Genomic DNA, 124,372 nt, shown 5'->3' with positions numbered 1-124,372 from the left:
AAAATGGCTAAATCCAATACCACCTACATTAGAAGATTGGTACGAAATTATCTTGGAAATATTTAAGATGGAAAAGTTGACTTACTCCCTGAGAACTCAAAAAGAAAAATTTTATCAAATCTGGAATAAATGGATTGAATATATAACCCCAATGCGAGCAGACTTTAGATGACTCTCCTAATGATTTATACTGCTCTTCTCATCAACACAGTAATATTGCTAACGTAAGCACCCCTAGTCTAAATGTTTGTTTTTTTTGTTTTCTTTTGGAAAATAGAGAATTAACACAAGTAAAGGGAAAGATCTGGGAAAGGGATAAAAAAATGAAAAGATTAAGTAAGTAAGTACATAGGGATTGGATAATTATGTCTGCGGGCAGGAGCAAGCATGAACAAATTAGGATATAAACACCTACAATGGTTGATATTTAGGCTTATATACAACATTTTGGACCAGTGGAAATGGTCCAGAAGGGTTATATGGAAACTATTATTACCATTTTTCTTAACAACTAATTCCATTACTTAGCCTAATAGGTTAGATTTACCACAGTACATAATTATCTATTTAAATGTTTATTTTCCTTTTATATCATCTCAATGTGTACTTAAGAATGTATAAATAATTGTAGTTTTATACATATAAAAAAATGGAAAAGGTTATATGTGTGAAAAAAGTACATGATATTTGTGAATTCCTTATCCAAATAAAAATAAAATTAAAAAAAAGAAAAGTGGTGCCCAACATTTTTAAATGTTTATTCTTGGAATTTAGATGTATCTGGAAAAACTGCTATTTACCAGCTGTACATGCCCCTCTGAAGCTGATTGTGAATATTCTTCTTGAATCACAAAATCCTTGCAGCTCCCAGAATTAGAAGACTTGGAAAAAGCTCTGAGAATGACACAAATAATTCTAATTTAAACAATACTCAATTTCTGAGGGCTTTGGAGCAGCAGAGATTTAGTGGAGACTTAGCAGTAAGTCTTGAATTATAAATTCTGTCACTCGATACCATTGTACGGGGTCTTTCTTTTGTTACATTTAAAATGGCGATTTTGTTATGTTAATCTGTGGAATGTGGCTTTGTTGTGTTTTAACGCTGCAGAGAGTTTGCGCTAACAGTTTGTTTTACTTTAACTGAGAAAACCAGATTCTATTAGCCAATGGATGGTTATGTATCGTTTTGTTTTCGGATGCCATGCTGTATGATATGACTGGGGACTGAATTTTGGCGGGGAGTCGGAGGAGAGATGAGGAGGACGGCGGACGTGCGGAGAGGCTCCGGTCGGTCACTCCGGGTGGTCCCGAGCCGTGGGTCGACGGAATTCAGGTGGTCGTCTGACGTCAAACTTGAGCTCCAACGGTAGCGCGCGAAGAACTTGGACTTTGATAAGTGTTGGCGCCTTTTTTTTCCCCATTACTTTCCTCTCTGTATCAAATGTATATTAATGCCCTAGAATTAGTAATACCTATAAAGTGTATGTGTTAAAATTTACTGGGTGTGCTGGCTGATGATTGATGTTTGTGATTGATTCGGGCGACGACTGACCCTGAGGGGAGTGTTGAAGCAGGTGCTGGGCGGGATTTCCCCTGGACATTCACGAGCCAATATAACGGAACGTTACAAGTGGGGGCTACCGTCCGGGATTTGGATTTTTTTCGGGAAAGTTGTACTTGTGGTTGCGGTAAGTGGTGTGAAGATGGAGCGAGATAAGATTGTAAGGTGGTGTGAAATGGAGGAGGTACCGGTGAATCATGCGTGTGTGGTAAGCGGGGTCGATTATCGCATTCCGGCAGAGGTACTGGTGCGAGGGTTGAGTTTGATTTAAGGTATCGGGCAGGTAGATCTTGTAGCTAGAAGGGGTGGGAAAGAACTGGAAGCCAGCTGGATGTTGGTGCGGACGAGTGCCGACGTCATGACTTTGGAATTACCAGCGACAGTCCATGTCCAGGGGGAGGCGGGCCGTGGGGTCTCCACACTCTCCCCGAGGACGCAAGTGAGGAGGTGCCGGAGGAGGAGGAGCTAGATGAGGCCCCCGGCCGGATGCCCGTAGCAAGAGGTACAGGTGTGGCAAGGAAGGAAAATGGGAAGGTACGCATGTGCGTGGACTATAGGACCCTGAACCGCCGCACTGTTCCCGACCAATATACGGTCCTGAGGGTGGAAGATGCATTGGCCTGTCTGAGTGGTGCACAGTGGTTCAGTGTATTGGATTTGCGGAGTGGGTATTACCAGATTCCGATGAGCGAGACTGATAAGGAGAAGACAGCCTTTATCTGCCCCCTGGGGTTTTTCCAGTTCCAACGAATGCCCCAAGGTATCTCGGGGGCCCCAGCCATCTTCCAGCAGCTCATGGAGCAGACAGTGGGGGACATGAACCTGCTGGAGGTATTGGTGTACCTGGACAACCTGATAGTGTTTGGATCTACGTTGGAGGAACATGAGGAGCGGCTGCTGAAGGTGCTGAGTCGGCTGAAAGAGGAAGGGTTAAAACTTTCCCTGGATAAATGCCAGTTCTGTAAGAAGTCGGTCAGCTATGTCGGGCACATAATCTCGCGAAATGGAGTGGCCACCGATCCGGGTAAGATAGCCGCAGTCACCACCTGGCCGAGACCTCAGAAGGTGAGTGCCTTACGCTCGTTTTTGGGGTTTTGCGGATATTACCGGCGATTCGTGAAAGGATATGCGAAAATGAGTCATCCATTGAACCAGCTGCTGTGTGGCTATCCACCTGTGGGGAGGAGGAGGAAGGGAGACCGAGGGTCGGAGGTAGGAGGATACTTGAACCCGGGGGAGCCTTTTGGATTGAGGTGGGATGCTCAATGTGAGGAGGCGTTCCAATCTCTAAAAAGGGCGCTGACGCAGGCCCCAGTGTTGGCTTTTGCTGATCCCCGGAAGCCGTATGTTCTACACACTGATGCCAGTCACGATGGTCTGGGGGCTGTTCTGTACCAGGAACAGGGAAACGGATTGAGGCCAGTGGCGTTTGTCAGTCGGAGCTTGTCGCCTTCTGAGAGAAACTATCCCACGCACAAGCTGGAGTTCTTGGCGTTGAAATGGGCGGTGGTGGACAAGTTGAGTGACTACCTATACGGGGCCCAGTTTGAGGTGAGAACTGATAACAACCCCCTCACTTATATCCTGACCTCGGCGAAGCTGGATGCTACTGGGCACCGGTGGTTAGCAGCCTTGTCTGCCTATGAGTTCAGCCTGAAGTACCGCCCGGGGAGTCGGAACATCGATGCAGATGCCCTGTCTCGTCGGGCGCACGACGAGTCGGGCACGGCCGAGGAGTGGAAGAGTGTCCCTGCCCAGGAAGTAAAGGCCATGTGTCAAGTTGGGAGCGACGGGGAAGTAGGAGCACAGATGGGAACGGATCGGGCAGTAGATCAACTGGGGGCTGACGATGACGCGCTACCCACCGTTTACTGTAATGTGACTGCTCTGAGGAACAGGCAGCTGCCGGAGTTGAGCCCCCAGGAAGTAAAGGCGGCTCAGCGTGATGACCCGAGCATTGGCACTATCTGGTACGTGGTTAGCCGGGGTGATATGGGGCAGGTGGAGAAGGCGAAACATGCCTCCGTTCCTCTACTACTGAAGGAGTGGCCCCGGTTGAAGCTGAAGAACCACGTCCTGTACCGAGTCACGTCGCCTCCGGACCACCCCCGGCGCTGGCAGCTGGTCATGCCTGAGAAGTATCGGAAGACTGTGCTTCAGGCTCTACATGATGATTCCGGGCACTTAGGGGTAGAGAAGACCTGTGGATTAGTCAAGGACCGGTTTTACTGGCCCCGGATGAGGGGGGAGGTGGAAGAACACTGTAAGACCTGTAGCCGTTGCGTCAGGAGGAAGACCTTGCCTGCGCAGGCGGCTCCGTTATCCCACTTGCAGGGTGCGGGACCCATGGACCTGGTGTGTATGGATTTCCTGTCTATTGAGCCGGACACCAGCAATACCGCGAATGTTTTGGTCCTCACGGATCACTACACTAGATATGCGCAGGTTTTTCCTACTAAGGATCGGAAAGCGACTACAGTGGCGAAGGTGTTATGGGAGAAGTACTTTGTTCATTATGGCCTCCCCCGGCGGATCCACGGTGATCGGGGATGGGACTTCGAGAGCAGGCTTATCCATGAATTGCTGGATATGCTTGGGGTTGAAAAGTCCAGAACCACCCCCTATCACCCGCAGGGTGATCCTCAACCCGAGAGGTTTAACCGGACCCTGCTGGACATGCTCGGCACCTTGAAGATTGGACGGAAGAGTAAGTGGAGTCAGCACATCGCCCATTTGGTTCATTGTTACAATTGTACTCGCAATGATGCTACGGGGTACTCGCCCTACTATCTGATGTTCGGACGGGAAGCGAGGTTGCCCATTGTTCTGTGTTTTGGGACCGAAGCGGGGGAAATACCTTCGAAGCCGTGTCTGAAGTACGTGTCCGATATGAGGAGAGAGTTGAAAAGGGCGTACGAGTTGGCTGAGGCGGCAGCCACCAAGCAGAACCAGTGGAATAAAAGGAGGTATGATCAGAAGGTAAAGTTCGTCCAGCTATTGCCGGGAGACCGAGTCCTTATCCGGAATTTAGGACTACAGGGTAAGCACAAGTTGGCGGACCGTTGGGCAGCCACCCCATATGTGGTGGAGAGTCAGATGCCGAATCTCCTGGTTTACCGGGTGAGACCTGAGGGCGGGCAGGGGCCTGTCAAGGTACTCCATCGGAACCACCTGTTGCCTCTGGGTCGAGAGGTGAAGATGGACCCAGAACCTGCATGGGAGTTTACTCCTATTACGAGGACTCTGCGAGGGCGCGGGAAGAGGCCGCTGCGAAGAAAACGGGGCCGGTCCCCACCTCGAGAAGGGATACGTCATCGGAAGATGATGATTCGGACGTTTGGTACCTGCTTCCGTTCGCTGATTCCCCGGTGCCAGGAGAAGAGACTCTTGGTCCTTCCATCACTGAGTCAGGGGAACCGAGGGAGGGTGTTGCAGAGCCGCCTGTATTACAGCCGGCATTGGGGGAGGAGAGGGTGGAGGCAGAGCCCGAGCCAGAGGGCTCACCGGGGCAGAGGGATCCCGGTGAAGGGGAAGGTCCGTCAGATAGGCTCGAGGGGTCAACTGGGGTGTCTGAACAGGGAGAGACAGCAGAGGAAGTACAGAGGCCTCAGAGGAGTAGGCATCCCCTCACTTATATAGCGCCGGGAGAGCAGGGTGTGATCTCTACTGCCCTGCAAAGTTATGTCACTGCGTTATGCACCTGGGTTGGGTTTTGTGTTTTACAAGGAGTACTAGTGAATTCTGTTAACGTCATGAGGGCATGACTTTTTGAGGTGGGGGGAGAGTGTACGGGGTCTTTCTTTTGTTACATTTAAAATGGCGATTTTGTTATGTTAATCTGTGGAATGCGGCTTTGTTGTGTTTTAACGCTGCAGAGAGTTTGCGCTAACAGTTTGTTTTACTTTAACTGAGAAAACCAGGTTCTATTAGCCAATGGGTGGTTATGTATCGTTTTGTTTTCGGATGCCATGCTGTATGATATGACTGGGGACTGAATTTTGGCGGGGAGTCGGAGGAGAGATGAGGAGGACGGCGGACGTGCGGAGAGGCTCCGGTCGATCACTTCCGGTGGTCCCGAGCCGTGGGTCGACGGAATTCGGGTGGTCGTCTGACATCAAACTTGAGCTCCAACGGTAGCGCGCGAAGAACTTGGATTTTGATAAGTGTTGGCGCCTTTTTTTTCCCATTACTTTCCTCTCTGTATCAAATGTATATTAATGCCCTAGAATTAGTAATATCTATAAAGTGTATGTGTTAAAATTTACTGGGTGTGCTGGCTGATGATTGATGTTTGTGATTGATTCGGGTGACGATCGACCCTGAGGGGAGTGTTGAAGCAGGTGCTGGGCGGGATTTCCCCTAGACATTCACGAGCCAATATAACGGAACGTTACACCATCAATGTAACAGAGATTGAGAAAGACCACAGGGCATGGATTTAAACTCTGTGGTGAAGTAACAGTTTAGATTACGCTGTTCTTTTAACCCAGAGAGTACAGAATCTCTGGAATGTTTATACTGCAGCTACGATGTTGCTGACTCTGTATTCCAGGGGCAGCTATGTATCCATATTAGGAGAGAGGTTGATTCACACAGAAGAAAGTTTATCTTCCAGGTTGGTTTCAATCATATGAAAGAGGCAGAGAGAAGAGTATGTATTCTTTCTTATTCTTTGGAAGGGTGGGAGAAGGAAGATTTAAGTTTGATGATCAAGCCATCATACAGTGTAGAAAGTCCAAGGACTCGTATTTAAGGAATAGCATGATGTTACAGCCTGTAGAGTGGCTGCTCAGTTTCAGCAGCTTGGTTCAAGCTTGCCCTCTTGCAAGACCTATGTGGAGTCTATGTGCTCTCACTGTGACTGTGACGTTAGGGTTAGCATTGGAGTTCTGGTTTCCTTCCTCATCATGTTTAAAGTTCAAAGTAAATTTATTATCGAAGTACATATACACTCACTGGCTACTTTATTAGGTACAGTTGTTTGATAATGCAACTATCTAATTAGCCAATCGTATGGCAGTGACTTACAACATAAAAGCATGCAGACATGGTCAAGAGGTTCAGTTGTTGTTCAGACCAAACATCAGAATGGGGAATAAATGTGACCTAAGTGCCTTTGATCATGGAATGCATGTTGGTGTCAGTTGGGGTGGTTTGAGTATCTGAGAACTGCTGATTTCCTGGGATTTTCATATACAACAGTCTCTAGAGTTTTCAGAGAATGCTGTGAAAAACAAGAAAAAATCCAGTGAGTGGCAGTTCTGTGGGCAAACATACCTTGTTAATGAGAGAGAACTGAAGAGAATGGCCGGACTGGTTCAAGCTGACAGGAAAGCGACAGTAACTCAAATAGCCAGGTATTACAACAGTGGTGTGCAAAAAGAGCATCAATCCTTGAAGTGGATAGGCTACAGCAGCAGAAGACCAGACTAGGTTCCACTCCTGTACTTATTAAAATGGCCACTGTGTGTATATCATCATATACTACCCTAAGATCCATTTTCTTGCAGACATTCACAGTAGGACAGAGAAATGCAATAGAATCAATGAAAAGCTGCACACAAAAAAATGATTTCAAACAACCAATGTGCAAAAGACAAACTGTGCAAATATTAAAAAAAATACCAAATAGATAACTAACAAATAATACTGAGAACATGAATTGTAGAGTCCATCAAAGTAGCTCCATAGATTGTGGAATCAGTTCGGTGTAGATGTGAATGAAATTATCTATGTTGGGTCAAGAGCTTGATGGTTGAAGGGTAATAACTGTTCCTGGACCTGGTGGTGTGGGGCCTAAGGCTCCTGTAGCTTCCTCTTGATGACAGCAGTGAGAAGAGAGCACAGCCTGGAAGGTGGGGGTCCCTGATGTTGCTTTCTTGTGGCAGAGCTCTGTGTGGATGTGCTCAATGGTGGGGAGGGCATTGCCTGTGATGGACGGGGCTGTATCCACTACCTCTTGTAGGCTTTTCCATTCATGGGTATTGGTGTTTCCATACCAGGCCGTGATGCAGCCAATCAGGATACTTTCTGCTGTGCACCTATAAACGTTTCTCAAAGTTTTAGATGATATGCCAAATCTGTGCAAACTTCAAGAAAGTAGTGGCACTGTTGTGCCTTCATTGTAATAGCACTTACACACCGGACCCAGGACAAATCCTCTGAAATGAGAACACCAAGAAGTTTAAAATTACTGGCCCTCTGCACCTCCGATCCTCTGAGGCTTTCCGTTGGCTCTCCCTTCTGAAGGATGCTGTCATGTCAGCCAAAGAAACTGAAATCACAGGATTGCCAGGGGCTGTGAGGCTTCATGAAGGCACCTCCATGTTCTGTTGTCAGTCAAAGCAAGCGTAAAGGGCATTACACTCACCTGGGAGTGAAACTTTGTTGTCACATGTGTCGCTTGGTTTTACTTTGTAAGGGTGGTACACATTAACTGGCCCCTGGTGTGGTAGAATCTGGACAGAGTTGTGGAAAAAACTGAGGAGAATAAAATGAGATTTGCCTAGCATTAAAGCATGGGTGTTTGATGATCACTGTGGACCTGGCAGGCCAAAGAATTGCCAATTCGATACATTAATTGTGAGGACTCTGACAGAGAACTGTGAAAGGATGGCATTACATCTCCAAGTGTGGATGGTAGCTGAGGGGAAGGACCTCAAAAGTTACATTTGAAACTACTAATTCTTGGTTAAATATCCAGACTCCGGATCACTAAGCGTGTGTGTCACAAACCTAAAGTGCAGAATCGGAAAAGGAAAGTAAGAAAGGCATCCTTTATCCCCACACGAAGTCACCATTAAGTGTACAAAGATGAGGGATCGTTCCTGTCTGACATCCTGCTCCAACACTAGTTTGCTTGCAAAGTCAAAGTCAAATCTGTATGCACAGGCGCAATGAAAAATTGAACTACAGCAGCATCACAGGTAACACGACGTCATATAAGCACCATTCACAAGAGAAACAAAATTCAAACATAAACGCAATTTTTACATGAAAGAACACAGTCAGAACAAAGGTTAATCAAGAAAATCAGCCCCAGGATCACCAGCCAACCAAGACTGTAAGTAAACTCTCCTGAATTGTACCACACTATTCTTCTCCACATTTTCTCTCCGCACTGTCCCCCATTTTCTGCTGCTGTACAACTCAACACAATGTCCGCACCCACTGGAGTCGTAGATGATCAACCATTTGCATTAATTTAATGGTTTTAACATTGTAAACTGTCCCAAAGTGTTACTTACTAAAATGCACCAGGCTTTCCCTTCTTACAGTGGTTCCAATATTAGGGGTTAGTCTGGATCAGCTTCTGGTCTGTGCTGATGGACATCTGCCAGGGAGATGCCATTGAGTCAGGGGGAATTAGGTTGCTTTCTCTTGCTGGAGTTGGTCACCTGCCCGCTGCTAATGTTATAGAAGGCTGAGGCGACCCAAGTTGCCGAATGTATTTGAAAAGGAATGCGACGGATTTCTGAACACAATGGGCATCAAGAGATATCTGGAAAGAGTGGGAATATGATATTGAGCGCAATCAGCCATCATCACTTTGAATTGCAGACACAGGAGACTACAGATACTGGATTCTGGATCAACAAATATATTGCTGGAGGTACTAAGCAGGTGGAGCAGTGGAGGAAAAGAAATTACCAATATTTCACGACTACTGCTCAAAATATTGACAATGTCTTTCACCCACAGAGTGCTGCACGACCCACTGCGTTCATCCAGTGGATTGCTCATTCCTTTGAATACAGAGCAGGTGCAAAAGGCTAATTGGCTCATTCTGCTCCTATTTTTCAATGTTTTTCTCTTTCTGTTTGTCACTTGAAAATCTGGCCGAGTGGTGCCATAACAACAATCACTTACTCGATGTCAGCAAGACCAAGGAGCTGATTATTGACTTCAGGAGGGGGAAACCAGAGGTCCATGAGCCAGTCCTCGTGAGAGGATCAGAAGTGGAGAGGATCAGCAACTGTAAATTCCTCAGTGTTATTATTTCAGAGGACCTGTCCTGGGCCCAGCACGAAAGTGCAATTATGAAGGATGTGCAGCAGCACCTCTACTTCCTTAGGAGTTTGCAGAGATTCAACTTGACATCAAAAACTTTAACAAACTTCTATAGATGTGTAGTGGAGAGTATTACAGCCTGGTATGGAAACACCAATGCTTTTTGAATGGAAAATCCTACAAAAAGTAATGGATACCGTCCAATCCATCAGGGGTAAAGCCCTCTCCACCATTGAGCACATCTGCACGAAACACTGTCGTAGGAAAGCAGCATTCCTCATCAGGAAACCCCTCCACCCAGGACACGCTCTCTTCTCACTGCTGCCATCAGGAAGAAGGTACAGGATCCTCAGAACTCACACCACCAGGTTCAGGAACACTTATTATCCATCAGCTATCAGGCGCTTGAACCAAAGGGGATATCCTCACTCAACTTCACTTGCCCAGTCATTGAAATGTTCCCACAACCAATGGACTCACTATCACTTCTTCTCATCTTCTCAATAATTATTGTTTATTTGTTCATTTATTATTATTAATTTTTTGTATTTGCACAGTTTGCTTTTTGCACACTGGTTGAATCCCCAAGTTGGTGTGGTCTTTCGTTGATTCTGTTATGGCTTTTATTCTATGGATTTATTGGGTATGGCTTCAAAACAATGAATCTCAGAGTTTTGTACGGTGACATATATGTACTTTGATAATAAATTGACTTTAAACTTAGAACTTTGAGCTTAGCACAACCCTGAATGTTGCTTGCCAATTCAAAACATGGGATTGAGGAGGAGGAATAGGACTTTCAGCAACTCTGGTCAGCTCAGTTGTCCATAGGATAATGGTTCATTCCTTAACCTCAGAGCTGCTTTCTTCCATGAACTGAACACGTTTGATCGTTTAATACTTGAAAGTCAATTTGATCTGCCTTGAATATACTCAGGAGCTCCACAAATACCCAAAGATTTCACTTTCTCCTTCATCTTGTCTCATTCCCTGAACCCATATGCCTCAGACAGGAGAAATATCCCTGTCCTAGCTGCCATGGTAGCATAGCTGTTGGCATAACACTATTGTAGCTGGGAGCATCGGAGTTCAGAGTTCAATCCCAGCATCCTCTGCAAGGAGTCTGTAAGTTCTCCCTGTGGAATGCATGGGTTCACTCCGGGTGTTCTGGGTTCCTCCCACATTCCAAAGATGTACAGGTTAGTAGGTAAATAGGTTATTGTAAATTGTCCCATGATTAGATTAGCGTTAAACCAGGGAGTTGTCGGGGTTGCTGGGTCAGAAGGGCCCGTTCCATTCTGTATCTCTAAAATAAAATAAATACATTATCTTTGTTAAACCCTATAAGGATCTTACACATTTCAACAAGATTACCTCCCATGTTTTCTAAACTCACAAGGGTATAGAATTAGGCCATTCAGCCCATTGAGTCTACTTCACTATTCCAGCATAGCTGATTTATTATTCCTCTCAACCCCATTCTCCTGCCTTCTCCCCATAACTCTTAATGCCCTTTCTAGTCAAGATCCTTTCAACCTCCACTTTGCATATACTACACCCAAATACTTGACCTCCACAGCCATCCATGGCAATGAATTCCAAAGATTCACCATCCTCTGGTCAAATGAATTCCCTTTCATCCCTGTTCTAAAAGCAGTTCTTTCTATTCTGAATCTGTGCCCTCTGGTCCTAGACATTCAGCTGCTCCCCCACAGGAAACATCCTCTCCATCTGCACTCTGTCCAGGCTTTTTAATATTTGGTAGGTTTCTATATGCTCTCCCCTAATTCTTATAAACTCCAACAAGTACAGGCTCAAAGCCACCAAACGCTCCTCAAACATTAACACTTTCTTTCCTGAGATCATTCTCATAAATCTCCTCTGAACCCTCTCCAATACTAACACTTTGCTTCTTAGCAAACAACAGGAATTCTGCAGATGCTGGAAATTCAAGCAACACACATAAAAGTTGCTGGTGAACGCAGCAGGCCAGGCAGCATCTCTAGGAAGAGGTACAGTCGACGTTTCAGGCCGGGGCCCAAAACTGCTCACAGTACTCCAAGTACAGTCTGACCAATGCCTTATGAAGCCTCAGCATTACTCTTGTTTTTATATTCTGCTGCTTTTGTAATGAACGTCAACATTGGATTTGCCTTCCTTAAATTTGCTGTACTCTGCAAACATATAAAGTATATATGAATCAGGAGTAGGAACCGTGATATTTTGAACCTGCTTTGTCATTCAACAATACAATTACTTATCCCCTACTTCAGCACAACTTTCCTGTACTACACCACCATTCAAAAATCCTTTGATCTCCATTCTCAGAGAACACAACTACTGAACATAAGCAGGGTTCGAGAACCTATGACATGTGTGCACAAGGTGGCATGGAAAAAATTTGTTGGTGCACATTATTCAGTGCCACCCTTCAATTCTTTAAAGAGATACACGATGTTCAAAGTTCAAAGTTCATTGATGTTTTACAACCAGAGAGCAATAAGAATAGTGAGATATCTTCACAGGAAACAGCTCACGTTGGCTTGGCACCAGCTAGATGGTTATCAGAATACATAATGTTGAATGATACATTTTAAAATCCTTGCAAACCTAGTAGTAGAGATTTGGAGTAGACTTACTGATGAAACTCAGGCTACTTGTTACAGCTCTAAAATCAACCAAATGCAAGCTGGATATAAAATATTTGTCATCATTGGTGCAGCAACAAAAGTCTCACAGATTAAAGTGTCTATTTTTCTTTCTTTGATATTTTTATAAAGCTCACAATTTCACACTCATGTTTCTTTTGTTATATATGAGGTACAATGACAATACTATTCAGAAATTATGTTATTTTCCAGTTGGCCTTTTTGAAAGATTAGTATCAATAATTTTTGAACTGGTTTTCTAAAATACTTTATTTATTTCAATCTGTGTCTGTTCTATACATATACAGAGCTAGCGTGCCTCAGATTTTTGCACAGTACTGTACATTGTCTTTTCAGTTTCCAAATACCACTTAATACTACTGAGCTAATACAAAGTTAAGTGGGCCAGGCAGCATCTCTAGGAAGAGGTGCAGTCGATGTTTCAGGCCGAGACTGCCTCGGCCTGAAACGTTGACTGCACCTCTTCCTACAGATGCTGCCTGGCCTGCTGCGTTCACCAGCAACTTTTATGTGTGTTGCTTGAATTTCCAGCATCTGCAGAATTCCTGTTGTTTACAAAGTTAAGTCCTGTTTCACAACCACCTTCATATTTTAACCAGTATACGGTACTGTACAGAAGTCTTAGGCATTCTTGTAATATATGTGTGTGCCTAAGACTTTTGCACTTTACTATACTTTTATTGGCAGTAAAACAATAAAACAGTAAATACATGTAAATAAGCTCAGGACTCATTCATTTTCCTTTAAAAATCCATAATTATTGTTACAAATTCAAAATTGCCATGGAACATGATATAACTTTGCAGAAGATTATGGTCAGTTCATCCCTGCCCTAGAGAATTTCAAAAATTCGCTCCTCACTAAGTCAAGAAATTTCTCCCTGTTTTGGTCCCAAGTGGCTGAATGTTTATTCTGAAACCGTGCCAAGTCCTAGACTCCTCAAACAGGCGAACTTCCTCCATGTTTCTCACTGTTGAGGCATTTGAGAACTTGTAAAGTCCAATGAGATTCCCTTGCTGGTGGTAGGGTCTTTGTGAGTACTGAGGAACCTTGGAATACAAAACTCATAGATCATTGAGTGTGGTAATCTGGTTAGGATGGTATCAGATATAGTTGCTTTCATTGATCAGGTCATCATATACAAAAGTAGGAAGGATATAAAACCTTAGACCTAAAGCTCTAATACTGATTGCTATGCTATGGAAAGGATGTGAAAGCATTTGGAGAGGGCGCTGAGGAGATTCACCAGGATGTTGCCTGGGATGGAGCACTTTTCTTATAAGGGGAGACTGAGGAATCTGTTCTCCCTGGAGGGAAGAAGAGAGAGAGAGCATGACTGAAGTATATAAAATTCTATGGGGTATACATAGAGTAAACTGCAGAACACCTTTCCCCATATCAGAGGTAGATAAAACTAGAAAATGTAGACTCAGGGCAGAGGGAAAGAGATTTAGTGGATAAATAAGAGACATCCTTATCACCCAGAGACTATTCTACTGTTTCAAACTTTACTTCTGTTTCTTCCTTGGGTTTCCATTAAGTTTCACAGGTTACAATAACAGCAGAATACTAAAACTGTGAAGGGCCGCTGTCCATCACAGTTCTCCTGTGCCTCTTATCATCATCAACTTTGTGGATCTGCCTCCTCAGTCCAGGAACTAACTTATTGCAACCAAGGACATCTGATTTTACATGAGCTGGAATTTGGGGAGTAGTTCAATTTCACTGAAATGCAGCCTGGACCTTAAAATGAGGCTGTTTAGTTGCTGTTAGAATGGGCACCTCACACATTCAGCACGCTACGCAGAAGTTAAAATCTACCTGAGTATTAACAATCTTTCAGTCATATATCTACTGAAAAGGATAGTCACTTAAATGACAAATATTAATTGGTAGCTGATAAGTCTGTGATATTAATAGTTAATAATAGTAGTGTTGAATAAGAGACAGTTACCAAGTATCACACATCAATGTTGCTGGTGAACACAGCAGGCCAGGCAGCACCTCTAGGAAGAGGTACAGTCGATGTTTTGGGCCGAGACTCTTCGTCAGGACTAACTGAAAGAAGAGATAGTAAGAGATTTGAAAGTGGGAGGGGGAGGGGGAGATCCAAAATGATAGGAGAAGACAGGAGGGGGAGGGATGGGGCCAAGATCTGGACACTTGGTTGGCAGGTGTTTCGCTGAACACCTATGCTCTGTCCGCCAGAGAAAGCAGGATCTCCCAGTGGCCACACATTCTAATTCCACATCCCATTCCCATTCTGATAGATCTGTCCACGGCCTCCTCTACTGTAAAGATGAAGCCACACTCAGGTTGGAGGAACAACACCTTATATTCAGTCCAGGTAGCCTCCAACCTGATGGCATGAACATTGACTTCTCAAACTTCCGTTAATGTCCCACCTCCCCCTCGTACCCCATCCGTTATTTATTTATATACACACATTCTTTTTTTCTCTCTCTCCTTTTTCTTCCTCTGTCCATCTCACTATACTCCTTGCCCATCCTCTGGGTTTTTTCCCCTCCTTCCCCTTTTCTTTCTCCCTGGGCATCCTGCCCCATGATCCTCTCATGTCCCTTTTGTCAATCACCTGTCCAGCTCTTGGCTGCATCCCTCCCCCTCCTGTCTTCTCCTATCATTTTGGATCTCCCTCTCCCCCTCCAACTTTCAAATCTCTTACTAGCTCTTCTTTCAGTTAGTCCTGACGAAAGGTCTCGGTCCGAAACATTGACTGTACCTCTTCCTAGAGATGCTGCCTGGCCTGCTGCATTCACCAGCAACTTTGTTGTGTGTTGCTTGAATTTCCAGCATCTGCAGAATTCCTCGTGTTTACAGTTACCAAGTATGTTTCATTTCTAAATATTTTCTGAATGAGGAAATGAAACCATCTGTGAGTGTCTTTCTGTGGTAATTTTCATCTTCCCGTCTCTCATTTGGCCAGTTGCTTACTTCTCAAGTTCAATGCAAAAGATAAGAGAAATTGGAAGTTCTCAATCTCCACTGCTCTGGAAGATCTCAATCTAAGTTTTGCATTAACTCGTTGCCCTCCTTTTCAACTATTCAAATCGTGAGTAAATGGCTTCACTAAAAAGCTGTCACTTTAATACAGATTTAAAATAAATTATTTAGAACAATTAGCTTTGATAATTGATCATCTTTTTCTCTGAAAAAATGCACTTTATAGGACTGGTGCTGGAGCTCAATGAGAGACAGTTCAGAGTGGGAATAGGAGAGAGAATTATAGTGATAGACAATTCATCTTCAGAGTCAACTTTGTGGAATGAATGGAGATTATTTCACTGAGCTGTCACCCAATCTGCGCTAGGTTTCTAGCATGGAGACCACAAAGCAATCTATCCTGTTCCATACCCATGAATGTAATGCTCTAAAATGAAATTTTGCTTCACCTGCAAGGAACATTTTGGGCTGCTGGATGATGGCAAACAGGATGTTAAAGGGCATGAGAAGGAAAGGGTTTGGTGGCTCTGGGCCTGGACATACCGGAGTTTAGAAAAATGATTGGGATCCCACTGAAACCTACCTAATATTTAAAGACCTGGAGTGGACATGGAAAAAATGTTTCCAGTAGTCAAGAGAGTCTAGGACCAGAGGGCACAGCCTCATAATAGAAAGGCATCCATTTAGAAGAGATGAGGGGAATTTCTTTAGCCAGCAGGTGGTGAACACATGGAATTCATTGCCACAGACGGCTGTGGAGGCCAAGTCGAGTATATTTAAAGCGCAGGGTGATAGCTATTTAATTAATAAAGGAGTCAAAGGTTATGAGGAGACAGGTAAATGGGGTTGAGAGGGTAAATAAATTGATATTGGAAGAAAAGGAAGAATGATGAAAATATCATGGAAGGACAGAGTAACAAATGGGGAAGTATTGCGACAAGCCAGAATAAGAAGAGAGCTGATATCATCAATCAGGAAATGGCAGCTGGAATTACTGGGACACGCACTGAGGAAAGAGAAGCTGGAACATCTTGCAGTGACAGGGAAAACTGATGGAAGAAAAAGTTGCAGTCAGCAGCGCGACACTCATGATGGGTTGGATGGGCAAAAATTTTTAAGAGCTTATTAGAACTCAGATTAAAGGCAGATGGAAGACCATGATCCCTATGTCATATGACATGGCACATAATGATGATGTTAATCAAATGGCAGAGGAGAATGGCCTAATTCTGCTCCTTTCTCTTATGGTATTGGAGGAAAAGGAAGAATGATCAAAGCATGAGAAAGTAAATGATACCTTCAGAATGCTGAGTAGGAAGGGAAAAATCAATCACATGGTGTCAACACATTGGATATTACTTTAAAATATTGTAGGAGCCACATGTTCTGTGTTGCACATTTATTCTGTTTATACGGTAACTAGTCACATTCCCGGGGATGTAGTAAAAGCAAAGGGAATAAGTTTCGTATTCATGTTTATTTTGCAGCATGGAACCGTGGAGATCATAACTTTGCTCTCCACTTCAAGACTGAATGTTTGCTAATTGCTAATAAAGGATCGAAAAAAGGAATTCTTCCCTTTGGAACAATCATTTCAATGGAGCTCAGGGTGCATCACGCAAGTATAACAACTCCATCTGACGTCGCAGCTGGCAGCAATTGTTTTGTTTTGATTTTGGTTAAGTTTTTTGCTGCTACTAATATGGTTCAGTGCTTATTTAAAATTTAGGACTACTGGATTAAACTAGAAATGAATATGTGTGTTGTAGCCCTGGGGACTTTCATAGTCAATCAAATTTGCAGGGAATGATATCTCATAGATAAAATGAACTAAGTAGCAAAAGATAGGGGAGAAAAAAAGAAACGGTGAAATGAGTTTCTGATAAGGAGGAGGATGGATATGACTTTATTATCTCTGTGACTTGACTCTACTCTCAGAGATAAATTCAGCAAAATTTCAAGCTCTATTTTATTAAAAATTCGTATCATTTATATTATACTCAGAATTTTCCTAGTAAGGTTGATTGAGAACTTAATTTAAGAAGCTACTGAGCACAGAGGTTGAGGTTCTGAAGGGTAGTGTTTTAAGTCCAGCATTATCCATACAAGTTCAGTGTTTTCTCACTAGTTCAGCTGTGCACCAGCCGCAACAAAAGAGCTAGTCTTGTGGGGCAGGACGCACTACGTTGACGTGAGAAGAAGTTGCTATTGTTATCTAAAATTCTCAACAGCTAAATGAGATATATCTTTAAAAAAAATCACAATTTTCAAGCTGGCATACAGTTCTTGGATGTCATATTTTATATATGCATTAATCTTATCTTACATACATTTTTGTACTGTACAGTGCTTTACTGTCCTTTTTATATTTCAAAGTTAACAATAACCAAACAAACATTTTTTTGGGAGTTCAAAATTAACACTGATACAGTACGTAAGAACATTGCATGGCTGTGTGTTACACTAAAAATTGTATTGAGTATTTTGGGACTATCAAACAGATGAACAGTAATGGAGTGTGTAAGATATTGGATGGGATGCTATAAATACATTGTAAATGCACAATCAGTACGTATCTGACCAAAAGTGGATTATATTATGTACAGAGTTACATACAGTAATATTGAAAATTAATTAACAGAATTAATCTTCTTAGGTTCTTCAACTTACAAAAAAATCAGAAGACTTCAATGAAGATGCAGTATTAAAGAGAGTCCTTGTTACAATATGAAGCATGCAGTCCAGCATACAGTTCGTTAAAGAAGGGGAAAAATCTCATCTGTTGAAGAGTGTGATGGCCTCCAGATACCTACATGATGTTGGTGTCATAAATATGTAGCAAGAACTGCATCGTACTATAATCTTTCTGTATCAGAGGTCCTCTTCAACTGAGATGAATTGATCTTTTTCTCAATATCGTCCTGCCCCATAACATCAAATCCTCTCAAGAACTTTGTCTAATTACTACGTGTTTCTATTAGATCCCTGAAAATGAAGAGGATCCATTCTTTGGAAAACTCGGTCTTTCCTTGTTTTGCTCAAAGGAAAGTTAAAGACAAGAGTCTGGGAGTAAACTACTAAGCAGGGAACCTGCTCATTAAATGAAAGTTATTTCATTATCTTTGATCATGTTGCAAAGTTTTTTCTATCCTTATGAAATCAGGCACTTGTTAAAAAGGCTGCTCGATTGGTAAAGACAGTGGAGAGTCTCTGCTGCTGTCTGTCACTCGGCAACAAAGTTTGATGCATGGAGGGAGTCTGACCATATGCTTCAGACATTCAGGATTTCAAATTCTTCCTCTGATTCGAACATTTTGTCAGCTGGCTCCACAAACTCTGGGAATGACAGAAAATACAAAAGCAAAAAAGTATTAATGCTACAAAGTGAACATGAGTTTTACTTCACAATATATAAAGAATGAAGAGAAAATCCTGAAATCTCAATTTTCAGGCTAATAATCAAAAACTATTTGATTCATAGTACCAGGCAATGCAAAATCATGGGATTATTCAACAGCAGTTAAAATGGTAAGGGACAGTAAACTAGAGCAAGGATGACAAAGGACCTCAGCCTGAAACATCGACTGTTTATTCCTGTCTATAGCCTGATCTGTCTAGTTCCTCCAGCATTTTGTGTGCGTTGCACTGGAGAAAGAATTAACCCAATGTAATTTATCAATACCTACTTTTTTAAGCAAGTAATTTTTTTGATACAACAAAATAAGAAACAATTTGCCATTATCTGTTGAAAGGACCACAAAAACCCAAGGAACGTCAAATGGTTCAAGGAATTTGAAGGATGAATCATGGGTAAAACAAGTTGTAAGAGAAAAGTCGAGAGAGAAGAGACATGGAGAAAGAAGCAAAATGTAAAGAAGATTCTGAAGGAGTACAGAATGTTGAGGACCATCTCTTCCAGTCCGTGGTGGAATAGAGTCATATAGTGTGAAACAGGCACCCTGACCCAACTGGACTGTGCCAAGCAAGATATAAGACTATTAAATGTAGGAGCAGAATTAGGCTATTTTCTCTTACAAATTGCTTTCAGTCCATTGGTCCATCAAATCTGCTCTGCCATTTGATCATAGCTGATTTATTTTCCTTCTCAACCCCATTCTTCTGCCTTTTTCTCCATAACCTTTAGATATCCATCTAAGCTAGCCCCACTTTCCCATGTCTGGTCTGTATCGGTCTAAACCTTTCCTATCCTTGCAGCTGTCGAAATGCCTTTTAAATCTCATTAATGTACTTGCCTCGACCACTTCCTCTGGTAGCTCATTCCATATACGGACCACTCTCTGTTTGAAAAAGTTGCCCCTCTGGTACCTATTAAATTTCACCTTAAAACTATTCCGTCTAGTTCTTGATTCTCAATCCCTGGAAAAAATACTGTATGTATTCACTTCATCTACACTCATGATTTTATACACTAGAAATAATAACAGATAGGAAGGAAAGAGAGCAGTGTGTTTTCTTTGAAAGAAATCCTGGGAAGAAGCCTGAGCTGATGTGGAATTAGTCCATTGTGAGAGGGGAGGTTGCTGTTGACAAGAGCAAATGACTGAACAGGAACTGGGTGAATGTCATACCGGGCAGAATGTAGGACAGGACATAGCTTTGGCACAGAATGTTGCTAGGGAGTGCAGTAGAAAATACATATTAGATATGATGTTTTTAAATGACAACTGGCTTATTAGATCATAAGACATAGAAGCAGAATTAGGCCACTCAGCCCATTAAGTTTACTCTGCCATTTGCTCATGAAGTGGGATAAATTAAATAATAAATGTCCTTGCAGAGGCCTCACCTGCACCTGTGGTCTGTACTTCAGGTTTGGTTGCAGGAATGAATGGGGGCCAATGAGCTGGATGCTTCTCGACCAGTTCAAACATCCGGAAACTTTGCGTCTTCAGAATTTCCTATCAATTTGACATTCACATCATTAGGCACAAACTACAGAAAGTCTTCATTTTATAATATAGACTAGGGAGATAATCCACAACTGCAGCTCAGCATGCAGATTTTGTCTCGGTTCTGAATCAGAACCAGGGAAAGCTGGTAACGGTAAAATCCTTCTCTTGTCTGTTCAGAGTTCAAGGGACGAGGAGTCCACGGTATACACACAATTTATTTGGCTGTGAGGCCAGTCTCAGAAAATGCCACTGTTGATGACACCAACAAGTATTATATGTGACTCTTTCCTAAGAATCCTTTCTTAAGTGCCAAACCTCCTTCTGTAAAAGACAACTTGTTTAGGTGGGAGCAAAGAACAAAATAAATACCTACAAGTGCATGTTATATTTGTGGAAGAAGAGCGATGGTTTTCAATGACCAAAAAGATTGTGCTGCCTTTAATGTCAGGTGTTACCACTATATTTTTCCAGACAGCAAGATGAGCTTAGAAAATGAGAAGGTGAAAAGAAACCGATCTCAAACTGAAAACGGACAGCAGGAGTTAAAGGTGGCTGCTCACCACTGCTTTCTACAGTCTTATAGAGATGGAAAATAAATACTAGCCTTGCTCTAAAAAGAGAATAAATAATTATTTAAAATATGTATAACTGAAAAACAATAATTTCATACCTTCTGTACAGAATTACACCAATTTTCAAAATCCCTTTCAGTGTTGCAAAAAAATCCCTGTAATAAGAAGCATATGTCAAGGAAAATAGTGACAGCATCATGTATACACATACATACATGTATACGCAATCATATACTGTACAAGGCATCATGGTCTAAACATCTAACTTATATATTTTAAATAGTGTACTTTGACAGCTGTAGATTTAAAATATGCAATTAAAAGTTAGCAAACTGAATTGCGTGGATGAAAGTGCAGCCTATCATGCTGACAGATACAAGAAGCTGACAGTTTAATCTTCATTTTCAGTATTATTGCCAATGTCCCCTCCTCATACATTTTACACCTAAAGCAGTTTTCCTTAAGCTCACTTGGTGTTGTTAACAAACTCATTCTCTACTGGAAGTGAGGAATTAAAAAGACGAGGAAACCCTAAGCTGATGCTCCTAGTATTTGCCTCAGGAGGTGTAAGGAGAGTCTTTATTTTGAAGAGTCAATTGAGTCAATTTGTTTTCCCTGCTTTCCCCAAACAGATGAAATCTGTGGCATCACATCACCATCCTAGTCCCCTCATAGCTCAGAACCCCTAACACATAATTTCCTTCGACCCCTAAGGTGATGGTATACTAAGCCTTAAAAGTGAGTCACACTGCTTCTGAAGAAGCCCTTGTACCTCTGATAGTCTGAAAATAATACAAAACTGCACATCTATATGCCTGATTACAGTGTAGTGACTCTCACCCTTTGTAGAGAGGGGATAAGGAGAGTCATGAAGTGAAGTTGAAAATTTTCTGAGAAGACGCCCCTGGAGATATAAATGAGAATGTTTACTGCACTCTGTGAAAGATACTGTAAGTAGTCAATTTTGCATTGCTTGGAAGAAGATGAAGCAACTACCCTGTCTTTGGATAGAACCTGTACCAATAATACACACACAAAATGCTGGAGGAGCTCAGCAGGTCAGGCAGCATCTATGGAAAAAAGTAAACAGTTGACATTTCAGGCCGAGATCCTTCATCAGTCCTGAAGAAAGTCTTGGCCCGAAACGTTGACTGTACTCTTTTCCATAGATGCTGCCTGGCCTGCTGAGTTCCTCCAGCATAGTGTGTGAGTTGCTTTGGATTTCCAGCATCAGCAGACTTTCTCCTGTTTGTACTGCACCAATAATAGCCATCATAAAACTGAAACTCCTTCCATTTGATTCTAGATTTAGATTCAGATTCATTTATCCCACATACATCAAAACATACAGTGCATTGCGTTGTTTACTTTAACAACCAACACAATCTAAAGACATACCGGGGGCAGCCCACAAGTTGCCACACATTCTGGCGCCAGTATAGCGTGCCCACAATGCTGAACAGAACAATACAAGCAGCAACAAAACAAAAGCAAAACAAGTCTTTTTCCTCCCACCCCCACCACACCCACCCACCCATTCACACAAACAGAGAGTCCCGGTACTTGTCAGATAGATAATGAGAAGTTAAGCAATCCTTCTGAATAGATCCTACAATTTCACTGGACAAAATGAAGCAATACATTAGTCTATATTTGGGGATATTGACCCTTGATTACCAAAAAATTTGCACTTATGCTGCTTATTTATTTTTATTTATCTATTGAGATACAGCATGGAATAGGCCCTTCCAGTCCTTCGAGTCACGCCATTCAGCAATTCCCCGGAATTAAGGCTCGTCTCATCATGGGATAACTTTAAATGACCGATTAACCTACCAACTGGTTCATCTTTGGACTGTGGGAGGAAACCCACACGGTCACGGCGAGAACATACAAACTCCTTACAGGCTGCAGCAGGAATTGAACCCAGGTCCCTGGTACTGTAAAGCGTTGTGCTAACCACTACACTACTGTGCTGCCCCTAGACATGGTTAATGGGGAGTGTCTGTTTGGGAAGCGATCACCCATTTTCCATAAATAGAATTTACTTTAATTGCTCTGTGCAATGCAAGGTTAAGCATGGAAGTGAGCTCCTGTGCACGGCACACATGGTACTGTGTAAAACTCTTAGACACAAAAGCTAGGGAGCCTAAGACTTTTGCACTGTAGTCTTATTTGTCACTGCGGAGCAGAGAGTGAGTTTGTAAAAATGGAGGGAGCAGAATATGTTAGAAGTGGTGAGGGAGGAGTATCACGGAAGTGGTGTGGGACAGGTGGCAGAGAAGGAGTGCCAGGGGTGGGGGCTGGCGCAGGTGCAGACACACCCAGCCCTGAGACACCAGGCAGGGTCATTTGATTCCAAACAGTTGGTTTATTGATCATTACAGGAGGTCTCGCTGGTGCTTCCCACTCCCTCGCCTCTCCTTTCCACTTTTCCCCACCATGATTCCCCTCTCCCTGCTCCCTTCCCACTCTCAGTCCACATTAGAGACCCATAACAGAATCAGGTTTGTTCTCAATCACAAACATCAAGTTTTTTTGCAGCAGCAGCAGTACAGCGTAATACATAAAAACTACTACAGTACAGTGCAAACGTCTTAGGCTTTTGCACAGTACTCTACACAGCTGCATAAATTACTCAGTCAGGTGGCATTGATGTATGACCTAGAGAAAAAAGTATTTTTATTCTGTGTTAGGTTATTTGGGGAATGTGCAGGGAAAGAAAGGAGGAAGCAAAATTTGGTGCATGATATTTTAATGCAAGATAAAATCAGTGGGTGACACTTCCAAGCAGATGGTGTGCCATGAATTTAGTAGGATGTAAAACAGTGGCAAACTCGATGTTAATTTATAAAATATCTCAATCTAATGAAAATGAGATACTAGATCAAATTTTACAAATGCCACAGAAACAAGAAACACAATGAGGATCTTGATAAAGTAATTTGGGATAAATCATTCCCACTGGTCAGCATGTTGATAACTGGGATACTTAAGATGATTGTAGGAGAAATATACTGAGATTAAAAATATTTTGACATGGAGGGTTGTTAGAATGCTTCATCCCATCTCAGGAATAATAAGGAAATAAATCATTTTTCTCCTGAGTTTATATGGAAATGGAAGAGAACTAGACTAAGCATCTAGTTGAGAGTGTCCAGTCATATGATACCAAATAACAGCCCTCTGTACCATAATATTCTATGATGCCCTGACCTAACACTGCAATGCAATTCCTGTAATTCGATATCAATTACCCGTGTAAGTCAAGATTCTGGTCAATCTGTTACAACAATCCGTGGCTGGTACAGTAGCCTAGTGGTTCGCGTGATACTATTAAAGTGACATGGCTTCAATTCTGCTGCTGTCTGACCACGTGGGCTTCCTCTGGGTGCCCCGGTTCCCTCCCACATTCCAAAGACATATGGGTTAGTAGGTCACACACATCAAATTTGCTGGTGAATGCAGCAGGCCAGGCAGCACCTCTAGGAAGAGGTACAGTCGACGTTTTGGGCCGAGACCCTTCGTCAGGTCTCGGCCTGAAACATTGACTGTACCTCTTCCCAGAGATGCTGCCTGGCCTGCTGCGTTCACCAGCAAATTTGATGTGTGTTGCTTGAATTTCCAGCATCTGCAGAATTCCTCGTGTTTGGGTTAGTAGGTCAATTGGTTACATGGTGTAATTGAGTGGCTTGTTGGGCTTGTTGATACCATGCTGTAGCTCTAAATAAGATAAATAAAAATTCAGACGTTTACAGGGAAAATAAAACTCTGTCCAGAAATGAAACCCCTTTTCAACCGTAGCTTGTGAATTTTTGCCTAACAATACTCTCTGAAACTTTGAGTGACACATTGTGAGAAATCTCTGTCTTCATGCATGGTGTATCTATGTAGGTTCTTCAGATAATTCTATGCTACTGGCAATCTTTAAGATGTACTATAAAAATTCTATGATTCTAGAATATAAGAAAAGATTGAATCGGTTAGAACTTTATTCCCTAGAACATAAGAAGATTGGGGGAGATTTGACAGAGGTATGAAAAATTATGAGGGGCCTATGCAAGCAGGCTGTTTCCACAGAGGTTGACCTGAGACTACAACTAGAGGTCATGGGTTAAGGGTGAAAGGTGAAATGTTTAAGGAGACCATGAGGGCAGCTTCTTCACTCAGAGGTTGGCGAGGGTGTGGAGCACGCTGCCAGTGGAGGTAGTTTTGATTTGACTGTTTAAGTTGCGAAGTTTGGATAGGTACATGGATGGAAGGGGTTTGGAGGGATATGGACTAGGTGCAAGTCAATGGCACAGGCAGCTTAAATAGTTCAGCATGGACTAGATGGGCTGAAGGGCCTGTTTCTACACTGAAGTTTTCTATGATTCTATGTCATTGACATTAATTTGCTATTTAATAATAGGTTATAATTTTGTCAGTAGATGGTGCTATTGTACTTTCTGAAATAAATTGTATTATTTATTCAAAGATCTGGAGCACTGTCCAGTACCTCACAAAGAATTGTTATTATTTGTCTCTTCCTCTTTAACACTGTGTTTCTGCTTTACTGTCAGAGCTACAAAAGATCTGAAGCTGGAGAATACAAGGAAAAGGAGACACAAGAGGCTGCAATTGCTGGGACAACAAACAAACTGCTGGAGGAAGTTAGTGGGTTCAGACAACATCAGTGGAGGAAAATGATCAGCTGACATTTCAGGTTGAGAAAGAAAGTAGGAGCAGGAGTAGGCCAACAGGCCTCTCAGGCCTGCCCTGCTATTCAATATGATAATGGACTATATATGCTTTCCTCTGCTCCTCTTCTGAGACAGTTCCCAAAAAAACCCCTCAATTTCTTGATCTTTCAAATATTTAAATATCTTCACCTTAGATCTAATCATCTTGCCTCCACCACTTTGGGGCAGAGAATCCCAGAGATTAACTACCTTTGTCAGAAGAAATTTTAATGCAGCTCAGATTTTCATTTTGTAGCATAAATGTTAAGAGTGGTTGAGCCAAAGGTCTTGCTTCATTTGACCCATCCAAGTACTTCTCATGTGACTGATAGAGAAACCCATGTTCCAACTCATTGAGGCCAACCATTTGCATTAAATGTGCAGCACACAAACTAAACAGCACACATGGTGAGTCTGGTCACCATAAGATATAGGAGCAGAACTCAGACATCCCACCTCTCCTAGAAGTTCCGGGAGTCTCCTGCATATTGATAGTGGCTCCCTGACGCCCGGAAATTATATACAATATCCCGGAAATAGACTTTTTTTGAGAGGAAGAGTGAGCATCCTGATTGGTCTCTCTTCATGCTAAGAGTGGTCCCAAGCACTGGGCTGCAAGGAAACAATATGATTTGGCGATATGAAACGATATGAGTCATTTGCACCTTTCCTCATTCCCTGTCACGCCCACTGTTGAATTTTAACGCACGCGAGGTCATCAGTGACCCAAGACGTGCAAAGGAGTGGGGCCATGACCCATTTATGAATGTCCCCAGTGAGTCTTCCATGTCAGCGCGGGAAGAAGATCAATTCCTCGAGCTTGCAAATGACAGTGGGCTGAAAAGTATGTTTGACATAACATCTCTGCCGGCATTCTGGATCAAAGTCAAGGCTGAATATACTGAGATAGCCACGAAAGCACTGAAAACGTTGCTTCCGTTTCCAACATCATATTGCTGTGAAGCGGAGTTTTCTGTAATGAATGCAACGAAAACTAAATTGCGGAATAGACTGGACATAAGGAACCCCCTTCGAGTATCGCTGTCTCCCATCACACCTCGATAGGACCGTGTTGTTTCAGGAAAACAAGCCCAGGGCTCCCACTGATTCAGCGATATTGGTGTGTTGCAATGATTTTATATGTTCATACAAGGAAAATATGCACTGTGTGTTTAATATCCAAACATTACTTAAAATGTTATGATGCTATTGACTTATAAGTGACTTATAATTCAGTGGTCCCCACCCTTTGGGCCGCAAGAATACAGCGGTAGCTGGAACGCACCCAGCACATCTTTAAGAAAAAAGCCGAAACAAATAAGCTAATTAATTAGGTGCCGCCCAGCACGTAAATATCAGTTCAGATCAGAGGCAATTGCCGATTGCGTCGTCTCTGATCTGGGCTGACATTTACGTGCCGGGCGGCACCTAATTAATTACCTTGTTTATTTCAGCTTTTTTCTTAAAGATGTGCTGGGTGCGCTCCGGCTACTGCTGCATGCTTCGCGGCCCGGAGGTTTGGGACCACTATTATAGACTTATCACTACATTCATGCAAGGAAAATACGCGCTGTGTGTTTAATATTAAATTCGTTAGATAAACCCCTTTAGAAACGAAATTGAGTGTATCAGCCACTTGCAAGTGACTTATAGTTGCCAAACTCCCTGTAGACTTGCTTAAAGTTGTAATAGAATAAACATGATAATATAATATAAGTACATATTTAATGTTACATTTGCTGCATATACCCAACTTGGTTTACAAATTAGACAAAATCACTAAACAAAGTATTACATACACCTTTGGAGGTCGATGGGGTGGGTGGATATGGGGTTGCGGGGGGTGGGGTGCTACCTCCCTGAAATGAGTTTTTGCAGGGTGGGATGTCTGAGAACTTGGCTCATTGAGTCTTCTCTGCCAATTCATCATGGCTGACCCAGTTTTCCTCTTAGCCCCAATCTCCTGCCTTCTCCCCATAACTCTTCATGCCCTGACCAATCAAGAATATATTAACCTTTGCCTTAAATATAGATAAAGCTGCCTGTGGCAAAGAACTCCACAGATTCATCACTCTCTGGCTAAAGAAATCTGTCCTCATCTCCATTCTAAAAGGACTCCCCTCTATTCTGAGGCTGTGTCCTCTAGTCTTGGACTCTCCCAACATAGGAAATATCCTCTCCACATCCACTCTCTCAAGGGCTTTCAGCATTCAATAGGTTTCAATGAGGTCACCCTCATTCTTCTGAATTCCAATGAATATAGGTTCATCAAATACTCTTCATATGACAAGCCATTCAATCCTGGAATCATTTTCATGAACCTCCTCATATATGGGATATTTCTGGTTGAAAGAGCAAAGGAAGGATTAGATTGCATCACTCACTAAAGCTACCGAAGGGTCAAGATTTGTAATTTTCATACGACGTGGCGCTCGGTGGCAATGATAGCTATAGTCATCCAGTCTCCCAACATCCTCTGTGTCTACTGCAGGCTGAGTTGTATGGGGGTCCAAATAGATTAATTCATCTCCTATACAGATGGCAAAACATATTTCAGTCATTGGTATTCAGTGTAGCACCATAATAAATAAAATTTATCGAATGTTCAATACAAATCCTCTAAATGAGGATTTCTTATGCATATGCACACATACTGATTATACTAACATCACAGTATTCATTATCATTGTAAAATGGTATATTAAAATCAGTACAATTTATTTGGTACAAATTTCAGACTGGCTATCTGACATGAGCCCAAAACAAACCAACTATATATGACAAGCTCAGGGTATCAGAAAATAGTCCTCAGGTTTATGTGGAATTATGTTGGGCCAGACAGAAGTATTAAAATTATAATACAAACAGAGTAAATAGAGAGAAACTCTTCTCTTCAGCAAAAATGCCAAGAAGCAGGGGACAGAGGATGAAGGTAATTGACAAAAAGAACCAAAATAGGATGCTTTTTTACAAAAAAACAGAGTGGTTAGGTCCGGAATGAGCTGCAAGGGCAGTAGTCGAGGAAGATTCAATTCTAGCAGTCAGTAGGGAACGGGACAAGTTTTTGAAAGGACAGAACTTGTAGGGTGGAGGGTGAATGTTCCCAGCTGGTCAGATCTAACATACAGCCATTATGGGCCATTATAGGTTAGCAGCTTCCTTCTATGAGGGAACCATTTCATGAACTCTTCATTACTTCTTCAAAATTACAGCACTGTTCAGTGTTATCCATTGGCATATTAAAGTCTGCAGAGGAGCATTTGATGGGCAATCCCTTTAATGAGAAGTTTATGAAGAGCCTTCACTATGGCTTTGTCATGACTCCAGCCTTACAGCCTGATTCTGAAAGCCATCATTGCTTCACCACCCGATCTGGAGCTAATGAGTGAGCAACAGGCCGTATACAAAGTGGCAGGTAGAAATAGCACCCACTGTACTGGGAGACTGGCTCTGGGGTTGTCCTGGTCCTGGCCCCTCTCTCCTTGACAACAAAGGGAAGGCTGAGGCAGATGTGGAGATCAAAGAGAAAACAATCAGTATTTTTAGTATTTCTACCATCCGTGCGTAAAATGTACTTCAGTGAACTAGCAGAATTTAGTGATTGCAATGCTAAAATGTATCATAAACAACAGTTTGGATGATGAAGTAAGTTTATAACTTACAAGGTAGGGTTTCAGAAGAAAGGATTGCTTGAATGTGCAAAAATACGTGGAAGGTTAAGATAGTCAAAATCAGAATCACCAAGCACTAAATCATCTTTCTGGGTAATGAAGCAGGTTTGTTAAATGACCTTTGAGTAACAGTTCCCCTTGGGTGCACGTGGTGCAGAAAAACATTGTTTCGTTCAGTTGGGTATATGTGCAGTCAGATGTCAATAAGCCTCAACTTGAACTTGAAAGTTGCAGTCATAATACGCCAGGGTTTCATAATCAGTTTGAGAGGGAGAAATCTGTGTAACAAATCATCCGTGTTTATGTTAAATAAAGGGAATTACAATGGAATGAGACAGATTATGCTTAAATGGACGGGGTTGAAAGATCAGTGGATAAGCTGTGGCAGACATTTAAGAAAGAAATTAAGGTACTCGGCAATAATACAAGTCAGTTAGAAGGAGATCTGCCTAATTGATTAGCCATTGTTTGTTCATCCATCTCCTCGTTCTATGGGAAGGACAAACCAACAGCAAGTAGAAAGGGAGAATCTAAAGTTGTGTGGGAAAACACATAAAGCAGTAACACATAGGGCCAGAAACATCATGAACAATCCCACACATCACTGTTTGTCCCACTTCCATGAGGGACGAGGCTACACTGCATCCATGCCAGGACCACCAGACCCAAAAACATGTACTTTCCCCAGGCAGTAAGGACGATCAACACCTCCACTCACTAACCCCACCACTACATCATTAGTTCCTGGAAGTCACCTTATGTACAGTCTATTGTCACCTTATGGACATACAATCAATGTATATAAGCTATTGTATATATCTTTATTGTGTTCTTTATCTTTTATGTTGCATTGGATCTGGAATAACAATAATGTTGTTCTCCTTTACATCTGTGTACAGAAAATGACATTAAACAATCTTGAATCTTAAAAAATAAACAGAAGTTCCAAAGAGTGGGATAATTTCAGAATCTAGCCTAAGAAAAATCAGCTGAAGAGAGAAAAAGTACTTTTGAGAGCAACCAAGAAGGAAATATAAAAACAGATCATAGAAGTTTCTTCAGGCATTTAAAAAGGAAGATAGAGGTCCAACTGAATATTGGTCTGCTGGAGAATTAATTTCAGGAAATAACTATTGGGAACAAGGAAATAGCAGAAGAGACAAAATGATATTTTACATCAGCCTTAATGGTAAAAGATACCATGATCATGTCATTAGTACTGAATAATGCTGGGCAAGAGCTAAGTATCATCATTATAACAAGAAAATTGGAATTCAACCAGGAGGCTGAAAGGCCAAAAGATTTCCTGGCCCAGGTGGCTTGCATCCTCAAATCCTGAAATAAGTGAGGTAGTGGATAACAAGTTATTGGAGTTTTATTGTCATTAGTTGGATAAAGAATGCAGAATTCTGCAGAATAAAAAGAGTTAGAAGTTCTTGTGCATGAAACTCAGAAAACTGGCATACAATTGCTAAATGAAAATGTTCCTTTTTATAAGGGGTTGGGGTATAAAAGCACAGAAATCTTACTGCAACTGTACAAGATCAGCAATTTCAGGAAAATGTTATTTCATTTTAGGTAACACACACAAAATGCTGGAGGAACTCAGCAAGTCAGGCAGCCTCTATTCAAGGAAATAAACAGTCAAAGTTTCAGACCAAGACCATTCACCAGGACTTCAGCATCGGGAGTGTGTTGCTCAAGAGTTTCAGGATCTGCAGAATCTCTATTGTTTCTTACCTCACTGTAGGTAGTCTAGATGAGGTTCACGAGGATGATAGCAGGCAGATGGTGCTGGTGATATATGCTGGTGTTCTGCAGACAGCTAACAAAACTGAAAACTATTCCACTAAGTATGCTTTTTCCGGACTACAATCACTGCATTCCGCAGACTGTAGTTTCCCTTTGGGAGTTGTTCTTTTGAAATGTCAGGACAATCTGACATTTTTGCAGTATCCTGAAGGGTACAGTGAACCGGGCTCTCCAGAATCCACCACTTCAATCCAACCCAAAGTTCGCTCCAGCAATGGCAGTGGCGGCTATTGCTGGAGTAAACTTCGGGTTGGATTGAAGTGGTGGATTGAAAAACAAACTGATGCTTAGCCAATTTAAGCACTGAGCCAGAGTTAAAAAATTAAGGCATTGGGGCTGAGGAGAAAGGACTCCTTGAGGTTTTACTCGCCTCAGTGCTGAACTGACTTTGCAGCTGTGGTCTGCACCCATCAGGCTCCTATGCTGCCTCAGTGGTGAGCTGACTCCATGGCTGTGGACTCTGTGGTTCACGTTCTGTGTATCACTGGTCGACTTTTCTCATTGTTTTCATGCATTGTTCTTTTTTTCACACATTGAATGTTTGACGGTCTTTGTTATGTGGGGTTTTTCATGCATTCTACCGTGTTTCTTTGTTTTGTGACTGCCTGCAAGCAGATGAATCTCAAGATCATACATGGTATACAGACCTTGACAATAAATATACTTTGAACTTTGGAAAGATGAAGCTGGGAAAGGATGTACCCTACACATTGGTGTTTGGAAGAATGAGAGACAACTCGATTGAAACTTTTAAAATTTTTAGGGAACTGAGCACAGTAAACACTGAGATGATAATTCCTTTTCAGGACTAATCCAGAAAGAAAGGGCATAGTCTGAGAATGAGGAAATATCCAATTAGGATGGTGATGAGGAAGAATTTTCTCTCTCAGGGTTCAGTCATTGGAAGAATGTTGTATCAGCCACGATCCTACTGTATGGTTCAAGGAGCTGAAAGTCTGCTCCTGTCCCTACTACTTACTGCTTGGTCTCAAGGTCCAAAGAGAAAACCAAACTTAGAATTTACTACAATAGGAAAAAAATAGCTCAGCACAGTAGCAAAGCAAATAGCATCGCGCTACAACAGCACCAGTGACCCGGGTTCAATTGCACAGCTGTCTGCTGGAAGTTTGTATGTTCTCCCTGTCACTGTATGTGTTTCCGAGGTGGGCCCTTCCTCGCGCATTCCAATTGGGTGTAATTGGGCAGCACAGGCTCACTGGGGCAGAAGGCCCTGTTACCTTGCTGAAACTCTAAATAAAAAAATAAATTATTGCTGTTAAAAGAGAGAATCAAGATGAAAAATAGCATTCATAATCAAATTCAACCAGATTAATATTAACAGGAAGTGTCTAATTAGAAACAAGTTGCATGATAGATCCTCAGCTGACAGGACCCAACTGTATGTGCCTGGTTTAGATTTTGTCAATTTTGTGAGTCTTTAGGTTTGGATCAGTTGAGGATTGGTGGGGCTTGGACTGTGTTTAAATTTATTAATGCGATAATTAAACTGTACTTCTGCTGTTCCCAGCCCACTTATTAGCTTGATGGGCTTTCTGATACCACTATACCAGCAGAGTCATGGGATTAAGCCTGCCACAATTTTAAAATAAATTCCAAGATCTCTGTTACTTTTTTGGTCATGAACTCTTAATTAGATATATTCGGTCAAGGAATATGCCAGTAACCACAGTTCCACCGAATGGAATAATTTAATTGTCAAGTTAAGTTACAGCAAGATTTAACTCCAGAGGTGGTTTGAACACTTGCTGATTAGAATACAAAGCAGCAGTTCAGCGTTTGAAGATGGCTAGCTGGCCCAATGAAGAAATAGCAAGGTTAACTGAGAACCAGAAATGATTTGCAAGGAAAACCTTAAAATTAATTTAACAGAATTTGTTAGTATAATTAACAATTTTGGACTAGGTTATAATCCAGATCAAAGAAGCATAGCAGTATGAGCTCCCTTTGATCTGTAATTTGTAAATGACCCAAAAAAAGATGAATAATGGAAGCCATGGAGCATGTGGAAGATAAGTACCAAATGAGGAAGTATAAAAATCTAGAAACACCCAAGACAATGAACTGAAGAAAAAAATGTAAAAACATATGGATTTTCAACACTTTTTTAGTAGTAGATGTGAAACATCATTAAAAACATAATACTGAGCAAGTAGGATAAGTGCATAGCAAAAGCAAACAAGCTCAAATTAAATCAATGTTAACTGATTAAAACATTAAAAACAATAAAAATGAAATCCTCACAAAACCTGCAGGGATGATTATATTAAAACAGAATTATTAAAAGGGTATTCAGATAAACAGGGAGTCAGTAACATCTGTGGCTGAACTGACTGGACTTCCCCATCAGTGCGGGTCCAACTCCAGCCACTCAAACACTGACAGTTTAGTACAATGCTGAGGGAAAGCTGTACCATTAGAAATGTCTTCTTTAGAATGAGATATTTATTTGAAGCCCATTCTCTTCTCTTAAGTGGGCATAAAGGATCCAGTGGCCCTTGCTGGACTTGAGGTCCATATTGCGTGTGTCCCAGATTCTGGTTACTCTATTTTTTTTAAATGCTGTTTTTGAATGGTTTGATGTAGACTGGGGCTCTTTGGTGAAGATGGCCTGCAGTAGGTAGCAGTGCAGCTCTGAACTGAGCTAAGCTGCATGCCACTGGATTCCTAGTTTGATGATTGACATTCTGCATGCTGTACACTCAGCTTTTGCCACTTGTGCAATTTGTTCCTTTTTCCCCCGGGTGTTTGGTGTTTTATGTTTTGTTGAACAGGTTCCACGGTGCTTTTTGTTTTGTGGTTGCCCGTGGGAGGACAAATCTCAAGAGTTGTATTCTGTATATGTACTCTGATAATAAATATACTTTGAATCTTTCCTCTGCTGATCCCTGGATAAGGACTGGCAACACGCTGGAGGAACTCAGCAGGTCGGGCAGAATCCATGGAAACGAACAGTCAACGTTTTGGGCCGGAACCCTTCCTCAGGACTGTACAGGGAAGGGGCAGAGGCCCTATAAAGAAGGTGAGGGAGGGTGGGAAGGAGAAGGCTGGTAGGTTCCAGGTGAAAAACCAGTAAGAGGAAAGATCAAAAGGGGTGGGGGAGGGGAAGCAGGGAGGGGATAGGCAGGAAAGGTGAAGAAGGAATAGGGGAAAACACAATGGGTAGTAGAAGGAGGCGGAACCATGAGGGAAGTGATAGGCAGCTGGGGGAGGGGGCAGAGTGAAATAGGGATAGGGAAGGGAGGGGGAGGGAATTACCGGAAGTTGGAGAACTCTATGTTCATACCAAGGGGCTAGAGACTACCTAGATGGTATATGAGGTGTTGCTCCTCCAACATGAGTTTAGCCTCACTATGGCAGTAGAGGAGGCTATGTATGGACATATCTGAATGGGAATGTAAAGCAGAGTTGAAGTGGGTGGCAACCGGGAGATCCTGTCTGTTGTGGCGGATGGAGTGGAGGTGCTCGATGAAGCGGTCCTCCAATCTGCGTTGGGTTTCACCGATGTAGAGGAGGCCGCACCGGATGCAATAGATGACCCCAACAGACTCACAAGTGAAGTGATGCCTCACCTGGAAGGACTGTTTAGGGCCCTGAATGGTGGCAACAGAGGAGGTGTAGGGACAGGTGTAGCACTTACGCCTACAGGGATCAGTTCTGGGTGGAGAGTTGCAGAGGGACCAATCCCTGCGGAAAGCGGAGAGGGGTGGAGAGGGAAAGATGTGCTTAGTGGTGGAGTCCTGTTGAAGGTGGCGGAAGTTGCGGAGGATAATGTGCTGGATCCGGGGGCTGGTGGGGTGGTAGGTGAGGACAAGGGGAACTCTAGCCCTGTTGTGGTGGCAGGAGGACAGGGTGAGTCAGAGTGAGTTGTTAGTGTTGCTTTGACCCCAGCATTTGCAAAGTATTTTGTGTTTTGGATAAGGAGTGGTGCGTGTTCCCTTGACTTCCCCTTCCTGAAATCCACAATCAATTCCTTGGCTTACTGACAGTGAGTGCAAGATTGTTCTTGTGACACCACTCAACCAGCTTATCTATCTCCTATATGCCTCCTTGTCACCATCTGATATTCTGTCAGCAATAGTTTTGTCATCAGCAAATTTATAGATGGCATTTGAGATGTACGTAGCCACACAGTCATGGGTGTAGAGGGCTAAGCACGCATCCTTGAGTTGCACCAGTGTTGATGTCAGTAAGGATGAGACATTATTTCCGAACCATATTGACAGCGGTCTCCTGCTGAGAATTGAGGATCTCCAGGATCGGGTTGCAGAAGGAGGTATAAAGGTCTAGTTTTTGGAGTTTATTGTTTAGAACTGAGGGTATGATTGTGTTGAATGCTTGGCTGCAATTAATAAGCAGCAGCCTGATGTAGCTATTGCTATTGTCTAGATGATCCAAGGCTGGCTGGAGAGCCAGTGAGATTGCATCCACTGTAGATCTATTTTAGTGATAGGGAAATTGCAGCAAGTCCAGAGCCTTGATTAGGCAGGAGTTTAAAGTTCAAAGTAAACTTATTACCAAACTTATACATGTCACCATATACAAACCTGAGATTCATTTTCTTGCGGACATAAATCCGTAACAGAATAATAACCATGATAGAATCAATGAAAGACCACAACAACTGGTTGGGTGTTCAACCAGTGTACAAAAGACCATGAAAGTGAGTCCGTAGATTGTGGGAACAGTTCAGTGATGAGGCATGTGAAGTTGAGCGAAATCATCCCCTCTCATTTATGAGTCTGATGGTTGAGGGGTAGTAACTGTTCCTGAACCTGATGGTGTGAGTCCTGAGGCTCCTGTACCTTCTTCCTGATGGCAGCGGTGAGAAGAGACCATCACCTGGATGGTGGGGTGGTGGGGTCCCTGATGATGGATGCTGCTTTCCTGGGTGTAGATGTGCTCAATGGTAGGGAGGGCTTTACCCATTTTACCCATGACGTACTGGGCTTTATCCACTTCTTGTAAGATTTTCCATTCAAGAGCATTGGTGTTTTCATACCAGGCTGTGATGCAGCCACTCCATATACTCCCTTCCCCACATCTCTCTCCTATTTGCTGAATCATCACTACCGTTGGTACAGCCTATGACAGTGGTTGTCATCAGCAAACTGGAATATGGTATTGGAGCAATGCTTAGCCACACAGTCAAAGTGTAAAGCAAAAAAAGCAAGGGACTAACCACACAGCCTCGTGATGCACCTGTGCCGATGGAGATCGTGGAGGAGATGTTGTTGCCAAGCCAAACCAACTGCGTTAATTCTGGTCATAACCAACCTCCCAAAGCACTTCATCACAGTAGATATGCGTGCAATTGGGTGATAGTTGTTGAGGCAGCTCACCCTGCTCTGATTGTCATAGTTTTGAAGCAGATGGGATCCTCCAACTGCAGCAGTGATAGATTGAAGATGTTCTTGAACACTCCCACCAATTGGCTGGCTTAACTCTTCTAGTGCTGTCTGACTCATTGTTTTAACCCTAACCTAATCACAGGACAACTTACAATGACTAATCAGTACGTCTTTAGACTGTGGGAGGAAACCGGAGCACTTGGAGGAAACGTATGCGCAAGCGAAGGAACATACAAACTTGCTTGCAGATGTCACTGGAATTAAACTCCAAGTTCAGATACCCCGAGCTATAAAAGTATCGTGATAACTGTTCAATTCTATTTTCAAAATCTGCCATACTTGAAGTTTCTTTTCCCCCAAATGGATCTGATTTACTGATAAGTAATTACATTATTTACATATTTGGCAGCATTCAACATTATTAAGTAGTGTATCCAACACCTCCAGCAGGCAACAGAGTGCAAGAATTCTGTTCACTATGAAAACTCCATGTACTTACCAAGAAATCCTATAAAATAATAAGCATTGTTTGGTTTTCCACCTAAAACTCCTAAAGACTGAGGCATCTTAAAACACTCCTGGAACGGAAACGAAATCAGATGTAAAATTAAACAAATTGATTACAAGAACAGAACACTCAGATTTTAGAAATACAAGAATAAACAAAAACAGTACAAAAAAAATCTGAGATAAAATGCTGCACGTATAAAAAAAGGTCTGTGAAACTACAGCAGGCCTTTTAAAAATAAAAGATTAATCTTTGTAGGTATACACTGCTCCGTAGAACAATACTGTTATTCCACTCAGTTGGTTAAGCAAAAGAATTACCAGGATGGCAGAAAATTCAGAAGCAAGAGTCTTGACTGAAGCATTAATGATGGGTTACAAAGTTCTGTATTTTGTATTGAGGAAGTCAGTAACAGCAACTGCTCCAAAACAGTAGATGGGCGATCAACCATATTACAACCCACCTGAGGCTCCAGCTAAGCTTCACCCCCTTTCTGTCGGTTACGGTCACGCCTTATTTTAAAAACTTCACATAGATGATCTTAGGACTAGCAAGCATTAAATTCAAGAGAATTCCTGACAAAGCCTTTTAGAAAGCATGATGGATTTAAACTTGCCTTTAACGCGTTGATGTAAACGGGATTGATGTGGTTTATTCCCATACGAAGAGGTATAATCAGTAAAAGTGGTTTCCAGTCCTTATGGTGCATAGACACAGCCTGGTTTTTGGGCACATCACCTCTGTACAGAGAGGTATCAGTTTGTAACCTGCAATTCTCAGACCAATGTTTGCACAGTTTTTCTGAAACAATTTTAAAGATAAAAAAAATTAAGAAATATGCAAATTTAAAGCAGTAATCATTGGAGAATATAAGGGAAAGGTATAAAATATACCACTTCTTCGAGCATCAGTGCCAAAACATTAATTTTCTTAAAAGTGGATGGATCACTGAACATTAATATGATACTTTAATAACTTTCTTTGTCATTTCATATTGAGAAGTTTTTAATGTTAGAATAGTCAAAGAAATTTAAGGAACAAGGAAGCAAGAAAGGGTCTAGGAGAAAGAAATGAAGTAGATTAATACGATTCACAGAGGAAATTAGAAAAAGTGTACAAGTAACATTGAATGATGGAGTGTCAACTACATTCCACTCTGATAAAGGGCCTTGCCATGCAGTTCCAGTATGCTTAAGACCGAAAACATGGGCCTTCCACATCTGGATGCAGGGGTCCAGGTAGATAAGGGACATAAAAGGTAATCACACTTGGTGGAATCCAAGTAACTGAAACTCCGCATTATTAGGACCAACTCAATGAGCTAAATTTTAATCAAGACATTAACCTGGTTATCCATTTAACAGTATTTTTCTTAATGCTTATTCATGGTATGTGGGTATAGTTGACAAAGCTAGTATTCCTTTGCCATCTTGCATTACTCTAAAAGTACAGTGAGCTACCTTTCAGAATTCGTGTGTTTAATATGTTCCCTTAGGACATTCCAATAGCAAATACATGTATATCACTAGCAAATGTGGGATTTCATATTCTCTGCTTTTTCAGGGCAAAACGCTGCTGCATTAGAAATATTTCATGTTGTTATCTGTAACAATGGGAAAGTGGTAATAACAAAGTTGCTTGGGGAATGGGGTCAGTGGGGTAGACTGCAGTTGGGTGATATTCTGAACATTGGTTTATAAAGAGAAACTTAAACAACTGGGATGTCAACAATGAATTGCCTCACAGCAATACTTGTCTGGTAGAAAAGATTCTATTTCTCATGAAGCTCATTTGAGTTTGGCATGAGATCAACAGAAACAGAAATTCTGGTATTTCCTACAAGAGAGTGTTTTATTTTTCCGTACAAAGCAAATGCTACCCATCAATTCCTGGAAATATTTGGTTAAAGATGCCATTTGGCACTTGTACCAGAAATGTGTAGAGACAGAGAAATAATTTCTCATCCAATATAATTGTTCAGTAACCCATTAATGGTACAACAAACCCACTGGCGGGGCAGATAATGGAGCTGATTTCCATATTAAGTACCAGAAGTCTAGCCACCTTATGCCAAATCTCACAGAACCTTGCAACTTTAAATAATGGACCGTGGCTTGTTAATGAAATAAGTGAACTATTAAGACTCACTGATATCTTCAATAACCACAGTATTGTCCAAGGAAATGTAAACTGCCAGTGCATTCCAGTCGTCAAATAACGTAAGCTTTCTGTGAAAAAAAGCAAATACTCATCTCATGCATTTCTATTTGGAGATAAGGGAAATGGATTCCTAGACATGATGACAGAAAAATAAATCAAATTAGGTAGAAGCCAATAATTGAAAAAATTGAAAACATTTTTTAGAATATTAATAATATACACATTATTAGGATTTCCATTCGACTGCAGTATTCTTTCTGGAATAACACATCCAGTAACTCACCTTAAAGAAACTATAAAGGGACTCCATTGAACTGGCAGGGAAGGGGAATTTTAAACACTTTTTAAACATTCTGCGGATGCTGGGAATCCAGAGCAAAACACACAAAATGCTGGAGGAATGCAGCAGGTCACACAGATTTACCAGTCCCGTTGATGGTTTATTCCCCTCCAGGAAAGGGTACTTGTCCTGACTATTATGATCCATTTATTGACATTCTGGTCTCTGAGTCAGAAGTCTGTGGGTTCCAATTAAAACACAAATTCTACACTGATTGTTGTACTGCATGATTAGTCTATTTTCAAGGTGTTTTTTATCAAATAAAAAATTAAACCTTCTCCCCTAAATGAATTCAAATGATTCAATGGCAGCGTGTAAATTCCCATGAAAGTCCTTATCCATAACTGCCCCTCAATAAACATAATTAAGAGAGAATATTCGGCCACCATCATATTGCTGCATGTGGGAGCTAGTTTTGTCTAAATTGGACACCATATTTCCTACATTGCCTCAGTAATTGTATTTCAAAAACAGTACGACATTGTCTAGAAATGCTCTGGGATATTCTGAGATTTCAAAAGTTACTCTATTTGCACTTCCATGATTGACCTCAGAGGAAATTGTAGCCACATGTTGTTTATTTAGAAATTATATTATCTCAATGTCAGGGGAGTGGCGTAAGCCCATGGCAACTGTATGATGGTTTAGGGAATGCAACTTTGCAACTGCATCTTGGGTTCATAGTCAACCCAACCCAGGTGGTTGCGAGGATTTTATGTGTAACCCTCTCACTGTATGTAAGCTTGGCTCGATAGCCAACTCGGCTAACAGCGACGGGACTCAGTGGTGAGAAGGTCACCTTTATAAACAATATACGTCTAGGGCCAGTACGATTAGGGGTTCAACCAGACAAGAGAGTTGGGATGTTCTGATTAACGGAACCTTAACTTGAGTGAATGCTGTGTAAATACTGCCCACACACATTTATCGGTCAGCAAGAAATAACAGATTGTACACCGCATAAAATTATAAAGAAAGCATATTTGCCAATTTCAGCTTTATCACACAGTTACTAAGAAAAAGAAACGGGGCCCATTACAGTTAAGCCAGTCCAATGTACACATACTGGAGTATTTGGAGGTGTATCTCTTACTCACGTGCTGGACCCATGGTATGCATGAAAACACCAGACATATTTTCAAACTCCCCTTGAAGACCATCTTGAGAAAACTGGCTCACTCTGTCAGGAATATTGTCCTTCGTCCTTAAGAGCAATTCATTTGCACAAAGCACTTCTTGCAACGGCATTCTGCAGCATCTTCATTCTGTCCTGCTCCACTGCTCCCGCCAAGAAGCCCCACACCAGAGAGTCCTTCAGGAAACTCTCTCCACTCCACTCTCTCTAGAACCTTCTCCAGATTCTACCATCCTGATTGGCTGACACAACATTACTAACCTGGTGGAATTCTTCGAGGAGATTACATGCAGGATAGATAAAGAGAATGCAGGATGTTGTATATTTGGATTTTCAGAACGCCTTTGTCAAGGTGCCACACACGAGGCTGCTTACCAAGTTAAGAGCCCATGGTATTACAGGAAAGATACTAGCATGGCTAGAGCATTGGTTGATTGGTAGGAGGCAGTGATTGGGAATAAAAGGATCCTTTTCTGGTTGGCTGCCAGTGACTAGTGCTCCACAGGGGTTGGAGCTGGGACCGCTTCTTTTTATGCCGTATATTAATGATTAAGATGATGGCTTTGTTGCCAAGTTTACAGATGATACAAAGATTGATGGAGGGGCAGGGTGTGTTGAGGAAACAGGAAGGCCACAGAACATAGCACATAGAATAGTACAGCACAGTACAGGCCCTTCAGCCCACTATGTTATGCCAACCCTTAAACTCTACCTCCCATATAACCCCACACCTTACGTTCCTCCATATATCTGTCTAGCAGTCTCTTAAATTTCACTAGTGTATCTTCCTCCACCACTGACTCAGGCAGTGCATTCCACGCACCAACCACTCTCTGAGTAAAAAACCTTCCTCTAATATTCCACTTGAACTTCCCACCCCTTACCTTAAAGCCATGTCCTCTTGTACTGAGCAGTGGTGCCCTGGACTTAGACAGATTAGGAGAATGGGCAAGAAAGTGGCAAAAGAAATAAAATGTTGGAAAATGCATGGTCACGCACTTTGGTAGAAGAAGTAATAAATGTGCAGACTGTTTTCTAAACAGGGAGAAGATCCAAATATCTGAGATGTAAGAGAACTTGGGAATCCTTGTGCAGAACACCCTACAGGTTAACTTGAAGGTTGAGTCAATGGCGAGGAAGGCAAATGCAATGTTAGCATTCATTTCAAGAGGTCTGAAATATAAGAGCAGGAATTTCATGCTGAGGCTTTATAAGGCACTAGTGAGACCTCACCTTGATTATTGTGAACCGTTTTGGCTCCTTATCTATGAAAAGATGTGCTGCATGTGCTGGGTGTGCTGGCATTGGAGAGGGTTCAGCGGAAGTTCAGAAGGATGATTCCAGGAATGAAAGGGTTATCATATGTGGAACATTTGATGGTTCTGGGCCTGTTCTCGCTGGAATTTAGAAGAATTTCAGTGAGTGGTAGAAGTGGTAGATTTGGATTCAATTGTAACATTTAAGAGAAGTTTGGATAAGCACCTGAATGGCAGAGGTTTGGGGGGCTATGGTCCAGGTGCAGGTAGAAAGGACTAAGCGAAAGACCAGACTAAAAGACCAGAGGTTGAAGGACCTGTTTCTGTACCATAGTACTCTATAACACTGTAGCTTTCACAGTAGCCAGCCAATGAATGGAAAACTGTTTCCAAGTATGTAACTTCTTGCCATTTCCAGTTCCTTCACTAAAAACATACCCTTCCCCACCTACAGTGTATACCCAAATGTCTCAATCACAAAAAGTAACACAGAAAAAATAGACATTAAAATAGAAATTAAAATCAAGAAGAATGTCTGGAACTTTTCATTCTTCACTTACTTGAGTACTTGAGCCACTGTGTTGGGTCCATACCATTCCCCTACAGATTTGCCCTCTCCCACTCCCATCTGAGCTGTTAAAAAGAGAAGATTGGAAGAGTTAGAATTCACTCAGGACAATCATAAGAGTGCATAACAATAACATTTTGCTAGAAAGCCAAGTCATTTGAATGAACAGCGACAATGCAACAAGGCTCAAATTAAAGCAGCTAGTTTATAACATTTTGGTAGCACCATACATTCTTTGGTTATCCAATCCAAAGAGAATTGTCTGGTCTCCCTGCTCTCCCTCTCTGCCCATCTCATTTCTGGTCTGAAAATTAGTATAAAATTAGCATCTAGTACTAATTTTCATTTAGTACCATTGGCTCTGTTAGGCTCAGTCCCTCACTCGGGTCAGCTGCTCTATTTTTCTAAAATCAAACAATTTGGCTTTACTTACTGAAACACAGAATTTAAAAATTAGCCAGTTAAGCATTGTTGCACAACTTGCAAAGATACATTTAAATATCTCATTTTCACATTGACCAGAGAGACATTTTTTCAAAATTTAAGCCTTAAATGACATTCAGACTCATCTTTCCACCATGGCTGGAGGAAGGGGATCTGGGTTAGCAAGTATATCATCATAAGCAGTATAGAGAGGGGGCAAGAGAGGAGGAAAAGGGGGGGAGGGAGAGCGGGGGGATGGAGAGAGAAGGCAGGGGAGGGAGAAGGCATTTAACATAAAAATTGTGTTTTCCTCTACCTGGCTACAATCAATGCTCTAAAATACTTAATTTTCTTATCTTATCTGCAAGATTTGTATTTTTAAATCAAAATAGATTCTGCTTCAGATACAAATTATAGGCAACTTTCAACATTCTAACAGACTTGAGAGTAAAAATCACTTGCTGAGCTATCACAAGTAAAACAAAACATCAACTCACCAATACCTGAAGTTAAGGATACAGACGGTAGATCATTGGTGCTGCTGTCTCTAGCTGTTCAGCGTGCAATATCTAACAAACCTGTAATGCCATTGCCACCATCTCCGTAACAGGTACAGCATGGGGAAATGGCACACTTTCTGAATTTGCAATATCTTAGAGTCCAAAGCCAAGGCACTATCTGCCTGAAATTTTCTACTTAGATGAGAATTAAGACATACTGTTACAACTATAGTTTATTTCTGCACCATTTTCTATATGTGTATGGCACAATGCTGCAAATGCACAGCCAATTGTTAGCAGTGGTTTTACTGGTGTTTAATCCATCACATCTTCCTTACCCATTTGATGAATCGAATAACAACTATCCTTTCTGTCCAGAAAACACTGCAGAATCCGGTAATAAGGCTCTGGCTGCCATTTGCCTTTCTCCCATCGCCAATCTGCATCAAAACATTTCAATTAACCAACTAATGAATGCATATTTATATGAAAGACAGTTTGAAATAACTTTAAAAGTATTAGTATCTTGCCACATATTAATGAAAATACTTGCTTGTTTCAGTCATTCTGTTTAAGCAAGATAAGTAAACAACATTGTTGAGAGGAATTACTTGACTGCAAGCATTGATGAAGCTTTATTAAAATCAGACGAGGCATTCACACACTCCTGAATTAACTGCTACGTTAACACATTACAAATCAATTTAATGAAACAACTTAATATTTTTACATAGAAGCAACCCAGGGAAAGCAGTAGTTTTCACAATATGTTGAGTAGAGATACTTATAACTCAGCCAGTGTAATAATATAGATATCAGTCATTACCATGATTTACTAAAGAAAGATGTGTTGTACAGCACAAGACTTAATGGTTTTCTAGTGGTATTTATATTAGTTACAGTTGGAATAAATACTTACCTTTAAAAGTGTTAATGGTGCAGTAATAGAATAGATGGATGGGGAAGAAATTGAGTAAAAGTTGATGGTCAAAATCAGCTGTTGGGGAATTAATATACACTCTGAAAGGTCAAACAATCATAGAGTTGTATAGCACAGAAAATCAGGACCCCAAGCAAGAGATAGGGACAAAAAGAGCAGTGGCTCTGGTGTGAAAGGAGAAGTCCTGAAGTTTAGAGTGTCATTGGTTAACTTTTACGTTGTTCAGGTTTTTGTTAGGAAGTCGCAGCTATACTCAGGAATTACATTTTAGTAATCACCATTTAATACAATAAGAAACAACCCTCCCAAGTGCAGCTGCACAAACAAACAGCACAGATTGTGAAGAGAACAGGCTACATAACAGAATGGTTTGATAAAACACAATCACAAGATATTCTCATATGCAACAGCCAAATGTACTGACAATAGGGCTGTGTTAATAGGTTTACATCAAATCTGACACCAACGTCTTCAGCTAAGGTATTTTGTATCATTGTGACTGAAAATAAGGAAGGTTTCAGACTGACTATTATGCCACATAGTATACAACTATGGTCACAGGCGTTTTTTGTTTTATTAATCAATAATTAAGATGTTTGTGTATCTAGAGTACCAACCCTCAATACTGTGATGAAGAAGGAATACTTTGAATACCTAGATTTTTTTATAGCTCAGAAACATTTATAACATCCATATGAATTACCTCCACAAACATGTTTGAATATTCAGAGTTGGTCTTATCAGCTGAAACATGCTCCCATTGTATGTTATGTAATTCTGTGGAACCATTTGCCACTTGACCAATCATTAAAGTCAACTCTGCACTACAAACTATTGAAATTGTACTTAATCACCGGCTGCTATCTTTGTACTTAAAGAATATATTAAAAAAACTTAGTGTACTTTCAGTTAGGAGAGACTCTATTACCAGGCCTCCATATATGTTTGCTTTTTGAAATAAAGAATTAAAATCAGAGTGAAGTTTATTATCACTGCCATATATCATGAAATTTGCTGTCTTGTGCCATCAGCACAATGAAATACAGTAAAAGTTACAATAGATTACAATAATATTAAAAAACATTTAGTGCAAAAAGGAAGCAAAATAGTGAGGAAATTTTCATAAGTTCACAGTCCATTCAAAAATCTGACAGCTGAGGGGGAAGAAGCTGTTTCTAAAATATTGAGTATGTGCCTTTGGACTCCTGTACCTCCTCCACGATGGTAGTAGCAAAGTGAAGAAGGTACATCCTGGATGGTGGGGGTATTTAATGATAGATGGCACCTTCTTCAGGCATTGCTTTTTAAAGATATGTTTGATGGTGGGGAGGCTAGTAACCATGGTGGAGTTAGTTCAGTTTACAACCTTCTGCAGCCTTTTCTGATCTTGTGCATTAGCCGGAAAGAGTAGTGAGGGAAAATAACTAGTAAATACTGTAGACAAAGGTTAACAGTAGAGACATGGAATACAACAGCAATGACACTCAGGTTTCAGGAATTTATCTAATTATATTATCACATGCACCTGTTGTTCAAAGAAAATTGGATTAAGCTGAGATATGGAATACCAAAGTTTCAGGAATTGATCTGATTATATTATAGTCTGCACCCATTGTTGTAATAGAAAACTGGATTAAATAGTGACATGGAAAACAACAGTGATGACACCCAAGTTTCATTAATGTATCTAATTATATTATCATGTGCACCTATTGTTAATAGAAAATTGGATTAAATAGAGATATGGAATATCACAGTGATGACACAAGTTTCAGGAATTTAACTGATTATGTTAATCATTGTTGTAATAGAAAATTGGATTTATTGCTAGACCTGTGGATAATCATTTTTTTTCTGTAATTGTCCTAGTCTGCTTCTTAATTAAGTCTTTCTGTAGTCACCATTCTGTAAATTACTGGTAATTTCACCAACTGAAAATGCAAAATCTGTACCAAATTGCTCAGGTAGATCAACTTTGACCAGCTTTTAATAAATCACCTATTATTTCAAACATCAACTCTATGAGAAATTTGCTAGATTTTTTGGTGACATACAAAATCTCCTCAAACTCCAAATGAAACATAGCCCCTAGTGTACTTTCTTCATAATTACATCAATATATTTGGGCCTAAGATAGATATTTAGAGACTAGGAACTTGAAACTGCTCAGCCTTTCCAGTACTGACCCCTTGAAGAGGACTGGTACGTGTTCCTTCAACTTCTCTTTCCTGAAGTAACCAATCAATTCCTTGGTCTTACTGACACCAAGTGCAAGCCTGTTGTTGTGACACCACTCAACCAGCTGATCTAGCTCTCTCCTATACACATCCTCATCATCATTTGAGATTATGCCAACAAAAGTTGTGTCATCAGTGAATTTATAGATGCTGGTATCTGAGCTGTGCCTATGTTGATTGTCAGTGAAGGCGGAGACGCTATTTCTAATCCACACTGACTGTGGTCCCTCGACGAGGAAGTTAAGGATCCAATTGCAGTGATTGTTACACCTACTAGCCGCAACAGTAATAAGATATTATAATATCACCATACCTATCCCCAGGTGCTTGCATATCAATGCTTGTGCCAGAATCATCTGCCCACAGCGTAACATACACCCCCAGCCAGTATCGGAAGAAGGACCAGTCCCCCCTGTGTAAACAAAAGAGGAGAATTTACTATACAGCTTCAGCAGATGTAAATATTCTACTTTTTCAAAAAAAATTATTGCCATAATATATACATTATGCATATGATTGTGTAATTTTTCCACAAATGTGGTTTGAATTTCAAATATTTTCATATATTTCTTTTCCCTTTTTTATTTGTGGAGAAAAAAATCAAAGTAATCCAGAAATATTCAACTATAAACAGATACAAGGTGCAGATTTGATGAGAGGTGCAGTAAATATTGATGGCTTTACACAGAGCAGAGCAGAGACTACTGCCATTAGTTGAAGGGTTAATGCAATAGGAGCAGGAGTATGACATTTGGCTGTTCTGAAGATAAAAGACAGTGCAGGTGCTGGAATCTGAATTAACAAACAGAAATGCTGGAGAAACTCATCAGGACAAACAGCAACAGTGGAGGCATAAGGTGGAAGTCAATGCCTTGGGTCAAGATACCACATCAGTATGAAGAAGGAACAGGAAAGATTGCCAGCTTCTAGCAGTACAAGGGGATTATAGAAGCTCGTAGGTTTCAGGTGGAACCCAATGGGGCAGTCGATAATGGGTAGATGGAACCAGATGGAAAGGATTAGGAAAGGTGAAAAGAGTGAGTAGTAAACTAGGTGGAGATGTGAGTATACTTGGGAAGAGAGGACTGGAGGTGTCAATCTACTGAAATTCAATGAGTTGCAAGCTACCCAAATAGAATGGAAGATGTCGATCCTCCAACTTGTGTTTGGCCGTAGCAATGGAGAAAACTAAGGAAAGAAGGTCAGAGTGGGATTGTGGAGGAGAGTTACAATATCAAGCAAACACTATGATGGCACAGTAGCACAGCGGCTAGCTTAATGCTTTACAGCACCAGTGACCGGAAATCCGGGTTTAATTCCCACCGCTGCCTGTAAGGAATTTGTACGATCTCCCCGTCAGCACATGGTTTCCTCCCACATTCCGAAGATGTGCAAGGTAGGGTTAGTGAGTTATGGGCATGGTATATTTGTGCCAGAAGCATGGCGACACTGGCAGGCTGATCCCAACACATTCTCAGACACAAAACAACACACATGTCACTCTATGTTTCAATGTTTCAATACATATATGACAAATAAAGCTAATCTTAATTTTATCCCAACTAGAAGGGCAAAATGACCTTTGTAGACAGAGCCCAGGTGCACTGCACAGCCTAGGCTTGTGGACAGGCCAGACAGGTGCACAGTGACCAAGTCTAGGCTTGGTTTCACCAAAGTAAAGGAGGGAACATCATGAGGGTACATCTTGTCGTGAGAGGCCCCTTGGGTAACAGTGACCATAATATGGTGGAATTCTTCATTAAGATGGAGAGTGACATAGTTAATTCAGAAACAAAGGTTCTGAACTTAAAGAGGGGTAACTTTGAAGGTATGAGACTTGAATTAGCTAAGATATACCGGCAAATGACACTTAAAGGGTTGACGGTGGATATGCAATGCAAACATTTAAAAATCGCATGGATGAACTACAACAATTGTTCATCCCAGTTTGGCAAAAGAATAAATCAGGGAAGGTAGTGCACCTGTGGCTAAAAAGGGAAATTAGGGATAGTATCAATTCCAAAGAAGAAGCATACAAATTAGCCAGAAAAAGCAGCTCACCTGAGGACTGGGAGAAATTCAGAGTCCAGCAGAGGAGAACAAAGGGCTTAATTAGGAAAGGGAAAAAAGATTATGAGAGAAAACTGGCAGGGAACATAAAAACTGACTGTAAAAGCTTTTAGAGATATGTGAAAAGAAAAAGACTGGTTAAGACAAATGTAAGTCCCTTACAGACAGAAACAGGTGAATTGATCATGAACAAGGACATGGCAGACCAATTGAATAACTACTTTGGTTCTGTCTTCACTAAGGAGGACATAAATAATCTTCCAGAAATAGTAGGGGACAGAGGGTCCAGTGAGATGGAGGAACTGAGCGAAATACACGTTAGTAGGGAAGTGGTGTTAGGTAAATTGAAGGGATTGAAGGCAGATAAATCCCCAGGGCCAGATGGTCTGCATCCCAGAGTGCTTAGGGAAGTGGCCCAAGAAATAGTGGATGCATTAGTGATAATTTTTCAAAACTCGTTAGATTCTGGACTAGTTCCTGAGGATTGGAGGGTGGCTAATGTAACCCCACTTTTTAAAAAAGGAGGGAGAGAGAAACTGGGAAATTATAGACTGGTTAGCCTAACGTCGGTGGTGGAGAAACTGCTGGAGTCAGTTATCAAAGATGTGATAACAGCACATTTGGAAAGCGGTGAAATCATCAGACAAAGTCAGCATGGATTTGTGAAAGGAAAATCATGTCTGACGAATCTCATAGAATTTTTTGAGGATGTAACTAGTAGAGTGGATAGGGGAGAACCAGTGGATGTGGTATATTTGGATTTTCAAAAGGCTCTTGACAAGGTCCCACACAGATTAGTGTGCAAACTTAAAGCACACAGTATTGGGGGTAAGGTATTGATGTGGATAGAGAATTGGTTAGCAGACAGGAAGCAAAGAGTGGGAATAAACGGGACCTTTTCAGAATGGCAGGCAGTGACTAGTGGGGTACCGCAAGGCTCAGTGCTGGGACCCCAGTTGTTTACAATATATATTAATGACTTGGATGAGGGAATTAAATGCAGCATCTCCAAGTTTGCGGATGACATGAAGCTGGGTGGCAGTGTTAGCTGTGAGGAGGATGCTAAGAGGATGCAGAGTGACTTGGATAGGTTGGGTGAGTGGGCAAATTCATGGCAGATGCAATTTAATGTGGATAAATGTGAAGTCATCCACTTTGGTGGCAAAAATAGGAAAACAGATTATTATCTGAATGGTGGCCGATTAGGAAAAGGGGAGGTGCAACGAGACCTGGGTGTCATTATACACCAGGCATTGAAAGTGGGCATGCAGGTACAGCAGGCGGTGAAAAAGGCGAATGGTATGCTGGCATTTATCGCGAGAGGATTCGAGTACAGGAGCAGGGAGGTACTACTGCAGTTGTACAAGGCCTTGGTGAGACCACACCTGGAGTATTGTGTGCAGTTTTGGTCCCCTAATCTGAGGAAAGACATTCTTGCCATAGAGGGAGTGCAAAGAAGGTTCACCAGATTGATTCCTGGGATGGCAGGACTTTCATATGAAGAAAGACTGGATGAACTGGGCTTGTACTCGTTGGAATTTAGAAGATTGAGGGGGGATCTGACTGAAACGTATAAAATCCTAAAGGGATTGGACAGGCTAGATGCAGGAAGATTGTTCCCGATGTTGGGGAAGTCCAGAATGAGGGTTCACAGTTTGAGGATAAAAGGGAAGCCTTTTAGGACCGAGATTAGGAGAAACTTCTTCACACAGAGAGTGGTGAATCTGTGGAATTCTCTGCCACAGGAAACAGTTGAGGCCAGTTCATTGGCTATATTTAAGAGGGAGTTAGATATGGCCCTTGTGGCTACAGGGATCAGGGGGTATGGAGGGAAGGCTGGGGCAGGGTTCTGAGTTGGATGATCAGCCATGATCATAATAAATGGCGGTGCAGGCTCGAAGGGCCGAATGGCCTACTCCTGCACCTATTTTCTATGTTTCTATGTTTCTATGAGTACTGAATGCAGTAGACCACGCTGGAAGAGATGAAGAAGGAGTTCTGCCTGACTTGGAAGGGATATTTGGATCCCTGCATGGTGGTGATGGAGGAGGGAAAGGGACAGCTGTTGTTACCTCTTTGGTTGCACAGGAAAGTGCTAGGAATGGGAAATGCTGGGGGTGGGGGAGGGATGAATGGCCCCAAGAGACCCAAAGGGAATGGTCCCTGTGGAAAGCAAAAAGGGTATGAGAGGTGAAGATGTGAATAGTGGTGAGAATGCATTGGAGCTGGGGAAAACGGCAGAAAATGATGTACTGGATGCTGAGGCCGGCACAACACTTCAGTGAATCTCTTCCTCAGAACTTTTTTTCCCTGTCCATCTTAGCCTCATCAGGAAATATTGTTCTGATTCACAAAGTTTATATGTATAAACTTTAAAAAAAATGTATAAACTTTATATAACTTATATAACTGGTAATTGACAAGAAATGCATGGTGTAGTAAGGAAAGCTGCTCATTACGTGGCTAGTAATTAGGAATGTGCTGCCCGATTCTACTTTGGTTATTATTATGTAAACATTTAGAACATAGAACATAGACCATAGAGCACAGGACAGACCTCGCAGCCCACAATGTTGTGCTAACCTTTTAACGTACTCCAAGATCAATCTAGCACTTTCCTCAACATAGCCCTCCATTTTTTTTCATCCATGTGTCAATCTAAAGAGTCTCTTAATTGTCTCTAACTTGAATTCAATAACTCCTGTGTTCAATATTCCAGGCTAACATTGCTACCTTTTGATGGACTGTGAGATAGGATTGCAACTTTTATGGTCAGATTTGGCCTTTACTTTCTTCAATGACCAAAATGTATGTAGCCCCCCCGGCCACCCTCAGGGTCGCTCGGCTCGTTGTCGTCTAGGGAAACAGCCTCGGCCCCGGCAAACTGGGTAATTCGTTTGTATGGATGCTGTGTGAGGTACCCCAGCCCGCCCAAATAACAGACAATATACCAGATGCAATTAAATGATTTACAGTTTATAGATATTACTGGAACTATATAATTAAAAGAGAATAAAATATAAAAGGAAAATAAAAGGCGCCACATTTATCAAAGTTCAATCTCTTCGTGCACAAAAACCGTTGGAGCTCAAGGACCTTCTTCTTCACCCTGCGACCCCCTCGGACCACCTCGACCGGCCGCCTGGGACCAACAACGGTGGTTGACCAGACGCTCCACACGAGTCCGTCTCCGTCTCCTCGCCGAACGCCCGCTCGGGGTCCGACCCCGTTAGCGGACTCACAGCACCTGGTCCATCCTCTGTCTCGCTCTCCCGCCTTCTGCCCCAAAACCTCACACATACAGTATCTTCAAATAGACCAAAACCATAACAACTATCCCAATTGGTTAATAGCACTCTCTTATCACACTCTAAAGCAAAAACAAACTGCTAGCGCAAACTTTCTCAGCGTTTAACACAACAAAGCCGCATTCCCCAGATTAACATAACAAAGACGCCATTTTAATTAGCCTCCGCAGTAACATAAAAGTCGAAACCCCCCTTACATGTATAATAGTTGTTGATGATGGATTACACAATAGCTAACTAACAATAATAATGTAGGGAACTGCTGTTCCCAACGGGTGCACTAGATGGACACATCAGTGACGCATCCATAGACTACTTCAGATGTCTGTACTTTGCTGAAAAATTCAATTGTGTTTTGGGTGAAACTGTAATAATCGAGGTGAGAGAAGAGTGTACAAGGATGATATCACATTTGCTTGACACTTTTAAAACAGAAGTAGGGCTTTGCAGAAATGGTGAGGATTAGCATACCATCAGGAATATGGGAATATTAGAAAATAAGGGCAAGAGCGGGAGACCTCGCTCTTCAAACCTGTGCTGCCATTCAATATGATCACAGCTGATCTGCCCTAGGCCTCATCGCTTCAGCTGTAGTTTTTCCGAGCCTTAATTCCTTGATATTTCCAAATTTCACCAGCTCTCACTTTATATGTACCCAATTATCTAGCGTCAAAAACCTTTCAGTGGATAATTTCCAGAGATTCATTGTCCTTCATCTCAGTTTCAAATGATCACCACTGTTACCTGTCCCGTGAGTATCCCGTGAGCATGATGTAATTATCTCGTGATATTGGCATGATGTAATTGTCGTGATAGTGGGGTACTGTGATATCACGTGATGGCATGTTCCAACCCGTATAAAAGGGGAGACTGCAGTTTGTTGCGTAGTTGTTTTGTTGGGTAGTCACAGTCAGTGGTTACGTAATCGAAGAAGGAAAGAGAGAGAGAGTGAAGAATTGCCAGCTTCATGTGAACCCAAGAAATCAATGGCGTTCAGTGATTGACATTTGGTATGGTTCGTACGGGTATTGTGGCACACACTTTTGGTTAACCCCTGCATGGTCTTGGGTGTTGTGTGGTGACCACCTCCGGTGAAAGGTCAGTTACTGTGAGAAATTTTATTCTTCGTGATCTCTTTGGACAAGGCATTTCTCGGCTGGGATCTGCATCAGCAGTTTCATCTTTTCTTCATCGCTGGTACGGGAAGTCTCTCCTCTAACTTATTTCATAAATCACTTGGACTCTTTGAACTACCACCTTAAGACTGTGTTTGAGTAAGATCTGTTAAGAATTGTCTCTATGTTCGACTGTTTGATAACTATAGACGCATAACAGTTAACTTCTGTCTCAGTTAGTCGTTTGTTTACTTTTCTATGTTTTTGAGTAGAGGTTAATAAATTTCATTGTTTATTTATAAAAACCCGACTCAATTTCATATATATTGCTGCTGGTGTGTAACACCACCAATAATTGTAACCATATCTCTGCATTCAAATCAATTAGGGAGGAAAAGGGTAAAAAACAGGTCAACATAACCTGGAAAAAGGCAGATCAGGGCCTAGGATTCATGTTTTCATCGGCTTGAAAATGCTGGAGGTGGCTACAATGGATTGAGGGGGGGAAAGGCAGTTTACCTGCTGGATGAATCTTTAGAGTATTGCAAAACAGCCCAGAAGTAATCATTATCAAATGTCACTCCTCCTGTCAATGACTTCATTTGCATAATGTGAAACAAACTCCACAACTGACCTAGTGAACATTAACCTTAAATTTACTTGGACCATTTCCGACACCTCTCTCTTCTTTCTCAGTCTCTCTGTCTGCATCACTGGAGACAGTTTATCTACTGATATCTTTTATAAACCCTCTGACTCTCACAGCTATTTGGACTACACTTCTTTCCACCCTGTCACTTGTAAAAATGCCATCCCCTTTTTTCAGTTCCTCCGTCTCCACCACATCTGCTCTCAAGAAGAGACTTTTCATTCCAGACCAACTTCGATGTCCTCCTTCTTCAAAGAAAAGGGATTCCCTTCCTCCACCATCAATGCTGCCCTCACCCCATCCTCCCGCTGCCACACCAGGGATAGGGTTCCTCCTGTCCTCACCTACCACCCCACCAGCCTGCATGTCCAGCAAATAATTGTCCGTAACTTCTGCCATCCCCAATGGGATCCAACCACCAAGCACATCTTTCCCTCCCCCCCACCACTTCCTGCTTTCTGCAAGGATTGCTCCCTACGCGCGTCCCTTGTCCACTCGTCCCTCCCCACTGATCTCTCTCCTGGTACTTATCCTTGCAAGCAGAAGAAGTGCCACATCTGCCCCAATACGTCCTCCCTCACTACTATTCAGGATCACAAACAGTCCTTCCAGGTGAGGTGACACTTCACCCGTAAGTCTGTTTGGCCATCTATTGTATTCAATGTTTCCAGTGTGGCCTCCTGTATATCAGTGAGACCCGACATAGATTAGGAGACCACTTCGCCGAGCACCTACGCTCTGTCCACCACAAAAAGTGGGATCTCCCAGTGGTCACCCATTTCAATTCTACTTCCAATCCCCATTCCAACATGTCAGTCCATGGTCACCTCACACTCAGGATGGAGGAGCAATACCTTCTCTTGAAATAATATGAAACGATATGAGTCAGCTGCACCTTTCCTCATTCCCTGTCAAGCACTGTTGAACTTGAAATAACCCACCAAATAACACATAAAACCTAAAATAACACTAACATATAGTAAAAGCAGGAATGATATGATAAATACACAGCCTATATTAAGTAGGAATAATGTATGTATAGTGTAGTTTCACTTAACAGAATCAGGAAGATTAAGCCAAAACCGATTTGTAGAAAAAAATCGGCATGTACACGCATGCGCACACAGGTGCCCACACAAGGCTTCATGGTCATGGTAGTCTTTCTCGGAGTAAACACAAGTGTCCCGTATTTGACTGCTACTTTTGTCCCTTATTTGGGAGTGAGAAAGTTGGCAACCCTACTTGAACACCCCCACCCACGGTCAGCCGGTCCGCAAGAATATTGTCAATATTCAACCAGTCCACGGTGCAAAAAAGGTTGGGGATCCCTGATTTATTTCACCCCCTTCCCCCTCCCGGTTTCACCTATCACTTGCCATCTTGTACTTCTTCCTCCCCTCCCCCCACCTTCTTATTCTGACTTCTTCCTGTCCTTCCAGTCCTGATGAAGGCTCTCGGCCCAAAAAGCCAACTATGCTCTTTTTCATAGATACTGCCTGGCCTGCTGAGTTCCTCCAGCAATTTCTGTTCTATTTGATATCTTCTGTATTGGTTTGAGATTTAATTTAATTCAATGGCAGGTATAGAAATCATAAATTATGCAAAATCCCAGGTAGCTTACATATGAGCATTCTAAATCCCAGGTTCATTTTTGATAAAAATGAATTTGCAGAGGACAGAGAGAAAAAATACAGTGAGCCATTGGGGCAATCCACTAGGCCAAGAAAACAAAAATAAACTTGTTGAAAAATATATTTCTGCAGGCTTTTTGGAACCTAGTAAACTGAATGACAGATGATGCAGCCCAAACTAGTTGCGTTAGTTTTAAGACTACACTGTTACCAAGATACTCGAAACAATATCATGGGCAGGAAATCAATTGTCAGATTAATGTCATATCCAGCTGGCTAGAAGGTTTCATTTGAACGTGTTAGCGATCGAGAACTAGGAAGATTATACAGTTTAATACATGGCTAAGGAGTTGGTCTAGGAGGGAGGGCACAAGATTTTTTGATCATTGGGCTCTCTCCAAGGAAGGTGGGACTTGTACAGAAGGGACAGCTTGCACCTGAACTGGAGGGGGATTAATATCCTAGTGGGAAGGTTTGCTAAATCTGCCCGGTGGGGTTTGAACTAGAGTTGCCGGGGGTGGGGAACCGGAGTATCAGAACAGTCAGTGGAAAGGTCACGGAGGCAGATGTTGGTAAGACCTCAGACAAGTTTAGGAATCAAAAGGTTGAGCAGGATGGGACTAGTGTCTTCAGCTGCATATACTTCAATGCAAGAAGTATCGTAGGAGAGGCGGATAATAGTGCTCAAGATAAAATAACTGGTTTACAAACAGAGGCAATGTATAGTGAGAAGAGGCTGTTGACAGGGGAAAATTGCAGCCAACAGGATGGGTTGCAATGTAAAAGGTGGACAAAAGCAGAAAAGGTGAATACAGTACTGAAGGTGCTGTATCTGAATGCGCGCAGCACACGGAATAAGGTAGATGAACTTGCAGCACAGTTGCAGGTTGGCAGGTATGATGTTGCAGGCATCACTGAATCATGGCTGAAAGAAGATTATAGCTGGGAGCTAAATGTCCAAGGATACACACTCTATCGAAAGGACAGGCAGGTGGAAGGCAAAGGGGATGGCATTGCTCTGTTGGTGAAAAACGAAATCAAATCATTAGAAAGAGGTGTTGAATCATTGTGGATGGAGCTAAGGAACTGCAAGGGTAAAAAGACCCAGAGGGATGCCCAAACAGCAGTAAGATGTGGGCTACAGCATGAGATAGAAAATACATGCCAAAAGGGCAATGTTACAATAGTCATGGGGACTGCAATATGCAGGTAGAATGGGAAGATCAGATTTGCACTGGATTACAGGAGGGGCGAATTTACAGAGTGGCTACAACATGGCTTTTTACAGCAACTCATGGTTGAGTCCACAAAAGAATCAGCTCTTCTAGACTGGGTGTTGTGCAATGAACCAGAACTAATTAGAGAGCTTAAGGTAAAACAACCTTAAAGGGCAAGTGATGATAATATAATCAAATTCACCCTGAAATTTGAGAAGGAGAAGCTAAAGTCAGATGTATCATAATTACAGTAGTGTAAAGGGAGGCATGAGAGAGGAGTTGGCCTGAATTTATTGAAAAAGAAGACTGGCAAGAGTCACAGCACAGCAGCAATGGTTGGAATTTCTGGAAGCAATTCCAAATATAAACATCCCAAAGAGGAAGTACTCCAAAGGAAAGATGATGCAAACGTAGCTAACGAGAGAAGTCAAAGTCAACATAAAAGCCAAAGGGACAGCATATAATAGGGCAAAAATTAATCGGAAGTTAGAGGATTGGGAAACTTTTAAAAACCAACACAAGGCAACTAAAAAAGTCATTAAGAAGGTAAAGATAGAATACAAAAGTAAGCCAACCAATAATATTAAAGAGGATACCTAAAGTTTCTTCAGATACATTAAGTGTGAAAGAGAGGCGAGAGTGAATATTGGACTGCTGGAAAATGATGCTAGAGAGAAAATAATGGGGGACAACGAAATGGCAGAAGAACTGAATAAGTATTTTGCATCAGTGTTCACGGTGGAAGACACTAGCAGCATGATGGAAATTGCAGGTCAGGACTCGAAGTGTGTGAAGTTACTATAACTACAGAGAAGGTCCTTGAGCAACTGAAAGGTCTGAAGGTAGATAAGTCACCTGGACCAGATGGTGTACATCTCAGAGTTCTGAAAGATGTAGCTGAAGAGATCGTGGAGGCATTATGAATGATCTTTGAAGAATCACCAGATTCTGGAATGTTTTCAGAAGATTGGAAAATTGCAAATGTCAAGCATTTCTTCAAAAAGGGAGCGAGGCAGAAGAAAAGAAACTATAGGCCAGTTACTATGACCTCAGTGGCTGGGAAGGTGTTGGAGTCAATTATTAAGGATGTGCTTTCAAGGTACTTGGAGGCACGTGATAAAATAGGCTGTAGTCAGCATGGAAAAATTTGCCTGACAGATCTGTTGGAATTATTTGAAGATATAGCAAGCAGAATAGACAAAGGAGAATTGGTTGATGTTGTGTATTTGGATATTCAGAAGACCTTTGACAAAGTGCCGACATGGGGCTGCTTAACAAGCTACAAGCCAATGGTATTACAGGAAAGATTCTAGCATGCATAAAGCAGGGGCTGATTGACAGGAGGCAAAAAGTGGAAATAAAGGGAGCCTATTCTGGTTGGCTGCCAGTGATTAGTGGTGCTCCACAGGAATCTGTGTTGGGACCGATTCTTTTTACGATATAAGCCAATGATTTGGATGATGGAATTGATGGCTTTGTTGCAAACTTTACAGAAGATACAAAGATAGATGGAGGGGCAGGTAGTTTTGAGGAAGTAGAGGCGCTACGGAAGGACTTAGATTAGGAGAATGGGCAGAGAAACGGCAAATGGAATACAGTATTGGGAAGTGCATGGTCATGTACTTTGGTAGAAGAATTGAAAGGGTTGACTATTTTCTAAATGGAGAGAAAATACAAAAAAAATGAGGTTCAAAGGGACTTGGGAGTCCTTGTGCAGGATTCCCTAAAGGTTAGTTTGCAGGTTGAGTCTGTGGTGAGGAAGGCAAATGCAATGTTTGCATTCATCTCAAGAGGACTAGAATATAAAAGCAAGGACGTAATGTTGAGACGTTATAAGATACTGGTAAGGCCTCTCTTGGACTATTGTAACTAGTTCCCTCCTCAGCCCCACTCCCTGCTTTCTCCCCATAACCTTTGATACTGTGTCCAATCAAGAACCTAACCAAGCTCTGCCTTAAATACACCCAATGACATGGCCTCCACAGCTGCATGAAGCAACGAAGTCCACAAATTCACCAACCTCTGGCTAAAGATATTTCTCCGCTTCTCTGTTGTAAACAGATGCTCTGCAACCTGAGGTTGTGCTCTCCTGTCTGACGCATCCCCACCACGGGCAGCATCCATTCCACATCTACTCTATCTAGGCCTTCCAACTTTCAATGAGATCTCCCCTCATCCTCTAAATTCCAGTGAGTACAGACCCAGAACCATCAAACGCTCCTCATATGATAAGCCTCTCATTCCTGGAAACATCCTTGTGAACCTCCTCTGAACCCTCTCAAATGCCAGCATATGTGTTCTTAGATAAGGAGTCCAAAACTGTTCACAATACTCAAGGAAAGGCCTCAAAAGTGTCTTATAAAACCTCAGCTTCACATTCCTGCTCTTGTATTCTGGTCCTCTTGAAATGAATGCTAACATCGCATTTGCCTTCCTCACCATCGATGCAACCTGCAAGTTAACTTTTAGGGTGTTGTGCACAAGGGCTCCCAAGTCCCTTTCCATCTCAGATTTTTGGATTTTCTCCCCATTTTGAAAATGGTCTGCACATTTATTCTTCAAAGTGCATGACCATGCATTTTCCAATATTGTATTTCATTTGTCACTTTCTTGCCCACTCTCCTATCTGTCTAAGTCCTTCTGCAGCCTTCCTGTTTCCTCAACACTACGTGCCCCTCCACCAATCTTCATATCATCTACAAACTTGGCAACAAAGCTATCTACTCCATCATCTAAATCATTGATATACAGCATGAAAAGAAGTGGTCCCAACACCGACCCCTACAGAACACTACTAGTCACTGGCAGCCAACCAGAAAAGGATACTTTAATTCCCACTCACAGCCTCCTACCAATTAGCCAATGCTCAAATATGCCAATAACTTTCTTGTAATGGGCTCCTAACTTGGTAAGCAGCCTTATGTGTGGCACCTTGCCAAAAGCCTTCAGAAAGTCCAAATATAGAACATCTACTACATCCCCTTTATCTATTCTACTTGTAATCTCATCAAAGAATTTCAACAGGTTCGTCAGGGAAGATGTTCCCTAAGGAAACAATGCTGACTGTGTCACCAAGAATCCATAACTTCATCCTTTACGATTGACTCCAACATCTTCCCAACCACTGTGATCAGGCTAACTGGTCTATAATTTACTTTCTGCTGCCTTCCTCCTTTCTTAGAGTGGAGTGACATTTGCAATTTTCCAGTCCTCTGGCATCATACCAGAGCCCAATGTTTTTTGAAAGATCATTACTAATGCCTCCACAATCTCTTCCGCTACCTCTTTCAGAACGCTTGGATGCAGTTCATCTGGTCTGTGTGACTTATGCGCCTTTAGGTTTTTCAGCTTTTTGAGCATATTCTCCCTTGCAATAGTAACTGCACTCGTTCCTCTTCCTTCACACCCTTCCAACATCTGGCACACTACTAATGCCTTCCATAGTGAAGACTGATGCAAAATACTCACTTAGTTCATCTGCCATCTATTTGTTCCCCATTATTATTTCTCCAGCCTCCATTTTCTAGCGATGTTAGATCCACTCTCATCTCTCTTTTTTTTTTACATACTTGAAAAGGCTTTTACGATCCACTTTGATATTGTTTGCCAGCTTGCTTTCATATTTCATCTTCTCCCTCCTAATGATTCTTTTAGTTGTTCTCTGTTGGCTTTTAAAAGCTTCCCAATCCTCTATCTTCCTGCTTATTTTTGCTTTGTTGTATGCCCTCTCTTTTGCCTTCACATCAGCTTTGACTTCCCTTGTTAGCCACAGTTGTACTATTTTGCCATTTGACTATTTCTTCGTTTTTGGAATATTGTGATCACTGCCTCTTGAGGGTTTTTTTTAATCTTAAGCTCCCTAATCGCCTGCGGTTCATTACGTAACAGCCAATCCAGTATAGCTGATCCCCCTAGTAGGCTCAACAACAAACTGTTCTCAAAAGCCATCTCGTGAGCATCCAACAAACTCACACCTCAAGTTCCATTACCAACCTGATTTTCCCAATCGACCTGCACGTTGAAATCTCACATGATTATCATAACATTGCCTTTTTGGCACACCTTTTCTGTTTCCCATTGTAATCTATGGTCAACATCCCAGCTGACCATACATAACTGCCATCAAGGTCCTCTTGCCCTTGGAGTTTCTTAACTCAACCCACAACGATTCAACGTCATCTGATCCTATGCCACATCTTTCTACTGATTTGATGCCATTTTTTAACCAACAGAGCCTCGCCACCCCCTCTGTCTACCTTCCTATCCCTCCAATAAAATGTGTAACCTTGGACATTCAGCCTCCAACTACAACCATCCTTCAGCCACAATTCAGTGATGGCCACAACATCATACCTGATAACCTGTCATACTGCAACAAGATTATCCACCTATTTTTTATACACCGGGCATTGAGATACCATACTTTGAGGACAGTATTTACTATGCTGTTTGATTCTGCATCTCTAGTACACTTGTACTCACCCTGTTGGCTTCATTTTTGTCCTATCATCTACCTGCCCTTCCTGACAGAGGTTGATTTAAGGCAGAGCTTGACAGATTCTTGATTGGTCAGGGCATGAATGGATATGGGGAGAAAGAGGGAGATTGGGGCCGAGAGGTAAATTGGATCAGCCACGATGAAATGGCAGAGCAGACTCAATGGGTCAACTGGCCTAATACTGCCCTATATCTTATGGTCTTATAGAAACAGGATTGGCCCAGTTTCCAATAAGTAAAACTCCATAACATAGATTCCTTAATATTTCAACACAAATTTTAATCTCTCTCAAAACACTTTTAAAAAGATGGAATAGAAAGTAATACGTCGAACATGTAGGTAAATGTGTTCACCTTAAGGCAGATCATTGACATATATTAAAGTAGATTTGTACAAGTAACGAACAGACTGTGCTTACAGGTGGCCACACAGGATACGGAATTTACAACACAGAAAAACAGGGAATTTGTCTTAAGTGACTTTGGTCAGAGTATATGCTTCCACTTCGCTTAATTTCAACACAATAGGAAAAATAATGGAATAATTTTTTATGTCATAGTGGTCTGCCAAATGAATCAAAGTTGAGGTCTCAAGTTTTTACAGTATATTTTACAAATTGTTTGAAAGGACAAAGAGTATTGTTGCTAAATTTGCTGATCACTCAGATAGTTGAAAACTAATTGTGATGAGGATGCAAAGGGGCCAACAATGGGAAAAGATTTGCTAAATGGAATACGATGAAGGGAAATGTAAAATAGTCAATTTTAGCACAACCAATATAGACAAACCAATATACGTAGATAGAGACAGACAAAATACATTATCAAAATAGTGAGCCATTACAGAATTCTGAATTGCAGAGCAATCTGGGTGGTCTACTACAAGAGTAGCAAAAAGACTAGTATGCAAGGAATTAACGTAAGTATCAAAATGAAATTGTTTATTGAAAGGGGAATGAACTCAAACACAAGGAGGTTAAACTTCAGTTAGATGGTGTGTGGGTAATATTCCAAGGTTAATGGTAAGTCTCACCTATTTAGACTGGAGAGCAAAATGGATAGGAACAGAAAGCCGCGGTTAATGTTAGAGAAGTAGAAAAATGTGAATTGGTGTTCACCAGAGGTAAATACTCAGGCTACGTCCACACTGCGCCGGATAATTTTGAAAACGCCGGTTTCGAGTAAAAACGACAGGCGTCCACACTAAGCATTTTTCAAAATATCTCTGTCCACACTAACACGGATATTTGGGTGAATCTCCTCTACTGGGCATGCGCAGGACACACAGAAAACAAGCGAAGAGGAAACAGTATGCTTAGTGCGTGTTTGTCCAGTTACAGAGTAGAAAAACTTCAAAGGAATTGCTCTTGGCTCTCGCGCAGGAGGACTTAAAACTAAAAAAAACGAATACTGGAGTGTATGGAGGCAACCGACAGGGAGTTCACGGACAGTATGACCCGGCTGAAGACGAACATTGAAAAACTGACTAACTGTTGCATTAATAAAGCACCTTGTTAAATGTATAAAACATGTCTACATCAGTGTTATCTTGTATTTCCATACAATGTTACATTAGGCTGTTACACATCTATCATCAGAGACGTACTTGCATAAATAGGTAAACCACCTTCATTCAAGCAAGGACAGAAAACAGGGCAAAGTGAGTATACTTATTTATTCAGTAAGCTATGGGTCAAAGTATTTGGTGAGTACATTTCTAACTCTTCTGGCTTCAGTCTCGTTGCCGTGTGTTCTGAAATTGTTAGGTTACATGGGGGGTTGCGTTCAAGAAAACAACGAAATGCTGCGCTGCGGCCATCTGTTCCGGCATGTCATGACAGCGTTTTTAAATAGTCAAAAAAGCTCACTTTACAATTTAACTCTCACGCCGTTCACACCAACTGCGTGTTATAACAGCCGTACGGCAGTGCTTGCGCAGCACCAAGCAGAAGCAGAGAAAGCATTGTTGTTGTGGTGTTGTCATGACAGCATTTTTAAATCTCTTCATTTACCCCGTACACACTACAACGGATATTAGGCTTTTTCAGATTTATTCACTCTGGAGACCGTTTCTGAAAATCTCCGTTTTCGGGGGATGAAAACGCCGCTTTAGTGTGGACGGAGGGTCAAAACTAAGAGAAAAAGCTTTGTTTTCAAAATTATCCAGTGTAGTGTGGATGTAGCCTAAGATCACTGCTTTTCTTGACATGTATAAATAACTTGCAAAAGGATGCTTAGGGTAAAATCTCAAAACTGTAGATGATATTTGACTTTATGAGCTGGATAAGGAGTAAGGAGAAACGTAATGGGTGAAAGCACTGCTAAGAAAATGAGAAGCCTAACAGGTGATGAAACTTAATATTGCAAACATGAAGTGATACATTTTGGGAGAAAGTACAAGGACAGACCACGTAAACAAAATGTCCTAACTCCAAGGGATGAGATAAAACTGAAGGGAGAGTGTGTGTGTGTGTGTGTGTGTGTGTGTGTGTGTGTCTATAAAAAAATGTGTAAAGATTTGGAAAGAGACAAATCATATGAAGAAGCATTTAGTCAAGCATATGAGATCTTGGGCTTCAATAGCAGAAACACAGATGACAAAACATTAAAAAATTTACTGTATTTGGAAATCAAAAATAAAAAGTACAGGAGATGTCCATAGTATGCAGTTACTATGGGTATCTATAGATACCATATTATTTCCGATGCCATTTCTGCAGAGAGAGAACAGAATGATGGCATGAGCATTGATTTTTCAAAATCCCAGTAACTGCCCCCCCCCACCTTCCTGTTTCCCTCTCTCACCCTATCTCCTTACCCCTGGTGTTTCTCCCCCTTTCTTCCATGGTCCAACCTCTCCTATTAGATTTTAAAAATGCAAATACGAGGAAATCTGCAGATGCTGGAATTTCAAGCAACAAACATAAAAGTTGCTGGTGAACGCAGCAGGCCAGGCAGCATCTCTAGGAAGAGGTACAGTCGACGTTTCGGGCCGAGACCCTTTGTCAGGACTAACTGAAGGAAGAGCTAGTAAGAGATTTGAAAGGGGGAGGGGGAGATCCAAAATGATAGGAGAAGACAGGAGGGGGAGGGATGGAGCCAAGAGCTGGACAGGTGATTGGCAAAAGGGGATATGAGAGGATCATGGGACAGAAGGCCCAGGGAGAAAGTAAAGGGGGAGGGGGGAAGCCCAGAGGATGGGCAAGGGGTATAGTGAGAGGGACAGAGGGAGAAAAAGGAGAGAGAGAAAAAGAAAGTGTGTATATAAATAAATAAATAACGGATGGGGTACGAGGGGTTGGTGGGGCATTAGCGGATGTTAGAGAAGTCGATGTTCATGCCATCAGGTTGGAGGCTACCCAGACGGAATATAAGATGTTGTTCCTCCAACCTGAGTGTGGCTTCATCTTTACAGTGGAGGAGGCCGTAGATAGACATATCAGGATGGGAATGGGACATGGAATTAAAATGTGTGACCACTGGGAGATCCTGCTTTCTCTGGCGGACAGAGCGTAGGTGTTCAGCGAAACAATCTCCCAGTCTGCATCGGGTCTCGCCAATATATAGAAGGCCACATCAGGAGCACCGGACGCAGTATATCACCCCAGCTGACTCACAGGTAAAGTGTCGCCTCACCTGGAAGGACTGTCTGGGGCCCTGAATGGTAGTGAGGGAGGAAGTGTAAGGGCATGTGTAGCACTTGTTCTGCTTACAAGGATAAGTGCCAGGAGGGAGATCGGTGGGGAGGAATGGGGGGACAAATGGACAAGGGAGTCACGTAGGGAGCGATCCCTGCGGAAAGCAGGGGAGGGGGTGGAGAGGGAAAGATGTGCTTAGTGGTGGGATCCCGTTGGAGGAGGCGGAAGTTACGGAGAATTATATGTTGGACCCGGAGGCTGGTGGGGTGGTAGGTGAGGACAAAGGGAACCCTATTCCTAGTGGGGTGGCGGGAGGATGGAGTGAGAGCAGATGTACGTGAAATGGGGGAGATGCGTTTGAGAGCAGAGTTGATGGTGGAGGAAGGAAAGCCCCTTTCTTTAAAAAAGGAGGACATCTCCTTCGTCCTGGAATGAAAAGCCTCATCCTGAGAGCAGATGCGGCGGAGACGGAGAAATTGTGAGAAGGGGATGGCATTCTTGCAAAGGACAGGGTGATCAGATTCCCGTTTCTCCAGTCTTTTATCTCTTTCACCTATCAACTTCCCAGCTCGTTATTTCACCCCTCCGTCTCTCCATTTCACCTATCACCTTGTACTTCTTCCACCCCTCCTCCACCTTCTTACTCTGACTTCTCATCCTTTTTTTCCAGCCATGATGAAGGATATCTCCCCAAAATGTCGACTGTTTACCCTTTTCCATAGATGCTACCTGGTCTGCTGAGTTCCTCCTACACTCTCTGTGCGTTGATTGAACAGAATTCTGTTAATAGTCACGAACCTGAAATAGCACAGATGCTGCCTAACCAGTTGAGTCTCTCCAGCATTTTGTGTTTTTATTGTAGCCTAGAGGCCAAATGCAAAGAGCTTATGTTGAACCTTTAAAACAATGGCTTGGTAATGTGCAAGGAGTCTTGTGTCCTATTCTTGTCAATACATTTTAGTGAGGATGTGCAAGCCCACATAAAGTACAAAAGTCTTGCTAGGATAGATCTGGGAAAGAAAGATTATATCAACAGTTTAGATTAGAGAACCTAAGGTGGTTTTAGAATGATAGCCGAAATAGGATTTGTTCGAGATAGCCCCTTCTCACAATTCCTCCGACTCTGCCACATCTGCTCTCAGGATGAGGCTTTTCATTCCAGGACGAAGGAGATGTCCTCCTTCTTTAAAGAAAGGGGCTTCCCTTCCTCCACTATCATGATGATGTTAAATAGTTTAGAGGTAAGCCATTTCCTTTAGTGGAAAATCAAAAAAAACCCTGCAGATGCTGGAACTGTGAAATAAATATAGAAAATGTTGAAACTATTCAGTATGCCAGAATTAAATTTCTATGGAAAAAGTAACAATTAATTTCAGCACTAGTTGTTAAAGGTTGTTAAGAAGGCGTATGGTGCGTTGGTCTTCATTAGTTGGAGGATTCAGTCCAAGAGCTACAAGATAATGTTGCAATTCTATAAAACCCTGATTAGATCACACTTGGGAGAACTAATCACCTCATTATAGGAGCATGTTTAATGAGGATAGGTTGAGCAAGTTTTGGCTTTTCTCTTTGGAGTGAAGGAGGATGAAAGGTGATTTGATAGAGGAGTACAAGACACTTCTTACCCAGGGCAGAAATGGACAATGTGTGGGGGCAAAACTTTAAGGTGTTTGGAGGAAAGTATGGGGAGGGGGATGTTAAACTTTTTTTTGTGGAATGTGGAATGTGCTGCCAGGGATGGTGGTAGAGGTAGATATATTCGGGACATTTAAGATACTCTTAGATATGCACATGGATGAAAGAAAAATGGAGGGCTTGTTAGGGACCATTCTGCAGTTATGAAATTATATGAACCCAGTCTTTCGAAAATAAAAATCTGTACACAAATTAACTTCTGATAGTTTGTGGTTCATGAAACCAATCATTGGGTGTGGGACATTCTTTGTCCCATTGGAATGAAGTAGGGAAAACAATAGACTATTGTTCCTGCTGTTAGAACAGTGTTAAGGGTGTGTTCCTGCCATTTAAGACATTGTTCAAGACAGATCTGTTTTGTAACTAACCTTTTGGTTATTTGTATATTCATGAAGCCATACTTCGGTAGTGCAACAAAAATGGTATATTTTGGGTGCCTGAATCTTGAATCCCCAAAGCTTTTGGAACAGACACCAGTATTCAATATTCAAAGGGATTCTGCTAGTTGGGGAGGTCCTGCCATTATAACTATGTAATTCTGTTAATTACCTCAAGCAACACACATCAAAGTTGCTGGTGAACTCAGCAGGCCAAGCAGCATCTGTAGGAAGAGGTGCAGTCGACGTTTCAGGCCGAGACCCTTCGTCAGGACCTGTTAATTACCTGACTATATTTCAAATGTTAAAGCCAAGTAGGTGGTTGATTGCTTATTGTTATCTTTGTGTTGAATTATAAAACATTCTGTTAGGAGAGTGAGGCTACGTCTACACTATGCCGGATAATTTTGAGAACGCCGGTTTCCAGTAAAAACGATAGGTGTCCACACTAAGCGTTTATCAAAATATCTTTGTCCACATTAGACGGATATTTGGGCGAATCTCCTCTACTGGGCATGTGCAGGACACACAGAAAACAAGCGAAGAGGAAACGGTATACCTAGTGCGCGTTTGTCCAGTTACAGAGTAGAAAAACTTCAAAGGAATTGCTCTTGGCTCTCGCGCAGGAGGACTTAAAACTAAAAAAAAACAAATACTGGAGCGTATGGAGGCAACCGACAGGGAGTTCACGGACAGTATGACCCAGCTGATGACGAACAGTGAAAAACTGACTAACTCTGTTGCATTAATAAAGCATCTTGTTAGATGCTTTAAACACGTCTGCATCAGTGTTCTCTTGTATTTCCATATAATGTTACATTAGGCTGTTACGCATCTACTGTCAGAGAAGTACTTGCATAAATAGGCAAACCACCTTCATACAGGCAAGGACAGAAAACAGGGCAAAGTGAGTATACTTATTTATTCAGTAAGCTATGGGTCAAAGTATTTGGTGAGTACATTTCTAACTCTTCTACTAGCTTCAGTCTCGTTGCCATCTGTTCTGAAATTGTTAGGTTATGGGGGGGATCGCGTTCAAGAAAACAACGAAATGCCGCGCTGCGGCCATCTGTTCCGGCATGTCACGACAGCGTTTTTAAATAGTCAAAAAAGCTCACTTTACAATTTAACTCTCACGCCGTTCACACCGACCGCGCGTTATAACAGCCGTACGGCAGTGCTTGCGCAGTACCAAGCAGAAGCAGAGAAAGCATTGTTGTTGTGGTGTTATCATGACAGCGTTTTTAAATCTCTCCGTTTACCCCGTACACACTACAAAGGATATTAGGTGTTTTCAGATTTATTCACTCTGGAGACCGTTTCTGAAAATCTCTGTTTTCAGGGGATGAAAACGCCACTTTAGTGCGGACGGAGGGTCAAAACGAAGAGAAAAAGCTTCATTTTCAAAATTATCCGGCGTAGTGTCGACGTAGCCTAAGATTCTCTTGAGTTCTCCTGGACCCTCTCTCTCTCTCTCCTGGAGATTCACTGTGAATGATCTTCTTGTCAGTTAAAGGGTTGACATAACTTTGTGGGCTTAGGGGCCTCTACTGCACTGTACTGCTCTATATTATGCATAATGTTTCAAGTCCTTGGCCCTTCATTAGACTGGATCTGAGAAAAATCGTTAATTTTCTGTAGTGGAGAGTGGTGGGTAAAGGGTAGAAAGAACATAAGGGAATTCCCCTGATGGGGTGACTTAATGTGACAACTAGTGCATTACGCTTTTTTGTGTGTTATATGTTGCAAGAATCAATACAATTGATACGCCAAGCAGGCCACTGCAGTAATAGTAAATTAAAATTAAGCACGAAACTGTGTCAAAATGACGGCAGGCAAAATTGGCTAGTTCTGATACAGGCAAAAGAAATAATTAGTTGCCTGAAGTTGGAGAATTTGATGCCAAGTCCAAGAGGCTTCCACATAGGAAAACATCTTGCTCTGTGCCCAAGAGGAAGATGAGGTATCATTCCTCAAGCTGGCCTTGGGCCTCGTTCTATCATTCAGGAGGCCACAGACACACAGATTTGAGGGGGAGTGGGATGGCCAGAGAAAGTGACAAATATGTTCTCATCAAACAAATGATGCTCTCCCCAGATAATTATGAAACTTTTTCCTTATGCTGCTGAAGACATTTTAATATTTACAATTTAAACAACTCTAGCAACTGGTTTGAAGTTACAGCAGGGCAGAAGCATGATAAACTGACAGATGTTTTCCACAGTTAAAACATAGGAAATTTCAAACAACTTCCTTAGTTCTTGGAAAGGTTACAGATATCAGGGAGAAAACAAGCGAATAACTAATACAGTCCTATCAGTGAACCTTTCACAGGTGTGTGTTATGTGTAATAAACTGATGATATACAGGTATATTTTTGTTTCAGGTCAGAACAATGCAGGTCGATGGTCCACACAGGTCTCAAGTACATAATCTCATTACGACTTACTTCCCTAATCCTTCCCTCTGTGAAAAAACATTATGTATCCATAAATAATCTTCAATGTCTTGCTTCTGTGGTTATCCGCATCAATGAGCCCAATCAGTGAATACTGGAAGGCTACTTGGATTTCAGGAATAACCATAATTGAGGTTTGTCCAATGCATGTGTATTTCCAGCATGACTGGCTGTATTGACTGTCTGAAGGAATGTCAACTACGTCATAGGAAGTCATTCCTGCCTGTGGCCATCAAACTTCACAACTCCTCCCTTGGAGGGTCAGACACCCTGAGACAATAGGCTGGTCCTGGACTTATTTCCTGGCATAATTTACATATTACTATTTAACTATTTATGGTTTTATTACTATTTAATTATTTATGGTGAAACTGTAACGAAAACCAATTTCCCCTGGGATCAATAAAGTATGACTATGACTATGACTATATTATGCTGGCCAATAATCTTTATCTTCCCTTGTCCAAATATCCATTAATACATCTAACTCATGACACTAATTTATAAAATAAGGAACTGAAATCTTGGTTCTTTCTATGAAAAATACTAAAATGTAGAATATCACGTGGAATTTAATGTGGAATATCAGATGAATGAAATTAGGTGCAAACAAATGAAGAGAATACATTTTTTGCAAAAATGGGTCAACTATTCCATTTATAATTTCTCTGCCTCACAAATTAATATCGCCATTTATCTTAGATGCACAAAAATATAGAAAGTTTAAAGATTTTGAAAGATTAGCTCTATTATCTCAGGGACCAGGATCTCACCTCCTCCATCCTGATCAAAAAGGCGCAACAGCGCCTTTATTTCCCGCGGAGCATCAAGAAAGCTCACCTCTGTCCCAGGATACTGAAAGACTTTTACCGCTGTACCATTGAGAGCATACTCACCAACTGCATCTCAGTGTGGTGTGGCAATTGTGAGTGGTGAAAACTGCCCAGCGGATTATCGGCACCCAATTGCCCACCATTGGGAACATCTACCATAAACGCTGCCTGGGCAGGGCGAAAAGCATTATCAGGGATGCATCTCACCCTAACCATGGACTTTTTACTCACCTCCCATCCAGTAGGTGCTACAGGAGCCTCCGCTCCCGCACCAGCAGGCACAGGAAGAGCTTCTTCCCTGAGGCTGTGACACTGCTGAACTTCTCATCACAGTGCTAAGCAGTATTGCACCCATATTGTACTGTCTCAGTACTTTTATATTTGTGTGCTGTAACACTTTTTTTATTCGCAGTTATTTTGTAAATAACACTATTCTTTGCATTTCTGGTCAGATGCTAAATGCATTTCATTGGCTTTATATCTGTACTCGGCACAATGACGATAAAGTTGAATCTAATCTAATCTATTTGTCAATGAATATTGAAACACCAAAATAAACAGTGAAACACGTCGCATGTGTCAAATCAGATTAGTGAGGATTGTACTGGCCAGCTCGCAAGTGTCCATGAGACTAGAAGACATAGGAGCAGAATTAGGCCACTTCATCATGGATGATCCCGGATCCCACTCAACCCCATACACCTGCCTTCTCGCCATATCCTTTGATACCCTGACCCATCAGGAAACGATCAACTTCCACCTTAAATATATGCATGGACTTGGCCTTCACCACAATCTGTGGCAGTACATTCCTTAGATTTACTACTCTTTGGTTACAATAATTCCTCCTAATCTCTGTTCTAAAGGGTTGCCCTTCAATTTTGAGGCTGTGCCCTCTAGTTCTGGATACCCTCACCATAGGAAACATTCCCTCCACATCCACCCTATCTAGTTCTTTCAACATTCTGTAGGTTTCAAAGAGATTCTCTTGCATTTTTCTAAATTCCAGTGAGTACAGGCCCCAAGTGTCACCACACTTAAAGCAGCAAAACAGCGTGTCCACAACTCATTAGCTCTAACAATACATCTTTGGAATGTGAGAGTAAACTGGAACACCAACACCGTCATGGGGAGAACACACAAACTCCTTACAGACAGTGGTGGGAATTGAACCCTGATCAGTGTCCATCCTGCCCAAAGATTAATAAATGTCCCACATGTTGGGTCTTGGATGATGTAAGACACAATGATATAGGTTAGTGATGATAGAGAGATGATCAATACATTTCCTTCATTGAGTATGAAGATTGGACAAAAGGACAAACACAGATATCTTAATGGAGTCAAATAATTAAAAGTGTTGTTGCACAGTCTAGGAAATTAGATCACAAAACTAATATTGATATTTGGGGTATGGGGTAAAACAGTTACCCCTTCCACTTGGTGCTTTAATGTCAAATCACACTACTGGGTAACTAGATTGATTACAAAGATAATACTTACCAATTGGGGAGAATTTTTTCCTATACGTAAACCACAACCTTGACTTGATATTGGACAGGAGTTCAGATCTTTCTATGAGAAGAAACATAAACAGGAGACATTGAGGAGCCAGCAACATACTTGTCTGTTTATAATGTTACAGAAATACTGTTAAATTACATTTGACAAGATGAAGTGACACACAAGTGCACTAAGTAGTATCAGCAGATTACATTTAAGAAAATCAGGACTATACTCTCTAGAATTTGAGTAATGAGAAAAGATCTCATGGAAACATAGAAAATTGTTACGGGTTTCTCAAGGTAGATGCAGGCAGGGATGATGTTTTCCCGGCTGAAGTCTAGGTCACAGTCTCCAGATAAGGGATTAGTTATTCACATCAGAATATATTTAAGCAAGAGATTGATAGATTTTATGAGAATCAGAAGCTAACATGTTAGGACAGGAAAGTAGCACTTAAGTAAAAGATCACACAAGTTTTTAAGAGTCAAGCAGCCAACTCACGTTCCTATTTCTAATGTTTTTAAGTACTTTTATTCTTATTGTACACTACAGAATTACTACAATCTTCATATTTGTTCCACCTAATGAGCCATATACACTTCTACATTCAGTTTAATCAAAACAGTCATCAGACTGAAACATAACTGTTTTCCCCTCCACAGATGCTTCCTGACTTGCCGATCATTTGAACTTCCTCTATATTTATTTCAGAGTTCAAAAACTTGAACTATCTGAATGCCTTGAGAGGACTATAATATATTTGTTTTAACCAACTTACCTGTTTTCAGGTGATACTTTTTCCCCAGAATCCATATAGGCTCTTCAGTATCTGGAAAGTCCTCAAGTAGCTCAGAAAAGCCAGGTATCTGGTTCTCACACTTAGCCAAAACTGTAGTGATAGTAAACAAGCAGCCCAGTCAATAGCTTTTATTCACAAACAAAATGAGCTTCTGACAAACCATTCAAAACTACCAACAATATTCTTACCCAGTAAATCAAGAAATTTATAATATAGAGTACTGTGCAAATATCTCAGCCAGCTAGAGTGCATAAGACCTTTGCACAGTACTGTATTTATCAACACGGAGCAGAGGGCAAGTCTGTAAATCTGGCAAGAGCAAAAGGTGTTGGGAATGATGAGGGTGGGGCACCTTGGGAGGTGTGTCCCAGGTGGCAGAGAAGGAGTACCAGGGGTGGCAGCACAAGTGCAGACACACCTAGCCCTGAGACACGAGGCAAAGTCATTTGAATCCAAACAATTGGTTTGTTGCTCATTACAGAATGCCCCGCTGGTACTTCCCACTTCCTCCCCTCTCCCATCCTCTTTTCCCAACCATGATTTCCCCTCTCCCTGTCCCCTTACCACTCTCAGTCCACAATAGAGACCCATATCAGAACCAGGTTTATCATCACTCAAGTGTCCTGAAAGTTGTTGTTTTTTTTGAGGCAGAAATATAATGCAATACATAAAATTACTACAGTACTGTGCAAAAGTCTTAGGCAACATAAATACCCAAGACTTCAGAATCAGAATCAGAATCAGGTTTATTATCACTGGCATGTGTCATGAAATTTGTTAACTTAGCAGCAGCAGTTCAATGCAATACATAATATAGAATAAATAAATAAATAAATTACAGTATATGTATACTGAACATATATTTAAAAAGCGAGGCAGTGATCACTGTTTCAATGTCCATTTAGTAATCAGATGGCAGAGGGGAGAATCTGTTCCTGAACCGCTGAGTGTGTGCCTTCAGGCTTCTGCACCTCCTACCTGATGGTAACCGTGAGAAAAGGGCAGGTCCTGGGTGCTGGATGTCCTTAATAATGAATGCTGCCTTTCTGAATCTTTTACACAGTACTGTATCTGACATTAGTAAAGTGACAATAGCACCACTGAATCAACATAAGAAACAAGCAGAGTTCACAAATATGCTTCAGGACAGAAAACCTGCATTCTTACTAGTCGTTTCTTTAAACTAACCTCTGAAATAGCTTAGCAAGCTTCTCAGCTGCACCAAACCTTTTGACACCATGATGAGAAGAGAGTTAATATGATTTTCATAAGGAGCCAGGGACAGACAATAAATATTAGCATTGCCAAGTATTTCAAATAAATTTACCTTTGGAAAACCTAATCAACAATGATCAAGCTTGTTCACTCTTTTGTCATTTGTCTCTCTTGCCTCAGTGGCAGAATCTAGTGGTGTACTGAAAAAGTGAACAAATATTTAACTTTTGATTAAGCATTCCTGGTTGTCACAAATATGTCTCTATCCTCAGGGAAGTCCACACAACAACTTCGATGATGAAAGCAGATGTGACTGTACAATGACCAAAAGCAACCTTCTCTATAATCAGGGTTCACACCCTGATTTCCACTGACAGAAATTTTGAGTGGAGGCTAAGGCAACGAGATAAATCATGGCACCATCTCCTGAGATCATTTCACCAAAGAGCACATTGAGGCTTCTTTCTCCACAAAGCTCACTTCATTTATTCCCTAATTCAATTAGCCCCAATTTTCATTGGCTATTCCCACTCAAGAGTTCCTTAAGACCCACTTAACTACTTTGTAAGTAGAAAAAAAATGTAACACCAGAACTTTTCTCTCTGCTATGGTGTCAATGAGCACCTTATTGCCCAATGCTGTACTAACATATTGCAAATAGATTCATCCTTATATGTTGAAACTTATTGGCAGGAATGTGGCACTGGAACAGCTGTGCTTAATCCTCACAAACTGTCAAAAGGATCAACAACCAGCCACCAAGAATCGACCAGAGGATGTTATTACTATTTGGATCCAAATCACGTTACTTACGTACGTGTCATAGTGAAAGACAAGCTCTCCTTAAATTCGCATCTCACTTATGATGCTAATATTGCACGCCCCGCTTAACGTTGACCGATCAAGCTTTGCGACGAGAAATATAAACAAACAAAGCACAAAAGAAAGTTGAATAGATGCCGTGCGGTAAGGAGCGGCTCCTTTCAACGATTCTACAAATAAACCATCCAATTAACTTCAAACGAAAAAAAGATGTAATATGGATTCTTTTGCGTTCTAGTCAATAATTAACTGATGACATGAATGACCAACTCACATGAAATATCACAACAGTTACCGGAATCTCAGGAACTAGGAGCATCACGACACTTATGTTATGAAATAAACAGAAGTGAAGTTACACTCTCGATTTCATTTACAATTTACACAACGACATTTTCAAACAGCACGGACTCAACGCAAAAGCACGGCGCACTAGCTAGAGGCCGGCTTACTTTCAGACCGCACATTAGAGTTTACTGACAACACCAAGACATTACCTGCCTCCATACTCAGCTTTGTCAGTGTCATCATATAGCATCAGAAGGGCGCGCCTGCGCAGATCGCGCAGTGCCTTCTGGCTCGTGTAGTCCAGTTATTACTTTCCCCTTTGTTCGCTTCGTAAAACTTTAAACTACAGTTCCCAGAGTGCTTAGGCAGACAGTGACGTCCTACCCGGTGTGAGCTGGCGTCGTCTGAAACCTTGCCTCCGTTGCTAGGGCTCAAAACTAGAAACATACAGAAATGGCAGGTGCCTTAATGGTTAATTCGAATCGCAGCTCCGGAAGTTTGGAAAGCTGTGGGCGATTCTATGCACGAATCGTTAAGGCTGAGCCTGGCTGTGTTTTTCTTCAATCCGATTGGTCGATGGAGGTCAGCCTACCATGAACGACAAGAGATTGCGATGACATAACTAAGTATTTGATTGACAGATAAAGAGGGCGTGGTCAGACCCGCTGGAAATATTAACCAATCAGAACATCTGACTTATTAGGCTGCCGACGAAGGAAGGGCCAATCCCAGCCGGTTGCTAAGGGAGTGATTCAGCAGCATGGATGGTACTGTGTCCAACGTGGAGATCTGCAACTTGGCTTATTCAGGGGATCTGGAGAACCTTAAGGCCCTTATTTTATCAAACAAGAGTCTAGCTACAAAAACTGATCAAGTAAGCAAAGCCACTTCACTCTTCCTTTGTCCACAGTTAGGAACAAGAATTCCTCATGAAGGTGTATCACTTTTGGCCTAAATGTTTAATCTTGGGTATGTTTCACAATTGACTTCAGTAACATTTACTGCAGTATGTACGTACTGTTGAAATACTAGGAGTAGTTTCGTGATTTGGAGTAATAGAATGTTTTGAGTTGAGCAACATCTTTGCTTTGTTTCAATTGATGATGTTCATTGAGACTCTTTGGGCTCCACTGGTTGCCTGTGCAATGAAGTAGACGGCCACTTTATTGGCATATTTCGTCAATGAGTTCGTCGTCATATGCAAGTGTGCAGAGATGGATCCAGTGGGCAAATGTTCATGAAAATCATTGGCAGTGGAAAAAGTTGTGCTAAAAGTGCTATCAACAGTGGTAGTACTGTATCCAGATCAATGGCATCAGTTTAGGCACAAGGCGCCAAAGATCCTATGCTGCAACTAGATGCAGTTTTGCTTCTCGGGCTTTTTAAGCAGTGTGCTGGATTTCTGTGTTCAAGTTCCTGAATATAATAATTGTAACCATGTTCTTGGTCAAGTCATTTTTAGCAATGTATTGAAAGCAAAATAATGGATAAAAGTTTATAGATGATTCAGTGACTGTCAACATACTGTGTATACTGTCCAGCAGCTCTTCATCAAGAGCACATTGACAATGTGGTATAATTTGGGAGAATCAGAATCTGGTTTCATATCACTGGCATATCTCTTGACATTTGTTTTACGGCAGCAGTACATAATTTAAAAAAACACTAAATTACACTAAGAAATATAATATATTTTATTTAATAAGTGTAAAAAGAGATGGGGAATAGTGAGATAGTGTACATGGGTTCATTGTCCATTCAGAACTCTGATGGATGTGAGGGTGGGGAAGAACTGTCTCTAAAATACTGAGTGTATGTCTTCACACTCCTGCACCTCCTCCCTGATGCGAAGAGGGCAGGTCCTGGGTGACGAGAGTCCTTAATGATGGATGCTGCCTTTTTGAGTCATCACCTGTTGAGGATGCTCTCAGTGCTGGGAGTGCTAGTGCTCATGATGGAGCTGGCTGGCTTGCAACTTCCTGCAGCTATTTCCAATACTGTGCAGTGACCCCTCTCTATCAGACGACGAGGCAACCACTTAGGAGCCTCTCCACAGACCATCTGCAGAAATTTGCTAGTCTTTAGTGACATACCAAATCTCTTCAAGCTCCTAATGAACTATCATCTCTGGCATTCCTTCTTTGTATTTGCATCAGTATGCTGGGCCCAGGATAGATCTTCAGAAATGCTGACTGAGGAACCTGAAACTGCTCAGCCTTTCCACTGCTGATCCCTCGATGAGGACTGGTGGATGTTCCCTCGACTTCAACTTCCCGAAGTCCAGGATGGCCCTTCACATCCTCCTTGTAATGATGAAACCAGAATTGAAAGCAAGACTCCAGATGTGGATTATCTGTAAGCTTCTAAATTAGAAGGGATGTGAATTCTTCAGCTCTGTCTTTAGCATTTGCCTGCAGGGCTTGGCTGTTGTTGAGGATGGGGATGACTCTTCCCAATAAATGTGTGCTGCTATTAGTGAATGGATCATTCAATCTGTTTCTCTGGCTTTAGTTTTGGATGATATATCACCTCTCACATTGAGACCAGTTTGGAAAATTCTCCTAAGACAGAAGCAATCATCTCATGTTCCCCAGCAGTGCCCGTGGAACAAATAGCTTACTATAATGAATGCAAAAGGAAATCCTATTGTTCTGGATGCATCCTCTTCTAAAATATTGGTTTCTTTTAAATATTATTAATGTAAGATACCAAGTTTGTTTTATAGAATAAGATGTACTAGATGCCAAATCTGTATCCAAATACACATGAGGCTGCTTACTAAGTTAAGAGCCCGTGGTATTACAGGAAAATTATTAACGTGGTTGAGCATTGGCTGATTGGTGGGAGGCAGCGAGTCAGGATTAAAGGATCCTTGTCTGGTTGGCTGCCGGTGACTAGTGGTGTTCCACAGGGTTGATATTGGGACCGCTTTTTATGCTGTATATTGATTTTATTTGATGCAATAGATGGTTTTGTAGCCAAGTTTTCAGATAATACGAAGATTGGTGGAGGAGCGGGTAGTGTTGAGGAAACAGGTAGGCTGCAGAAGGAATTAGATTAGGAGAATGGGAAAGAGAGTGGCAAATGAAATACAGTGTTGGAAAATGCATGGTCATGCACTTTGATCGAGTGGTCGGCGACTTGGGCCGGCTCCCCCACCGGACTTAGTCTGGTGTGGAGGGTGTGAGGATACCCATCAGGAACAAGAAAAATAAGACTGACAAAGGGCGGATGAGCTCCTTGTGAGCCAACGGCCATTTTCCGTGGAAGAGATTAAAGCCTCACCATGTATCTACGAATCGTATGCTATGCACCTAGTTAGAAGAGACATGATGAACTTGGGCGCTGCACCGTGTGCCCGGACCTGCCCAAGGCCTCCGCCTGAGGAACGGCCGAGCTCGAAGAAGCGGCCGTGGCTGGAGGCCGACACGGCCTCGGGCTCGAATTTGGCGGGGCGATGACAGGTGGTGCCAAGACAGCCAGCGAGAACAAACTGGAGGAGAGGCTGTACGTGGTGCTGTCGCAAGATTGAGGAAGATGGAGGTGCATAGCTGCCAACCCCGGATTCAGGACGGCACCCACTGACTGACTGAGAAGAAATAAATGTGCAGACTATTTTCTAAATGAGGAAGAAATCCAAAAATCTGAGATGCAAAGGGACTTGGGAGACCACACCTTGAGTATTGTGAACAGTTTTGGACTCCTCATCTAAGAAAAGATGTGCTGGTATTGGAAAGGGTCTAGAGGCGGTTCAAAAGGATGATTCCGGGAATGCAAGGGTAATCATACAAGGAATGTTTGATGGCTCTGGGTCTGTATTCAGTGGAATTTAGAAGGATTGTGGGGGGGGGGGGCGAATCTCATTGAAACCTTTCAAATGTTAAAAAGCCTAGGCAGAGTAGATGTGGAAAGGATGTTTCCCATGGTGGGGGAGTCTAGGACAAGAGGGCACTCATGCAGAATTAAAAGGACTAAAACCTGACTGACTTGTTTCGACTGATTGTGAGAATAATGTTCGAAGATAAATAATGAATAAAGTGCCTGTGCATGAGAAAGCTGCTAAGGATGCCTAGCAACAATCAGAGTATGCATGTGATAACGAATGTTTAACAAGCAGCCCCAGACAGTACTCGGGGCTCACTTGATTGCACATTTTCCTAAGCTCTATGACTGGGGTCTCTGTAGTTCAAATGAGTGACTCAAGCTTGCTAATAACACTGGACAACAAATATTTTGCTTCCTGAATACCTTTAGATGTATCTTATGAATTTTGGGCTACTGATCATGAAAATCACCATGAAGGTTCCCTATCGCTCACCATTTTTTAAATAAACTTGTGCTTATTATTTCAATTCATAATTCAAGTCAATTAAAATGTTGCCTACAATATAAGCTGGAAAGTTTCCTATCTTGTCCAGGCATGCTTAAGCAGTGCAGCTGCTGCATAGCAGAACAGGTTTTAATAATAATTATTGGGTTCAGGACTGTAAGGATGGAATTTGCTATCACCAGGCACAAACATTTTTATGAAGGATTTTGATATTTGAGACAGATGCTTCCCAGAATAACTGATGCCAAGATTAAGGAAAGCACAAGATTAAGGAAAGCACTTTTGTTGGTCCACAAATCACAGTGACAGGGAATTTGAAGAATTTCTAGTGGGACCAGAGAAAATCACTTGAAAGGCATTCAAGGAAGTTGTTGAAATTTTTCTTGGCATCTACAGAGCACCGAACTACAGGCAGCTGGTTGAAAGCATGCTTGAAGCATATAAAACCATGAAATGCAACATGTCACAAAAGATTCATTTTCTGTATTCCCGTTTAGACTTCTTCCCTGCAAAGCTTGGTGCTGTTAGTGACGAGCATGGTGAAAGGTTTCAGCAGAACATTGCGGTCATGAAGAAAAGATACCAGGGCAATTGGAATCCATCAATGCTGCTGAATTATTGTTGGACACTTAAGCGAAAAGCCTCAGACACTGAGCACAAATGAAAGTCATTAACAAAATATTTTTAACTTAGTTGAACTATTGCAAAGCATCAGCACCATTATGCAATTAAATACATCATACAGGTCCACAATCCCTTATCCGAAATCCTGGGGCCAGTTGCATTTCGGAATTCAGAATTTTTCGGATTTCAGACGCCCCCCCCCCCCCGCCCCGATACCAAAAAACATGTATGCTCAAGTCCCTTATTTAACCTATCTCAGTGTGTGTGGTGGACTTTAAGACCCAGTGGCGCACCAAACCTACACACATCCTCCCGTATACTTTAAGTCATCTCTAGATTACTTATAATACCTAATACAATGTAAATGCTATGTGAATAGTTGTTATACTGTATTGATTAGGGAATAATGACACGAAGGAATTTTATTTCCAACAAAAACATTCAATAAAACATAAAAATATACAGCTTCAAACGAACCGAATCAAACACATGGTAAATTACTTATTGGAATAAATGTAGAATGTCACTGTTACTGTCACTATAAAACTTCTGTAACTTGTCTTTCTGTTTATTTAAATCATATACAGCGGTAGTTCCGACACTATTTTCTTCAGTAAAACGCCGCACATACACACCACGATCAAGCTTCTTCAATAACTCCACTTTCTGCGTTATTGATAGAGAAGATTCCTTCTCCTTTTCTCATGGTTACCCATAAGGGTATCTGTAACTCTTTTTGACATTTTCACAGTGAAATTAAACACAAAGTCAACAGTGAACACAAAATGGCAGCGAACAGCAAATGCACGTGTAACCAGTACAAGCGCTGAGCCACAACTGACGTCTGGCGGCCTCTGCTAGTGCTGCCACGTCACACCTGAGTGACGTCAGCTGTCGGCGAAAAAGCTTTGGTTTTCAGAGCTTTTTGGATTTCAGAATTTAGGATAAAGGAATATGCACCTGTATTCAATATAAGTTAATTTGTTGTTTCTCCAAATTCCTACGAGATACAAGTAGTCTGAAATTATATTTGTGTTCATCTTCATGCAGTCTATCATAAACAAAAAATAAAAATTCTGAGGAAGCAACACTTTTGAAAAAATTTGTTGTCCAGTGTAAGCAGTATGTAATTTTAAGTAAACTGTGTTTGACAATATTCCCTGGGTCCGAACCTAAAGTCCTCTGGTAGAGAGGCAGACTGACATCTTGGCACAGTAGCAAGCAGGGTCCCAATTGTGGTAGACCTCTTGCTAAAACTGAAGAAGTGGACGAACAGACTGTTGGGGTGAACCAGAGATGAATGGGCCCACAAGGTAAGCTTTAACCTTGGTTCCTCTCTGCTCTCTGATGACAGTGATTGTTCCCTCATTTTGGCGGGGAAAATCCACTGACAGGACCTAAAGGGAATAAAGAGGAGACGGGTGGTTTGAGTCCCTCAGAATAACTGAGAAGTTTTGAGTCTTCCAGAAAGTCAAGACTGGTGGTTGGAGTACCCTGGAATAACGAGAAGTTCGAGTCTTCTTGTCTGAATGTTTGGGAAAAGACAATTTGATTTAAATTTAATACATCAGGAGGAACAGGGAAAGAGTATGGTTACCTGATTGGCCTATGGTGTCAAGTGGCAGAAATAAAAGAAGACATAAATTAAATTGTTGGACCGATAACGCTAAGCGAAGAGGGATAGATGTACATGACAAAAGAGGCAATCCTAGGAGATGGCAAGATTTGAGAGCGATTTGTGAAGAATGGGATAAGGGACAGAAACAGACAAAGGAGACGGGGAAAGAAATTGTATCAGAGACAAAACATACTGACCATGTAAGAATGAATAAAGGGAAACGGAAAATAAAAATAATTCTGTGCTATCCAGACATACCAACCAGTTTTCCCCAAATGATACTGATGATGATTGGGAATGGGTAAGGCGACCTCATAATCCTGCCGTGCTACCCACAACTGCGTTGGCGCCTATTTTACCACGGTCAGGTTCCCCACCCCCATAAGGCTCTCGCCCTGGTGCCTCAGTCGCCAACTCGACAGTCATTACATCACCACCAACCGATGTAGTTCCTCCAGAACGGTTGGGAAGTCCAGTACCCGTTTCTGCCCGCACACGCAGTCAGACTGGACTTGTCCCGGACTGGACCCCTGACAAGGTCCATTGGTCTTATTGGGACGAACACCTACTATGTAAATCCATAAGCCCTGGACCCCTTCCAAACTCTGGTATACTGAATGCCGCCCCTGACAAAAATGTCGACCTCCAAGGGTTCTGTAATTATTTAAGAACTGTTCTGACTATTTATTCCGCTAACTCCCGAGATCTGTTCCCTCTGGCTATGGCCGCCCTTACTCCTACTGATCAGACACAATTCACCACTCGGCTCCGACATGGCAACTATGACCTGTTAATCGTGACTGGGCAAACAGAATGGCAGATGATTGAAAATATATTGGACACCTTGTCCCATGTTCTGGCCCCCTCCATAGATGTAACTAAGGTCTTAGAGTGTAAACCCAGGAAAGGTGAGATCCCTGATGATTTCCTAGAACGCTTCAATGCCGTTCATTCTGCACGATCGGGAGATCTACTGTACGCAGCAGGAAACCCGCCCCATAGTACTGTGCTGTCCTGCTCCAAGCCCTGCCCAGCAAGGTGGCCGACAGGGTTAAAGTCAACAATGTGAAATGGTCAGAATCCACTCAAGCTTCAGAAAGCTGTTTAAAATTAGTTTCACAAAGGCAAGGTATATCTAGGAAAGCTATAAATCAGATAAAGACATTTTTTATTTATCATTGTAGCTGTATTGACAATCTATGGCCTTGTCAGAAAGAAGTGTCATAGTTCAGTCTTTCAAAGCAAACCACAAAGGCCATCTAAAGGGAAAAAGTTCATTTAAATTTTAGTACACAACATTTCAGAGCAATCTTCCATATTTTAATATTTCTTGTGAGGAAAGGTTGATTTTTAATTTTGTCCAATTCTGAACAAAGATAAGGACACTACATTATACTTTTTAAAAAAAGCTAGCATGTTAGTTTGCCAGAAAAAAAGATTTGTTTGTTTTTTAAAAGGTTTTGTTATCAAGTATGGCACCAATGTAGTACAGATGTTAATAGACCAGAAGGTGCCAGATTTAGCCCCTGACCTGTGCTAATTAACCCCCATTGTTAATACACTACACAGACTCGGATGCGTAAATTCCTGGGCCTTGTCAATTTCTGCCGCACTTGGATTCCCGATGTTGCCCTGTTCACCAAATCCCTCACTCCTTATTCCTCGCCCAAATGTGAGACTCCCTTTTAACTCTCAGAGCAGGCCCCACAAGATTTTACTTCCCTCCAGCAAGCCCTGTTGTTGCACCTCTCCTTGGGCCAGCCCCTATACGATCGCCATTTTGTACTTTGTGTGACAGTCAAGGAGTTTTGTGCCACTGCTGTCCTCTCCCAGAGCCATGGGGATTGACAACGACCTGTTGCCTCCTTCTCCAAGAAACTCTTATCCCGTAGCTTTTGGCTTGCCTCCCTGTACTCAAATTTTCCCTCCAGTATATGATATGGTTCTGGCCACAACTAACATTACAACTAACATAGTTGTCCTGATGAACATCCGCCAAACTCAAGGCCTTATGCAGGCCCGCCACACTAGATATGAGGTCCTTCTCCTACAGAACCCCCTTCTCCATTTTTTCCCCTGTTCTACTCTGAACCCTGCCACTTTTTTAGAATGCCCATCTGAGCTTCTAGATTCACCACCCCATGATTGTGCAACAATAAATCAGCAATTGACAGAAGCCTGACCTGACATGACTGACGTCCCCCTAACTAACCTGGATTTAGTCTCCTATCTTGATGGAAGCTCCTTTATAGTCAACAAAGGCCACCGCTGTGCAGTTGTTTCTGACATAGAAACTGTGGAGTCCGCTTCCTTTCTTTCTCCACACTCGGTGCAGCAAGCTGAACTGTTTGCACTCACTAGAGCATGCGTCATAGCCACTGGAAAATCTGCCAATATTTTTACAGACTCTAGATATGCCTTTGGAGTCACTCATGACTTTGGCCAACTTTGGAAAGCTCGGGGTTACATCACTTCCTCTGGTATGCCCATCATTAATAAAGTTTACATTGACAACCTTTTGTTCACCATCTGTCTTCCTTCACAATTGGCCATTATTAAATGCTCTGCGCACCCTAAAGGTACGACTGAGACTGACTGTGGAAACAACAGAACTGACTCAGCTGCAAAACAAGCTGCCTTTACCGGAGCACTGATTGTTCCCCAAGTGATGAATCGCCAGGGAAAAACTGAATCCTCTGTTTCCGAATCATAGGGTACGCCTGGAATTGAGGATGTGCGTGTTTTACCGAGGGACGCCTCTGAAAAAGAGAAAGCCACCTGGGAATCGGCTGGATGTTTTTGCTAACTGACCGAGGACCTCTGGCTTACTCCTGCCCTTCATGTCTGCGTCCCTGAAACTATACTGGGTTATATTGTAGATTTTCTACTTACCAATACTCACCTTGGCAAGGAAGGAATGGTAAGGCAGTGTTTGGACTCCTAGTGGAATCCAGATCTGGTGAAAGTAGCAGGGAATGTTGCCAGACAGTGTCTGATATGCCAAGAACATAATCCAGGAAAAGGCACCCCATGCCCAAAAGGATATACCCCATTGCCAAGAGACCCTTTCTGCCAACTACAACTCGATTTTATCGAATTACCGCGTGTGCACTGGTATAAGTATCGTCTTGTAATTCTTGATGTTTTTAGTAGATGGATTGAAGCATATCCCAACAAAGCCAATACCGTGGTGTTTATTTTGTTGAAAGAAATCATTCCCAGATTCGGGGTACCAGAGCAAGTTTTATCTGACAATGGTCCTCATTTTGTGGATGAGATTAATATCCAATTATGCCAGGCTCTGGGGATTAAACAGACATTCCATTGCCCCCATAGACCGCAGGCCACTAGCCTGATTGAAAGAGGTAATGGGACACTGAAAAACAAGTTGGCTAAATTAGAACAAGAAACCAGTCAAATTGGCTCAAAGTGCTATTGATAGTCTTGTTCCAGAAGAGAACTCGTTATCAGACCAAACATAGTCTGTCAAAATAGTACATGGCAGACTGTTATGAACCCCCTGGAAGGCTGCCTTGCCGACCCCAAAATTACCTGAGATGAATGAAATTATAGGGTATATCCTGGCACTAACCAAATCTCTCCAGGTCTTGCATTCACAGGTGAAGGATGCCCACCAGGAAGGAGGGAAACTGGAAAGTGAACATCGAGTTCGCCCGGGACACCTTGTTCTCGTAAAGAACCATCTTAGAAAGATGCTTGAGACTTGCTGGAAAGGACCCTACCAAGTGTTACTGACCACTGTGATGGCAGTCAAACTCCAAGGACTTCCAAAATGGACATAGCTAGGACACGTCAAACGTGTGCATTCATGACTAAGCTATTACTGTTTATACTTGTAATCTTAAACACTTGTATTGTAATAACCAAGCCAAACCCCTTCCTGTCGTTTTGCTATAGTTATGCTGGGAAAGCTAACTCATCTGGCTGCTGGACGTGTGCAACGATTCCTCCCTTTGGGAAGATAGGGGTCCCCCTAATAGCCATTCCATTGAACAACAGCAAGCAACGATCTGTCTGTGCCTTTTCTAATGACACTCATACTAGTGAGGTGCAAAATTGCACCAGTGATGCGATTGGAGACTGTGGGTGCCACTGCTTTGATGGTTGGTATATTCCTTCCCTCCCTGGAAAAAGAGGAGGTCATAATGGCCCTCCACCATTGTCAGATCTGACCAACTAGTGAATACTATCTTCTACTGTAATTTCAAAGGTAAAGGGGCCTTACTTTCTGGGCAATAGCATTTGTGCCATTTATACAATGGCTGAACCACTGCGCCCCCTGAATGGAACTCAATGGGTTTGTGGAGAAAGGTCCTGCTTGTGGCTCCCAGGAGAGAGCAGAAACTGGATGGGATGCTGCTTCCTGGCTTACGTTGTACCCCACATGGGAACGCTGAAAGCCCTGGACCAGCACCCTTACCTCCTACAACAAAAGCGAGGAATCTCACAACTGGAGCGCTTGTGGATGATAGCTTTCCCCTTCTACAGAGCGGCCCGCAATTCAAGGGAATTCATCAACCTGGCCGCAGTTTTGGAGGAGATGGCCAATAGTACCAGTAAGGCTATGGATAGCGTCAAGGATCAAGTGAGGGCCGTCACCGCTGAAATGATGGCGCTGTGGCAAACAGTTTTACAGAGCCGAATGGCCCTTGATTTGTTCTGTTCGAAAAAAGAGGTGCATGTGCCGTTATAGGACAAGAATGCTGCACCTACATCCCAGATGAATCAGAGAGCATTACCTCTGTCTCCGTTCACATTCAAAAGGAGGTAAATAAAATCTGGAAAATTGGGGCCGACCTACATGGCTTTAGCTCAAAAGGGGGATGGTAGCCCTTCAGTGACATCTTCGCAGGATGGAGCGGTATACTGCTACATTATGCTATCGTCATCACAGGAGTACTCATACTTATTGCACTTCTGCGATGTTTCTGGCCCTTTGTCAGCCGGTGCTTTTGCTCTACACCCGCAGGGGTATTTATACAAGGAGTCCCCCTAGAAGGAAGGGGACAGAGAGATCAAGGTGCAAATGATGAGGATGGAGACTACGATGATGCGGAAAGCCCTTTGGCTTATCCCAAGGGTTTCTATGCATCCTTCTTGCACGAATATGAAAATTAAGATGTACAATAACCCCAACATTGATAATCATGGACTGACAAAAGGAGGGAATGGGGAATTGTATGCAGAACTAAAACGGCTAAAACCTGACTGACTGTGAGAATAATGCTCGAAGATAACTAATGAACAAAGAAGTGCTTGTGCATGAGAAAGCTGCCAAGGATGCCTAGCAACAATTAGATATGTATGTGATAACGAATGTTTAACAAGCAGCCCCAGACTTGGGGCTCAATTGATTGCAGATTTTCCCAGGGTCTATGAGCGGGGCTCTGTAGTTCAACTGAATGACGCAAGCTTGCTAATAAACAGTATGTAATTTTGTGTTTGACAATTATTCCGTGGGTCTGAACTGGTAGAGAGGCAGACCGAAGCCTCAGGATAGAGGGGCGTCCATTTAAACAAGGAAGGTGTAGAAATTTCTTTAGCCAGAGGGTGATGAATCTGTTACCACAGGCAGCCAATGAGGCCAGACCGTTAGGTATATTTAAGGCAGAGATTGATAGGTTCTTGATGGCCAAGCATCAAAGCTTACGGGGAGAAGCCTGGGAATGGGTTGAGGAGGGGAGAAATGGATCAGCCATGATTGAATGGCAGAGCAGACTCAATGGGCCAAATGGTCTAATTCTGCTCCTGTGTCTTATGGTCTGTGGGTGAAGTCTAACCTGATCTACTAACCTATAATGACAGAAATTTCTATCAAATTGGTAAGAAGCACTGTTGATTTCCAGACCTGTCCTGTGAATCCTATATGAGAATAAACATACAGATCACCTTCGTGCTCCCTTTGAGTACCTTGTTTCAGCTACTCTACTTATTCAGCGGGTAAGGCAGATTCTGGAGAGAGATAGAGAGAGAATGAATATTAACATTTCAGATCGATGACTTTGTTGTTTCATTAGATCAAATCTAATGAAGTATTACCAACCTCTCACCGTGAATATTGTCTGTCATGATAAGCATCTACATCATTTTGCTATTTCAGATATCCAGCACCTGGAATTTTATTTTGCTCCAGCTAATGATACCTTATTTTAAAGTCAGAACTTAGTGATTATCATTCCAAGTTTAAGGGGAAAGGTTGCTGACTGTCATAGACTCTTAAGGATAGTAGTTATGACCATCTGTCAGGGCAACTTGTATTAAAGTTCAGAGGAGATACAAAGGATTGCCAGCACTGGAATCTAGAGCAACAAACTAACTGCTGGAGGAACTCTGGGTTGGGGTGGAGGGGAGAGAAGTAGGTGAGTTGGTTTCTATCTCTTATACCAATCTCCTCAGCAACTTTATCCTCTAGTAGATTGTTTTGTTGCTCCCAATATTAAGTTCCTTATTCTATCTAGTATTCTGTTTTGTAATTTCTAATATATTGTTCAACTTGTGTCATGGCTTGGAGTGAACACTTATTTAGTAGTATTAGTGTGAATTATCAGTCCATCTGAATTTGTTCAAGGCATCTTTCAATAGCTCAAATAATCTTTACTTTTGAAGACAAGATGATGCTGCAGTAGTTATTTTTCTATCTTAATCTTTCTTGGATTAAATATTCCTTTGCTTTGAATATTCAAGATATTTGTCTCTATGCTCCATGTATTCTGCAGACCTTAAAAATTGTCAGCTTTGATTGTGTCAAGAAAATCATTTCACATTATGCTCTTCCTGTGATTCCCACTACACTTATTAGTGTTCTTATTTATTATATAATTGTTCTCCTGATGGTTTTGTAGTATTACTAATACTATTATATTAAACCCCACACAGTACAACTACTTTAATAAATAAAAATTACTATAATAGACACACCAGACACGCTAGGAGTTTTAGCATCCAACTTTACTCCCTGAGCACTGTAGTGCAGTGGTCCCCAACCTCTGGGCCGTGGCCCGGTATTGGTCTGCGGCGCAGAGGTTGGGCGCCACTGTTGTAGTGTATTGCAGTGTCAGTCTTGAGTTTGTGTTTAATTCCAATTTTTTCAATCCTACTTTTTACCAGAAAAGATGATTTTATTTACCCCTTCTTGTTTATTTTATGTTATTTAGAGATATAATGTGGAATAGGCCCTTCCAGCCCTTTAAGCTGCACTGCCCAGCAGCCCGCAACGACCCTGATTTAACACTGGCCTAATTGTGGGACATTTCCAATGATCAGTTAACCTACCTGGTACATCCTTAGACTGTGGGTGGAAACCAAATGTCCCGGAGGAATCCCACACCTTCCATGGGGAGGATATGTGGATTCCTTACAGATGTTGCTGGGATTGTACTTCGAACTCTGGCGCTCTGAGCTGCCATAGTCACACTAACCACCATGCTAGTATGGCTGTGGATCCTTCTGTCTATCCTGGATGCCTATATTAAAATAATGCATTGACTTCAAAGCACTTCTAAATCTAACTTTACCTTATACATAGCAATGATAATTATAGCTTCAGATGTTTGCAAAATCAGTTACAGTAAATCTGTGCATTCAATATGTTAAGCGGATTATTTGAATTATTTTTCTCTGTATTTGCATAGGATAGCAGGACAGCTTTGCATTGGGCATGCTCAGCCGGACACAAGGACGTTGTAGACTTTCTGCTAAGCCTGGGAATACCAGTAGATCCTAAAGATGATGTAAGTTGATTAATTCTTCTGCAACTATTCCTTGTGGCTTTGTTCCATTTTGCAATTCTTCATCTGTCAAAATTCCTCCATGGGCATGCCTTTCACATTTGTTTCCTCTACCAGCACAATCCTCCAGGCACTCTGGATTCCTACACATCCTGTCTCTTGCCCATCTCCCACTTTCATTATACTGTGATAAAGAGATTTTGCAGATGCTGGAACTATTGAGCAACACACAAAATGTTGGAAAAACTCAGCAGGTCAGGCAGTGTCTATGGAGGGGAATGAACAGTTAATGTTTTGGGCCAAGACTCTGCACCAGGACTAGAAAGGAACTGGGGGCAGAAGCCATAATAACCAGTGGGGCAGATGGGGAATAATTTGCTTTTTTAATTGCTTAGCAGAGGAGACATACCTGTTGATAAGCTTTTGGTTTATCTGCCATTGTTTATTTCACGGCTTAAAATTGTTTTTGATCATTTTTATAATATTGAATATGGTTTATTAGTGAAACTTGTTGTGTTTTTACATAATCACCATAAAATGGATGGTGATCAACTATTGGAACTACATAAAGCCTTGGATTTCCACACATTATTGTGAACTGTGACGGTCCTAAAATAGAAGCAGAACTGATCTTGTTGCAGGATCGGATAGTGAATAGATTTTGATGGAGGATGCAGTGCAAATATTTAAGAAGCAAAGGGGATGGTAAATTGCTCAATTTTAGCTTTTACAAAAAAAAAGTTTGCACTTTTTCCTGTGAAACAAAATTTTAAACATCCTTGTAAAACGGTCTTGCAATTAATATGTGGCTAATGTCTAAGATAAATGATTCTCATTCAAGCCAATTTAAGATTTGAACAGAAAATACTGGAAATGCTTTATGAACGCTTTTGATTAGTTCACAGGACCTTGGGACCCTGAGCTTCCTTTTGCCAACCTCTTTAATATTCCATCCCATTCTCCCTCTGTCCTATTTGTCTGAGATGTTCTGCGCTGTTATTATGAAGCCCTTTCAATCTTTAGGAATAGCACCTTACTTTCCAGGTGTGCATGCTGCAGCTTTCCAGTCTTGATAGTGACTTTGACAACTTTATCTTTATCTGACCTTCCTATTTCTGATGCAAGTCACCTGTATGTAATATTGGTTTAGTTTTTGCTATCCATTAGCACAGCCTGAGCATGCTGTACAGACCTGTACTCCTAACTGTTCACACCCTAACTGCTCCATTGACCAGAGGACTTCCACAGCTTATTCCCATGCAGCCCTGATCTTGCCTTAACACAGATATTCCCTTCACTCTGTTCATCCAGCTCTCCACCTTCTTTGAAACTGAACTGAAAATTAAGAAAGAATTGCATATGCTAGAAATTTGAAAAAGAAAAAAGAATTTTAAAAAAAAATAAAGTGCTGGAAATACTCACCACAGCAGACACCCTGCCTTCCCTACCATCTGAGGGAAGGGAAACAGAGTGTAAAGTTTTTCCTTATCCCTGATTTCTAGTTTTGCATACAGATGTGCTGGGTGCGTCCTGGCTACCACTGCACTCCTACATGCTTCGTGGATCGGTATCAGTCCGCGGCCCGGAGGTTGGGGCCCACTGATCTAGGAGAGTGTGGGCCCAACCCACACAAGTGTGGACTTTGTGGGAGTGTGGAAACGAAATGTCCAGGTGAGACTTAGTTGCAGGAGGGCTTAATGCTCCAGGGTTCTGTTGTTTTCAACCTGATAGAGAGAGGGAGAGGGATTAAAAGGGGAAATGGTGGCATTACCAGTCAGGGAAAACTTAATGACAGTGCTCATCAGACAGGACAGACTGGAGAGCTTGGCTACTGAGGCTATATGGGTGAAACTGAGGAATTAGCAAAGAATGACAGTGTCAATGAGATTATATTATAGAGCACCCAACAGTCTACTATCTACAATGGAGGAGCGAATTTGTAGAGAGATCATAGACTGTTGCAAGAAACACAAGGTTGTAATAGTAGATGATTTCACATATTGATTTGGACTCCCATAGTGTAAAAGGGCTGGATGGGATAGAGTTTGTCAAATGTGTTAAGGAACGTTTCCTTAATTCGCGTATAGAGTTCCCAACTAAAGAGAGTGTGATACAAAATTCCCTATGAGGGAATGAGACAGGGCTGGTGATAAAGGTTTGTGTAGGGGAACACCTTGTACGCAATGATCATAGTGCCATTAGTTTCAGAATAATTATGGAAAAGGATAGATCTAGTCCTTGGGATGAAATTCTAAATTGGAGAAAGGCCAATTTTGATGGTATCAGAAAGGATCTGACAAGTTTGGATTGGGACAGGCTGTTTTCTGGTAAAGATGTACTTGGTAAATGGGAGGCCTTCAAAAGTCAAATTTTGAGAGTGCAGAATATTCCTGTCAGATTAAAAGGCAGGGATAACAGGTTTAAGGATCTTTGGTTTTTAAGAGATATTGAAGTCCAGGTTAAAAAGAAGAAGGTATAACAGGTATAGATTAGATTAGATTCGATTCAACTTTATTGTCATTGTGCCGAATACAGATACAAAGCCAATGAAATGCATTTATCATCTGACCAGAAATGCAAAGAATAGTGTGATTTACAAAATAACTGCGAATAAAAAAAGCGCTACAGCACACAAATATAAAAGTACTGAGCCAGTACAATACTGATGCAATACTGCTTAGTGCTGTGATGAGAGGTTCAGCAGGGTCACAGCCTCAGGGAAGAAGCTCTTCCTGTGCCTGCTGGTGTGGGAGTGGAGGCTCCTGTAGCGCCTTCTTGATGGGAGGAGAGTAAAAAAAAAAGTCCATGGTTAGGGCGAGATGCATCCCTGATAATGCTTTTCACCCTGCCCAGGCAGCATTTATGGTAGATGTTCTCAATGGTGGACAATTGGGTGCAGATAATTCGCTGGGCAGTTTTCACCACACGCTGGAGTACTTTACAATCCGATACAGGACAATTGCCATACCACACTGAGATGCAGTTGGTGAGTATGCTCTCAATGGTACAGCGGTAAAAGTCCGTCAGTATCCTGGGACAGAGGTGAGCTTTCTTCATGCTCCGCAGGAAATAAAGGCGCTGTTGCACCTTTTTGATCAGGGTGGAGGAGTTCAAGGACCAGGTGAGATCCTCGGAAATGTGGACACCAAGGAATTTGAAGCTTGATACACGCTCCACTGCAGTTCCATTGATGTAGATGGGGATGGGGATGTGAATGTGACTCCTGGCATGTCTGAAGCCCACAATGAACTCCTTGGTCTTCTGGGTGTTAAGGGCCAGGTTGTTGTCAGCTCACCACCCGGCCAGGTGCTGGACCTCGTCCATGTAGGCTGTCTCGTCATCCCTTCTGATCAGACCAACCACTGTGTTATCGTCTGCGAACTTGATTATGGAGTTAGAACCATGTACAGGAATTCAGTCATAGGTTAAAAGGGAGTACAGAAGAGGGCTCAGCACACAGCCTTGAGGCACGCTGGTGTTCAGGGTAAGAGTGGAGGAGGAGAGGTTGTCTAACTTAACTGATTGGGGTCTGTTAGTCAGAAAATCCAAGGTCCAATTGCAGAGGGATACGCTGATACCAAGCTGGCGAAGTTTGGTGATCAGCTTGGAGGGGATCACAGTATTGAATGCCGAACTAAAGTCAATGAACAGCATTCTGACGTAAGAACTGGGGCTGTCCAGGTGGGTCAGGGCAGAGTGAACTGCCGTGGAGATGGCATTCTCTGTTGACCTGTTGATGCAATAGGCAAATTGATGGTGGTCCAGGGTAGAGGGCAGACAGGATTTCAGATGTGATAGAACCAGTCTGTCAAAGCACTTTGCAATGATGGGGGTGAGTGCAACTGGACGGAAGTCATTCAGGCCCGTGGCAGTGGAATGCTTCAGCACTGGCACGATGGTGGCGATCTTGAAGCTTGTGGGGACAACTGCCTGGGCCAGGGACAGATTAAAAATGTCCGTGAAGACCCCGACCAACTGCCCTGCACAGACTCTGAGCACATGGCCAGGTATTCCATCCAGACCAGCTGCCTTCCATACATTCATCCTGCTCAGGGTGGCGTAAACATCGGAGGTGGAAAGTGTGAGAGGCAGTTCAGCAGGTGGGAGATCCGCTTTGAGGGTGACCTCCTTGTTCTCTCGGTCAAAGCGAGCGTAGAAGTAATTGAGCTCATCAGGGAGGGAAGCAGAGCTGGAAGGGGGCACAGTAGGAGTAAACGAGGTGCTTCAGGAAAATGAGAAATGCAAGAGACTACTTAAGGAAATCAGGAGGGCTAAAAGAAGGCATGAGATTGCTCTACCAGAAAAGGTGAAGGAGAATCCCAAGGGCTTCTATGAGCAAAAGGATAGCAAGAGATAAAATTGATCCTCTGGAAGATCAGAGTGGTCATCTCTGCATGGATCTTAAATATTTTTTTTGGCATCTGCATTTATTCAGGAGACTGATAAGGTCCGTAGAAGTGAGTCAATGCTCCAGTGAGTTCATGTGTAAATGCAACTTTGCTCAATCAAATAACGACAGCACAAAAAGATCGTTATTTATTTTTTTCACCCATTTATTTCTTCGAGCTCAGCCGGTGAGTGAACTTGGACCCGACATCAGGGAGAGAATCTTTCTCATCTTCCCGGCGGTTCTACAAGTTCACTGCCTGATGTCAGAATTGTCAGAAGTTACAAGGCCACCGATATACAAGGCCACCGATACAAAAGAACAATCAATTTGATAACCATTCTGGCCAAGTCAATGGACTATTGATACAAAAGTACAATCAATTTGTTAGACATTCCAGCCACCTTAATTAAAGAAAAGAATGTCCTACCTGGTTTCCTGGAGCCACAACTTAATTACAAAGATAAGAACATTCATCAAATTTGTGCTTTAATTAAGAAAGGAATGTTCTGTCTAATTTCCATCAGGTACTGCTTTTTGTCAAAATCAAAAGGTGTGAAAAGCCCAGAGATATCTTATGTGGATCTGGGTGAACTTTAACCCTTACCTTGCTCCAAAGAAAGCAACTGTGAGACGTTATTCAAACACACTGCAGTCACAGACATAGTACTGAATCCATTGTTTACAGGAATTTGAGAATCCCCCATTCCCTTAAACTTTATCACATGGACCCTTTACAGATTACAGAGAGAGAGAGAGAGAGGTGTTTGCTGTTTTGGTGGTAGATTAGGGTGGATAAATCCCCAGGAATTGACAAGGTGTCCCCTCAGATTCTGTGAGAGGCTAGTGCAGAAATTGCAAGGGCCCTAGCAAAGATATTTAAAACATCCTTAGCCATTGTTAAGGTGCTGGCAGATTGGAGGATAGCTAATGTTGTTCCATTGTTTAAGAAAGGCTCTAAGAATAAGCTGGGAAATTTTAAGCTGGTAAGCCTGACATCAGCACTGGATAATTTACTGTAAGGCATTCTAAGGGACTGGATATATATAAATATTTGGATAGACAGACTGATTTGGGATCATCAGAATTAGCTTTGTGCATGATTGGTCATGTCAAAGAATTTTTCAAGGGAGTTACCAAGAAAGTTGATTAAAGCAGCGGATGTTGTTTACATGGACTTTAGCAAGGCCTTTGATGAGGTCCCACTTGGGAGGTTGGTCAAGGAAGTTCAGTTACTTGGCATTCTAGATGAGATAGTAAATTCAATTAACATTGGCTTTATGGGACAAATGATCGTAGATGGTTGCCTCTCTGACTGGAGGCCTGTGACAAGTAGTGATAACTTTATTCTATAAAGTCATTTATGGCCTGCCAAGTTTTTAAAAAATATATATATATTCTTTCTCCTTTCCTTGTCTGACCTTTATTATCATTGTGTCCAGTTCCTTTTGCTTTCAGCCAGCTGCTGTTTGAACTACATCTCACTTCTTGTTCAAAGTGCCAATGATGGTATCTTTTCACTTGAATCTTAATCTCATTTTGGTCAGGTTCAGCTTATTTTAGTGATGCATCACTGTCTTCTTCCATTACTGTTGCCACCGACCCACAATATGGATTCATTTGTCCTGGCCAAACATTTACCTTCCTATCTATCTGTCCTTTTGATGAGAGGCTTAGTTTATGATTATAGACGCCATATGATGCTGATTTTAGATTAACTCCAAGCTGTTTTTCTCTCAGTAGCATCCCCTTCCTGTTCTTTGCTATTTCTGTGGTCCTATATGTAATTGTACCAAGTAGATCTTCCTCCCTTTCCAAGTTCATTTCCTTTGGCATTGAGATGTACTTTTGGAATTGGGGCAAACATCACATTCTCTTGGATATTTTCACATTCAAAACTGGAAGAGTATAAATCCTATTCCCTGATGAGCACAAAGGAATAGGAATATATTACCTGAACTTGTTCCACTATTGGAAAAATAGACTGAAAATGGCAGATGAAATTTAATGCTTACAAGTGTGAGGTCTTGCACCTTGGCAGAACAAACCAGCATAGGACTTGCATAGTGAATGGTAGGGCACTGAAGAGTGTGGTAGAACAGAGGTATCTGGAAATACAGATCAATAATTCCTTCAAAGTGGTGTCACAGGTAGATAGGGTCATAAATAAAGCTTTTGGCACATTAGCCTTCATAAATCAAAGTACTGAGTACAGAAGTTTGGATGTTGCGTTATGTTATGCCCTGGGTAAGATTTATACCGCTAATGCTATAGGGTATTTCATTTTGTAGCTTTCTATAGAATCAGTGTTTCCTGCTGATAGTGTTTGGGTTTCAGATAAAGATAAGAGACTGTGATGTTCAATTTAGGAATGCTGTGTCAGCCAATCAGGATGGTGGAATAGGAGAACGTTCTAGAGAGAGCTGGGCAGGGAGAGATTTGTGACAAACACTGGTGGAGTTTGTCGTCTTAAGGCAGGAAATGGAGAGAGGAGAAGATCGGGGGAGAGAGCCATAGGATTCAATCCAACGTGAAGGCACAGTTTGAAGGAGCCCAAGATGGGAAGTTCTGCTGGTAATCGGTGGAAGAAGTCAGGCCATGAGTAAGGGACACACTCAGCTTTTGGAAGATATGAGCTCCAACACTGTGCACATTTAGACTGATTTAGTTATATTGGGCCCTTTTATTTTCTTAATAACTTTAGATTAAGCTGAAATTAATAAATACACTTTTTTTTATCACTATATGCACTGTACTATCTGTTATTTCTTGCCCACGGATAATTGCATATGGGCAGTATTTACACAACATTCTCTCAAATTGGGGTTCCAGTAGTCGAAACATCCCAACTTTCCGGTTTGGTGGGACCCAAATCATACTGACCCAAGCCATGCGTTGTTTGAGAAATGTGGCTTTCTCACTACTGAGTCTAGTGGCTGTGAGCAGAGCTGGCTAACGAGCCAAGTTTCAATACAAGCCCAGTGAGGGGGCTTCAGTTGTATCAGACATTGTGGGAGCAAATTTGGAGTAGCGTCTGCAGTTTTGGTCACCTACCTACAGGAAAGATTCCCTAGAGCATAGAAGAATGAGGGAGAATGTGATAGAGGTATAAAAAATTGTGAGGGGTGCAGAAAGGGTAAATGCAAGCAGGCTTTTTCCACTGAGGTGAGGTTGAAATGAGATCTAGTGGTCATGGGTTAAGGATGAAAGGTGAAATGTTTAAGGGGATCATTAGGGGGAATTTCTTCACTTAGAATGAGCTGCCAGTGGAAGTGGCGGATGTGGGTTTGATTTCAACATTTAAGAGAACTTTGGATAGGTACATGGATAGGAGTGGTATGGAGGACTGTGGTCTGAGTGCAGCAGATGAATACAAGCTGAAAGCACTGATGTTGTATGACTCTATGAAGGGTCTCAGCACAAAACATCGATTGCCAATTCCCCTCCATAGATATCACCTGAACTGCTGAGTTCCTCCAGTGTCTAGTGTGTTACTCCAGATTCCAGCTTCTGCAGTCTCTTGTTTCTCCTCTCTGAATGAAATGTGAACCTTTTTCTGTGCTTTAGCTGTGTGACTCTGTGAATGTAAACAAATACACTGGCTTCATGAAGTAAGTGTCCAATTATGAAACTTAATTGCATACACTTTAGCCACTTCATTAGGTACAGCGGTAAAGGTGCATGTTAATGAAATTTTCAAATTAGCCAATCATGTGGCAGCAACAGAATGCATAATGGCATGCAGACGTGGTTAAGAGGTTTACAGTGGTCCTAGAAAGTTTGTGAACCCTGTAGAATTTTCTCTATTACTGCATAAATATGGTCTAAAATGTGATCAGATCTTCACATGTCCTAAAATTAGATAAAGAGAACCCAATTAAATAAAATAACACAAATTACACTTGTTTATTTATTGAGAAAAATGATCCAATATTATATGTATTTGTTAGAAAAAGTATGTGAACCTTTGTTTTCAGTAACTGGTGTGACCCCTTTGTACAGCAGTAACTTCAACCAAACGTTTCCAGTAACTTGATTCATCCTGCCCATTGGCTTGTGGGAATTTTAGGCAATTTCTCCTTACAAAACTGCTTCAACTCTGGAATGTTGGTGGGCTTCCTTGAATGATCTGCTTGCTTCATGTCCTTCACAACATTTTTGTAGGATTAAGGTCAGGACTTTGACCTGGCCATTCCAAAGCACATTTTTTGTTCTTTTTAAACCATTCTGTTATGGATTTGCTCTAGTCTTTCAGATCATTGTTGCATTTTCCAACTTCTATTGAGCTTCAGATGACGGACTGACATTTTCCTGTAAAATGTCTTAATACAATTTTGAATTCATTGTTCCCTCAATGATTACAAGCCGTCTAGGCCCTGAGGCAGCAAAGCAGCCCAAACCATGATGCTTCTTCCACCATGCTTCACAGTTGTGAAGAGGTTTTGGTGTGCTGTGCCTTTTCCCTCCAAACATAGCAATGTGCATTTCTGCCAAAAAGTTCAACGTAGTCTCATCTGTCCACAGAACATAGTCTCAGAAGTGTTGTAGAACATCCAGGTGGTCTTTTGCAAACTTGAAACATGCAGCAATGCTTTTTTTTTCTTGGAGAGCAGTCGTTTCTTCTGTGGTGTCCTTCCATGAACACTATGCTTGTTCAGTGTTATAGTGGACTCATGAACAGAGACTTCAGCAAGTTCTAGAGATATCTGCGGGTTTTTTGCTGTTACCCTTGTGTTCTTTATCACCTCCTTCAGCATTGCACATTGTGGTCTTTGTGGGATGCCCACTCAAGGGGAGAGTAGCAACAGTACTAAGTTTCCTCTATTTGGAGACAATTTCTCTTACTGTGGGCTGGTGAACACTCAGGTCTTTAGAAAAGCTTTTGTAGCCTTTCCAGCTTCATGCATCTCTACAATTCTTCTAAAAGTCCTCTAAAAGATGTTTGATATATGCATAAGTATGACCTATAATGTGATCAGATCTTCATGCAAGTCCTAAAACTAGGTAAAGAGAACCCAATTAAATAAATAACACAAAAACATCACAGTTGTTCAGTTATTTATTGAGAAAAATGATTATTTTTTTACATGTATTTGTTGGAAAAAGTATGTGAATTGCTGGGGTAATGCCTTCTACAAAGCTATTTGGAGTCAGGTGTTCCAATCAGTGAGATGAGATTGGAGGTGTGGGTTGTAGAGGTGTCCTGCCCTATATTAAAAAAAAGACACAGAAGGTCAGGTTATCAACGGAGCCTGCTCTTCTCAAAAAAGATCTGTTTATGTGCACCATGCCTCGATCAAACAAGAGGTGACAGTATCTCAAATAACCATACATTACAACAGTAGTGTGTAGAACGGCATCATTGAAAGCTCATGTCAAGCCTTGAAGTGCATTAGCTATAGCAGCAGAAGACCACGTCAAGTGGAGTAAAGGGAATTGTAGAGGCTTGAGAGAAGAGTTGGCCAGAATTGATCGGAAATGAACACTGGCAGGGATGACAGCAGAGCAGCAATGGCTTGAATTTCTGGAAGCAATTTGGAAGGCACAGAATATATACATCCCAAAGAGGAAGAAATATTCTAAAGCTAAGATGACACAACCGTGGCTAACAAAAGTCAAAGCTAGCATAAAAGCAAGAGAGAGGGCATATAATAGTGCATAAGTTAGTGGGAAGTTAGAGGACTGGGAGGCTTTTTTAAAAAAACCAACAGAAGGGGTTAAAGAAGATACCAAAAGTTTCTTCAGATATGTAAAGTATAAAAGAGGCGAGAGTGGATATTGGACCACTGGAAAATTATGCTTGAGAGGTAGTAATGGGCGAACTGATTAAGTATTTTGCATCAATCTTCATTGTAGAAGTCTCAATCTTCATTACTAGCAGTATGGTGGAAGTTCCAAGTGTCAGGGGTTGTGAAGCATGTGAAGTTATCATTACTAGGGATTAAGTTGTGGGGAAACTGAAAGGTCTAAAAGTAGATATGTCACCAGGACAAGATGGTATATACTTCAGGGTTCTAAAGGAGGTGGCTGAAGAAAAGACTGCAGAGGCATTAGTAATGTTCTTTCAAAAATTACTAGATTCTGGAATGGTTCCAGAAGACTGAAAAATTGCAAATGTCACTCCACTCTTCAAGAAGAGAGAGAGACAGAAGGAAGGAAATTATTGGCCAGTTAGTCTGACCGCAGTGGTTGGGAAGGTGTTGGAGTTGATTGTTAAGGAAGTGGTTTCAGGGTACTTGGAGGCACATGATAAAATGGGCCATAGTCAGCATGGTTTCCTAAAGGGAAAAATTTGCCTGATAAATCTGTTGAAATTCTTTGAAGAAAGAAAAAGCAGGATTGACAAAGGAGAATCGGTTGATGTGTACTTGGATTTTCAGAAGGCCTTTGACAAGGTGCCACACATAAGGCTGCTTAACAGGCTACGAGCCCATGGTATTACAGGGAAGATTCTAGCATGGATAAAGCAGGGGCAGATTGGCAGGAGGCAAAAAGTGGAAATAAAGGGGGCCTATTCTGGTTGGCTACTGGTGACTAGTGGTGTTCCACAGGAGTCTGTGTTGGGACCGATTCTTTTTACTTTATATGTCATGATTTGGATGATTCATTGGATGGCTTTGTTGCAAAGTTTGCAGATGATATGAAGATAGATGAAGGGGCAGGTAGTTTTGAGGAAGTAGAGAGGCTATAGAAGGACTTGGATAGATTTGAAAAATGAGCAAAGAAGTGTCGGATGGAATACGGTGTCAGGAAGTGTATGGTTATGCACTTTGGTAGAAGAAATTAAAGGGTTGACTATTTTCTAAATGGAGAGAAAATATAATAATCGGAGGCACAAAGTGGCTTGGGAGTCCTTGTGCAGGATTCTCTAAAGGTTAATCTGTGGGCTGAGTCTGAGATGCAAAAGGAAAATGCAATGTCAGCATTCATTTCAAGAGGATTAGGATATAAAAGCAAGGATGTAATGTTGAGACTTTATAAAACACTGGTGATGCCTCACTTGGACTACTGCAATCAGTTTTGGGCCCCTTATCTTAAAGGATGTGCTGAAACTGCAGATGGTTCAAAGGAGGTCTACAAAAATAATTTCCAGGATTGGATGGCTTGTCGTATGATGAGTGTGTGATGGCCGTGGGCCTGTATTCACTAGAATTCAGAAGAATGAGGGGTGGCCTCATTGAACCCTATTGAATGGTGAAAGGCCTTGAGAGAGTTTATGTGGAGAGGATGTTTCCTATGGTGGGGAGTCTAAGGCGAGAGGACACAGCCTCAGAATAGAGTTGCATCCTTTTAGAATGGAGATGAGAAGGAATTTCTTTTGCCAGAGAGTGGTGAGCCTGTGGAATTTGTTGCTACAGGCAGTTGTGGAGGCCAAGGCTTTTTGTATATTTAACATAGAACCTGATAGATTCTTGATTGTTCAGGGCATGAAGGGATACGGGGAGAAAGCAGGAGATTGGGGCTGAAAGGGACAGCCATGATGAAATGGTGGAGCAGACTCGTTAGGCCAAATGACTCCTATAATTCTGCTCCTATATCCAATGGTCTTATGGTTCCATTCCTGTACCTAATAAAATGTAAGATGCTCTTTCACTCTCATAATAAGAGAGGTTAATGGAATTGAGTTGCTTTTGTGAACCTTGCATCGAATTATAACTCCTGATCTTGGAATATCCTTTCCATTCATAAATCTGAGTCGTGTTTGCAAGAACAATTATTTTTTCAGTTTTGTCATATTTTAGCCAATATTTGGAGCAATGGATGATCAGAAGTGACTTGATAGAGGTGTGCACAATGGTAAGAGCCATAGATCAGATGAATAGCGAGAAACTATCCCAGGGCAAAAATAGCTCATACAAACTTCAAAGTAAATTTATTACCAAAATACATATGTATCACTTCTTTACAACTCTGAGATTCATTTTCTTGTGGGCATACACAGTAAATCTAAGAAACTCAATAGAATCAATGAAAGACCACACCCAAAGGGATGGATAAACAGTCAATGTGCAGAAGACAACAAACTGTGCAAACACAACAAAAAAAATGCAATAAATATTGAAAACATGTGATGGAGAGTCCTTGAAAATGAGACCATGGGTTGTGGGAACAGATCAGTTACGGCAGCGATCCCCAACCACTGGGCCGCAAAGCATATGCTACCGGTCCACGAGGAAACGATATGATTTGGCGACATGAGTCAGCTGCACCTTTCCTCATTCCCTGTCACGCACTGTTGAGCTTGAACGCACGCGAGGTCATTACCCGCGCATCATCCATGTCAGTGCGGGAAGGAGATCAGCTCCTCGAGCTTGCAAATGACGGCGGGCTGAAAAGTATGTTTGACATAACATCTCTGCCGGCATTCTGGATCAAAGTCAAGGCTAAATATCCTGAGATAGCCACGAAAGCACTGAAAACGTTGCTTCCATTTCCAACATATCTCTGCAATGAATGCAACAAAAACTAAATTGTGGAATAGACTGGACATAAGGAACGCAAACACGAGGAATTCTGCAGATGCTGGACATTCAAGCAACACACATCAAAGTTGCTGGTGAACGCAGCAGGTCAGGCAGCATCTCTAGGAAGAGATACAGTCGACGTTTTGGGCCAAGACCCTTCGTCAGGACTCATAAGGAACTCCCTTCGAGTATCGCTGTCTCCCATCACCCCTTGATGGCACCGTCTTGTTGCAGGGAAACAAGCCCAGGGCTGCCACTGATTCAGCGATATTGGTGGGTTGCAATGATTTTATATGTTCATACGGGGAAAATATATGCTGTGTGTTTAATATCCAAACGTTACTTAAAATATTGTGATGCTATTGACTTAGAAGTGACATATAACCATATAATAATTACAGCACGGAAACAGGCCATCTCTGCCCTTCTAGGCCGTGCCGAATGCTACTCTCACCTAGTCCCACCGACCTGCATTCAGCCCATAACCCTCCGTTCCTTTCCTGTCCATATACCTATCCAATTTTTCTTTAAATGATAATATCGAACCTGCCTCTACCACTTCTACTGGAAGTTCGTTCGTTCAACACTTACTTCAAGCTCCCCTGTCCTCCCCTGATAATTGACATCACCATATTCATGCGAGGAAAATAATGTGCTGTGTGTTTAATATTAAATTTGTTTGATAAACCCTTTTAGAAGTGAAATTGAGTGTATTAGCCACTTATCACCTATATTCCGGTTGTGATTAACACCCCCCCCCCAAACAGAATCGCCAAAAACGATTTGTAGGAAAAAATCGGCAGGTACACGCATGCGCAGGTGATGCATGTGCACTTGTGCCCACGCAAGGCTTCATGGTCATTGCAGTCTTTCTCTGGGTAAACACAATGTATTTGACTGTTACTCTTGTCCATTGGCAACCCTACCCACCTCCCCTCCCGCCCCCCGGTTCGGCCAGTCCGCAAGAATATTGTCAATAATAAACCGGTCCGCGTTGCAAAAAAGGTCGGGGACCCCTGAGTTACACGGTGAGTGAAGTTGTCCCCCATGGTTCAAGAGTGGTGGTTGCAGGATGATAACTGTTCCTGAAGCTGGCGGTGTGGGTACGAGTGCTCCTGTACTTTCCTGATGGCAATAGCGAGAAGAGGGCTGGGCTGAGTAGTGGGGGTATTTGATGATGGATGCTGCTTTCCTGCAACAGCCCTCCATGTAGATATGCTCATTGATGGAGAAGGCTTTAACTGTGATTGGACTGGGCCACATCCGCTACAATTTGGAGGATATTCCGTTCATGGGCATTGATGTTTCCATACCAAGCCATGATGTAACCAGTCAATATAACCTCCATCACACTTTTATAAAATTTATCTTGCCTAATCTTCCCAAAATTCTAAGGAAGCAGGTTGAAAGAGCCTATAGTGTGCTGTACTGTTCTATATTCTATATTAAATGGGTCAAAAATTCTAAAAAAAAAAAAAATTGTGGCATATAAAAAAATACAAATAGGAAATGGAAAAGTCAAAAGATAGTCAGCAGTTGTAACTTCATTCCTATTGATTGTCCACATTCTTTTTGTTGTGGATTCAGTTTCACTGATTCAATTGTGCAAGTTGGTTATTTTCTATTTCGTAAGTAGGTCTAGCATTTTATCCAAAATGTGAACTGCTACTGACCATTTGTATTTATTACAGGTCAGCTGGACTCCCCTGCACATTGCCGCATCAGCAGGCCGTGAAGAAATTGTGAAGGTGCTGATTAGTAAAGGAGCTCAAGTCAATGCTGTGAATCAGAATGGCTGCTCACCACTGCACTATGCTGCCTCTCGAAACAGATATGAGGTATTGGGACAACATTTTAAAAATTGAACCAGTTTCTGTTTAATCATACTCTGTTTTTATTGTTCAAGCAACAGGAATTCTGCAGATGCTGGAAATTCAAGCAACACACATAAAAGTTGCTGGTGAACGCAGCAGGCCAGGCAGCATCTCTAGGAAGAGGTACAGTCGACATTTCAGGCCGAGACCCTTCGTCAGGACTAACTGAAGGAAGAGTGAGTAAGGGATTTGAAAGTTGGAGGGGAAGGGGGAGATCTGAAATGATAGGAGAAGACAGGAGGGGGAGGGATGGAGCCAAGAGCTGGACAGGTGATAGGCAAAAGGGATATGAGAGGATCATGGGACAGGAGGTCCGGGAAGAAAGACGGGGGGGGGGGGGAAGACCCAGAGGATGGGCAAGGGGTATATTCAGAGGGACAGAGGGAGAAAAAGGAGAGTGAGAGAAAGAACGTGTGTATAAAAATAAGTAACAGATGGGGTACGAGGGGGAGGTGGGGCATTAGCGGAAGTTAGAGAAGTTGAGTTCATGCCATCAGGTTGGAGGCTACCCAGACGGAATATAAGGTGTCGTTCCTCCAACCTGAGTGTGAGTTCATCTTTACAGTAGAGGAGGCCGTGGATAGACATGTCAGAATGGGAATGGGATGTGGAATTAAAATGTGTGGCCACTGGGAGATCCTGCTTTCTCTGGCGGACAGAGCATAGGTGTTCAGCAAAGCGGTCTCCCATTCTGCGTCGGGTCTTGCCAATATATAAAAGGCCACATCGGGAGCACCAGACGCAGTATATCACCCCAGCTGACTCACAGGTGAAGTGTTGCCTCACCTGGAAGGACTGTTTGGGGCCCTGAATGGTGGTAAGGGAGGAAGTGTAAGGGCATGTGTAGCACTTGTTCCGCTTACACGGATAAGTGCCAGGAGGGAGATCAGTGGGGAGGGATGGGGGGGACGAATGGACAAGGGAGTTGCATAGGGAGCGATCCCTGCGGAATGCAGAGGGGCAGGGAGGGAAAGATGTGCTTAGTGGTGGGATCCCGTTGGAGGTGGCGGAAGTTACGGAGAATAATATGTTGGACCCGGAGGCTGGTGGGGTGGTAGGTGAGGACCAGGGGAACCCTATTCCTAGTGGGGTGGCGGGAGGATGGAGTGAGAGCAGATGTACGTGAAATGGGGGAGATGCGTTTAAGAGCAGAGTTGATAGTGGAGGAAGGGAAGCCCCTTTCTTTAAAAAAGGAAGACATCTCCCTCGTCCTAGAATGAAAAGCCTCATCCTGAGAGCAGATGCGGCTGGGACGGAGGAATTGCGAGAAGGGGATGGCGTTTTTGCAAGAGACAGGGTGAGAAGAGGAATAGTCCAGATAGCTGTGAAGGCTATCCCTTACTCACTCTTCCTTCAGTTAGTCCTGACGAAGGGTCTCGGCCTGAAACGTCGACTGTACCTCTTCCTAGAGATGCTGCCTGGCCTGCTGCGTTCACCAGCAACTTTTATGTGTGTTCCCTGTTTTTATTGTTGCTTTGTTTTGCCATTTCTCTTGAGGTGGTAACTAATTTTGAGTCGTAATTCCCCAAACCCCCATGGCCCTCCTTGTGCTTGTTGTTAATATGAGGTAAAATATCCCATAGTTATTATAATAATACAAGAACTCCATTATATAATGTAGTGTATAACTGTAAAATGTGTATTTTAAAGCTATCAAGTCTACTGACTAGTTAACAGAGTTGAAATTTATTTGCACACCAGACAGAATGTGAATTAGGTTTGCATGCATTCTGTGTTTCCAGGTATTGCAATATTAGTCTTCATTGACATTTTGGGCTGCCCCGGCAGGCCAATAAAGCTCACACTTAACAAATGACACAAAAGGCAAAATTAATTATTAAAAGCACTGCCACCGATTTTTTTTATCTTTTCTCATGCCTCTTATTTGAGACCACATGCCACCTTTTACTTGAGAGACTTCAGGAAAATGAGAGGGATTCTTATTGAAACCTACTGAATATTGAAGGGCCTGCATAGAGTGGACATGGAGAGGATGTTCAAAGTTAAAAATAAAATGTATTATCAAAGTACATATTGTTATTGCATAAATGAAATCACCGGAGAAAATTACTGGTAGATACAAAGCAGCTGCTTTACTTGACAAAACTAGATACAGCAGGCATCATATGGAGAGGTTTTCGGTCGAAAGGTCTTATTGGCCCAACATGGACCTAGATATTGTATGTGCCAAACATCAAAGGAAAATTCCATATTTATAGGGTATGGACAATGCTTTCTTTGAAACTACATACAACCTTCACACCTCCTGATTCACATCCACATCACAGACATCCAAATCAATTTTAATCAGCGTTGTCTGGACTGGGATTCACAGCCTTTAGGAACCCATTGTTCAGAGCTGCACTCCAGATTAAATGTACAGTACAAAAATAAACTTGTACCAGGGAAGGCCAACCAAAAGGAGGATCTACTCAAATCAGGCAGTAAAAATGCCCTGCCTTGGAACTTCTCCCCAATTATTTTGTGTGCCTCTATTTTACCCTATCATCCTTAATGAGTACCTACAAAATGCTAAGCAGAGAAATTGTTCCAGAAATTCGAACAGCAGTCTTTAGAAATCCAGCTTCATTTGTATTCCTCGTGGCTCTTCCCCTGCAAGCCAATTGCAGCTTAATCACATTCCTTGCCTTTTTTCCAGACGCATCAGCAAGGTAAGTGCATGAGGCTCACAGGCCCCCCTCATCGATGTACAGGAAGGGGTCAGGGGTGGTCTCCATTTGAATGACTACAAGGACCTCTCCCTGGTGGCACCCTTTTCCTAACTGTCCAGTTGATCACTGGCCTGACTGCTGAAAGGGCCCAGCACATTTGTATTCACTCCTCATTCAGACCGGGGGAGGGGTGGGGTGACTGCCTTCAGATGCTGTGTGCAATCTTTCTCAGTCTGAAATGCCATCGAAGTTCTGGAACCTGCTGTCTCTGCTTTAACTTCAATACCTCCCCATCTATTTTCCCCAATATCTTTTCTGTTCTGTGCTATTAAACTAATCGTCTACCTTTAGCAACCAGCCTTCATTACAGAGTACCATCATCATCACACTTTAGCATGCTATTCACGGGTTTCTATCATGCTCTTGGTGTCTTCTGTCTTTGCATTTCCTCTGGGTATATTTTCATCAACCGTGGTCAGGTCTGGTGTTCATCTCTTCGGCTCTCTGTAATTACACTATTACTGGGTACACATGATCCCCCACTCTGCTGGTGGGAGCAACAAGAAGGTGAGTCTCGCAGTTTAACCTGAGTCCAGTGTTTCCACTGGCTGCCTCGCCGAGTCTGCACACAGACACAAGTATCACTCGTAAAAAGTACCACCTGTGGTCCTGTCCGTTTGGGAGCAAACCCTGCCCTTTCAGGCAGCACCCTCACCATGACTTGGTCACCCGGCTGTGGGAGGACTATCTCCTTTTCCCCCCGCTCTCTGATCCGCAATGTGCTGCTGCTGTTTTGCCCTGGTCCTTCAACACTTAAAGTTGGTTACAAAGACCTTCCACATACTGTGTCACTCTATCACTGTAAGTCCCAGGCTCCCCACAACCTGCAACTACCCCATAAGGGAGTCGCATTGCTCACCCATCAATAATTTGTTGGGGCTGAAACCCAGTGTGCAGTTCGGGGTTGCTTGTAATGTCATCAGGATTCCTGGTAATACATGAACCCATATCTTTCCCATCTCCGATGTAGCTTCAGCTAAGGTGTTCTTGATTGTTCAATTCATCCTTTTTGCCATTCCTGAACTCTGAGGATGGTAGGGTACTTGGGACCATTGTCCAATCCCTAACAGTCGGCACATTTCCTTAATCTCTTTCCCTGTGAAATGTGCTCCCTGATCTGAGCCCACCTGAATCCTTGGGAGGATATCCTGAACTAGAATCTGTACAGTGGTGCTGGTGGTGTATTCCTTTGTTGGGAAAGCCTCTACCCACTCCTTGAAGTGATTCATTATTACTTGACAGTAGCTTTCCCCCCGGTTTTGGGTAGAGGCTCCATGAAGTCCATCTGGATATTTTCCCCGCGTCCCCTTGGCTGTGGTTGATCTGCCAGCTGTAGCTATCTGCCCTTACCAGGGTTATTCTGGGTACAAATGCTACAACAGCTGCAGAATTTCTCAACATCCCCGCCCATCCCTATCCATCACCAGCCCTACTGGAGGGTCATGATCATGTTCTGTGTCCCTTGATGCATCACCCCATTATACAACTTCAGTAGTATCTGCCTAATACATTGTGGGGCCACGACTCCTTCCTCCCCGTGTGTCAAGCTCCCATGTGGTTCCTCCCTTCTGCCTCCACCTCTTCATACAATTTTATGAAATTGGCTTCTGTCGTATCTTTCTGCACACTTGCAATTTCAGTTGCCTCTTGTTCCTTTGCTGCCTTCTTTACAGTGATGTCTGCCCACTTATTTCCTTTCTGATCCTTACTCTCCCCTTTTCTGGTGAGCGTTTAGTTTAATTACTGCCATCTTGTCTTGCACCATGCCACCAGGTTCTTAATTCCCTCTCTGTACTCAAACTCATCATTACCTGAGATACTGCCTACTATTGTTGTGTCATCAGCAAACTTATATATTGAATTTGATGGAAACTTGGCTACACAATCCTGGGTGTACAGTGAGTATAACAGGGGGTTGAGTACACAGCCTTGTGGGGCACCGGTGCTCAGAGTGATTGTAGAGGAGAGCTTGTCCCCTATTCTTACAGCCTGGGTCCTGTCTATGGGGAAGTTGAAGATTCAGCTGCAGATCTGAGTGCTGAGGCCCAGGTTCCGGAGCTTAGGAATCAGTTTATTTGCTCTGGCAGCTAGGAGATGCTGTGTCACGAGAATTTGAATTTAACATGATCTCTGTTTGTATTAAGATCATCAGCAGGCATATAATGGGTAGTTGTAAATTTTTTATTGCTGCTTTATGCTTATATCATTCTCTTGGAGATATTTGCAGTAGTTGCCTGGAAGGAATGTTGTTGTTATCCATTTGCTAATGCAAATTCACTTATTTAATAATCTCTTCCTGTCGAACAAAAGTAGTTTGGGAGAACAAAATCATTCTTTAACCAAAATAAACATTTCTAGTACAATTATTGATCTAGAGCAGGGATGGCCAACCTATGGCGCAGGCGCCAAAAGTGTCGCATTGGACAATTTGAAGTGGTGCATTACACAATTTGAAGTGGCGCATGGCACCCCAGTGTTAATAATAAAAAAGTAAGCCTACTAATGCAAAAAGTATTAACCAAAAACCGATTTGTAGAAAAAAAAATCTATAGCAGGAATTTAGGTAGCTTAGTGCTAGAAATGGGTTTTACTGAGAATAAATCTAAAACTTAGCAATTATTTTTAGCGATTTTTTTTTTTTTTTTTTGTGCACATCTTTTGGCGAATGTTATCTTCTTTCACATTAATCTGTTTTCAATTTTTAAAAAATGTTCGATGAGTCAAACTAGGAAAGAAGGACTTTTGTTCTGCAGTCGTTCCATACACGTTTGATACTTGTTTGATCCTGAGGCGCCAGGCGTCTGCACCAGCGGTGCGTCGCGGCTTTTTGTCAGTCAGTTTACAATTGACACTCGTGCGATACGGAGTTGTGCTTTGTTTGTCCTTTGTCAACATTTGCAGTTTTGTACTTTTTCGAAAATTAAGCCTTGTTTTTTACATTCAGTTACCCATCACAGTGCAAAAGAAAATGAGCAAAAGAAAAGCAGAAAGTGATTGTAAGCGTGAATTCAATGAACAGTGGGAAAATGAGTTCTTATTTATAGCAGGTCCGTCAGGAAAACTGTTGTGCATTGTTTGTGAAAACACTTTCTCACATAATAAAAGTAAAGTAATAGAAGACATGATCTTAATAGACACTATAAAACACAACGTCAGACTGAAATAGAAGGAAAACTGAAGCTAGTGCTTGGGTCTGAGTTATGGAAAGAATATGTGATTAAGAAAAAGGAAGAAATCAAAAGAAAACAAAATATATTTGTTAAAAGAAGTCTTATTAAGGTAAGTAATGTTTATCTTGTTTTTATATTAAATCAATATATCATGTAAAAATGCTAAATATGTCTATATAAACATTTTTACAAGAATTGAATGGGGGTACAAGAGTTGTATGGCGTATCTGAACTTGTGCATGAAAAAATTGACGCATGGAATGTCAAAGGTTGGCCACCCCGATCTAGAGACAATAACTCTGTTTCTCTCTACACGGATGCTGCTTGACTTGCTGAATGTTTCCATCATCTTCTTTATTCTCAAATTTTTGTCTTCCACAGCATTTTGCTTTTCTCTTTGCCCTTTACAATATTTATAAATGCAAAGCTCCACGCTTCTCTTTAGAAAATCTCTAATTTGTTTTCACTATCTGTTGATTTAGATCGCGAGCATGTTATTAGAGAATGGAGCCGACCCTAACATCTCAGATAGCATCCACTCTACTCCTTTGCACAGAGCTGCAGCTAAAGGAAATCTCCGTCTTGTACAGCTCCTGTTGAAGCATACAGCCTCTACCAACCTCCAAGACTCTGAAGGAAATACACCTTTGTAAGTTCCTCTTTCTTGTCAGGTAGTGTTCATGTGGGATGCTTATATTGAGAAATAAGGATAAAGCTTGAAGTACCGGAAAGAATTTTTGATTTACCTCTAGTCTTCACGTATGCAGATGATTCCTGTCATTTTCATCTGTATATGTCTAACAAGTAAGAGAGATGGAATTTTTTTTAAAAAAGTCTTGGGAATATGAATTCAGAGCATATTACAGCCTCACTCATGGTAAGAGGTTGTTATGGGAAAATTACTCTGAGATTTCTGTTAGAAAGTGAGTTAATGCTTGAAATACATACAGGGTTTGTTCTTTCATGTTGCATATCTTGAAAACATAGGACAGTACAGCACAATACAGGCCCTTTAGCTGACCTTTAAACTACTCTAAGATTAACCTAACCCTTATCTCCCACACTTTTTCTTACATTTTTCCTCCACTCTTCTTTCATCCATGTGCCAAAGAGTTTTTCAAATGTTCCTAATGTATCTGCTTCTACCATTACCCTGGTAGCATATTCTATCCACCAGCCACTCTGTGTAAAACAATGCACTCCTCTGATGTCCCCCCTATGCTACCCTAAACAACCACAGAATTTCCAGTATACAATGAAAAGAAGGCCAGCTTGATTTAAAAAAAAACACAATTTGCTGCAGCCCTTTTCCCCTGCCTCTCCCCCCCCCCGAAACTGATTATCATATAATAACTTTGCCCCATCACGCACACCTTCCTCCGAGATATTCCGTGGAAGATCCACTGACGGAATTTAAAAGGCTAATCCTTCTACATGAATAGCGATTAAACTGTCACATGCAGGAGATTTTTTTAAAACAATTATAGCATTTTAAATGTATTTTTACTTCTGAACTGCTCTAATGTCTTTAACTTCCTGTCTGTACACACATTTCTATTCCAGGCATTCTCTCAGCAAACAAGTAAACACTGAAAACATAGTCTGTTCACTTAAGGATTTGATTCTCTGCTCAGTGGGCATGGTTAATCTTTTTCACCTGCTTTTCATACTCCAGCATATGATGCAAAATGCTATGGAGTATTTGATCTATGTTCGCCATACTAGGGTTTCCATGAGTATTCTTTTATTGCCTATGTCTAATTCCTTTGCAAGTGGTAGTGGGTCATCTTCCTAAGCACCGCAGTCCTTTTAATGCTGTTCATTAGGGAACATTTGGCCCCAGGTGGAAACAATGATACATTACTCATTGAAGGGTAATGTTAAACTTCTAACGCAGAGGAAGGTCATTTGATCCATCACATATTTACAGGGCAGCAATCTCATTCATAACATTTCTCCATTCCTGCTCTCCATTTCCCCAAATCCATCATTACTTCCCTATGGGTCATGGTATTCTATCATTGTCCTTGATGGTAACTCTTGCAATTGCTATTGGAGTAAGCCAGGTGAGTAACTGTAGTGCTCTTTGTAGATAGTAAATATTTCAGCCATGATATACTGGTGGGAATTAAACTATAGAGTAGTAGGTGGGTGCCAGTCAAGCAGGCTTCTTGTCCTGGGGGTCAAAACAAAAAAACTCATTGAACACACTTGTAAGTGTTTGAATGTTTTTGTTTCACATCGTTTCATCATCCCTGTAGATTATCTTTTATAATAGCGTAACCTAGAGCTTGGAGTTTGTGCCTCAGGAGATGTGCTGGCATACCAGTTTTAAAAATAAAATCACATGGCTGCTTGTAAACCAATAGTAGTCGTAAATGCCTCATTTGCCAATTTGTATCTCCTAACCATGATGCAAATTCTTTATTTGAGAACAATAATTTTATGATAATTAGGTTTCATTTACTTGTCATTTCATTAGTCCAGTACAATCAATAATATTGTAATTTTAAACTTCTAGTTCAAATATATGGCAGACACCACTCTGCACTGTTCCTCCAGACTGTTCAGTAGTGCCATGATTAAAGCTACTACCTCACAGCTCTAGCAACCTAGATTCAATCCTGACCCTCTGGTGCTGTCGATTGAACTTTTTTTTCCTGTAACCATGTTTCCTCTATGTTATTCTGAAGATGTGCAAGCTGTAGAACAAGTAGGAACTTTAAATTGCTCCTAGTATGTAAATAATTGTTTCAATCTGAGGGAATTGTTGGAAATGTGGGGAGGAGAATAAAATAGGTCAGCATAGGGTCAGTTTATTTTAAAAAAAACACAAGGGGGTGATTGATGCATTGACTAGGTGGGATGATCGGCCTGTTTTGCATGCTACATCCCTGACTTCATGACCATTCCTGAATGCAGACATTTTCTTTCTGCAAATTGAACTGTGCCTTTACTTGTCCATTATATAAGTAATTAAAACATTCCAACTTGCAAATAGAAATAAGCTGAAATGCAATTGTAAACTTAAGATCTGCTAGTTTGCTTCAGAGGCCTGACCAGAGCAGAGGCAAGTTTAGGAGAGTTTAAATTGTGAGTTTTCAAGAAACTCTTTTAAGAGATTGCAAACATGGTAGTAAATGCAAAGGACATCCAAGGAAAGAGCCTTAAGAAGATGAAAACATGGCTATTGGATTTGGAGTGTGAGATAAGACCTTGTTTTAAACTTTTTTTCAGACACTTGGCCTGTGATGAGGAACGGGTTGAGGAAGCCAAGCTGCTGGTGGAGAATGGAGCAAGTATTTATATTGAAAACAAGGAAGAAAAGACGCCCCTGCAAATGGCTAAAGGTGGACTTGGCCTACAGTTACGCAGGATGGTAGAAGGTTGAAAATAAAGTTACTTCAGAGGATCAGTCTGAATTTGCATCTCCCTCAAAACATTGACTAAGAACGTGCTGGGAAATATCAATTCTGTATTGCGTATTTTCTTTGCCATATAACCTACATGTTATGTGGTACATTACCTGCAACTCCTGATATATTTGGGTTTCAGAATCCGGTGCAAAGACATAAAACTAACATGAATTAATAAATAGTGCAAAAAAAAGGAAATAATGAGGTAGTGTTCCTGGGCTCATGGATTCTTAAGAAATCTGATAATATAGAGGAAGAAGTTGTTACTGAACTATTGAGTGTGTCTTCAGATGAGTCTCACTGGCTGAAGTGACAGCAACTCAGATGGCTGAATAAATTCCTTTATTTTTTGTTTACAGTGTCAGAAATGTCCACTGAGCAAAACTTACACTGGATGTGTTTGTTTTTGTGTTTTCCCCCATTTCCCATCTGGATGTGCTCCCCACTTTGACATTCCAGTCTTCTGGTAAGCTGCACTTCTAGTTTATTTCGATAACCACAACAACAATGACTTGCTGCTTCTCCTGCTAAAGATGTTTGCTGTTTTTCAAAAGACAAAACTGGGTGTAATTGTCAAAAATACTAAAAGATCTAATACTTATTGTGAATAGATTAGTGACAGCACCATTCTCAACATTGTACTTGGGCTCTACACCTCATTTTTGACCTTGTGTGTGTGGCTCTTCTCTGCTTAAGCTAACAAGTGATATACATGACACTACTTGGTCTTTGGGAAGCAGAGGAGCAGGAGAAGGGAATCGCCAATGTGAAAAGCTACTTTTAAAAACATCTTTTATTTTAATTTTCAACTTGCCTCTGCCATTAAACACACTTTAATAAATTCATTGTTAACCATATTGGATTGCTGTCTCTCTTACTATTGCACTTACAGCAAGCGGGAGGAAAATTTGCCAAATTTTTATTGGTGATGCTTTCTAAGGCTAGCAGCTGATGTTGGTGTTTGTGACGACTTTTGGGTTTAACACATTTACATTTAGCAAATGCCTTTGCCACCGGCACTCGGGTCTGAGTACAAATTGTGGATTTAATTTGGAGTGCAGTTCTGAACAATGGGTCCTTAAAAGCAGTAAAACCCAGACAATATTGATTAAACTTCATTTAGATGTCTGGTGTGGGTGCAAATCAGAGGTATGAAGTTTGTGAGCTTTCAAAGAAAGCATTGTAGATAGATTGTACATATGGAATTGTCCTTTGAGGTTTAGCACATAAAATATCAAGCACCGTGTTGGGCAGATCTTTTGACCAAAAGCATCTCCATCTGATGCCTGCTGTATCTTGTTTTGCCGAATAAAGAAGCTACTTCGTATATACCAGTACTTTTCTCTGTGACTTCATTCACACAACATTTGCTGTCAGAAGTGGGATACTTTTGTGTGACCGATCGTGTGGCCAGCAATTTTTGCAGTCTAAGTGGGTGAGTATTTTTTAAAAAAATTAGCACTCGCACATCGATCGGTTTGGGTCGGTGATACACGGAACATGGTGGTGTCAGGAACACGAGGAGAGAGAGAGAGAGCAGAACTTGCAGATATAAATGTGTGTGCACGTGAAAGTGTGTTTATGTAAGAGATGAAACTTTGTAAATTTGGTAAGACTGAGGCACCAGTTGTGAAGGGTTGGGTTCAGTGCGCGGCGTGTGTACTCGTTCCGGGGCTGCATTTTAGCATACGCGTTGTGTGAGAGTGATGCAAAGGAATACGGCAAGGCATCATGAGTTCAAGCGCTCAAAGTAGCAGACTGCGGAGTGCATACTCTGCGGTTTTAAATATGTGTTGTTTAACTGGTATCTGTCATTTATATTTTGCGTAGTGTGGGAATTGTTGGCGCGTGGCCAAGTGGTTAAGGCGTTCGTCTAGTGATTTAAAGGTTGCTAGTTTGAGCCTTGGCTGAGGCAGCATGTGTGTCCTTCAGCAAGGCACTTAACCACACATTGCTCTGCGATGACACTGGTCCCAGGCTGTATGGGTCCTAATGCCCTTCCCTTGGATGATATTGGTGTCGTGGAGAGGGGAGACTTGCAGCATGGGCAACTGCTGGTCTTCCATACAACCTTACCCAGGCTTGCACCCTGGAAACCTTCCAAGGCATAAATCCATGGTCTCATGAGAGGTTTTACCCAGATCTATCTGTCAGGATTGCACCTGTTGAGGTCAGGCAACGTCAGGTCAAGAACCCTGATGATCCAAGCCAGCCCTTGACTCTGATTATGACCCTTCACCCCCAGGGAGAAACAGCATTTTGTCAAGAGTTGCCTTCACTGAAAGTCACATGTGGGAATTGGGAATTCTGGCTCAAGCTCGAGGAAATGGTTGAAATTCAACAGACACACCATGAAGATATACATGTGTTGGTAAAAGCGAAGTGCCCGAGAAATATGTGGGGCAGTGTGGGCCAGGAGGTGTAGGATGGTACATGGGTAACTACCAGGAACATCAGCAATGAAGAAAGATATCACTCTTTTAGAGGGGAAGTGAGCCAGTGACTGGGTGGGGGAGGTGAGAGTAACTGGGGAATGATAATGGCAGTGAATCAAAGAGCTGATGAGACCGCCATGGATTATGCAGAACAATAATATCGAAGGAACAAGGAGCATTCAGGGTTGGATAATCCAGGGAGGGACGACCCAGTCTTCCTGAAAGTGATGACTGAAGGCCCGAGCTTGGCCCACCAATAAGTTTTAGATTTGGGGATAGCAGCGGGGTTGACCTACTCTGCGATTGTTTTGTGGGTCAGTGAAACAGACCAGTGGAAGCAGAAAGAAATGAGTCATAAATACTCGAAATCTGCGGAGTGCAGCTTCCAGTGTATCTCTGGGTCTGTCCAAATTATGAGTATACTATCCTTGGGCGAGACATCCTAAGGGAAGCATGGGCCGTTATGGAAACATAGAAAATAGGCGCAGGAGTAGGCCATTCGGCCCTTCAAGCCTGCACCGCCATTCAGTATGATCATGGCTGATCATCCAACTCAGAACCCTGTACCAGCCTTCCCTCCATACCCCCGATCCCTTTAGCCACAAGGGCCATATCTAACTCCCTCTTAAATATAGCCAATGAACTGGCCTCAACTGTTTCCTGTGGCAGAGAATTCCACAGATTCACCACTCTCTGTGTGAAGAAGTTTTTCCTAATCTCAGTCCTAAAAGGCTTCACCTTTATCCTCAAACTGTGACCCCTCATTCTGGACTTCCCCAACATTGGGAACAATCTTCCTGCATCTAGCCCTTTTGGATTTTATACGTTTCAATAAGATCCCCCCTCAATCTTCTAAATTCCAACGAGTATAAGCCTAGTTGATCCAGTCTTTCTTCATATGAAAGTCCTGCCATCCCAGGAATCAATCTGGTGAACCTTCTTTGCACTCCCTCTATGGCAAGAATGTCTTTCCTCAGATTAGGGGACCAAAACTGCACACAATACTCCAGGTGTGGTCTCACCAAGGCCTTGTACAACTGCAGTAGTACCTCCCTGCTCCTGTACTCGAATCCTCTTGCTATGAATGCCAGCATGCCATTTGCCTTTTTCACCACCTGCTGTACCTGCATGCCCGCTTTCAAAGACTGGTGTATAATGACACCCAGGTCTCGTTGCACCTCCCCTTTTCCTAATCAGCCACCATTCAGATAATAATCTGTTTTCCTGTTTTTGCCACCAAAGTGGATAACCTCACATTTATCCACATTAAATTGCATCTGCCATGAATTTGCCCACTCACCTCACCTATCCAAGTCACCCTGCATCTTCTTAGCAACCTCCTCACAGCTAACACTGCCGCCCAGCTTCGTGTCATCCGCAAACTTGGAGATGCTGCATTTAATTCCCTCATCTAAGTCATTAATATATATTGTAAACAACTGAGGTCCCAGCACTGAGCCTTGCAGTACTCCACTAGTCACTGCCTGCCATTCTGAAAAGGTCCTGTTTATTCCCACTCTTTGCTTCCTGTCTGCCAACCAATTCTCGATCCACATCAATACCCTACCCCCAATACCGTGTGCTTTAAGTTTGCACACTAATCTCCTGTGTGGGACTTTGTCAAAAGCCTTTTGAAAATCCAAATATACCACATCCACTGGTTCTCCCCTATCCACTCTACTAGTTACATCCTCAAAAAATTCTATGAGATTCGTCAGACATGATTTTCCTCTCACAAATCCATGCCGACTTTGTCCGATGATTTCACCGCTTTCCAAATGTGCTGTTATCACATCTTTGATAACTGACTCTAGCATTTTCCCCACCACCGATGTTAGGCTAACCGGTCTATAATTCCCCGGTTTCTCTCTCCCTCCTTTTAAAAAGTGGGGTTACATTAGCCACCCTCCAATCCTCAGGAACTAGTCCAGAATCGAAAGAGTTTTGAAAAATTATCACTAATGCATCCACTATTTCTTGGGCTATTTCCTTAAGCACTCTGGGATGCAGACCATCTGACCCTGGGGATTTATCTGCCTTTAATCCCTTCAATTTACCTAACACCACTTCCCTACTAACATGTATTTCCCTCAGTTCCTCCATCTCACTAGACCCTCGGTCCCCTACTATTTCTGGAAGATTATTTATGTCCTCCTTAGTGAAGACAGAACCAAAGTAGTTATTCAATTGGTCTGCCATGTCCTTGTTCCCCATGATCAATTCACCTGTTTCTGTCTGTAAGGGACTTACATTTGTCTTAGCCAGTCTTTTTCTTTTCACATATCTATAAAAGCTTTTACAGTCAGTTTTTATGTTCCCTGCCAGTTTTCTCTCATAATCTTTTTTCCCTTTCCTAATTAAGCCCTTTGTTCTCCTCTGCTGGACTCTGAATTTCTCCCAGTCCTCAGGTGAGCCGCTTTTTCTGGCTAATTTGTATGCTTCTTCTTTGGAATTGATACTATCCCTAATTTCCCTTGTCAGCCACGGGTGCACTACCTTCCCTGATTTATTCTTTTGCCAAACTGGGATGAACAATTGTTGTAGTTCATCCATGCGATCTTTAAATGCTTGCCATTGCATATCCACCGTCAACCCTTTAAGTGTCATTTGCCAGTATATTTTAGCTAATTCAAGTCTCGTACCTTCAAAGTTACCCTTCTTTAAGTTCAGAATCTTTGTTTCTGAATTAACTTATAGATTCAGGTAAGGGGAAAATAATATGGACACGTCAAGGGCAGCGAACACACACAACCAATAGAGCAAACAACCTAGCTGGCATTATCGCTGCTGCCCCGATCACAGAGACTGGATCCAGGATGGTGTCTATGGGTTACTTAGTTAGCAGTTCCCAGCAGTGTGGACTGGACACAAGTAAGATTGTAACTGAGTAAAGATAAACCCAGTTAAAATAGAGGGGGAGGGTGGCGGTATAAACGCCATAAGCAGTACCCTATAAAAACTGACGCACTGACAACAGTTCAGGGTATAGTGAAGGAACCAAACCAAAGGGATACACTGAGGGACTGTGGCAACTACTAACTCACCTACATGGCCAGTAAAGAAGCCTGATGGACCATATCGGTTAACAACAGACTAAGACCCACGCCGAGATTGCATTCCATTGTGGCGAGCCCTGCAGCAATCCTGAATGGCCTGTTTTTTTATCCAGTCCTGGATATCGCCAATGGATTTTAGGGGATCCTCTAGCACCCAAATCCCAAGATTGATTTGCCTTCGTCCTGGGTGGGCAGCAGTATACGTGGGCCAGTCTCCCCCAGGGATTTCATAATAGCCCAGCCATTTTTCATAAGGTCATGGCGCATACTTTGGAAAAGGATCAGTCTAACGCCTTACCGTTCGACCACCTTACAATATGTAGATGGTCTGCTCGTTGCTTCGGAAGGTGAAGCAGGTCATTTAGGGGCGACAGCCAGTGTTCTAGAGATACTGCAAGATGACGGGTTTAAAATTAGTCCACACAAGGCTCAGACAGGAAAGCAAACCCTACAGTATCTAGGCTACACCCATTCCCAGGGGAGGAAGGACTTGTCAGATGACGGATATTCGGCAGTCAGTTTCATCTCCTGCCCAGTAAACATAAGGGGAGTGAGGAAGGCAATGGGTCTATTCAATTACTGCCATAGTAACCAGGGTTCTCAGCAACAGTGGCCCCGTTACAGGCCTCGATTAAAGAGGGAAGCCCCCTCTGGAGGAAGTAAGGTGGTGGCCAGATGAGAAAAAGGCTTTTATAGATATCAAGAAAGCCCTGGTCTCTGCGCCCATACTAGGATTGCCAGAACGGCTCACCCCTTTCACTTACACTGCAGTAATGAGGGAGGGTACTACAGCGCAGTCGTGGTGCAGGACCATGGGGAAACAAGGCCGGTGGTATACTATTCAACCAAACAGACGCTCAGTGCAGTAGGAATTCCCCGCTGCATAGCACCGCTTGGGCAGGGCAAGTAAGTGAACCAGTTGTAATGATGAGACAACTCATACTACACACACTCCAGTCTTTTGTAGAGCTCCAAAACACAGGGAGGCTGCGAGCAGTCACCGACAGCAGAAAGGCAGGCTGGGAGGCAGTTCGCATTCCGAAAGACAAGTCAGTAACGATAGTAAGGCATAATCATAGTCATACTTTATTGATTCAGGGGGAAATTGGTTTTCGTTACAGTTGCACCATAAATAATTAAATAGTAATAAAACCATAAATAATTAAATAGTAATATGTAAATTATGCCCGGAAGTCCAGGACCAGCCTATTGGCTCAGGGTGTCTGACCCTCCAAGGGAGGAGGAGTAAAGTTTGATGGCCACAGGCAGGAATGACTTCCTATGATGCTCTGTGCTGCATCTCGGTGGAATGAGTCTCTGGCTGAATGTACTCCTGTGCCCACCCAGTACATTATGTAGTGGATGGGAGACATTGTCAAGATGGCATGCAACTTGGACAACTTGGAATGAATCCTGTGAGCATCAATCTAAGAGGGAGCCACACGAGTGTCAAATGGAAATAGAGCAGGAAGATGATATCAGTGTAAAGGAAACACCTCTAGAAGGGGAAGCAAGGGGATTTTTATAGATGGGTTTCAGAGATGCATAGACAGGAAGCCATGGACTGGAAGGGGCCGTGGTGAAGGAAACAGGTGACGAATTAGCTTCAGGGGCTCTGCGAGAGGGTTGCTCAGCTCAGCTGGTGGAACAGGTGGCCCTGATAGACGCACTGCGCTATAGTGAGGGCAGACAAGCAAATACATATACAGACAGACGGTATGCCTCTGGGGTGGTGCATGACTATCTGATAGCCTGGGCACGACAAGGATTTGTAACCTCAACATGGGCAGGGTATTCAGCTCAGGCACCTCATCCAACAGCTGCAGGAAGCAGTGAGTCTGCCAGCAGAGGTGACAGTAATTAAAGTGAAAGCACAGCAGAAAGGAGAGAGTAGGAACAAAAAGGAAATGAGTGGGCAGACATCACTGTGAAGAAGGCAGCAGAGGAACTAGAGGCAACTGAAATTGCAAGTGTGCAGAAGGAACGAAGGAAGCCAGTTTAGTAAAATTACATGGAGGTGTAGGCAGAATAGAAGGAGGAATGGAGGAGAAAGGCAGCAAAAGAGGAACCAGATGGGATGGACACACACAGACACACACACACACACACACACACACACATCTGGCACATTTCCTCCATTACTTTCCCTGTGAAATGTGCTCCCTAGATATGGACTACAGGAGGAATGGACACAGGCTAGACCCAACAGACATCAATGTATCTGGGGTTGAGAGGGTGAACAGCTTTAAATTCCTTGGCATACACATCACCGAAGATCTCGTGGTCTGTACATACTAGCTGTGTGATGAAAAAAGCACAACAGCACCTCTCATACCTCAGATGGTTGAAGAAGTTTGGCATGGGTCCCCAAATCTTAAGGACTTTCTACAGAGGCACAATTGAGAGCATTCTGACTGGCTGCATCACTGCCTGGTATGATAACTGTATTTTCCTCAATCACAGGACTCTGCAGAGAGTGGTGCAGACAGCCCAGCGCATCTGTAGATGTGATCTTCCCACTATTCAGAACGTTTACAGAGACAGGTGTGTAAAAAGGGCTTGAAGGATCACTGGGGACCCAAGTCACCCCAACCACCAACTGTTCCAGCTGCTACCATCTGGGAAACAGTACCGCAGCATAAAAGCCAGGACCAACAGACTGTTGGACAGCTTCTTCCACCAGCCCATCAGACTGATTAATTCACGCTGATACAATTATATTTCTATGTTATATTGACTGTCCTGTTGTACATACTATTTATTACAAATTACTATAAATTGCACATTGCACAGTTAGACAGAGTCATAATGTAAAGATTTTTACTCCTCAAGTATGTGAAGGATATAAGTAATAAAGTCAACTCAATTCAATATGGACCACCCTCTATGTGAAGAAGTTGTCCACTGGGTTTCTATCAAATCTGTCCTCTTTTCCTAAACCTGTGCCCTCTAGTTCATGATTATGTAACCTTGGGATGAATAACTGTGTGCATTTACCCTGTCTATGTCCCTCATGATTTTATAAACCTCTGTAAGATCATCCCTCATTCCCCCACACTCCAGTGAATCAAGTCCCTGTTCAAATACTGAACATACTTTTGAAACAGATTGTCATTGGAGATAAAATCTGATCGAAGGAGCTGTTTCTCTGACAACTTTCTGTGTGTCTCATTGTCACACAGCATGGAAACCGGCCTTGCAGCCTACCATGACATCTACCCATCTACACTGTATTTTCACCATTGTCTCCCGTGCCACAGTGATTCAAGTCTTCACCTAAGTAGTTCTTCAAACTTGGGAAAGTCTCTGCCTCCTTCAGACAATAGTTTCAGATCTATGAGCAACACACACTAATTGCTGGAGGAACTCAGCAGGTCAGGCAGCATCTACAGAGAGGAATAAACTGTTGAAGTTTCAGGCCAAGACCCTTCAATACATGAACTAACATGGTTCTTGTAATAAAGATACATAAACAATCATCACTTCTTTTTTCTTTTATATGAAAAATATTGGATATATTTCCATCAAATTATTCAGGTACATTGACCCAAAATGGTTTTCAGTGATCATTTTAGGTGAATGCACCTGGATAAGTTGATTATTCTTTTTCACCAGCAAGGCCTAGCTTGCCTTTATTGTTTCTGGATTCAAGTTGAAAGTACATTTATTATACATTATACAACCTTAAGGTTCATCTCCTAGCAGGCAGCTATGAAACAAAGAAACCCAAAACAGCCTATTATAAAAAAACATTCTTTAACACCCAATGTGCAGAGAGAAAAAAAAACTAATCGTGCAAACAATAAATGCAAGCAAATAGCTTTCTGAACTGAGTGCACCCCCAGACCCCTAGTTTAACACAGAGCTGAGTAAACCTTGCAGAGCAGTGGGCTGACCTGACCCGGCCCTCACCTTGGACCCTGACACCCTGACCCTTTATATCTGGTTTGGCGTCTAAGCTGTCGACCAAACATTGGATTCAGTCTCTTCAGTACACTCTGGGGCCTAGACCCCACTGCCTCAACTTCGCCTGCACCCAACCTTTCTGATTTGGCCCAGCACTTGAAGTAGTTGTTCAAACGTTGGTTCAGTCGCTTTGATACACTCTGGGGCCTGGATCCTGTCACCTCGATTTGGCCTGTACCCAGTCTTTCCAATTTGATTGAAATTGATTGAACTTCGGGTCTTCTTTGCTCTCAGCGACGGCCCACTGCTTTGCCTTGCCTCGGTTCGGCCTCATCGAATTGCCTCCAAGTCCAACGGGAAGTTACAAACTATTGTTTGTGATGATCATTTGCCAGAAAGAATGATTAACAAAGTATTTAGTTGTTTTCATTGTTTTATTAGCCACCAGCCAGACGTCGCTGAGATTCACCAGCACCATCTTAAACCAAAATCGATAAACTGTAAGTAAATATATTCGTACGAGGTGATCTTAGATTATGGTAGTGATGACTTTCCCCTTCTTTTTGGTCCTTGGGTTTCTAGGCCCTGCACTTTTCCACAACATTACTGTTTCAAAATCCACTAGCTTCTAGAACATGCAGTGACTATATTTGTTTCTAGATCATGTTGCAATTCATTTACTGGCTACAGAGTTGAATTTTCATTCTGCAGCTACACACGTATCCATTTCGATATTCATCTGAGGACATATTCCCTGTGGCTTGTGAATGTTATCCCAACAGTTCCTGTCCAATTGGGGCACTGATGTGTGAGAGAGGTCCTGATCTTTAGCTGAAGGTGTCTTGGATTTGCTATGCTCCTAGCGAAGAGTCTCTCTCCTCCTGGCTGCAATTCTTCATTAACTAACTTCATCCTGGTTCATTTAGTGCCTGGGAATATACTAGTGCTGTCCTCCCAAGGTAACTCCTTCACCTTTGCATCTGGTTTCCAAGTTTTTGTCTCACTTCACATCAGCTTCCTGAATTAAACTTATTTTCTACTGGTACCTGAGTGAAAGAAGGCATGCCAGTTTAGTCCACAGCTAATTTAAGTTGATCTTTCATACATTTCCAAGTTGTCACCGATGATTTTACAGACATCAACCATGGCTTTCTAGGGAACAGGTAGTTGAGAATGACATCTGCTTCTAAATAACACTTGTATCCACTGTGCACAACGTGATTCAATGTTCACGTGCTCCTCTTGAACAATCGGTTTAATGACTTTCCTTAAGGATTTCTTCATTCTAAGTGCATGTAGACTTAACTGGCTTGAAACATTAGCCACTCAATGCATCTGCCTGTCTATTGTCTGCCAATTTAATCAGTATTTTTTAATGTGCATTCCCCCCAGCTACATCTAGTGCAATGGTGAATATCCACCATCAACATGAATCAGCAGACCAAAGAATAACAGCTGTCAACATCTGCTGACACCTATAGACCACAGTTCTTCTGAGATATATGTATTTTGGGTAAAGGTCAGATAGTGCTTGGACACTATCTTGCTGATGCGAACACCTGTTGTTCCTATCTACTTTAATTCTGTGCATTAGCAGACAAACATGCAGATTAGGAATAGTAGACCACTCAACCCCACCATTTCAGTTGAATATCTTTCAGCAGGAAATGCAGAAATTTAGAAATCCACTTTAGCTATCACAGCAGACAATCACTTTATGTGTTAAAAGCTGTGCAGATGGTCTTTCAAAGCATCATTATACATTGTATAGATAGTGTTGCACAGAAAATGTCGGGCAGCGTGGACTCTGAAGTGAGAAGATGTGGTAAGAGACATGGTGTTCAACATCAGAATATGCTTCTCATGATCAGTGAAGACCTGGGCATTAGGGACAGGAAACCCTTTCTAAGTGAAAAGTTCTACGTTATTTAATGGAACACTTGAGTACTGTTGTTGGCTGCCTACCCCCGTGGGAAGCCAGATCAATGTGAAAATACCAGCTTCTCCCCATTGAAACCGAAATAAGTGAACTTGTTTCATGAGTACAAATCTGAGGTAACTTCTCCAATGCAATGGTGAGCAGCCAACTGAGAAATCTGGCAGAAACTAGCATGGGTTGCCTGGAGTGATACAGTGGTCAATAAGTGGAGCGTTATTGTTTATTTAT

General features: G+C 42.1%; 2 protein-coding genes across 2 annotated transcripts; one reads left to right on the top strand and one right to left on the bottom strand.

The window, feature by feature from the left end:
• Window positions 1-17,479: 17,479 nt before the first annotated feature.
• On the bottom strand, window positions 17,480-74,801 carry atg4a (autophagy related 4A, cysteine peptidase). Its single transcript, XM_072270930.1, has 13 exons — window positions 74,654-74,801; window positions 72,099-72,209; window positions 71,318-71,389; window positions 46,640-46,738; window positions 43,488-43,589; window positions 42,219-42,291; window positions 38,916-38,995; window positions 37,384-37,568; window positions 36,759-36,837; window positions 27,792-27,937; window positions 20,785-20,841; window positions 20,009-20,120; window positions 17,480-18,537 (listed from the first exon to the last, which is right to left on the bottom strand). Exons 1-13 carry the CDS (start codon window positions 74,685-74,687, stop codon window positions 18,473-18,475), a joined length of 1,215 nt encoding a protein of 404 aa, XP_072127031.1. The 5' UTR covers window positions 74,688-74,801; the 3' UTR covers window positions 17,480-18,472.
• A 364-nt stretch (window positions 74,802-75,165) lies between these two features.
• On the top strand, window positions 75,166-114,124 carry psmd10 (proteasome 26S subunit, non-ATPase 10). The gene is made up of 5 exons (XM_072270931.1): window positions 75,166-75,318; window positions 88,669-88,767; window positions 103,308-103,454; window positions 109,875-110,041; window positions 112,630-114,124. The coding sequence occupies exons 1-5, from the start codon at window positions 75,205-75,207 to the stop codon at window positions 112,781-112,783; spliced, it is 681 nt and encodes a 226-aa protein (XP_072127032.1). The 5' UTR covers window positions 75,166-75,204; the 3' UTR covers window positions 112,784-114,124.
• Window positions 114,125-124,372: the final 10,248 nt, after the last annotated feature.

Source organism: Mobula birostris, chromosome 10, assembly GCF_030028105.1.
Source record: "Mobula birostris isolate sMobBir1 chromosome 10, sMobBir1.hap1, whole genome shotgun sequence".
NCBI classification, from domain to species: domain Eukaryota; kingdom Metazoa; phylum Chordata; class Chondrichthyes; order Myliobatiformes; family Myliobatidae; genus Mobula; species Mobula birostris.
Note: the sequence above shows the minus strand (reverse complement) of the source record. Positions and strands in the feature narration are given on the sequence as shown.

What these genes read in the sequence shown, in the direction of transcription:
- atg4a (XM_072270930.1), bottom strand. Translation starts at nt 74,687, where the DNA reads ATGATGACACTGACAAAGCTGAGTATGGAGGCAG. An exon ending in TTTACATCAACGCGTTAAAG is followed by an intron (nt 36,838 to 37,383) that starts GCAAGTTTAAAT and finishes TTTCCGTTCCAG; the next exon opens with GAGTGTTTTAAGATGCCTCA. An exon ending in TTGACCCTTCGGTAGCTTTA is followed by an intron (nt 20,842 to 27,791) that starts GTGAGTGATGCA and finishes TTCTTATTACAG; the next exon opens with GGATTTTTTTGCAACACTGA.
- psmd10 (XM_072270931.1), top strand. Translation starts at nt 75,205, where the DNA reads ATGGATGGTACTGTGTCCAACGTGGAGATCTGCAACTTGGCTTATTCA. An exon ending in TAGCTACAAAAACTGATCAA is followed by an intron (nt 75,319 to 88,668) that starts GTAAGCAAAGCC and finishes GTATTTGCATAG; the next exon opens with GATAGCAGGACAGCTTTGCA. An exon ending in CCTCTCGAAACAGATATGAG is followed by an intron (nt 103,455 to 109,874) that starts GTATTGGGACAA and finishes CTGTTGATTTAG; the next exon opens with ATCGCGAGCATGTTATTAGA.